At 45.2% G+C, this 144,179-nt stretch overlaps 2 protein-coding genes across 10 annotated transcripts in view; one reads left to right on the top strand and one right to left on the bottom strand.

Moving 5' to 3' along the window:
• Nucleotides 1-54,034, bottom strand: part of LOC130281674 (alpha-2-macroglobulin-like) — a 126,397-nt gene extending 72,363 nt beyond the window's left edge. For 2 of the 5 annotated variants that reach the window (XM_056529139.1, XM_056529141.1), the window contains exons 1-3: nucleotides 45,365-45,484; nucleotides 2,746-2,929; nucleotides 634-790 (exon numbers count right to left, since the gene is read on the bottom strand). In XM_056529139.1, the coding sequence (XP_056385114.1) occupies nucleotides 634-790; nucleotides 2,746-2,929; nucleotides 45,365-45,447 (424 nt within the window). In that variant the 5' untranslated portion in view covers nucleotides 45,448-45,484. Of the gene's footprint in view, nucleotides 1-633; nucleotides 791-2,745; nucleotides 2,930-32,128; nucleotides 32,591-45,364; nucleotides 45,485-53,951 lie in introns of those variants that run through there. The other 3 variants (XM_056529143.1, XM_056529142.1, XM_056529140.1) reach the window with 3 other exon arrangements.
• Nucleotides 54,035-76,668: 22,634 nt separating this feature from the next.
• Nucleotides 76,669-138,494, top strand: PHC1 (polyhomeotic homolog 1). 5 transcript variants are annotated; one of them, XM_056529157.1, is made up of 15 exons: nucleotides 76,669-76,827; nucleotides 89,758-89,885; nucleotides 91,230-91,340; nucleotides 103,666-103,743; nucleotides 104,395-104,544; nucleotides 106,427-106,585; nucleotides 106,919-107,243; nucleotides 107,533-108,089; nucleotides 108,176-108,302; nucleotides 108,449-108,636; nucleotides 108,711-108,822; nucleotides 109,245-109,350; nucleotides 118,352-118,502; nucleotides 129,200-129,425; nucleotides 138,098-138,494. In XM_056529157.1, exons 2-15 carry the CDS (start codon nucleotides 89,772-89,774, stop codon nucleotides 138,250-138,252), a joined length of 2,559 nt encoding a protein of 852 aa, XP_056385132.1. In that variant the 5' UTR covers nucleotides 76,669-76,827; nucleotides 89,758-89,771; the 3' UTR covers nucleotides 138,253-138,494. The 5 variants fall into 5 exon arrangements, with proteins under 5 accessions (XP_056385132.1, XP_056385130.1, XP_056385133.1 ...); XM_056529155.1 differs by having other exon boundaries at nucleotides 118,352-118,511; XM_056529158.1 differs by having other exon boundaries at nucleotides 106,424-106,585; nucleotides 118,364-118,511.
• Nucleotides 138,495-144,179: the final 5,685 nt, after the last annotated feature.

Below are 144,179 nucleotides of genomic sequence, written 5' to 3'. Positions count from 1 at the left end.
TTAGATACATTCCTGGAACAAAATAACATTAATGCTTATGAAGAAATACAAAATCCCATCCCTTCCCCAATATCACGCCACACCCCTACCCTTCAATTCCCTGGTTGAACTTGATGGACGTATGTCTTTTTTCAACCGTACTAACTATGTAACTATGTAACTATGTAACGTGCACCAAATGATAAATTTGGTGCATGTCCACGAAAACCAAAGTGAAAAAAAAAAGGGTAAGAAGAAACTGTCAACAGGCAAAATTGATAAATACCCCCCAATGTTCCTTTCTTTGTGAAGAGCTAAGCAAAACAAAGAAGCACAACGATCAGCTGACTGCTTCTGCATCTTCATTTTGTAAATTACTGGGGCTCTCTGGACCCGGACCACCACTGATCAAAACTTCTTACAAGTTACCCTAGAATGTCTGAAGTTTGTTAAAATTCTATGTACACTTTAGGAAGTATCCAGACACCTGAAAATAAATGATAAACTGCAAACTTGTATACAAGAATATTTAGCCATAACAGCTTATGGTTTGATCTATAGTAGTGTTTTCCAAGCAGTGTGCCTGAAGAAGACTGTTTGTGTTTTGCTGCAATGAACGAGCCCTGGACCACTCTAAAAAAGTTAAACTCTCACCTTCCTGTCCAGGTTTGTAGATGGGTTTGTCAGATTGGATAAAGACCAGGTTTTCTAGAGGTCTGATGAGAACGCTTCTTCTTGCCCTAAAGTGTAACGTGTTGCCCTCAGCATCTAGAGTGATGAATCCCACCTTTGCTTCATCAAAAGCAGGAGTCTGAAAGAACATCAAACATCTTCATTGTATGCAGAATTTTAAGTCGTTACTTAAAGGGGTACTCCCGTGGAAAACTTTTTTTTATTTTTTTTTTTTTAATCAACTGGTGCCAGAAAGTTAAACAGATTTGTAAATGACTTCTATTAAAAAATCTTAATCCTTCCAGTACTTTTTAGGGGCTGTATACTACATAAGAAATGCTTTTCTTTTTGGATTTCTCTGATGTCACGACCACAGTGCTCTCTGCTGACCTCTGCTGTCCATTTTAGGAACTGTCCAGAGCAGCATATGTTTGCTATGGGGATTTTCTCCTGCTCTGGACAGTTCCAAAAATTTACAGCAGAGGTCAGCAGAGAGCACTGTGGTCGTGACATCAGAGAAATCCAAAAAGAAAAGCATTTCTTATGTAGTATACAGCCCCTAAAAAGTACTGGAAGGATTAAGATTTTTAAATAGAAGTAATTTACAAATCTGTTTATCTTTCTGGCACCAGTTGATTTAAAAAAAAAAAAAAAGTTTCCCACGGGAGTACCCCTTTAACCTAGTAATAAATGAGGCATCCCCCAGAGCTGCATTCACTGTCCTGTTGGTCATCATGGAACACAGTTCTCTGTTCTCTTTTTTCCATGACATACTGCTAATAGTTTCACAGTTCCATCAAAACAACAAGAGTTTAGCAGAGAAAAAATAGTGCATGCACTATTTTTTTTCTCTGCTAAACTCCGGTAAACTACTGGATCCCCAATGGATCCCATTCAAGTCAATAAGATCCGTTGAGTCCCGGTAGAGTCAGTTGTGCTCCGACCTGTTTTGGCACAAAATATGAGCCGAATGGACCCAGAACAGGATAAAGCACAACCGCAATGTGAACATTGCCTTAGCTGAGCTCCCGTAATACATGTGGACTATTTAATTTCCCTTCATTAGACTACTGTACAGAGTAGAAATGATGCTTCCTAGAATTTAAATCACAGACTAAGTTCTGCACAGGCTGTGACTCTCCTGTGAAGGCTACAGAATTGTGATTGCAGCTCTGGGCTGTAATAAGTAACCGAGTTCAAAATGCAGAATCCATCCAAGATGAGTAATGTAGTGGATTTAGAAACTTACTAAATTTTGAATGTAATCTCTCTATTGTGATAAATACTTGTATTACTCATTAAATAACATTTTATTTTCTTACAGCTCTGTGTTGTTCCATTTTGTTATTCTTACTAGAAATATATGACTATATAGCCAAATGGGTGTTACCAGTGGGGTGTGTCCCAATACTGTCTGACACTATCCAATCAGTATACAAAGAAGAATCCAAAGGAGACTGCACTCACCATCCACAAATTTATTCAGATGAGTGTAGGCATACAAAAGGCGGAGGCAGGGGCACACCCGGTGTGCCCCTGCCTCCGCCATTTGTATGCCTACACTCATCTGAATAAATTCATGGATGGTGAGTGCAGTCTCCTTTGGATTCTTCTTTGTATACTACATACCTGTTGTGATTAGCACCTCCTATCTCCACACCTGCACCCAACCCGCAACGCTGCCTCTCCTTGTTCCTCCATATTGCCCTAGTTTTGCATGTGCCGGATTTTCTTCATCTCAGTTGTTCACTATCCAATCAGTACTGAATGTCCAGTCTGTGTGAAAACAAGTCCCCAACTGGTAACATCCCATTGGCTATTGAGTCACATATTTAAAGTAGAAATAACAATAGCACGCTATAAGGACTGATGCTCCATAATTGTTATCTTACGTGGGAATACAACTATTTACTAAAACAGGCATGTCAGAATAGGCGTTTAATGTAAACCTCAAAATGGTAACCAAATTTGGAAATATACTCTATAGTTCCAGAAGAAGAGACATCATATTTCCGGTTTTTATTTTATAAGTGCTGTATAAATGTTACAGTGGATCCTGTCAGCAAGCACGCTCGACCAAGCTGCACTACTTACTTTAAAAGTGACACAGTTGTCTTCTTCAGGTTGTGTCACTTCTTTCTGCAGTAAGGTTATGTTCTGGGTTCCTGTTTCCAAGGCCACCATCACAGTAATAGATTCATTAAGATGGGACAACTGCAGGCAGAATTTCTGTTCATTGTTGGTCTTTAAGACAGTAGGAACCAACAGCATATATTTCCTGATCAAAGAAGATACAAATATTTAGGTTCACTAAAGGTAATTCCTAGCGTCTGCTAGAATTGATTGATCGTGTTTTTTTCTTTTACTAAACAATATAAACAATCTTTTGTGGATATAATGTGTACTCACCAGGTATCTAACTTCAGGCAAGCATGTTTCAATTGTTGTTTCAGTAAATTTCAATTGTACAAGCAAAAATAAGAAACTTTGGTATATATCTTATTTGAAAAAATACCTCTCTCTCTCCACTTATCAGGCTCCTGTACTACCCCTCCTCCCCCCCCCCCCCAACTCATTATTTAACCTAAAAAACTAAAATGATCAAGATTGTCTCAAAACGGATTAGCTCATGTCAGAATCCGGGTACTGTGAGGATACTGGTGGTGGATCCTCTGTGTCAGTGGGGTGATGACGTGGGCCGTACCAGGGAAACGGAGTCTAAGGGGTTACTGGTATTCACCAGAGCCCACCGCAAAGCGAGATGGACTTGATGCGGCAGGTAACCCCCAGGTCGTTCCACCCGATAGCGACTCAACCCCGACTGACGGCTGAGATAGGCGCGGTACAAGGATTAGGCAAGAGCAAGGTCGGACGTAGCAGAAGGTCAGGGCAGGCAGCAAGGATCGTAGTCAGGGGCAATGGCAGAAGGTCTGGAACACTGGCTTGGGACATACAAGGAACGCTTTCACTGGCACAATGGCAACAAGATCCGGCGATGTGGGAAGGCGAAGTAAGGTAATATAGGCTAGGGCACAGGTGAAAGTACGAATTGGGCCAGACGCCAATCAGCGGCGCACTGGCCCTTTAAATCGCAGAGAGCCGGTGCGCCCTAGGGAGCGGGGCCGCGCGCGCCGGGACTGAACAAACGGGGAACAGGTCGGGTAAGAAGGCTGGGATGCGAACCGCGAGCGGGCGCGTCCCGCATCGCGGGTCGCATCCCCGCCAGAGACACTAGCGCAGCGATCTTGGTCAGCGGGTCTGACCGGGACGCTGCAACAAGGTAAACGCTGCGAGCGCTCCGGGGAGGAGCGGGGACCCGGAGCGTTTGGCGTAACAGCTCACTTAAGTATCAGGTTTCAGTGAGGGGAGGGGGCAGAAAGGGTAGTGGCTGGAGATGGAGGCAGATAGACAAGGCTGCAAATAATGAAAAGTTATATTTTACACTAGTGTTAAACTACTCAGTACTGCTCTAGAATATCCTCACGCGGTACACACTCATGATGGCTTATCCTGAAAGTTACCTGAAACAATAGGTACAATTTAAAGGAATTTATGTCATTTAGATAAACAATTAGATATGCCACCAATTAGACATACCAGTAATGTATGACTGGAGTGGGTCTAATTGCTGGCACCCCCACTGAGGCCTCAGACAAAGACCCTGTACTGCTTTGAGCTGTTTTCAAGAAAGTAACAATCCTGACCTATGACCAAGTCAGGAATTGGAGCCCAACCCAATTAAAGTACAGTATATTAGGCATAAATAGTAATGCCTTTATAAATACATTACTGGGATCATTCCCATCATAAGACCACAGGCTAACTTGGTTACAAGACTATCAGGACCATATCCCCTTTAATATGACTGCAGATTTAGTGATTGGCAAGCCATGAGTACATTGTTTTCCTTAAATATCAGTCCAACTTAGACTATTCTTAGACTATTCCTCATAATTCTAGAATTATTTAGCCAACTATGTACACCATACAAATGCACTAACCCCTTGCCCACTGTCTTAAAGCAACCATATTTATTCCAAAAGCCTGATTGTTTAACATACCGATTCTTGTAAATTTTGATGATAACTTCCTGGACTATTACATACACTTTTCACATTCTTTGTGGCCTCTAAGCAGCATTTTCAGGACTTTTGCAAAACTAGAATAAAGCAGTATGGTGTGTACTAAACATTTTTTACATCTAAAGTGCGTAGGCTTTTTTCAAACAGTGAATTTTAATAAATATATATTGACTTCCTATTGCAATAAACTGAACTACTGTAACGGCTGTGGTGAAGTGGATCCACTGAGCCTGTGTGGATGATGACACGGGCTGTACCAGGGAGCGGAGTCTAAGGTGCTGCTGGTTTTCACCAGAGCCCGCCGCAAAGCGGGATGGTCTTGCTGCGGCAGGCGACACCCAGGCCGCTACCCCTGATACGACTCGTCCACACAGGCATCCGAGGTGAAGCATGGCACAGGAAGAAAAAGGCAAACTCGAAGACAGGCAGGAAGGTCAGGACAGTCGGCACTGGAGCATGGTCAGGATACATAGCAAGGAGGTCTGGTACACAGTAAGACAGAACACAAGTACGGTATGCTTTCTCTAAGGCTGTGGGGCACAAAGATCCGGCAAGGGTCAGGAGGAAATGAGGAACTAGTTTTAATGAGAGTTACCCTTTAATTTTTTTACACTAACATGCTGGTGTAGATCCCAACTTTACCTTTTCATAAAGGGTAAAAGAAGAAAAAGTCCCCCAAAATTTGTAACACAATTTCTTCCAAGTACGGAAATACCCCATATGTGGCACTAAACTGTTGCCTTGAAATACAACAGGGCTCCAAAGCGAGAGAGCACCATGCGCATTTGAGGTCTATTTTGGGGATTTGCATCCGCCACCAAAATACTCTACAGTAGTGTTTCCCAAACAGGGTGTCTCTAGCTGTTGCAAAACTCCCAGCATGCCTTGACAGTCAGTGGCTGTCCGGCAATACTGGGAGCTGTTGTTTTTCAACAGCTGGAGGCTCAATTTTGGAAACAGTGCCGTACAAGATGTTTTTTTTTTTTTTTATCAGGGGGGGGGGGGGGACTGTGTAAGGGTAGGTGTATATGTAGTGTATATTGTGTAGTATATTTTATGTAGTATATGTAGGTGTATATTTTATTTTGTGTAGTGTAATGTAGTGTTTTTAGGGTACATTCACATGGGTGGGGGTTTACAGTGAGTTTCTCCCTGGGAGTTTGAGCTGCGGCGGAAAATTTGCCGCATCTCAAACTTGCTGCAGAAAACTCGCTGTAAACCCCCTCCCGTGTGAAAACCTCCAGCTGTTGCAAAACTACAACTCCCAGCATACATTGACAGACCATACATGCTGGGAGTCGTAGTTATGCAACGGCTGGAGGCACATTGGTTGTGCAACACAGAGTTTGTTACTTAACTCAGTGTTTTGCAACCAGTGTGCCTCCAGCTGTTGCAAAACTAGAACTCCCAGCATATACAGTCTCTCAGTGCATGCTGGGAGTTGTAGTTTTGCAACAGCTGGAGGCACACTGGTTGCGAAAAACTGAGTTAGGACACAAACTCTGTTTCACAACCAATGTGTCTCCAGCTGTTGCAAAACGAAGGGCAAGCTGAGAGTTGTAGTTTTGCAACAGCTGAAGTAACACTGCTACAATTCCCAGCATGCCCTTTGGTAGTCTGTGCATGCTGGAAGTTGTAGTTATACCTCCAGCTGTTGCATAACTACAACCCCCAGCATGCCCATTGGCTGTGCATGCTGAGAGTTGTTGCTAAGCAACAGCAGGAGGTGAACAGGCCTCATCTCCTGCTGAATCCTGATGCCGGGACCGCCGCCGCTTCTGAGGGGGCCCCCGCTGGACCAGGGAGAGGTAGGAGACCCCCGCCAGCCCCCATCACCACCACGATCACCGCCCAGCAGGGCAGTGATTGGTTGGTCACCAGTGCCACCTCACTCCTGCTGGGTAAGGGTGAATGGGGCTGTCTCGGAAAGCCCCGTTCACCCTTTTTTTCCGGGTCACCAGAGACCCGACGGACTGGGAATCGCCGCAAATCGCTGGTCTGAATTGAACGGCGATTTGCGGCAATCGCTGACATGGTAGGGGGTTTCAGGACCCCCCCCATCTCCCCCCCCCCCCCCCCCCCAGGGTGTGCACGGGGTTCCTGGTGATGGATATCAGCATTCATCCCGGTCTGGTCCGGTACCTGTACGCCCTGGGTCCCTAAGTGGTTAAATATTAAAATATTGGGCTAGATGGGTGTTTTTTAGTAGCTCACACTTACTAGAAATGGACCTTACTTATCAAAATTGTCAGACAACAACTCATAGTTGTTAAAAGATAGTTGAGGTAAAAGTCAGGAGAAAGAAGGGGAGACATCTGAAATACATTTCCATAGAAACGCTAAAAAGGGGAATGCTACCATTACATGAATGGACACAAATTTATTTTTTATAATCTAAAGAAAGGTTTGCCATCCTAAGGTTGTCCTAAGTATAAAATGAATGATCCTGAATATCTCTTTAAATACTACAGGGTGGGCCATTTACGGTATATGGATACACCTTAATAAAATGGGAATGGTTGGTGATATTAACTTCCTGTTTGTGGCACATTAGTATTTGTGAGGGGGGAAACTTTTCAAGATGGGTGGTGACCATGGCGGCCATTTTGGAGTTGGCCATTTTGAATCCAACTTTTGTTTTTTCAATAGGAAGAGGGTCATGTGACACATCAAACTTATTGGGAATTTCACAAGAAAAACAATGATGTGCTTGGTTTTAACATAACTTTATTCTTTCATGAGTTATTTACAAGTTTCTGACAACTTATAAAATGTGTTCAATGTGCTGCCCATTGTGTTGGATTGTCAATTCAACCCTCTTCTCCCACTCTTCACACACTGATAGCAACACCGCAGGAGAAATGCTAGCACAGGCTTCCAGTATCTGTAGTTTCAGGTGCTGCACATCTCGTATCTTCACAGAATAGACAATTGCCTTCAGGTGACCCCAAAGATAAAAGTCTAAAGGGGTCAGATCTGGAGACCTTGGGGGCCATTCAACTGGTCCACGACGACCAATCCACTTTCCAGGAAACTGTTCATCTAGGAATGCTCGGGCCTGACACCCATAATGTGGTGGTGCACCATTTTGCTGGAAAAACTCAGGGAACGTGCCAGCTTCAGTGCATAAAAAGGGAAACACATCATCATGTAGCAATTTCGCATATCCAGGCCTTGAGGTTTCCATTGATGAAGAATGGCCCCACAATCTTTGTACCCCATATACCACACCATACCATCAATTTTTGTGTTCCAACAGTCTTGGAGGGATCTATCCAATGTGGGTTAGTGTCAGACCAATAGCGGTGGTTTTGTTTGTTAACTTCACCATTCACATAAAAGTTTGCCTTATCACTGAACAAAATCTTCTGCATAAACTGAGGGTCCTGTTCCAATTTTTGTTTTGCCCATTCTGCAGCACCTGAAACTACGGTTACTGGAAGCCTGTGCTAGCATTTCTTCTGCTATCAGTGTGTGAAGAGTGGGAGAAGAGGGTTGCATTGACAATCCAACACAATGGGCAGCACATTGAACACATTTTACAAGTGGTCAGAAACTTGTAAATAACTCATGAAAGAATAAAGTTATGTTAAAACCAAGCACATCGTTGTTTTTCTTGTGAAATTTCCAATAAGTTTGATGTGTCACATGACCCTCTTCCTATTGAAAAAACAAAAGTTGGATTCAAAATGGCTGACTTCAAAATGGCCGCCATGGTCACCACCCATCTTGAAAAGTTTCCCCCCTCACATATACTAATGTGCCACAAAAAGAAAGTTAATATCACCAATCATTCCCATTTTATTAAGGTGTATCCATATAAATGGCCCACCCTGTACAATTCTGATTGCCTACTGCCACCTCTAGAGGAGGCTAAGGAGCTCTTTGCATATCGTTGATACAGCGACTTTATTAACAAAACAGTATGCCTCTTAGCACCACAATGGCTTCAAGAAGAGAGGATATTATGTACAAGCAGGATATACAATCATGGCCGTGAATGTTGGCACCCCTGAATATTTCTCACAGAAAAGGATTGCAGTAACACATGTTTTGCTATACACATGTTCATTCCCTTTGTGTGTTTTGGAACTAAACCAAAAAAGGGAGGAAAAAAAGCAAAGTGGAAATAATGCCACACCAATCTCCAAAAGTAGGCTGGACAAAATGATTGGCACCCTTAACTTAATATTTGGTTGCACACCCTTTGGAAAAAATAACTAAAATCAGTTGCTTCCTATAACTATCAATAAGCTTCTTACACCTCTCAGACGGAATGTTGGACCACTCTTCTTTTGCAAACTGCTCCAGGTCTCTCTTATTGGAAGGGCGCCTTTTCCTAACAGCAATTTTAAGATCTCTACACAGGTGTTCAATGGGATTTAGATCTGGACTCATTGCTGGCCACTTCAGAACTCTCCAGCACTTTGTTGCCATCCATTTATGGGTGCTTTTTGCTGTATGTTTGGGGTCATTGTCCTGCTGGAAGACACAAGATCTCGGACACAAACCCAGCTTTCTTACACTGGGCTGTACAGTGCGACCCAAAATCCATTGGTAATCCTCAGATTTCATGATGCCTTACACACATTCCAGGCACCCAGTGCCAGAGGCAGCAAAACAACCCCAAAACATCATTGAACCTCCACCATATTTCACTGTAGGTACTGTGTTCTTTTCTTTGTAGGCCTCATTCCATTTTTGGTAAACAGTAGAATGATGTGCTTTACCAAAAAGCTCTATCTTGGTCTCATCTCTCCACAAGATGTTTTTCCCAGAAGAATTTTGGCTTACTCAAGTTCATTTTGGCAAAAATGGAGTCTTGCTTTTTTATGTCTCGGTGTCAGCAGTGTGGTCCTCCTGGGTCCCCTCCATAGCGTTTCATTTAATTTAAACGTCGACGGATAGTTCGCGCTGACACTGATGCTCCCTGAGCCTGCAGGACAGCTTGAATATCTTTGGAACTTGTTTGGGGCTGCTTATCCACCATCTGGACTATCCTGCATTGACACCTTTCATCCATTTTTCTCTTACGTTCACGCCCAGGGAGATTAGCTACAGTGCAATGGCTTGCAAACTTCTTGGTAATGTTGCGCATTGTAGATCTTTGGAAATGGACTTGTAACCTTGAGATTGTTGATATTTTTCCACAATTTTGGTTCTCAAGTCCTCAGACAGTTCTCTTCTCCTCTTTCTGTTTTCCATGCTTGGTGTGGTACACACAGACACACAATGCAAAGACTTCTCTTCTTTTTATCTGCTTTCAGGTGTGATTTTTATATTGCCCACACCAGTTACTTGCCCCAGGTGAGTTTGAAGGAACATCACATGCTTGAAACAATCTTATGTATCCACAATTTTGAAAGGGTGCCAATAATTTTGTCCAGCTTATTTTTGGAGTTTGGTGTGACATTATGTCCAATTTGCTTTTTTTCCCCTTCCTTTTTTGGTTTAGTTCCAATACACACAAAGGGAATAAACATGTGTATAGCAAAACATGTGTTACTGCAATCCTTTTCTGTGAGAAATACTTCATTTTCTTAAAAAATGTAAGGGGTGTCAACATCTCCGGCCATGACTGTATGCAGCAAAACAGAGCTCTAAGCCCTATATTATAAAATGAATCATCACAGAATGTTGTCCAATTTGTACAATTTTGTCCATTATTTTCCAAAACTGCTAAATTTTTCAGAGAATAGCTCAATTCTAGAGCAATTATGTCACGTGTATATACTCAATGTTTTGTAGCACATGTTAAATTATATATTGTTACGCCGAGCGCTCCGGGTCCCCGCTCCTCCCCGGAGCGCTCGCTACACTCTCGCTATTGCAGCGCTCCGGTCAGATCCACTGACCCGGTGCGCTGCGATCCTGCCTCCAGCCGGGATGCGATTCGCGATGCGGGTGGCGCCCGATCGCGATGCGCACCCCAGCTCCCGTACCTGACTCGCTCTCCGTCGGTCCTGTCCCGGCGCGCGCGGCCCCGCTCCCTAGGGCGCGCGCAAGCCGGGTCTCTGCGATTTAAAGGGCCACTGCTGATTGGCGCAGTGGTTCTAATCAGTGTGTTCACCTGTGCACTCCCTATGTATACCTCACTTCCCCTGCACTCCCTCGCCGGATCTTGTTGCCATTGTGCCAGTGAAAGCGTTTCCTTGTGTGTTCCTAGCCTGTGTTCCAGACCTCCTGCCGTTGCCCCTGACTACGATCCTTGCTGCCTGCCCCGACCTTCTGCTACGTCCGACCTTGCTTCTGTCTACTCCCTTGTACCGCGCCTATCTTCAGCAGTCAGAGAGGTTGAGCCGTTGCTAGTGGATACGACCTGGTCACTACCGCCGCAGCAAGACCATCCCGCTTTGCGGCGGGCTCTGGTGAACACCAGTAGTGACTTAGAACCGGTCCACTAGCACGGTCCACGCCAATCCCTCTCTGGCACAGAGGATCCACCTTCTGCCAGCCGGCATCGTGACAGTAGATCCGGCCATGGATCCCGCTGAAGTTCCTCTGCCAGTTGTCGCCGACCTCACCACTGTGGTCGCCCAGCAGTCACAACAGATAGCGCAACAAGGCCACCAGCTGTCTCAACTGACCGTGATGCTGTTACGCCAAGCGCTCCGGGTCCCCGCTCCTCCCCGGAGCGCTCGCTACACTCTCCTCACTGCAGCGCTCCGGTCAGATCCACTGACCCGGGGCGCTGCGATACCGCCTCCAGCCGGGATGCGATTCGCGATGCGGGTAGCGCCCGCTCGCGATGCGCACCCCGGCTCCCGTACCTGACTCGCTCTCCGTCAGTCCTGTCCCGGCGCGCGCGGCCCCGCTCCCTAGGGCGCGCGCGCGCCGGGTCTTTGCGATTTAAAGGGCCACTGCGCCGCTGATTGGCGCAGTGGTTCCAATTAGTGTTATCACCTGTGCACTTCCCTATATCACCTCACTTCCCCTGCACTTCCTTGCCGGATCTTGTTGCCATCGTGCCAGTGAAAGCGTTTCCTTGTATGTTCCTAGCCTGTGTTCCAGACCTCCTGCCGTTGCCCCTGACTACGATCCTTGCTGCCTGCCCCGACCTTCTGCTACGTCCGACCTTGCTTCTGTCTACTCCCTTGTACCGCGCCTATCTTCAGCAGCCAGAGAGGTTGAGCCGTTGCTAGTGGATACGACCTGGTCACTACCGCCGCAGCAAGACCATCCCGCTTTGCGGCGGGCTCTGGTGAAAACCAGTAGTGACTTAGAACCGATCCACTAGCACGGTCCACGCCAATCCCTCTCTGGCACAGAGGATCCACTACCTGCCAGCCGGCATCGTGACAGTAGATCCGGCCATGGATCCCGCTGAAGTTCCTCTGCCAGTTGTCGCTGACCTCACCACGGTGGTCGCCCAGCAGTCGCAACAGATAGCGCAACAAGGCCAACAGCTGTCTCAACTGACCGTTATGCTTCAGCAGTTACTACCACAGCTTCAGCAATCATCTCCTCCGCCAGCTCCTGCATCTCCTCCGCAGCGAGTGGCCGCTTCTGGTCTACGACTATCCTTGCCGGATAAATTTGATGGGGACTCTAAGTTTTGCCGTGGCTTTCTTTCCCAATGTTCCCTGCACCTGGAGATGATGTCGGACCAGTTTCCCACTGAAAGGTCTAAGGTAGCTTTCGTAGTCAGCCTTCTGTCTGGAAAAGCCCTGTCTTGGGCCACACCGCTCTGGGACCGCAATGACCCCGTCACTGCCTCTGTACACTCCTTCTTCTCGGAAATTCGAAGTGTCTTTGAGGAACCTGCCCGAGCCTCTTCTGCTGAGACTGCCCTGTTGAACCTGGTCCAGGGTAATTCTTCCGTTGGGGAGTATGCCGTACAATTCCGTACTCTTGCTTCAGAATTATCCTGGAATAATGAGGCCCTCTGCGCGACCTTTAAAAAAGGCCTATCCAGCAACATTAAAGATGTTCTGGCCGCACGAGAAATCCCTGCTAATCTACATGAACTCATTCACCTAGCCACTCGCATTGACATGCGTTTTTCCGAAAGGCGTCAGGAGCTCCGCCAGGATATGGACTCTGTTCGCACGAGGCGTTTCTTCTCCCCGGCTCCTCTCTCCTCTGGTCCCCTGCAATCTGTTCCTGTGCCTCCCGCCGTGGAGGCTATGCAGGTCGACCGGTCTCGCCTGACACCTCAAGAGAGGACACGACGCCGCATGGAGAATCTCTGCCTGTACTGTGCTAGTACCGAACACTTCCTGAAGGATTGTCCTATCCGTCCTCCCCGCCTGGAAAGACGTACGCTGACTCCGCACAAAGGTGAGACAGTCCTTGATGTCTACTCTGCTTCTCCACGTCTTACTGTGCCTGTGCGGATGTCTGCCTCTGCCTTCTCCTTCTCTGCTGTGGCCTTCTTGGACTCCGGATCTGCAGGAAATTTTATTTTGGCCTCTCTCGTCAACAGGTTCAACATCCCGGTGACCAGTCTCGCCAGACCCCTCTACATCAATTGTGTAAACAATGAAAGATTGGACTGTACCATACGTTTCCGCACGGAGCCCCTTCTAATGCACATCGGACCTCATCACGAGAGGATTGAACTTTTGGTCCTTCCCAATTGCACTTCTGAAATTCTCCTTGGACTTCCCTGGCTTCAACTTCACTCCCCAACCCTGGATTGGTCCACTGGGGAGATCAAGAGTTGGGGGCCCTCTTGTTCCAAGGTCTGCCTAAGACCGGTTCCCAGTAACCCTTGCCGTGACTCTGTGGTTCCTCCCGTAACCGGTCTCCCTAAGGCCTATATGGACTTTGCGGATGTTTTTTGCAAAAAACAAGCTGAGACTCTACCTCCTCACAGGCCTTATGATTGTCCTATCGACCTCCTCCCGGGCACTACTCCACCCCGGGGCAGAATTTATCCTCTGTCCGCCCCAGAGACTCTTGCCATGTCTGAATACGTCCAGGAAAATTTAAAAAAGGGCTTTATCCGTAAATCCTCCTCTCCTGCCGGAGCCGGATTTTTCTTTGTGTCCAAAAAAGATGGCTCTCTACGCCCTTGCATTGACTACCGCGGTCTTAATAAAATCACGGTTAAGAACCGCTACCCCCTACCTCTCATCTCTGAACTCTTTGATCGCCTCCAAGGTGCCCACATCTTTACCAAACTGGACTTAAGAGGTGCTTATAATCTCATCCGCATCAGAGAGGGGGATGAATGGAAAACGGCATTTAACACCAGAGATGGACACTTTGAGTATCTGGTCATGCCCTTTGGCCTGTGCAACGCCCCTGCCGTCTTCCAAGACTTTGTTAATGAAATTTTTCGTGATCTTTTATACTCCTGTGTTGTTGTATATCTGGACGATATCCTGATTTTTTCTGCCAATCTAGAAGAACACCGCCAGCATGTCCGTATGGTTCTTCAGAGACTTCGTGACAATCAACTCTATGCCAAAATAGAGAAATGTCTGTTTGAATGCCAATCTCTTCCTTTCCTAGGATACTTGGTCTCTGGCCAGGGACTACAAATGGATCCAGACAAACTCTCTGCCGTCTTAGATTGGCCACGCCCCTCCGGACTCCGTGCTATCCAACGTTTTTTGGGGTTCGCCAATTATTACAGACAATTTATTCCACATTTTTCTACCGTTGTGGCTCCTATCGTGGCTTTAACCAAAAAAACATGCCGATCCCAAGTCTTGGCCTCCTCAAGCGGAAGACGCCTTTAAACGGCTCAAGTCTGCCTTTTCTTCGGCTCCCGTGCTCTCCAGACCTGACCCATCTAAACCCTTCCTATTGGAGGTTGATGCCTCCTCTGTGGGAGCTGGAGCTGTCCTTCTACAAAAAAATTCTTCCGGGCATGCTGTTACTTGTGGTTTTTTTTCTAGGACCTTCTCTCCGGCGGAGAGGAACTACTCCATCGGGAATCGAGAGCTTCTAGCCATTAAATTAGCACTTGAGGAATGGAGGCATCTGCTGGAGGGATCAAGATTTCCAGTTATTATTTACACCGATCACAAGAACCTCTCCTACCTCCAGTCTGCCCAACGGCTGAATCCTCGCCAGGCCAGGTGGTCTCTGTTCTTTGCCCGATTTAATTTTGAAATTCACTTTCGGCCTGCCGATAAGAACATTAGGGCCGATGCTCTCTCTCGTTCCTCGGATGCTTCTGAAGTTGAACTCTCTCCGCAACACATCATTCCTCCTGACTGCCTGATTTCCACTTCTCCAGCCTCCATCAGGCAAACTCCTCCAGGAAAGACCTTTGTTTCTCCACGCCAACGCCTCGGAATCCTCAAATGGGGCCACTCTTCCCATCTCGCAGGTCATGCGGGCATCAAGAAATCTGTGCAACTCATCTCTCGCTACTATTGGTGGCCGACTCTGGAGACGGATGTTGTGGACTTTGTGCGAGCCTGCACTATCTGTGCCCGGGATAAGACTCCTCGCCAGAAGCCCGCTGGTTTTCTTCATCCTCTGCCTGTCCCCGAACAGCCTTGGTCTCTGATTGGTATGGATTTTATTACTGACTTACCCCCATCCCATGGCAACACTGTTATTTGGGTGGTCGTTGATCGATTCTCCAAAATGGCACATTTCATCCCTCTTCCTGGTCTTCCTTCAGCGCCTCAGTTGGCTAAACAATTTTTTGTACACATTTTTCGTCTTCACGGGTTGCCCACGCAGATCGTCTCGGATAGAGGCGTCCAATTCGTGTCTAAATTCTGGAGGGCTCTCTGTAAACAACTCAAGATTAAATTAAATTTTTCTTCTGCATATCATCCTCAATCCAATGGACAAGTAGAAAGAATTAACCAGGTCTTGGGTGATTATTTACGACATTTTGTTTCCTCCCGCCAGGATGACTGGGCAGATCTTCTACCATGGGCCGAATTCTCGTATAACTTCAGAGTCTCTGAATCTTCCTCCAAATCCCCATTTTTCGTGGTGTACGGCCGTCACCCTCTTCCCCCCCTCCCTACCCCCTTGCCCTCTGGTCTGCCCGCTGTGGATGAAATTTCTCGTGATCTTTCCATCATATGGAGAGAGACCCAAAATTCTCTCTTACAGGCTTCATCACGCATGAAGAAGTTCGCGGATAAGAAAAGAAGAGCTCCTCCCATTTTTTCCCCTGGAGACAAGGTATGGCTCTCCGCTAAATATGTCCGCTTCCGTGTCCCTAGCTATAAGTTGGGACCACGCTATCTTGGTCCTTTCAAAATTCTGTGCCAGATTAATCCTGTCTCTTACAAACTTCTTCTTCCTCCTTCTCTTCGTATTCCTAATGCCTTTCACGTTTCTCTTCTTAAACCACTTATCATTAACCGTTTCTCTCCCAAATCTGTTCCTCCCACTCCTGTTTCCGGCTCCTCGGACATCTTCTCCGTCAAAGAGATTCTGGCATCTAAAAAGGTCAGAGGGAAAACCTTTTTTTTTGTGGATTGGGAGGGTTGTGGTCCAGAAGAGAGATCCTGGGAACCTGAGGACAACATCCTAGACAAAAGTCTGCTCCTCAGGTTCTCAGGCTCTAAGAAGAGGGGGAGACCCAAGGGGGGGGGGTACTGTTACGCCAAGCGCTCCGGGTCCCCGCTCCTCCCCGGAGCGCTCGCTACACTCTCCTCACTGCAGCGCTCCGGTCAGATCCACTGACCCGGGGCGCTGCGATACCGCCTCCAGCCGGGATGCGATTCGCGATGCGGGTAGCGCCCGCTCGCGATGCGCACCCCGGCTCCCGTACCTGACTCGCTCTCCGTCAGTCCTGTCCCGGCGCGCGCGGCCCCGCTCCCTAGGGCGCGCGCGCGCCGGGTCTTTGCGATTTAAAGGGCCACTGCGCCGCTGATTGGCGCAGTGGTTCCAATTAGTGTTATCACCTGTGCACTTCCCTATATCACCTCACTTCCCCTGCACTTCCTTGCCGGATCTTGTTGCCATCGTGCCAGTGAAAGCGTTTCCTTGTATGTTCCTAGCCTGTGTTCCAGACCTCCTGCCGTTGCCCCTGACTACGATCCTTGCTGCCTGCCCCGACCTTCTGCTACGTCCGACCTTGCTTCTGTCTACTCCCTTGTACCGCGCCTATCTTCAGCAGCCAGAGAGGTTGAGCCGTTGCTAGTGGATACGACCTGGTCACTACCGCCGCAGCAAGACCATCCCGCTTTGCGGCGGGCTCTGGTGAAAACCAGTAGTGACTTAGAACCGATCCACTAGCACGGTCCACGCCAATCCCTCTCTGGCACAGAGGATCCACTACCTGCCAGCCGGCATCGTGACAGATGCTACAGCAGCTACTACCTCAGCTTCAGCAATCATCTCCTCCGCCAGCTCCTGCACCTCCTCCGCAGCGAGTGGCCGCTTCAGGCCTACGATTATCCTTGCCGGATAAATTTGATGGGGACTCTAAATTTTGCCGTGGCTTTCTTTCTCAATGTTCCCTGCACTTGGAGATGATGTCGGACCAGTTTCCTACTGAAAGGTCTAAGGTGGCTTTCGTAGTCAGCCTTCTGTCTGGAAAAGCTCTGTCATGGGCCACACCGCTCTGGGACCGCAATGACCCCGTCACTGCCTCCGTACACTCCTTCTTCTCGGAAATTCGAAGTGTCTTTGAGGAACCTGCCCGAGCCTCTTCTGCTGAGACTGCCCTGTTGAACCTGGTCTAGGGTAATTCTTCCGTTGGCGAGTACGCCGTACAATTCCGTACTCTTGCTTCAGAACTATCCTGGAATAATGAGGCCCTCTGCGCGACCTTTAAAAAAGGCCTATCCAGCAACATTAAAGATGTTCTGGCCGCACGAGAAATCCCTGCTAACCTACATGAACTCATTCATCTAGCCACTCGCATTGACATGCGTTTTTCCGAAAGGCGTCAGGAGCTCCGCCAGGATATGGACTTTGTTCGCACGAGGCGTTTTTTCTCCCCGGCTCCTCTCTCTTCTGGTCCCCTGCAATCCGTTCCTGTGCCTCCCGCCGTGGAGGCTATGCATGTTGACCGGTCTCGCCTGACACCTCAAGAGAGGACACGCCGCCGCATGGAGAATCTCTGCCTGTACTGTGCCGGTACCGAACACTTCCTGAAGGATTGTCCTATCCGTCCTCCCCGCCTGGAAAGACGTACGCTGACTCCGCACAAGGGTGAGACAGTCCTTGATGTCAACTCTGCTTCTCCACGTCTTACTGTGCCTGTGCGGATATCTGCCTCTACCTTCTCCTTCTCTACTATGGCCTTCTTGGATTCCGGATCTGCAGGAAATTTTATCTTGGCCTCTCTCATCAACAGGTTCAACATCCCGGTGACCAGTCTCGCCAGACCCCTCTACATCAATTGTGTTAACAATGAAAGATTGGACTGTACCATACGTTTTCGTACGGAGCCCCTCCTAATGTGCATCGGACCTCATCATGAAAAAATTGAGTTTTTGGTCCTCCCCAATTGCACTTCTGAAATTCTCCTTGGACTACCCTGGCTTCAACACCATTCCCCAACCCTGGATTGGTCCACAGGGGAGATCAAGAGTTGGGGTACCTCTTGTTTCAAGGACTGCCTTAAACCGGTTCCCAGTACTCCCTGCCGTGACCCTGTGGTTCCCCCTGTAACCGGTCTCCCTAAGGCCTATATGGACTTCGCTGATGTTTTTTGCAAAAAACAAGCTGAGACTCTACCTCCTCACAGGCCTTATGACTGTCCTATTGACCTCCTCCCGGGCACTACTCCACCCCGGGGCAGAATTTATCCTCTGTCCGCCCCAGAGACTCTTGCTATGTCTGAGTACATCCAGGAAAATTTAAAAAAGGGCTTTATCCGCAAATCCTCCTCTCCTGCCGGAGCTGGATTTTTCTTTGTGTCCAAAAAAGATGGCTCCCTACGTCCTTGCATTGACTACCGCGGTCTTAATAAAATCACGGTAAAAAACCGCTATCCTCTACCTCTTATCTCTGAACTCTTTGATCGCCTCCAAGGTGCCCACATCTTTACCAAACTGGACTTAAGAGGTGCTTATAATCTCATCCGCATCAGGGAGGGGGATGAATGGAAAACGGCATTTAACACTAGAGATGGACACTTTGAGTATCTGGTCATGCCCTTTGGCCTGTGCAACGCCCCTGCCGTCTTCCAAGACTTTGTTAATGAAATTTTTCGTGATCTCTTATATTCCTGTGTTGTTGTGTATCTGGACGATATTCTGATTTTTTCTGCCAACCTAGAAGAACACCGCCAACATGTCCGCATGGTTCTTCAGAGACTTCGTGACAATCAACTTTATGCCAAAATGGAGAAATGTCTGTTTGAATGTCAATCTCTTCCTTTCCTAGGATATTTGGTCTCTGGCCGGGGACTACAAATGGATCCAGACAAACTCTCTGCCGTCTTAGATTGGCCACGCCCCTCCGGACTCCGTGCTATCCAACGTTTTTTGGGGTTCGCCAATTATTACAGACAATTTATTCCTCATTTTTCCACCATTGTGGCCCCTATCGTGGCTTTAACCAAAAAGAATGCCAATCCTAAGTCATGGCCTCCTCAAGCGGAAGACGCCTTTAAACGGCTCAAGGCTGCCTTTTCTTCTGCTCCCGTGCTCTCCAGACCTGACCCATCTAAACCCTTCCTATTGGAGGTTGATGCCTCCTCAGTAGGAGCTGGAGCGGTTCTTCTACAAAAAAATTCTTCCGGGCATGCTGTTACTTGTGGTTTTTTTTCTAGGACCTTTTCTCCGGCGGAGAGGAACTACTCCATTGGGGATCGAGAGCTACTGGCCATTAAATTAGCACTTGAGGAATGGAGGCATCTGCTGGAGGGATCAAAATTTCCAGTTATTATTTACACCGATCACAAGAATCTCTCCTATCTCCAGTCTGCCCAACGGCTGAATCCTCGCCAGGCCAGGTGGTCTCTGTTCTTTGCCCGGTTTAATTTTGAAATTCACTTTCGCCCTGCCGATAAGAACATTAGGGCCGATGCTCTCTCTCGTTCCTCGGACGTCTCGGAAGTAGAGCTCTCTCCACAACACATCATTCCTCCTGACTGCCTGATCTCCACTTCTCCAGCCTCCATCAGGCAAACTCCTCCAGGGAAGACCTTCGTCTCTCCACGCCAACGCCTCGGAATCCTCAAATGGGGTCACTCCTCCCATCTCGCAGGCCATGCGGGCATCAAGAAATCCGTGCAACTCATCTCTCGTTTCTATTGGTGGCCGACTCTGGAGACGGATGTTGTTGATTTTGTGCGGGCCTGCACTGTCTGTGCCCGGGATAAGACTCCTCGCCAGAAGCCCGCTGGTCTTCTTCATCCTCTGCCTGTCCCCGAACAGCCTTGGTCTCTGATTGGTATGGACTTTATTACAGACTTACCCCCATCCCGTGGCAACACTGTTGTTTGGGTGGTCGTTGATCGATTTTCCAAGATGGCACATTTTATTCCTCTTCCTGGTCTTCCTTCAGCGCCTCAGTTGGCAAAACAATTTTTTGTACACATTTTTCGTCTTCACGGGTTGCCCACGCAGATCGTCTCGGATAGAGGCGTCCAATTCGTGTCAAAATTCTGGAGGGCTCTCTGTAAACAACTCAAGATTAAATTAAACTTTTCTTCTGCTTATCATCCTCAGTCCAATGGGCAAGTAGAAAGAGTTAACCAGGTCCTGGGTGATTATTTACGGCATTTTGTTTCCTCCCGCCAGGATGACTGGGCAGATCTTCTACCATGGGCCGAATTCTCGTATAACTTCAGAGTCTCTGAGTCTTCTTCCAAATCCCCATTTTTCGTGGTGTACGGCCGTCACCCTCTTCCCCCCCTCCCTACTCCCTTGCCCTCTGGTTTGCCCGCTGTGGATGAAATAACTCGTGATCTTTCCACCATATGGAAAGAGACCCAAAATTCTCTCTTACAGGCTTCATCACGCATGAAGAAGTTTGCTGATAAGAAAAGAAGAGCTCCCCCCATTTTTTCTCCCGGAGACAAGGTATGGCTCTCCGCTAAATATGTCCGCTTCCGTGTTCCCAGCTACAAATTGGGACCACGCTATCTTGGTCCTTTCAAAATTTTGTGCCAGATTAATCCTGTCTCTTACAAACTTCTTCTTCCTCCTTCTCTTCGTATTCCTAATGCCTTTCACGTTTCTCTTCTTAAACCACTCATCATCAACCGTTTCTCTCCCAAACTTGTTTCTCCCACTCCTGTTTCCGGCTCCTCGGACATCTTCTCCGTAAAGGAGATACTGGCCTCCAAGAAGGTCAGAGGGAAAACCTTTTTTTTGGTCGATTGGGAGGGCTGTGGTCCTGAAGAGAGATCCTGGGAACCTGAGGACAATATCCTAGACAAAAGTCTGGTCCTCAGGTTCTCAGGCTCCAAGAAGAGGGGGAGACCCAAGGGGGGGGTACTGTTACGCCGAGCGCTCCGGGTCCCCGCTCCTCCCCGGAGCGCTCGCTACACTCTCGCTATTGCAGCGCTCCGGTCAGATCCACTGACCCGGTGCGCTGCGATCCTGCCTCCAGCCGGGATGCGATTCGCGATGCGGGTGGCGCCCGATCGCGATGCGCACCCCGGCTCCCGTACCTGACTCGCTCTCCGTCGGTCCTGTCCCGGCGCGCGCGGCCCCGCTCCCTAGGGCGCGCGCGCGCCGGGTCTCTGCGATTTAAAGGGCCACTGCGCCGCTGATTGGCGCAGTGGTTCTAATCAGTGTGTTCACCTGTGCACTCCCTATGTATACCTCACTTCCCCTGCACTCCCTCGCCGGATCTTGTTGCCATTGTGCCAGTGAAAGCGTTTCCTTGTGTGTTCCTAGCCTGTGTTCCAGACCTCCTGCCGTTGCCCCTGACTACGATCCTTGCTGCCTGCCCCGACCTTCTGCTACGTCCGACCTTGCTTCTGTCTACTCCCTTGTACCGCGCCTATCTTCAGCAGTCAGAGAGGTTGAGCCGTTGCTAGTGGATACGACCTGGTCACTACCGCCGCAGCAAGACCATCCCGCTTTGCGGCTGGCTCTGGTGAACACCAGTAGTGACTTAGAACCGGTCCACTAGCACGGTCCACGCCAATCCCTCTCTGGCACAGAGGATCCACCTTCTGCCAGCCGGCATCGTGACATATATATATATATATATATATATATATATATATATATAAAGCTAAATATAAAAATGCTGACATCAAATATTAATATGTGAAAAGGAAAAAAAATGAAAAGTGCTGAAAATGTTTTTCTACTTTCCTGTGAATACAGTATTCACAGGAAAGTATCCAGTTTTACTTTTTCCGTATCCAATCTGTTTTTTTTTTTGGCTAAACTTCATCTTCTTGGCTACACTTCCTCTTGGCTACACTTCCTCTTCTTTTTCTTTGTTATATGATTTTATGAAATGTCGATTATTGCAATAAAAATATGTTTACTTAGATATTGGAGTCCTATGTTTATGACATATATTGCGTAATAAGTCACAATCAATGAAAATATTAACTCATTTTTAAAATAAAAAAGGAGGTCTACCCTTAGCGGGGCAGGCGTCATTTACACTGAGTGAATCACATTGTAACACCAAAGAACGTAGGCAGAACATGCTAAAAATGTATTTCTACTTTCCTGTGAATTCTGTGGTTTTACTTTTTCCATAATCAATCTGGTGAGTAATTTTTTTTTTTTTTTGTCCATTTTCGGCAAAACTTTCTCGCTGCTACACTTCCTCTTCTTTTTCTTTGTTATATGATTTTATGAAATTTTGATTTTTGCAATAAAAATATGTTTTCTTACATATCCTATGTTTATGACATATATTGTGTAATAAGTCACAATCAATGGAAATATTAACTAATTTTAAAAATAAAAAAGGAGGTCTACCCTTAGCAGGGCATGCGCCATTTACACTGAATGAATCACATTGTAACACCTATGAACTTAGACAGAACATTTTGTTAAAATGTCCCCAGTGGGGACTAAATGTAAGTGTTAGACTTGGCTTGAACAATGTAATATAGCTACTATTGAAAACCTCCTTCTATCTCTCCCAACAGTAATAGTACACTACACCTACCCAACAAAACATTTTTCTTTTTCAGGGCTTTCTGCACACTGAAGTAATTTCCTCTCCTTTATATGAGTGTTGCAATATTTTCCTAGCCCGGAGAGATGAAAAGACATAGTTGGGCTGTTATTGTAGGAATTTACATAGCCATATGTGGTACCAGGGCCCATGAGTAAAGGTTTCACGTTTTTATTTGTTTTACGCAGGAGTCATCTAAAAAGAGCTACAAAATTATTGTATATTTTAAACCGACACCATAAAAATATAAAAAGGTTTTGGAGTTAAGCAGCTTGGTCTGGCATAGATGCCATAGTGATCTGGTAAGGACCATTAATTATGTGCCATGTACCGTATATACTCGAGAATAAGTTGTCCCGAATATAAGCCGAGGCCCCTAATTTCAACCCAAAAACCCAGGAAAAGTTATTGACTCGACTATAAGCCTAGGGTGGGAAATACATCATCCCCCTCCCTGTCATCATCCCCCCCTGTCATCATCCAGACCCCCCCATCATTAACACCCACGTCATCATCACCCTGTCATCATCCAGACCCCCATCATCACCCCCCCGTTCACCATCCCCCCCTTCATCATCCCCCCCCTTTCATCACCCCCCCCCCCTTTCATCATCACCGCCTGTCAATCCCTTCTCAGTGGTCTTCAACCTGCAGACCTCTAGATATTGCAAAATTACAACTCCCAGCATGCCTGGACAGCCATCGGCTGTCCGGTCATGCTGGGAGTTGTAGTTTTGAAACATCTGGAGGTCCGCAGGTTGAAGACCACTGCGGCCTTCGTCATCATCCAGACCCCCCTTTTGTTTTCTACTCACCTCTCCTCCGTGGGAAGGAAGGGTGAGCTGGTCCGGGCCGTCCATCTTTGGCCATCTATGCTGCAGGGACCGTCCGTCGTTCCAAGCTCTCCATCTTCACCGGGAGGCCCGCTTCTCCGCTCCGGACCGGCCCCGGACTAGTGACGCTGCCTTTTCACGACACCGCGCAGGGACGCCACGCACGGACGTCCCTGCACGTCGTCGTCAAGGCAACGTCACTGGTCCGGGGCCGACCCGGAGCGGAGAAGAGGGTCTCCCGGTGAAGATGGACAGCCCTCCCCACCGGACGGTCCCTGCAGCATAGGAGGTCGAATATGGACAGCACGGACCAGCTCACCCTTCCTTCCCACCGAGGGGAGGTGAGTAAAAAAAAAAGGGGTGTCTGGATGATGAAGGCCGCAGTGGCCTTCAACCTGCAGACCTCCAGATGTTTCAAAACTACAACCCCCAGCATGCCCGGACAGCCGATGGCTGTCCGGGCATGCTGGGAGTTGTAGTTTTGCAACATCTGGAGGTCTGCAGGTTGAAGACCACTGAGAAGGGATTGACAGGCGGAAATGGACGGCCGGAACCATCCCCTCACAGCTAAAGCCAGAAACGTTTTATTGTTCCCTCGAGTATAAGCTGAGGGGGGGGCATTTTCTGCACGAAAAATCGTGCTGAAAAATTTGGCTTATACTCGAGTATATATGGTAAGTGTTTTTATATTTGTTTTCCAAGATTACACTATGGATGGTCTATCCTCAAGATCAACTTCAGATTAGTGGGCATCCCTGTTATTCAGCCTTTTGAAGACGCCAAATGAGTAAGTGCTCCTAATTTCAGATGCACACCTGTATATTGAAGCCTTCTCTTAATATGCACAGGATAATATAACAAATATGCACAGGATACTGTACGTGTGAATAGAGGTACATGTGAATAAGGGTTTTTTCAAGATCGAAATGGGATAAGGCTCCAATATACCTGCATCTGAAATTAGGAGCACTTACTCATGTGACCTTTTCAAAAGGCTGAATAACAGGGATGCCCACTAATCTGATGTGGATCTCGAGGAAAGACCATCCATAGTGTAATCTTGGAAAACAAATATACAAACACTTACATGACACATACATTAATGGCCCTAACCAGATCAATATGGGATTTATGCCAGACCAAGCAGCCTCCACCTTTTTATATTTTTATGTTGTCTGTTTAAAAAATAAAAATGTTTGTAGTTTAGGACCATAATTGGAGTTATGAAAGGCATATTACAGTAGTTTATGGGGACATGTTTAATGAGCTTATAAACCACTTTGGCTCAGTTTATGGGGGCACACTCTCTCAGCTTATGGGGCACCCTATATGTAGAAGCTATATGCCATTGTTAGTGGAGCTGTTATGAGGGTGTAGATAGGGTAGGCTCTATATGGGGGGAAAAACACACGAATTTGCACACTTTTTCTAAAGTATTCTTGAAAGCTATTGTGGCAACTATAGAGAATAACTTGGATTTTGCCAAAAGTTTTTTTTTGGGTTAAAAAATTTACCAGACATGGGTCCAATGTGAAAAATCTCTTTACAGATGTATGAGAATTTAGTGACAGTCTTACTGTATATGTTGGAGCATGCTCACAAAAACCTGCAATGTTGCTCAAACTTGCATCCGTGACATGTTCATTTTTTAGACATCCCTTTTGCAATGTTCTTTCTAATGAAGGATTTTAGGGGTGCAATACCGTACCCTCACTTTTAAAATTGGACGTAAGCTTGGTATAAATAAGACCACACCCCAAGGGTAAAAACTAGCAGACATGAGGAAAAGTATTCCACCCAACTGCATTTCAACTAAGTCTTTTTGAGCTCTTTCCAGCAGGATGTCTATTACGCTGGGTGATTATTGCCCAAAACAGGTGACAATCCGCCTGTGTTGTAGGTCCATCGATCAGGCAACAAATGAGCATTCGCTCTCTTGTCAGCTTTCGACATGCTTACAAATAATTGTGTGGTAGCCCTTGGGGGGGGGAGGGTGTATGGTAGTGGTGGTATGGTATAGGTATATAAGGGGTTAATGTTAACCCTAGAAGAGTTTGTGACGCCAGGCTGAGAGCTGGTATGCTGTATCAGTGTTCCGGCCTATCGCCGCCCTTCCCAGTAACGATAGGTGCATAAAATAACTGAAGGTCCACAAGGAGATTTGAACTTAACTTGAATAACGTTTACTGAAGTGCTTGCAATATTCACGGCACAGTCACAGTCTCATACAAACAGTCCTTTGGTTACTTAGCGACTGGCAGTAGTTGTGGACCTTGAGCTAGACAATAAGTCTCTTAATTTAGGAAGAGATTTGCAGATCCGTCCGGATTTAGGAGAGGTATTAGGTCCGGAGATGCTACAGAGTGTTTGGGAGGTGATACACTCTATAATTATAATTGTTCAGCCGTTGCCGCATGGCTCGGACCTAACTCACTGCGATTACTGCTGTACAGGTCTTGCTGGCTTGACAGCCCACTAGGTAAGAGAGAGAAACATGGCCGCCGCTCCCTTATATGGGCAGGGGGCGTGGCAAATCTGATTGGTCCGAACGTCTGCCATTCACCTTACATTGTGTGATGGGATTGCTTACGTCACAGGGCCTCCTAAGGTCCTTAAGCCAAATACCATAGAGTTCCCCTTGTCACATGACCCGCAGGTCCTGCAACGCTAATGGAAACAAGTAATTAACCATTTATCCACATATACTATGCTATTTACATTAACCTATGCATAAATCACTGACTATACATTAGAATAGAGGCGACTAGGGGTAGACTAGATTAATAGGAATCCCTACGTCCTAGGGACTCTGGCTATGGGGACCCATAAATAAATAAGTAACGTATGGAATGTGGTACTGGGACACCACAATTGTTATCAGCCACCCATCACCTTGTATAAAAGGGCATATGCAGCTATTAAATCATAGACATAAAGGACCACACGACTGACCCAGTGATCGTTGGAGCGACCTTACTTACCCAATATTGAGCCCTATAATATGCTTAATGAAGGAGTGCTGGTCTAGGAAATTGACGGCCATATCGGATGGAGGTCAGGTTGTGTAATACAACCCAAAATCTAGTCTCACATTCACTGCAAATTTATTCCCGAGGTTCCAGCTTATGGGCATAGTAACACCTGGTCTTTGGGTTTGGAAATTTTAGTTTGTAACTGGATTGAACACTGGCTCATGGATCGTACCCAGAGTGTGGTGGTCAATGATTCGTACTCTGATTGGTCCCCGGTAATTAGTGGTGTACCCCAAGGTTCTGTACTGGGCCCGCTGTTGTTTAATTTATTTATCAATGATATAGAGGATGGTATTAACAGCTCTGTTTCTATCTTTGCAGATGACACCAAGCTTTGTAGCACGGTACAGTCTATAGAGGATGTGTATAGGTTACAAGATGACTTGGATAGACTAAGTGTCTGGGCCTCCACTTGGCAAATGAGGTTCAATGTGGATAAATGTAAAGTTATGCATCTGGGTACTAATAACCTGCATGCGTCGTATGTTTTAGGGGGGATTAAACTGGCAGAGTCACTGGTAGAGAAGGATCTGGGTGTACTTGTAGATCACAGACTACAGAATAGCATGCAATGTCAGGCTGCTGCTTCCAAAGCCGGCAGGATATTGTCATGTATCAAAAGAGGCATGGACTCAAGGGACAGGGACATGGTGCTCCCCCTTTATAAAGCATTGGTACGGCCTCACCTGGAATGTGCTGTTCAGTTTTGGGCACCTGTCCATAAAAGGGACACTGTGGAGCTTGAAAGGGTGCAGAGACGCGCGACTAAACTAATATGGGGCATGGAACATCTTAGCTATGAGGAGCGATTAAAGGAGTTACAATTGTTTAGTCTTGAGAAGAGACGTTTAAGGGGGGATATGATAAACGTATATAAGTATATTAATGGCCCATACAAAAAATATGGAGAAAAACTGTTCCAGGTTAAACCCCCCCAAAGGACGAGGGGGCACTCCCTCCGTCTGGAGAAGAAAAAGTTTAGTCTCAAGGGGCGACACGCCTTCTTTACCATGAGAACTGTGAATTTATGGAACGGTCTACCTCAGGAACTGGTCACAGCAGGAACAATTAACAGCTTTAAAACAGGATTAGATACATTCCTGGAACAAAATAACATTAATGCTTATGAAGAAATATAAAATCCCATCCCTTCCCCAATATCGCGCCACACCCCTACCCCTTAATTCCCTGGTTGAACTTGATGGACATATGTCTTTTTTCGACCGTGCTAACTATGTAACTATGTAACCTGGTGTCAAAAAGAAAAAGCTTCCAGGCATCCTGGGTTCTCTTTTAAAACACTGAGGATTCCACCTACCCAACAAAAAGATCAAAGGAGATGCTAAAAGTTTACAGTCAGGAGTCAGACCATAAGACTTAGGAGGAGATAACTAGTAAAACAACCAACAAGCACCCAGGGGCAGAACTGCAGCAAAGAAGAATGCCATGTAAAGGTGCAAATAAAGACCTATTTTACATCCTTTTCAATACTGTGACTTGGGGTCCTGCTGTAATTGGTGATAGTGGATCTAAAGGAAATGTTCACACATATTGTCACACCTACAAGATAATGTATGGTGCTGCTGCCCTGCAATCATTTATGTCCCAATCATAAATAATCTAAATAAATGGCAATGTATAATCCCGAATTTTTTAAGAGAACTTTCACCTTTCCAATATTTTTGTTTTAAAAGAAAAACATCTGCAACATGCTTACTTTAAAAATCTCTATCGTTTTGAGTCTACAGCTCCTATGGAAAGCTTTGAATTTGTATGGCAGTGTTTCCCAACCAGGGTGCTAAAAGATGAATCCAGCCCCAAACTAATGGCCCCAAAAGTGTCAAGACTCATAGATAGCATACAAAAGCAGTGCTTTCCTAAATATTCATATTTCACAGTGTTCCCTAAAATGAAAAGTCTTAATCTGCAGACTTTGGCTCTGGTAATAAAACAAACAATCTAAGAAGGTGCTAAAGACACATAATATTTCCAGTTGTATCATTTACTCATTTTTGGAATACAACACATTGCTTTAATGACAAAAAGCCTAAAGGTATGCTGAGAAAGCTTCACGAAAAGACAAAAATCCATGTTAGGCTGGGTTCACACTACGGTTTGTAACTACGGTTCCCGTATATGGCTGGGAGGAGGGGTGGGCAGGGCTTAATCGCGGCGCCGTATTCGGGAACCGTAGTTAATGTGGGTCTATGAGCCGACCGGAGTGGTCGACCACGTTTTTGCTTGCGGTCGGGAAACCACATACGGCCAAAAACGAAGCCGACCGGAGGCTGCGGTTCACTCCGGTCGGCTCATAGACATACATTAACTACGGTTCCCGATTACGGCTGAGTGCGGGCGCCGCGATTAAGTCCCGCCCACCCCTCCTCCCATGTAGGGGGCATGTCGAACCCCTGCTCCCTGCACAAGAAGAGCCAGAGCACAGTGCAGGAAATTGTGGGGGATCCCAGCAGTCAGACCCCCCGTGATTAGACACTTATTCCCTATCCTGTCGATGGGGATAGTTTTTCCTATCAATGGCCCATTCATGTTTTATAAATAGGGTGGGTTACATAAAGGTGGGTGAACCAGTCACCAAATACATTTTGAATGTCTAATGCAGAGTGTGTAGGAGGAGACTGATGAATATGGCATTTATAATGTCTTCAAGACCCAGAGGTCTCAATTAAGGGCTACATATAAAACATAAGCTGAGCCATAAAGTGAAGAGTAGTACCAAAGTGGAACTAGGGGAAATAAAGATTAGGCATAATTGGGGGATATTTATCAAAGGATTTAGACAGTTTTTTTTCCTGTCTAAATTTGTCGCACAGAAAGTCACAGTCTAAATGTGTGCGACTTTTATGCATTCTAGTCTATTTTAGACAGAAAAATGCATTGGTGCTGAATTTATCAAAAGCGGCTTTTCAGCAACAAGTCGCATCAGCTGAAAGTACGCCGAAATGTCAGATCATGCTGGAGCAGGTTTAAAGGGGTACTTCCGTGGAAAACTTTTTTTTTTAAATCCACTGGTGCCAGAAAGTTAAACAGATTTGTAAATCACTTCTATTAAAAAATCTTAATCTTTCGAGTACTTTTTAGGGGCTATATACTAAAGAGAAATCCAAAAAAAGAAATGCATTTCCTGTGATGTCCTGACCACAGTGCTCTCTGCTAACCTCTACTGTACATTTTAGGAACTATCCAGAGAAGCATATGTTTGCTATGGGGATTTTCTCCAGTTCCTAAAATGGACAGCAGAGGTCAGCAGAGAGCACTGTGGTCAGGACATCACAGGAAATGCATTTCTTTTTTGGATTTCTCTTTAGTATACAGCCCCTAAAAAAGTACTGGAAGGATTAAGATTGTTTAATAGAAGTGATTTACAAATCTGTTTAACTTTCTGGCACCAGTTGATTAGAAAAAAAAAAGTTTTCCACGGTAGTACCCCTTTAAATACAGTCTAAAGCAAAGATCACAAAGTATGTGCGCAGAATTTATCAAGAGCCGTGCGACTTTTGTTAAATTAGGCGCACAATAGACCGGCCTAACCCTCTGTAGTTTGGTCTATATTGATGCGGGACATAGACAGCTTTGATAAATCTCCCAAATTGGACTTATACATCTATCTGATAAGTCATGACCGCAGTACATCAATCTCTCCTCTTAATAAACATGTAAGATCCAAAAATACATACTTATGGGGTCAGCTGTTGGCTGAATAAGCTTTCATTTTATTTAAAGGCATATTTATACCCCTGGGGCACCTGCCAATCCTGCTGTTGTTCCCTGCATAGTGGATGGTCAGAAGCATTGTGAGGTCCCAGCAGTTAGACTCAAACCTATGAAGAAGTCATGCCATATCCTAGCGATACGTCATTGCTCCTCATAGTGTGAAAACTTCTAAATACTAACCAGGTTTGCCATATAGAGCATATAAAAAATTTGGCTCCTGAACTGGTCTGTATGGATAACCATTGTTTTTCTATATACATGCCTTATCACACAATTTAGTCTATATACATCACTATCTACACCAGTGGTCTCCAACTTGCAGATCTCCAGAGGGTGCAAAACTACAACTCCCAGCATGCCCAGACAGCCAACGGCTGTCCGGGCATGCTGGGAGTTGTAGTTTTGCAACATCTGGAGGTCCACTGGATGAAGACCACTGATCTACACTATATACTACACTAGATACTATCTATGTATGAAGTTCTACATGACTTGTTCATAAAGTAATACGGGTCTAGAGAACCAGCGCTAAAATGTTGGCATTTTGAAAATAATAAAAAATATAAAATTTTCATTCAAATGTTACATAAGTTAGTTAATCTCCCTGCACAGTCTGCTATGGATGAAGGTGAAATATGACAAGATATAGGGGGAGATTTATCATTGCTCATAGATAATTTTTTTGTCTATGTTCAGGCGCAAGCAGCATATTTTCAGACAGTTTTACTCTTTTTGCCTACCGGTAGAACTTTTTCTTTTTGACCATGTAGTGGTCATGTGTTTATCATTTGCGACTTTTGTCAAAAGTCGCTATTTTGTGCGCAAAGGTACATTTTTAGGCGCAAAGCTACACCACCTACCAATATGCGTGAGAATAATTTCTACCTTCCACAATTCAACCTTTAACCCCTTCCCGCAGAATCCCGTCTATAGACGGCGAATTGCGCAGGTCCTTCGCGCATTCTGCCGTCTATAGAGGGCATTCAGTTAACCCGGCATTGCACGGGTTAACTGGCAGAAATTCCATTGTTACCAGCAGGGGACAACTTCTGCTATCCCCCCCAGGACTAGGGATCGACAGATATCAATTTTTTAGGGCCGATACCGCTAATCAGTGACCTTTCAGGCCGATAGCCGATAACTTATACCGATATTCCGGCTCTGTGTTTTGCAACCAGTGTGCCTCCAGCTGTTGCATAACTACAACCCCCAAGCATGCACGGACAGCCAAAGGGCATGCTGAAAGTTATAGTAGTGTGCCTCCAGTTGTTGCATAACTACAAGTCCCAGCATGCCCTTCCGTCACTGCATGCTGGGGATTGTAGTCTTGCAACAGCTGGAGGTTTGCCCGGCTATGCGCTGACATATACTTGCCAGTGCATGGACAGTATTTGTCAGCGCTTTCGCGTACCAACGCTCAACCCGTGGCGTACCCCTATGGGTACGTGTACCATGGGTTGAGAACCCAGGTCTGACTCTTTTTTTTTAGAAAAGTTGTACGTTCGACAACTTTTCACACTAAAGGAGAGCTGCACCTTATTCATCATTACGCTGCGCATTATTGATGAATAAGGCGCACGCTAGTCAAAGTATAGACAAAAAACAAAAAAAACAATTGATCTAAAATAGACATTTATTGATAAATCTCCCCCCATAGACTTTATAAAAAGCACAACATGGATTTGAATGACAGAGCAGAAGAAAACAATACTAGACATAAATAGTAATGCAATTGGCATTGTACACCATAAGCTCTAACAATCCAAAAATAGAAATAACCAACAACAATGGAGAAGAAAAGTTACTTTTTACTTACGGGTCAGATTCTGCAAAATCTCCTCCATGAATGACGGTCAGGAGCAGGAACAGTCCTAGAGTTGATCTCCACATTCTGCTGGCCAGATATCACATTCAGGAAGAAGAATGCTGGAGGGAGATGGCTTTATAAGGCTCAGCCTGTGTACAGCCCCCCTGGCAAACATTACACAAAAACTGACCCTTGCACAAGGACGGCTCTGTCCGGGATGAAGCCTGTTTGCGTTGCCTTACGTTTGTTTACTAGAATCCTCTCCTATTACTGTGCTTCTGTGGCCTCCTGCCCAGGTACACAGGATTTCTAAATTGTTATGGGAATATTAAGACTTTGTTAACTGTGCTGTTGTCACAGGGGAACATATTAAACAGAAAAAAAATCGGTGGTGGTATAAAGTTTCCCACTGGCATTGAACTGCATTGTTTACCTGGCAAAGTTAAGAGGCATACAATGTATTCAGTGTGCTCTACAGATACCTGCAAGAACCCCCTCTCCTCTCCCAAATTACCAAGTAAAGAAAACTGCCCTGAGCATGTTACCGTCCCATCCAGCGCAACGTGTCATATAATCTCTTGATCCATTTGTTGGTTCGTAAAGCTCCAGGCCTGCTAATCCCTGGCTAATAGTTAAGTCACTTGCTTGCGCTTACGAGAAGTTTCTGGTTGTCAAGATATTTATTTTTACCCACCCACATTCTTACATATTTTACATAGTGTAGATAGAAGCTTTTGAGACTTCCTCTTCTGTAACTTAAAATAAATAAATAAAAATGATTTTCCGTATTTTTCGTCGTATAAGACGCATATGAGACGCACCCAATTTTAAAGGAGGAAAATCTAGAAAAAAAAGATTCTGAACCAAATACAATGTAAAGTATAGGACAGTGATCTTCAACCTGCGGACCTCCAGATGTTGCAAAACTACAACTCCCGGCATGCCTGGACAGCCGTTGGCTGTCCGGGCATGCCAGGAGTTGTAGTTTTGCAACATCTGGAGGTCCCCAGGTTGAAAACCACTGGTATTGGAGGTTATACTCACGTATCCCCACCGTTCCGGACCCGTTACCGCTCGTCACTGCTGCCCTGGATGTCGCCCTCCATCGATGTCGCTGCGTCCCCAGGGTGTCCCCGTCGCTCCGGAAAGTCTCTGCTGCCCGGGATCCTCACTCTCCGCCGCCGCCATCACGTCGCTACGCACGCCGCTCCGACGCGATGACGACGAAGGAGAGCGCCGGTCATGCAGGGGATCCCGGCACGGAGCAGTCATTCGCCCATCGGACACCAAGGAGGCAGGTAAGTTCCCTCCCGGTGTCCTGTAAGCTGTTCGTGACAACGTGATTTCACCGCGGCGGTCCCGAACAGCCCGACTGAGCAACCGCGTTAGTTTAAATTTCGCTTCAGACGAGGCGGTCAGCTTTGATCGCTGCGTCTGAAGGGTTAATACAGGGCATCACCGCGATTGGTGATGTCCTGTATTATCCGCGGGTCCCGGCCATTGATGGCCCCAGGGACCGCCGTAATATGACAGGGTTTTAATGTGTATTTGCCGTATAAGACGCACCAACTCCCCCCCCCCCCAGTTTTGGGGAAGAAAAAGTGCGTCTTATACGGCGAAAAATATGGTAACTTTTTTCAGTTTATGTCTGTTTCTGAGAAATCTGGTGATAATAGACAATGGGGGAGCTTTGTCAAAACCTGTGTTGAGGAAGAGTGATGTAGTTGCCCATAGCAACCAATCAGATCACTTCTTTTTAACCACTTCCCGACCCTTGTCACGGGTTGGGTAAGGGAAATGTGACACGGGCCCGCAGTCCGGGTTCGCATCATAACTGACAGTAGCCAGACATCTATCAGCAGCAGACATCTGCCTGCAATGAAGGACATCAGAGATTTCTCCAATATCCGTCATTGAAATGGTTAAATGTCGTGATCTAACCCCTGGTGTCTAGGAGACCCATAGGCACCCCATGATGTCATTACCGGGTCCCGATGGGTTGCTGGGGAAGCCCGGGGCCTTAAATTTTGCTTTTGTGTCTTCACTGGCTCTGTGATTGCTAAAGCCTGCCTTAGGCAGTCTTTAGCAATCAATTGCCAAGAACATAGATCAATGTGATGCCATAGCATTACATTGGTCTATGTAAGCCATACACTGATGGCTTATAACAAAAAGGAAGAGAATGTTTTTAAAAATATTTAAAAAAGATTTAAATTGCCTCCCTTTTTCCAATTTTTTAAACACAAAAACAAAAAACATATTTGGTATTGCTGCATGTGTAATTGTCCAAACTATTAAATCATTACATTCCTGATCCTGCAGGGCCAACAACGTGAATGTAAAAGAAATATCAAATGCTGAAATTGCTGATTTTTGGTCACATCACATACCAGAAAAAATGTAATAAAAAGTGATCAAAAACGTAACAAATGTGGAACAGTTAAAAAGTACAGTTCATGGTGCAAAAAAAAAAAAAAAAAACCTAACACAGCTCGGTAGGCAGAAAAAAAAAGTTATTAATGTCAGAACACGGCAATGAACAGAGTTTAAAGGGGTACTCCGATGGTCAATGTGTTTTTCTGTTTTTGACTTACCCTATTTGTTTTGTTTCATTTCTATTATTGTTGTTTAGGCTACTCTATTTCCGTTCTTTGTTGTCTTTGTTTTCCTATCTTTGCTTCTATTTCCTGTTTCTTGCTGTGCTAAAAACTACAAATCCCAGCATGCCACATGCCTTGCTGGTTTGGGGCGGCTCCTATTTTTCTTTTGTTCCGCCCTTTACCCACCCTACTATTTTCCCAGGTCGGCCCCCTTATACACAGCACACTTATATAAATCAGCCCTGGTTGGGATACACTGGCATACACACAAAAGGGACTACAACTCCCAGCATGTGTCATTCAGAAGTTTTCAGTCTGTGATATAACACCAGCATGCTGCCACAGTAGTCTCCTGGGGGTTGTAGTTCACCACACCTCTATAGGGAATACACCAGTGCTTCCCAGGGTGCATCCAGGTGTTGCAAAACTACTACTACCAGCACTCCCTGGTTGGGAAACACTAGCATACACACACCTAACAGGGACTACAACTCCCAGCATGTGTCATTCAGGAGTCCCCCCCCCTTCACACATAGAAATCATCCCCAGTATGAGATTTATCCCCCAGCCCCTGCAGTCTATACATCCCCAGCCCTGCACTTTGTCATCCTCCCGTACAGTGAACACAGAGCTCAGGGAGGAGATGAGGAGGAGTGTACGTCCTCTCACTTATCTTCTCTGGCTTCTTTCTCCCATGCAGACCTGCGACCTCCGGGAGGGGGAGATGAGAGGTGTGGCTTATTTCTCTCATGCAGAACTGCGACCTCCGGGAGGGGGAGATGAGGGGGCGTGGCTTATTTCTCTCATGCAGACCTGCGTCCTCCGGGCTCTGACTTCGCTCGCTTCAGCTCTAACTTCGGAAACCTTACATATTTATCAGCTGGGCATGAAAGAAGCCTCCCAGTGACGGAAACAAAGAACAGAGAAAAAAAAAAGCCCTGACACGTTGTCCACAGCCTAATTCTAACATGGCCGATGCCGTGGACGACAGTAAGAGATCCAACGCCGAACTACAGAACTTCCTGGCCCACAAACAGGTAAGAAAAAAAGACGCCTGCTACACAAACATATAACACATGTCAATTGCAAAAAACATGAATGTCATGTACCGGCAGGATAGGTAGTGGATCCTCCGGACCAGAGAGGCGATGGCACGGGTTGTACTGGAGGACCGGTTCTAAGCAGTTACTGGTTTTCACCAGAGCCCGCCGCAAGGCGGCATGGACTTGCTGCGGCGGTAACTACCAGGTCGTATCCCCCAGTAACAACTCGACCTCTCTGGCAGCTGATATAGCGTGGTACACAGGGAGCAGGCTAGAGCGTAGTCGGACGTAGCAGAGGTCAGGGCAGGCAGCAAGGGTTCACAGGCGAGTATACGGTAGCAATGGGTTCGGCAACTGGCAAGGCAATATCACAGTAGGGAACGCTTTCTCAAAGGCACCATGCACAAAGATCCGGCAAGGGCAGGATGGGGCAGGTGCCTTTTATTGGGAAGGGCCAGTGGGAGGTGAGGAACCAGCTCACCAATTACCGGTGCGCTGGCCCTAAAAAATGACTGAAGCCGGAGCGCGCCGGGATCCAGGAGAGCAGAGCACCGCGCGGGGAGCAGGTAAGTCGAACAGGGACGCAGCACGTGAGCCACGCTAGCCGCGTCCCTGCCACTGTGAGACCCGCGCTCCCGGTCAGTACGTCTGACCGGGAGACGCCGAGGCCCCGGAGCAGAGGACAGAGGCAGCGGGCGCTCCGGTCTGGAGGTGAAGACCGGAGCGCTCGCTGTGACAGTACCCCCCCCCCCCCTTAGGTCTCCCTCTCTTTTTGGCACCAAGGAAGTTGAGGATGAGACTGCGGTCCAAGATGTTATTTTCAGGCTCCCAAGACCTTTCCTCAGGACCGCAGCCCTCCCAGTCGACCAAAAAAAATCTTTTCTCCCGAACAAGCTTGGTGGCTAGGATTTCTTTAACAGTAAAAATATCAGAGGTACCAGTGACAGGGGTGGGAGAAAGAAGTTTAGGAGAGAAGCGATTAAAGAGAGCAGGCTTGAGAAGGGAGACATGAAAAGAGTTATGAATTCTGAGGGAGGGAGGAAGATGGAGCTGGTAGGACACCGGATTAATGCGGCTATTGACTCTGAAGGGACCCAAGTAATGAGGGCCCAGCTTGTAACTTGGTACCTTAAATCTGATGTACTTCGAGGAGAGCCACACCTTGTCACCGGGACTGAATTCTGGAGGAGCTCTACGACTTTTGTCGGCCTGGAGCTTCATACGGGTCGAGGCCTTGAGGAGGGCTGAGTGGGTCTCTCGCCAAATAGAAGTGAAGTCCAGAAGGAGGTCCTCTACAGCTGGTACAGACGAGGGGGCGGAGGTCCTAGGCAGAGGAGGCAGAGGATGACGGCCATAGACCACAAAAAATGGAGACTTATTGGTGGCGGAAGATTGTTTGAAATTATAAGAGAACTCTGCCCAAGGGAGTAAATCCGACCAATCATCTTGGCGAGAGGACACAAAATGGCGTAGATAATCTCCCAGAGTCTGGTTCACCCTTTCTACTTGGCCGTTGAACTGAGGGTGATACGAGGAAGAAAAATCCAGCTTGACTCCGAGTTGACCACAGAGAGCCCTCCAAAACTTGGAAATGAACTGCACCCCACGGTCTGAGACGATGTGTTTGGGATGACCGTGGAGGCGGAAGATGTGAACAAAAAACTGTTTGGCCAACTGAGGCGCAGACGGGAGACCAGGCAGGGACACAAAATGAGTGTTACGCCTAGCGCTCCGGGTCCCCGCTCCTCCCCGGAGCGCTCACGGCGTCTTTCTCCCTGCAGCTCCCCGGTCAGTCCCGCTGACCGGGAGCGCTGCACTGTCATGGCCGTTGGGGATGCGATTCGCACAGCGGGACGCGCCCGCTCGCGAATCGCATCCCAGGTCACTTACCCATTCCCGTCCCCTGCTGTCATGTGCTGGCGCGCGCGGCTCCGCTCTCTAGGGCGCGCGCGCGCCAGCTCCCTGAGACTTAAAGGGCCAGTGCACCAATGATTGGTGCCTGGCCCAATTAGCTTAATTGGCTTCCACCTGGTCCCTGACTATATCTGACCTCCTCCCATGCACTCCCTTGCCGGATCTTGTTGCCCTTGTGCCTAGTGAAAGCGTTTAGTGTGTCTAAAGCCTGTGTACCAGAACTTCTGCTATCCACCCTGACTACGAACCTTGCCGCCTGCCCCCGACCTTCTGCTACGTCCGACCTTGCTTCTGTCTATTCCCTTGTACCTCGCCTATCATCAGCAGTCAGAGAGGTGAGCCGTTGCTAGTGGATACGACCTGGTCACTACCGCCGCAGCAAGACCATCCCGCTTTGCGGCGGGCTCTGGTGAAAACCAGTAGTGACTTAGAACCGGTCCACTAGCGCGGTCCTCGCCAATCCCTCTCTGGCACAGAGGATCCACTACCTGCCAGCCGGCATCGTGACAGTAGATCCGGCCATGGATCCCGCTGAGGTCCCTCTGCCTTATATCTCTGATATCACCACGGTGGTCGCCCAGCAATCCCGACAGATCGCCCATCTAACCCACCAGCTGTCGGAAATGTCCACCATTGTGCACCAACTTCAGTCGCAACTTCAGCAGCAATCATCTCCTCCGCCAGCTCCTGCACCCCTTCCGCAGCGAGTGGCCACTCCTAGCCTCCGCCTGTCCTTGCCGGACAAATTTAATGGGGACTCTAAGTTTTGCCGTGGCTTTCTTTCGCAATGTTCCCTGCACATGGAGATGATGTCGGACCAGTTTCCATACTGAAAGGTCTAAGGTGGCTTTCGTAGTCAGCCTTCTGTCTGGAAAAGCCCTGTCATGGGCCACACCGCTCTGGGACCGCAATGACCCCGTCACTGCCTCTGTACACTCCTTCTTCTCGGAAATTCGAAGTGTCTTTGAGGAACCTGCCCGAGCCTCTTCTGCTGAGACTGCCCTGCTGAACCTGGTCCAGGGTAATTCTTCCGTTGGCGAGTACGCCATACAATTCCGTACTCTTGCTTCTGAACTATCCTGGAATAATGAGGCCCTCTGCGCGACCTTTAAAAAAGGCCTATCCAGCAACATTAAAGATGTTCTGGCCGCACGAGAAACACCTGCTAACCTGCATGAACTCATTCATCTAGCCACTCGCATTGACATGCGTTTTTCTGAGAGACATCAAGAGCTCCGCCAGGAAAAAGACTTAGATCTCTGGACACCTCTCCCACAGTCTCCACTGCAATCTGCACCTAGGCCTCCCGCCGAGGAAGCCATGCAAGTGGATCGGTCTCGCCTGACCCTGGAAGAGAGGAATCGCCGTAAGGAAGAGAATCTTTGTCTGTACTGTGCCAGTACCGAACATTTTTTGGTGGATTGCCCTATCCGTCCTCCACGTCTGGGAAACGCACGCTCGCACCCAGCTCTCGTGGGTGTGGCGTCTCTTGATGCTAAGTCGGCTTCTCCACGTCTCACGGTGCCTGTACGGATTTCTACTTCAGCCAGCTCTTCCCTCTCAGCCGTGGCCTGCCTGGACTCTGGTGCCTCTGGGAATTTTATTCGGGAGTCCTTGGTGAATAAATTCCGCATTCCGGTGACCCGTCTTGTCAAGCCACTCCACATTTCCGCGGTCAACGGAGCCAGGTTGGATTGCACCGTGCGTTACCGCACGGAGCCCCTCCTAATGTGCATCGGACCTCATCACGAGAAAATTGAATTTTTGGTCCTTCCCAATTGCACTTCCGAAATTCTCCTTGGACTACCCTGGCTTCTACACCATTCCCCAACCCTGGACTGGTCCACTGGGGAGATCAAGAGTTGGGGTCCCTCTTGTTCCAAGGACTGCCTTAAACCGGTTCCCAGTACTCCCTGCCGTGACCCTGTGGTTCCTCCTGTATCCGGTCCCCCTAAGGTCGTTAGGGACTCTGCCTGCCACAGAAAATGCCTCTCCCCCCCTCCCAGTCCCTTCAGGCAAGCCTCTGTGTCCCCTCATGGCTCCCGTCCTTGTGTCTCCCTGCCCCGTGCCAAGCTTCACCCTCTGCCCTCCCTCCCCATTCCTACTCCTGCTGTACTGCCTGCCATTGAGGAAACCATCCATCCCTTCCCGGTGTCCTCATCCCAGGGGAGGCAGTCACCGGACAAAAAAAAGGGGAGACCTAAGGGGGGGGTACTGTTACGCCTAGCGCTCCGGGTCCCCGCTCCTCCCCGGAGCGCTCACGGCGTCTTTCTCCCTGCAGCTCCCCGGTCAGTCCCGCTGACCGGGAGCGCTGCACTGTCATGGCCGTTGGGGATGCGATTCGCACAGCGGGACGCGCCCGCTCGCGAATCGCATCCCAGGTCACTTACCCGTTCCCGTCCCCTGCTGTCATGTGCTGGCGCGCGCGGCTCCGCTCTCTAGGGCGCGCGCGCGCCAGCTCCCTGAGACTTAAAGGGCCAGTGCACCAATGATTGGTGCCTGGCCCAATTAGCTTAATTGGCTTCCACCTGGTCCCTGACTATATCTGACCTCCTCCCATGCACTCCCTTGCCGGATCTTGTTGCCCTTGTGCCTAGTGAAAGCGTTTAGTGTGTCTAAAGCCTGTGTACCAGAACTTCTGCTATCCACCCTGACTACGAACCTTGCCGCCTGCCCCCGACCTTCTGCTACGTCCGACCTTGCTTCTGTCTACTCCCTTGTACCTCGCCTATCATCAGCAGTCAGAGAGGTGAGCCGTTGCTAGTGGATACGACCTGGTCACTACCGCCGCAGCAAGACCATCCCGCTTTGCGGCGGGCTCTGGTGAAAACCAGTAGTGACTTAGAACCGGTCCACTAGCGCGGTCCTCGCCAATCCCTCTCTGGCACAGAGGATCCACTACCTGCCAGCCGGCATCGTGACAATGAGCCATCTTTGAAAAACGGTCAACCACGGCCCAAATGACTGTCATACCATGGGAGGAGGGAAGATCAGTGATAAAGTCCATGGCGATGTGTGACCAAGGGGTCTCCAGAACAGGGAGGGGCAGAAGAAGGCCCGCAGGTTTCTGACAAGGAGTCTTGTCCCGGGCGCAGATTGCGCAGGACTGGACGAATTCAGTGACGTCTCTGTCTAGCGAGGGCCACCAATATCTTTGAGAAATTAACTGCAGAGACTTCTTAATCCCAGGATGACCGGCAAGGAAGGAAGCGTGACCCCACTTGAGAACTTGCAACCACTGGCGAGGAGGAACATAGGTCTTACCCGGAGGAAGTAGCCGTAAATCCACAGGTGCTACCGAGGTGAGACACTCAGGTGGAACAATGTGTTTAGGAGTGGGTACATCGCCCACCACATCCGAAGAGCGTGAAAGGGCATCTGCCCTGATGTTCTTGGCAGCGGGACGGAAGTGAATCTGGAAGTTGAAGCGGGCGAAGAAGATGGACCAACGGGCTTGGCGGGGATTTAGTCTCTGAGCAGACTGGAGGTAGACTAGGTTCTTATGGTCCGAGAAAATGTTCACAGGGTGAGGAGCACCCTCGAGAAGATGTCTCCACTCCTCCAAGGCCAATTTAATTGCCAACAGTTCTCTGTCCCCAATAGCGTAATTCTTCTCGGCGGAAGAAAAGGTTTTAGAGAAGAAGCCACAAGTTATGGTCTTGCCCCTGGAAGACTTTTGAGTTAATACAGCTCCAGCTCCCACAGAGGATGCATCCACTTCAAGAAAGAATGGCTTGGAAGAATCTGGCCGGGAGAGAACAGGTGCAGATGCAAAGGCAGCTTTCAGGGACAGAAAGGCCTCTTCAGCGTGAGGAGGCCAGGTCTTAGGATTGGCACCCTTTCTAGTCAAAGCCACAAGAGGAGCCACCAGGGTGGAATAATGAGGAATAAACTGTCTGTAGTAATTGGCAAAACCCAGGAATCTCTGTATGGCTCGGAGACCAGAGGGGTGTGGCCAGTCCAGAACTGCAGATAGCTTGGCAGGATCCATTTGCAGACCTTGGGCAGAGATGATATACCCCAGGAATGGCAAGGAGGTACGCTCAAACAGACATTTCTCAATTTTGGCATAGAGGCGGTTACTTCTGAGTCGGGTGAGAACTTGCCGGACATGGACTCGATGTTGATCCAGATTGGATGACAAAATAAGGATATCATCCAGATATACTACAACGCAAGTGTAGAGAAGGTCCTGGAAGATGTCGTTCACGAACTCCTGGAAGACTGCGGGTGCGTTACAAAGTCCAAAGGGCATCACTAAGTACTCAAAGTGACCGTCCCGGGTGTTAAATGCGGTCTTCCACTCGTCTCCTTTACGAATGCGGATTAAATTGTAGGCCCCGCGGAGATCCAACTTGGTGAAAATCTTGGCTCCTCTGAGACGGTCAAACAGCTCAGAGATTAGAGGCAGAGGGTAACAGTTTTTAATGGTAATTTTATTGAGTCCTCTATAATCGATGCAGGGTCGGAGAGAACCATCCTTTTTAGACACAAAGAAAAACCCGGCTCCAGCAGGAGACGAAGACTTCCTAATAAAGCCTCTCTGTGAATTCTCACGTACATAGTGCGACATGGCCTGAGTCTCTAGAGGGGAGAGAGGATAAATTCTGCCCCGAGGAGGAGTAGAGCCCGGTAACAGGTCAATGGGACAATCATATGGCCTGTGAGGAGGAAGAGTCTCCGCTTTTTTTTTTACAGAAGACGTCCGCAAATTGATGGTAAGGCTTGGGGAGACCTGGGACCCGCTTGATAGGAGTAGGCTTGAAGCACCGGTCAGGGCAGGAGGAACCCCAACGCAGAATCTCACCGGTGGACCAATTCAATTCAGGAGACTGGCGTTGCAACCACGGTAAACCCAGCAGGAGTTCGGAGGAGCAGAAGGGAAGAACAAGAAATTCCAGAGTCTCGGTATGGAATATCCCAATATCCATCCGCATGGGCTGGGTGCGGTATTGTACCGTAGCAGAGAGTTTCTCCCCGTTGACCGTAGAAATAAGGAACGGCTTGGGCAGACGGGTATAGGAATTTGATACTTGTCGACCAAGGAGGCGTGGATGAAGTTGCCGGCAGAGCCGGAATCCAAGAAAGCAGCAGCAGAGAAGAAGGACTTGGCCGAAAGGAACAACTGCACGGATATAATGAGGCGTGGAGAGGAAGAATCCACACCTAGTAATGCCTCTCCCACATCCACTAGGTGCGAGCATTTCCTGAACGTGGAGGATGAAGAGGACAGTCCTTAAGGAAGTCTCTACGGCGACTTCGTTCTTGAGGGGTCAGGCGAGACCGGTCCACCTGCATGGCCTCCACAGCGGAAGACCCAGAGACAGGTAGAGGTGGACGCTGGAACACTGGAGTCAGACGAGGGCAGCGTTTGGAACGAGCTTTTTCCTTTTCAAGATGGAGTTCCTCTTGTCTCTCAGAGAAACGTTTGTCAATCCTGGTGGCTAGCAAGAGGAGGTCACAATTAATGTCACAATTAAGTCCCTTCTTAAAGGTGGCACAAAGAGCTTCATTATTCCAGTTCAGCTCGGAAGCAAGGGTGCGGAACTGGACGGCATAGTTACCCACGGTAGAATTTCCTTGGGACAGGTTTAGAAAAGCAGTCTCTGCGGAGGTAACCCGGGCAGGTTGCTCAAAAACACTACGAAACTCCTGACAAAAACTCTGGACAGAAGCGGTGGCTGGATCAGCGCGGTCCCAGAGCGGTGTAGCCCAGGCCAGGGCCCTCCCGGAGAGCAGACTGAGGATGAAGGCTACCTTGGCTCGCTCAGACGGAAACTGGACTGAGAGTAGCTCGAGATTTAGAGAGCACTGAGACAGGAATGCTCGGCATAGTTTAGGATCTCCGTCGTATTTGTCTGGTATAGACAAACGGATTCTGGCTCCAGTGGTAACTGCGGGCGGAGGTAATGCAGCAGGTGCAGGCGGTGGTGCAGACTGTTGCTGAGCAGGCAGGAGCTGTTGCATCATGGCGGTCAACTGGGCCAGCTGCTGACCTTGCTGGGCCACAATGGAGGTGAGGTCCGCTAGACTTGGCAGGGGAACATCAGCGGGATCCATGGCCAGATCTTACTGTCACGTACCGGCAGGATAGGTAGTGGATCCTCCGGACCAGAGAGGTGATGGCACGGGTTGTACTGGAGGACCGGTTCTAAGCAGTTACTGGTTTTCACCAGAGCCCGCCGCAAGGCGGGATGGACTTGCTGCGGCGGTAACTACCAGGTCGTATCCCCCAGTAACAACTTGACCTCTCTGGCAGCTGATATAGCGTGGTACACAGGGAGCAGGCAAGAGCATAGTCGGACGTAGCAGAGGTCAGGGCAGGCAGCAAGGGTTCACAGGCGAGTATACGGTAGCAATGGGTTCGGCAACTGGCAAGGCAATATCACAGTAGGGAACGCTTTCTCAAAGGCACTAGGCACAAAGATCCAGCAAGGGCAGGATGGGGCAGGTGCCTTTTATTGAGAAAGGCCAGTGGGAGGTGAGGAACAAGCGCACCAATTACCGGTGCGCTGGCCCTTTAAATTTACTGAAGCCGGCGCGCGCACCCTAGAGAGTGGGGCCACGCGTGCCGGGATCCAGGAGAGCAGAGCGCCGCGCGGGGAGCAGGTAAGTCGAACAGGGACGCGACGCGTGAGTGGGGACCAGCCGCCACGCTAGCCGCGTCCCTGCCACTGTGAGACCCAGCACTCCCGATCAGTACGTCTGACTGGGAGACACCGAGGCCCCGGAGCAGAGGACAAAGGCAGCGGGCGCTCCAGTCCGGAGGTGAAGACTGGAGCGCTCGGTGTGACAATGAACATTAAAAGAAGATGCAATATAGCCAAAAATCTTAACCACTTTAATTTTTTTCAAGTTTTTTATTTTTTTTAACCATGAAACAAAACATAAATTTTTCAAGTTTGATATAATTGGAATTGTACTGACCCATAGAAAAAAGTTAGCATGCCAGTTCTACCATAAGGTGAACAACTAATAAATTAATGCCCCACAAAATTGCGCAATTCCATATTTCTTTCAATTTTGCCCTACATAGAATATGTTTCTGGCTTCATAAAACATTATATGATTACATAAAGGGTGCAATAAAAAAAAAAAAAAAACGTCAACTTGTCCTTCACAAAATAAGCCCTAATACAACTTTGTCAGTGGAAAAATAAAAACTTATGGGTCTTAGAAAGTGAGGAGAAGGAAAACGGGAGCCAGAACTCTAAATTTGTAGGGTTGTGAAAGGGCTAAAAGTCCTCTGAAAAATCAAATAAGTGATCTGCTTTGGGCTAAATCTCCACTTAAGTTCGAATGTGGTGTGGAAACCAGGGATTTGTAGCCATGTTTGTTGCGGAAATTTACAGAAATAGCCTGAAATTTCATTGCAAAATCTACAGCTTGCCCAATAGAGTTGTGGAACAAAGGTATTACACTTTATCAGGGATTGTCTCATTAAAATGTCCTAACTTCTGATGAACTGAGACATGGGGACATGTGTGCTTTCATACTTAGTTCTGTCCAGAACAACAGGAAGGAAATATAAACAATATAGTTGGCGCTTCTTACTGAAGAGGTGATCTGAGAAGTCCCGGGGGTAACGGGAGACTGCCCTCGCTGGTGGCGTATAAACTATATTCTATCCCAGACAAAGGAAAAAGCATTAATTTCCTAAATGTGTCGGCAGGAATTTCGGGGCTTACCGGCATCCGTCGTGACTTGACTGCAGGCTGCCAAATACCATCAGGCAGCACCACGAGCGCCACCGGCCAGGGCAGTCTCCCATTCTCCCCGGGACTTCTCAGAGCACCTCTTCAGTAAGAACTGACTGTACATCAATTGGAAACTACATTCGGGAACAGATCGGATTGTTCAGGTGCAGAAACAACATTATAGTAAGATATGCTGTATAATAAGAGTACATTTTCTGGATCAATCACTATAGATTAAAAGTCCTATAGCGCCAACTATATTGTTTATAATACTGGAGAGCTAATAGGGTATGGGAATCAGGAGTCCATACGTATCATACGGCAGCAGTAGGCACATCCCCTGCACATCCATACAAAAGCGCTACTGTACATTGTTTTATCTAGGAAGGAAATATTACCCCTACGAGCAATGCTTCTAAGGGAGAATAGCTCAGTATTTCCAAACTACTGGAAACCAACACAGACTGAAGTTCACTTGGACACTTTTGTGCCTCCCATGACAAGGGGACAGGGTAAGAAGTAGGTGGGGCTTAATGATATAGGGGCATGATTTGAATGCACCATCTGGTGTCAAAAATTTGGGCACAATTTTGGAGTCAGATAACCAAACAAATTTTATCAAACAGCTGGGGCCCCTATAATAAATCTGGTGCATATTACAACTATCTAGTCTAAGTTTATACTGTCTAAGTATTAGGTAGGATTAGTTAATCTACCTCTATGTTTCTGGGATTTATATGGCTCCATCAGTTAAAAAAACAAAAAACATGTGAAGATCTTCATTGAAAAATGTTGCTATTTTGTGTCTTCAGGTTCCATGAGAAACTATGGCCTGGATTTATCAATCTGTCAGGAACAAAAACAGGAGTCATTTGCCCATAACACTCAATCACAGCTCAGCTTTCATATTTTAACAAGCTCTAGGAAAATAAAAGCTGAACTGTGATTGGTTGTTATGGTCAAATCATTCCACTTTTTGCCTCTGACAGATTAATAAATCTAAGCCTGTGTATCTCCATGGTATCAGACTACAACCAAACCCTGCATTGTCTGAGAAATAATACTACCTGTCTATTCCCTTTTTTTTTTTGAAGAGCATTGAGTAATTATCAATAAGAAGGATCAAACTGCACAACAGAGAATCGAATCTGATGAATCCGAATTAGTTACAAATTTGAGGAAAAATTCGCTTCGCAACAAATGCAAATATCGCCACGATTCGATTGCACAAATCGCTTCATTAAACTCCATTTAGTGCGGTCCAGGCTCCAGGGCATCTAAGAAGGCGGCTCCACATGTCAGGACATGGGGCAACGAATGATGGGAAGGCGGGAACAAGGGTAGGCGGGATTACCCTGATTCACATGCAGCATGCAGACTATCAGCAGCCAGCCACCCCTGTGATGTCACAGCCCTATATAATCGTCAGCCATCTTGAGGCCACTCACATCAGCGTTCTATTGCAGAGAGAGAGAGGGACAGAGAGCACTGTGTGTTGCACAGAAAAGCATTTTTACAGCAGCAACTCACCTCAAGCCCAAATCCAGCCTAGAAGCACTGATAGGGAAGGGAGAGTGAGAGAGAAAGTGCAATTGTGGGTGTATTACAGCAGCAATTCACCTCAAGCCCAAATCCAGCCTAGTGGGCCGCCCAGTAATACTTAATACTTGATAACATTAGGAACACCCAATCCACCCATCGATCGACTAGCTAACATAACCGACATCGGGAGCCGATGTCTCTTAGTATGAAGCGAAAAATTGTGGATTGAAAGGAATGGAGAGCAGACAACAGAACCCTAACTGGCAAGGTCTCTAAAAAATATAGTAGTTTGGGCAAAATAGTCATTTTAACCACAGCAATAGGACCGGAAATAGAAATACACTGAGACGCCACTTTTCCATAAGTGCCCGGAAGTCACGAAAAAGAGAGGGAAAGTTAGTAGAGTAAAGAGAGGAATAGCTAGGTGACAAAAGCACTCACAAATATTTAACAGCCGAAGAAGACAATTTAAAAGAGTAATTAGATCGCAGTAAAGTAGAAAGTGACAGTGTAAGGTTCAAAGGTAGTGCCTCAGTCTTAGAGAGATTAACCTTGTATCCCGACACCACCCCATAAGAGTGAAGAACCCGGTATAGGTTAGGGAGAGAAAGGGAGGGTTTAGTAAGAGTGAGAAGAACATCGTCTGTAAACAAGCAGATCTTTAAGGGTTTATCCAGGAAAAAACTTTTTTTTTATATATCAACTGGCTCCAGAAAGTTAAACAGATTTGTAAATTACTTCTATTAAAAAAATCTTCATCCTTTCAGTACTTATGAGCTTCTGAAGTTGAGTTGTTCTTCTCTGTCTAAGTGCTCTCTTTGATGACACGTGTCTCGGGAACCGCCCAGTTTAGAAGCAAATCCCCATTGCAAACCTCTTCTACTCTGTGCAGTTCCCGAGACAAGCAGAGATGTCAGCAGAGAGCACTGTTGCCAGACAGAAAACAACAAGTCAATTTCAGCAGCTGATAATTATTGAAAGGATTAAGATTTTTTAATAGAAGTAATTTACAAATCTGTTTAACTTTCTGGACCCAGTTGATATAAAAAAAATAGTTTTTTCCTGGAATATCCCTTTAAATTCCCTATCATGAAGGGATACACCAGAGATGTTCGGATCCCCCCAGATCATGGCAGCAAGAGGTTCAATGCACAATGCAAAAATCAGGGGGATAACGGACATCCTTGCCTAGTGCCATTAAAAATAGGGAAAGTCAAGAAGGAAGCATGAGGGAGATTTAGGGAGGCAGTAGCGGAAAAGTAAAGGCCCCGCAGTTACCAGTTATGGCGAAAAGGAAAGGCCAGCCCGATCAAAGGCCTTTTCAACGTCAAAACCAAGCACCAAGGTCTGATCAGACCACCGATTAATCATATCTATGAGACCCACTACCCGTCTAGTGTTATCACCTCCCTGGTGACAAGGAATAAACCCAACTTGGTCTTTATGCCCATGGGAGGGGAGAAAACAACTATGGCGGGTTGCCAAAACCTTTGAAAAGAGTTTTAGGTCAGAGTTAAGAAGGGCAATGGGTCTATAGCTCGAGAAATCATGGGGGTCCTTGTCTGGCTTAGGGATAAGACAGTGAATGCAAAAAAGGACTGTGGGACCCCCCCCCCCCCCCCCAGAAACGAGTTAAAAAGAGAGGAACACGTCCATGGAGAAGGGTAGAGGAAAAAGTCTTATAGTATAAGTAGGTAAACCCATCTGGACCAAGGGTAATTGGGAGGGTAAAGAGTAGAGTTTAGAATAGTAATCCAGGAAAAGACGGGAAATCTCGTCAGGGTGATAGTGTAGATTTCCAGCTGAGTCCCTCAGAGAAGGAGACTGAGCCGACGCAAGGTCCCTCAAGCGGCGAGCAAGCATAGTGTGGGCCTTATTGCCCTTCTCATAAAAATGCTATTTAGCATAGAGCAGCTGACGCTCCACCTTGTGGAGGGCCAACTCACTCAGCTGGGACCGAGCAGCTACCAGCCTCCGTAGCACCGAAAGAGAAGGAGAGGATAGTAAAAGAGATTACAGATCAGAGATTCGCGTCCGGAGCTCCTGGGAACGAGCCAAGGCATTGCATTTCAATCTACAGATCTTCAGATTTATGAGCTTCCCAAAGCGTAGCCTGAGAAGTTACTGATCCTTCATTAAGAGTAAAATACTCCATTAAGCAATGTTGAATCGAGTCCTGGGAGGGCGGAGATTTAAGGAGAGAGTCATTAAGATGCCAATGGCAACGGCAAGAGAAGGTAGCAAAAAGAGAGAAAGAAACCAGTACCGGACTGTGGTCAGACCACGAGATAGGTTCTAAGGAGGCATTCGAGAGCATACGGACCATAGGAAGATTGCCAAAGAAATAGTCTATGCGAGTATGAAGTTTAGGAGGGTGAGAGTAGAAAGTGAAGGAGCGGTCAGTGGGAGGATTTATACTCCAGAGATCGTAGAGGCTCGAATAAAACGTTGGAAAAGGGACGATAAATGCATCTGCACGGGGGACCAGCTACAGCCAAGAGATGGTCCATAGTTGCAAAGGAAAGGGTACCTATGGAGTTGCGCAAGGACATGCCGCAGAAAAGGAATTTGAGAGGAGCATACAGATTACAAAGAAGAAGCTGTTTACCCCCCAAGGAACCCTCAACTATAACATAGCGGCCCAAAGGATCCGCCTAGGACAAGGAGACCTGGAGAGGACAGGATAGAGAAACCAATATTGCCACACCCGCTACCTTACGATCAGAAGGAGCCATAAAGGATGTGGGATAGAGATGGTGAAGAAGAGCCCGAATGGTCAAAGTGTGTCTCCTGAAGATATACAATATTAGCGCACAGTAATACTAACTCCCGCTGCAGAAGGCACATTTTAATGGGGGAGTTAAGGCCTTTTGTTCAAGGAGACACACTTAGCCATGAGAAGGTGAAGGAGGGGACACAAAACTGTAAGGAAAAGTACTCACTCAGACCATCAAGGAAGCCATCCAAAATGGATAAGAACAGGGGCACCCAAGGAAGGCCAAGGGACAACCATCCAATCCTGTTGAACCTGGAGAACAAGAGGAAAGAAAAAGGAAGAGAAACACAGGAGAAACAAGCAAATGGACCGGACAAAGAACAAGGAAACACAGACATCAAGGGACAAACCACAAGAGAACAAATCCAAAAACAAACCAGTGACCCATAGGTCAAAGTGGAGGCCATAGAGAAGATTAGGAAGAGGGAGAACAAACATCCCAACACAATCCTAACCATTGTCATAGCCTCAAAGGGGGAACAGAGGAACTCACCAAGAAGGGAACCACCAGTACAAGGTAGTCCCTCCTCTGAGGCCACGCCAAAGGAGCAATCTAGAAAACATGTGACCAGTTGTAACATAAGCCATAAGCATAGTATGACATTAACTCAACAAATCAGGGGGTATTAGACCAGATGGCAATGCCCACAATATGTCAGTAGATCCCCACATCACAGTCCAATTGTTACACCGAGCGCTCCGGGTCCCTGCTCCTCCCCGGAGCGCTCGCGGTGTTCCTCTCTCTGCAGCGCCCCGATCAGACCCGCTGACCGGGAGCGCTGCACTGACATTGCCGGCGGGGATGCGATGCGCATAGCGGGACGCGCCCGCTCGTGAATCGCATTCCAAGTCACTTACCTGTCCCGACCCCCGGCTGTCATGTCCTGGCACGCGCGGCTCCGCTCCTTAGGGCGCGCGCGCGCCAGCTCTCTAAAATTTAAAGGGCCAGTGCACCAATGATTGGTGCCTGGCCCAATTAGCCTAATTAGCTTCCACCTGCTCCCTGACAGCGGAATCGCATCCCAAGTCACTTACCCGTCCCGGTCCCCGGCTGTCATGTGCTGGCGCGCGCGGCTCCGCTCTCTAGGGCGCGCGCGCGCCAGCTCCCTGAGACTTAAAGGGCCAGTGCACCAATGATTGGTGCCTGGCCCAATTAGCTTAATTGGCTTCCACCTGCTCCCTGGCTATATCACATCACTTCCCCTGCACTCCCTTGCCGGATCTTGTTGCCTTGTGCCAGTGAAAGCATTTAGTGTTGTCCAAGCCTGTGTTACCTGATCTCCTGCTATCCTTATTGACTACGAACCTTGCCGCCTGCCCCGACCTTCTGCTATGTCTGACCTTGCCTCTGCCTAGTCCTTCTGTCCCACGCCTTCTCAGCAGTCAGCGAGGTTGAGCCGTTGCTAGTGGATACGACCTGGTTGCTACTGCCGCAGCAAGACCATCCTGCTTTGCGGCGGGCTCTGGTGAACACCAGTAGCCTCTTAGAACCGGTCCACCAGCACGGTCCACGCCAATCCCTCGCTGACACAGTGGATCCACTACCTGTAAGCCGAATCGTGACACTGCCTAACCTATTCTGGGGGAACATCTGCCGCCTAATGTGAGGGAACATCTGCTTAACTAATGGGGGAGAACATCTGCCGCCTAACCTATTGTGGAGGAACATCTGCCGCCTAACCTATTGTGGGGGAACATCTGCTGCCTAACCTATTGTGGTGGAATACAGCACAGGGGGGATCAGATGGCACAGGGGGGTGGGTGACAATGAAATGGCACGGGGGGGGGGGTAATTAAAATGGCACATGGGGATCAGAGTGGCCACCTTAATTCCCAATCTGAGCCCCCTGTACAATTTAGCCCCCCCCCAATCCACCCTTTGCTATTTAAATTCCCAGTCCCCCTCTGATCCCCCTGTGCCATTTCAGTGAAGTTATATAAAAAAAAAAAAATACTGGAATTTAAAAACGTTGTTGTTGGCTGTGTTTTTATTTTTGTTTATTTATTTATTTATTTTTGAGAGGGGGGGGTGGACTGACAAGGGACGTCGCCGATGGGACGATCCTCAGCAGACCCGTGCAGAAGGACGTCAGCAACATCACACGTCAGTCCTGGCCGCCGCAGGAAAGAAGAAACCATGGACGGCCAGGTGAGTGTGTCTGTAAGTGTATCTGCAGTGTGTGCCCATAAGTGTATGTCTGTTAGTGTGTGTCGGTCGGAGGCAGGGGGGGGGGGAGGGCCAAGAAAATTGCTTACCCAGGGTCCAATCAAAATTAAAGATGGTCCTGGGTGCTGCCCAGGGAGGAAAAGGACAGGGGGCTGAGGGGAGGCAGAGGGAGCTGGGAGCCAGGACAGGCTCGTGCAGTGAGAGTCCAGGGGCCGCAGAGCAGGCAGCAGGGTCCCTTGAGGGAGCAGGATACGGCAGCAAAGATGGCGGCGGCAGTGTGTCACCGGCCCAGGCCCGGAGATCTGGAGAGGAGGCGATATGGTGGCAAGGCAGGAGAGCAGCCGGCAGTTCAGCAGGGGAGTCCGGGGACACTGCAAGCAGGATCACAGGCCTACGTGGCTCCGGTAGACCAGGAGCACAGGTGGTGCGCAGTGTCTGCTGCAACAGGCGGTGAGTCCGGGGTGAGAGCTAGAGGGGGCCTCAGGAACCGGGTGATGTTGCCAGGAGAGCAGGACTGCAGGAGGGCTTCTACGGGCATCGCCAGGTGGTCCTCCCCATCTACCAGGGGCAGGTCACCGCTGAATATAGCAGATTTTATGGCCTCAGGGATTGGGAGCTAGCAGGCTATGTGGCCATTTTCTATGGCGTCAAGCCACGCCACTCTTTCTACTACTTATACTTCTCCCTATACATCCAAACATTCTGCTAGCATTTCCTGCTGCTCTATTACATTGTATGCCTACCGTTAAGTCTTCTGAAATGATCACTCCTAAATCCCTTTCCTCAGATACTGAGGTCAGGGCTGTGTCAAATATTCTATATTCTGCCCTTGGGTTTTTACGCCCCAGGTGCATTATTTTGCATTTGTCCACATAAAATTTCAGTTGCCAGAGTTCTGACCATTCTTCTAGTTGGCCTAAATCCTTTTCCATTTAGCGGATCCCTCCAGGAACATCAACCCTGTTACATATCGTTGTGTCATGAGCAAAAAGACATACGTTACCATTGAGAACTTTTGCAATATCACTAATGAAGATATTAAACAAAATTGGTCCCAGTACAGATCCCTGAGGTCCCCACTGGTAACAAGACCTTGCTCTGAATATTCTCCATTGACTACAACCCTCTGTTGTCTGTCACTCAGCCAATGCCTAATCCACTGAACAATATGGGAGTCCAAGCTCAATCACTGTAGTTTATTGATAAGTCAATCAGTGAAATTTGTTTGACATGATCTCCCTGAAGTAAATCCATATTGTTTTTCATCTTGCAAACCATGGGATTTTAGAAGTTCCAGAATCCTATCCTTTAGTAGGGTTCCCATTAATTTCCCCACTATTGATGTCAGATTTACTGGCCTATAGTTGCTTGATTCCTCTCTACTACCTTTCTTGTGAATGGGCACGACATTTGCTAATTTTCAATTTTCCGATTTCCGATTCCAATTTTTCGATTGGTTAAATAAGTCTGTTAATGGTTTTGCTACTTTTGCGGTTTTGCGGTTTTGGACACTTTTGCTAAGTACCACAGTGGTCGCTTCCTTTTTCTGCTTTTACTGACAAGTCTAATGCAATTTTATGTTGCCTTCAATAATGCGTCTTTTAAGTGGTCCTATTTCTCCTGAACTCCATGTAATCTATTCCAGTCTGATAGGGACTCATTTATGACTAATCTAATTTTTGAAAAGTCTGTTTTTCTAAAATCTAAAACCTATGTTCTTATATTAAACCACACTGACTGGTGATCAGTAGATCCCAAGCTTTCGCCTACATCATATACCAATCCCCATTTGTGAATACCAAATCCAAAATGGCCTCCCTCCGGGTTAGCTCCTCAACCACTTGTTGAGAAGTGGACATATAAGTAAAGTCGCAAACCTAAGCCAGGTCAGACCTGGCTTACAAAACTGCCTTTGGAGAGCTCTCCTAAAAAGTCTTACAAAAAGTTGCAAAGGAGAGGAGGAAACATACAAAATGGTGTTCTGAAGTTATTTATAGTTTTTTGCTTATCAAACTATAAACTAGTATGATAAATGTGTCGATGTGTCGCACATAATCAAAACCAAAGCAAAAAAAAATTACTTCAAAACTCACTTTCCAAAGACAACACTGATAAATGTACCATATTGGGGGAGATTTATCAAAATCCAGAGGAAAAGTTGCCCAGGTGCCCATAGCAACCAATCAGATTACTTCTTTCATTTTGCAGAGGCCTTGTTAAAAATGAAAGAAGCGATCTGATTGGTTGCTATGGGCAACTGGGCAGCTTTTCCTCTGCACAGGTCTTGATAAATCTGTCCCAGAGTGGGTACAAAAGTGTGCAGGGACACACACCGCTTTGTCCACACGTTCTAGTGATTTGTTCTGGTCTGAATACTTAGACCCCAGCTGATCTAACATTTTGCATGTCCCAAGTTTACATTCTTTAAAACTGTGAAATGTTTTCAACAGGAGAAATTTGACAATGCCTAATACTTTTGAGCAAACAAATGTCTAATAAATTAGGCCTAAGCTGCATTCCAGACAGGAGCAGAAAAGACAACATGGCTCCAGTAGCATCAAACTGTGACACATTGAAAAGATGATGAAGCAGCAGAAACGCATCATTGTTTTGTCCTCAGCTGCGTGCTGTGTCTTCAGCTGGACAGTAGGGTCATGTCCCTATAGAGAATCTCAACCCCATGGTGTATAATAAAGTATGACTGCAGGAAATAGGTCAGGTCAACTCTGTTGGAAACTATCTCCTGCATAGCTGAACATTAAATAAACTCGACAGATTGATGATTGTGTAACAAAATGATGATTGTGTAACAATACTAACTCCTGACATGACAGTTGCGGAAAACAACAGTGCAAGCCAATGGGAGGGGATAGCATTTATGTGTATATATATATATATATATATATATATATATATATATAACGTGTTATCTTCTCTTCCTTCCTTCTCATCAGGCTCCTATCATAAAGTTCAATGACCTTGTCCAAAAAATTCCCATGCGTCTCTTGTTCTACTCTGTTCTTGGATTTCCATGGTTGAGGGGCCATAATCATCTTTATCATATATCTATTCACTTCTTTCAATTTGATTCATTTTAACTGCTTTGGGGGAGATTTATCAAAACCTGGCCAGAGGAAAAGTTGCTGATTTGCCCATAGCAACCAATCAGATCGCTTCTTTCGTTTTTCAGAGGCCTCTTCAAAAATAAAAGAAGTCAGATTTTCCTCTGGACAGGTTTTGATAAATCTCCTTGTAAGTTTAAGGAAATGGAGATGGATTTAAATAATGAATTAAAAGGGTAGGATAAAACAGCCGGAGTAAGCGCTCAGACCAGTTAACTTGGCATTTGTAGTAATAAAAATGATGCAGTGTTAACGTACCCTTACTATGTCAGAAAAGTGCTTGATGAAGGTGGTGATATATATATATATATATATATATAGCTTAACTGGACTTCAGCACTGCTTTCGATACAGTTACACATTAGGAACTTATAGAGAAGTTGGTAAAAATTAGACTTAATCTTTGGATAGTTCACCAGATTTGCAGTTGACTAAAGGATAGATATCATAGGGTTCTTGTTAAAGGGGTTGTGTATAAAAATGTATTTTTTAATTTTTATGTTCTTGGAGTCTGTACAGACAATGATATTCTTGTCTGAGCAGTTTCTGTTCTAATTCTTCCTGTGCCTGAAAGAGTTAATGCTCTGAGCCTATTGCAAGTCGGGTGTGGCTATTTAAACCCTATCCTTGCTGCACTCTGGTTGCTGATGATTTGTGCAATTCTGATCTACTCTAACAATGTTTTATTATGCACCATAGTTATAGTGCTATGCTGTCCATGTCTGCTTAATCATGCAACTTTTATTTATATTATGATATTTCGGAGTTTTTAACCATGGTTAATAGTCCTGTTTATTATTGATTTTAGTCTGAAGTACATCTGTCGGTTTAAGGATATGTATGTCTGTTCTGCTTGTGCCTCGTTTCTTGGTCTGTGTTCACACAGTCTCGTCTGTATAATTTCTGTTCTGGTATCCTGGTTCCTCCATGTTGTTTGGAGTTTGGTTTTGTGGAGTCTGTTCAGACTCATCCATTTCTCAGTCTAGTGTTCCGTGTATTTTATTTCTGTTTCCTGCTAGGTCAGCATCCGGATCACACGGTGGTGTGTGCCCACTGGCTAGTAGTCTATTTCGCTTTATTATGCTGTCTACTCCTTTTTGTGGAGTGGGGTGTCCAGTTTGCTTCTGTTCTGTGTCCCATTGTAAACAGTGTTCTATGTTCCGGATCAGTTTGGTGTTTTGCATTCAGTTCTTCCATTCATCCCCTGCATCTCTTGGATTCTGCTGTATACTTGTTGGATACCTAGTCTTCTTCATTTAATCATGTCTGTCGTTTATCTGGATTCCGGTTTATGAACTGTTTGTTAGTACACTGCATCCTGTCCTGTTTGTGAGTTTATATTCTGTCTGGTATATCTGATTGTCTGGTAGTTTTTCCATTTTGTTTCTGGCATGTGACCGACTATGTATATTTGTTTTTACGCCCGTTGCACTTTAGCGTAGGGAGGCACCGGCTCAGAGATGTCAATCCATTGTTTAGAATGGATGGGCAAGTACGCAGGGAGAGTTTTAGGGACAACTTAGGGCTCACTCTCCCTGTCCACCCCCCGGTCGGGTATTCCAAAATCAGACACTTATCCCCTATACACCAGTATCAGCATTACAAATGTGGCTGCTACCCCATGTGTCCTGGTACTTAAGGAAAAAAGGCATACTTGTATACCGAGTCCTTAAGCGGGTTTGAAGCGAGCGCAGGAGCTGTGCTCACTTCAGAGCAATGGGTTTCAGCTACTATCAGTAGCCAGACACTCACTGCTTACGCCAGGCTGCAGCAATGAATGCCGATCATGTCGTTTAAAGTGAAAATGGAACTTGCTGGTTGCTCAGTGGAGCTTGCGGAACCCCCACGACATGATCATGGGTGTTCCGTGAGCTAAAATGGGAGAGGATGGTGCCCTTACCGGCCTTCTCCTGTCAATCCAATTATGTATTCTTGGTTTAACCAGGCTATATCAGTGGATCGCTGAACAAACTGTGTAATGCTAAACATAGGCATAGCATTATACAGTAAATGCAATCTAATGCTATCTAAAAAATCTAACTTACCCTTATTTTCCCATTTTACAAAAAAAAAAAAAAAAAAAAACGTTTGTTATTGCCGAGTGTGTAATTGTCCAAACTATTTAAAATGTAATGTTTATAATCCTGGACAGTAAACAGTGTAAACATTAAAATAAAAAAAAACACCAAAAATTCAGATTTTTAATCACATTATCTATCAGGAAAAAAATAATAAAAGGCAATCAAATAGTCCCAGTATAACAGAAATGGTACTGATAAAAACTACACGGTGCAAAAAAAGATGCCTTTATACATCCCTGTACCCCATTCCAAAAAATGAAAAAGTTAGAGGGGTCAGAAAAGGACAATTTTATGCATACCAATTTGTACAATAATACAATCTACTTCATTAATCTTCTTATAGCTCCCTGTTTCATTCAATTCTACCTCTTGATCCCACGCTGTTCCACAACCCCCCTGGATCTGCCACTGTCTCCACCCCCAGCCCCAACACCCCTCCCGAGGATGAAAAAATAGTTTTTTGCTCACTTGATTATGTCCCACACAGCAATCTTACCCAGAGTGCAGCAGGGGACTGCCTTCTCCATCCTCCACAGTGCAGGCACCGATGAGTGACATCATCAGCGCCTGCACTGCGCAGCAGGGGGTAGAGGTGTCGCGGTGTAATCTAAAGCTGCAGCATTATTTCTCCTGTATGCAGGGTAGTTGCTATTGACCTGCAGAACAGTTTGTAAATCAAAGGTCTTTAAAGCAGGTAAGAAAACAAATAGTTTCATAACTTCAGCTATCTGCCAGAGACCTTCACTCTCTTTACTTCCAGAGAAAAAGTCTTTAAATCATTGCATTTGAAATATATTTTAGGGACTTACAAATAAACTACAAATAGAAGACATGATAGAATAACTCTAGAATTCTGTAAAGCAAAAGTAGCATCTTAAAGCGCAGGAGCGTTTATAGGATCTAAAAAGATCAATACCAACACCTAAAACAAGACAGACAGCTGCATGTAGGAGTTACAGGAAATCTTAAATGAAAACTATTGAGAAATATGCTTAATTTTATATTTCTCACAACAATGGCGCAGCACTCCAATGCAAAAATGTGAGTTTATTTCCTCATGTCACGCAAAAAACTGCAACGTTTCAGCTCCTCAATGGAGCCTTTTTCAAGCATGGTGATACTTCAAAATAGGAGGGTATATATACCCAGTGCATTCATTAACAATCATTAAACAATAATCCATAAAACTGTGGTAAATATACATACAGGGAATAAAGTGCTCAATACACGAAGATCTATGAGTACCTCACTACACAGTAAAGTACATAATGTATATACTGTATGTGTGATTAAAAATATTCAAGGCCTGAAATACAGTGCTCCACATTAATGATCCATAATAATTTACAGCTGTACATTATATCCAAACAGATGGTACACATTAAAAAATTAGGATCCAGTCACCCGCTCTGCATATTCAATATGGCAATATCGGCTTGTAAACAATTCAACTTTCCACACAAGCTCCGTGTATCCCGTGACCACCTGACCCCGAGTCACATGACCCGCCACATGAATATGGCGTTGTCAATGTAACTCAGGGTCCCGGCACCCACGTGATCTCTAGCTGTCATACACACAAGGTGTTAGTATAAGGGATCAGTGGCTGCAATCATGTGGTGCAAATCATTCGACACAACTCCATGGAAACCTAAAATGCTAAACGCATAAAAGTGAAATACATGGAGAATTAGTATATAAGTCATAATAAATGTAAAACTACCCCCACTATAAACCATTGTGAATATATATATATATATATATTTGATATATATAATAACAATAATTATAAAATCAAACAAAATATTAGGATAAATTGTGTATAAAATGTATAATTATGTGATAACGAAAATTGCGTCCTATATATGTGTAATTAAATTAAGCCATATAAAAAATAAATCTAAAAATTATATAAAAAAAATTAAATAAAAAACTAACAAACAGAAAAAATTATTAAAAAAACCAAAACAAAACATATAAATTAAATTAAGTTGGAATCTCAGGGCCATGGTACCTTCGTAGGATAGGAATGTCAAACAGACAATGCTGTTATAGTCTTATAGCACGTTTCTATACATGAGCGAACAATTTAGTAAGCTCAACATGGCTCTATATTACAGGGGAACTCCCTGGTTTGTAGAACCATGGGTTTTTCCCCGTCACAGAGGGTTCCAGACCCACATTAAATGGGGGACTCTGGTTCCAGAGACCGTTAAACCCCATGACCCTCGGTCTACCCCCTACAACCTATTCAGGAGTGCGCCCGCTTTTCAGTAGCGCACAGCCCCTCTATTCACGCCCAATTCTGACTCCATTAATAAACAGGCTGCCTGCCTCTATGTCCATAAACCCCCTTAGCGAAGGAACCTGTATTGGACCAACTTATTAAATAAATCAAATCATAATAATTAAAATAAAAATTAAAAAAACATAAACTTATAAACTGATAAAGACTGTTTTATTGTTGTGTAAATTATATCCCATCTCTTAAAGACTCGTACCATGACATTTTTTTTTATAATTACAATTACCGCCGCAAACTCCGATTTATTAATTTATTTATATATCTCAATTACATAGATGAAAAAAAAAAACAGAGCGAGTGGCATCCTCCTTCACATAAATTCCATACAGCTCCATATGTCAAGATCTGAAAAATACAAAAAATTTATATTAAGAATAATCTAAAATTAAGAGTATCACCTACATACGCCAAAGTTTAGTAATCACTATTTAAAGGCTTAGGGGTGTCTACCAATCACAGAATGAATAAGGATATAATTTCAGTTTTCTATACCTTGCAATTAAATATTATCACTGAAGCACAGAAATTAAAACATAACTTTTACTTATGACCAATTAAAACTAGACTATACCCCTCATGACATAAAATACAATAATATGCAAAGTATGCAAAAACAGTACAAAATGGGCTCACCAATTAATACAATACTGAAAATTAGATATATCTTAGTGGTAAGGTGTTGGGATTACTCTCAATATTATATCCACTAGATCCACCTAGCAACACCGTAAGCAATATAGCCCAGCTCCATAGAAAATAAAGTATACAATCTCAAACACATTTATTTCCATAACCAACGCGTTTCACCCGATTGATAAATGGGATCCCAAGGGGTGAGTATTCTAATTTTATATTTGTTTACTTGCTTCTTAAATTTATTAATTTAAAAAGCAAATGAACAACCAAAAATTGAAATGCAAAGGTGTCTTCAGCTTTTGGTCAAGTCTTCTCAAGTTTAAGGGGTTATCCAGGATTAGAAAAAGCATAGCTGCTTTAATCAAAAACAGCACCACTCTTCTCCTCAGTTTTTATGTGGTATTATATACCCCTTTAGAGTAGGGTCACATGTGCCATATTTTTCTGCATATTTGCTGCTGCATCTGATTTTGTTACCCATTGACTTCAAAAGGTAGGAAAATACATAGAAGCAAATACGCAGCAAAATTCAGCACGTGAAACTACTCTAAATGTAACACTATAGGTGCTAAACCAAAGCATTTTAATCCTACTTGTAATTATATGTTATTTCAGTGGTTCTATTGAGAAATTACCATTAAAGGAGTAGTCCGCCCCTAGACATCTTATCCCCTATCCAAAGGATAAGGGATAAGATGACTGATCTCTACTGCGGCACCCCAGCCATCCGATGCACAGAGCGAACTTCACTCCATGTTGGATGACTAGTGATGCGGAGCCGAAGGGTCATGAAGTCACGGCCACGACCCCCTCGCGTAGCGATGGCTGCCAAGCCCCCTCCCATAGACTTGCACTGAGGGGGTGTGACGTGACCTCACAAGAGGGCGTGGCCGTGATGTCACGAGCCTCCGGCGCTGCAGCCGGCAATCTAAATGAACACCGGTTGCTGCAGGGAGATCGCAGGGATCCCAGTGGTGGTCCCCTTTTCAATATGAATTTTCTAAAAATATTAAATTCCTTTCAGACTGTTGGGCAATGAACATCATAATAAAGTGCATCCACTTTGCTTCAGCCATGCAGCACTGCAATCCTGAGTTCACGGACATTGGCATGGACTTTGTATGTTCACCCTGTGTAGGTGTTTATTAGTTTTCTCCCACGCTTACATTTTTTTTTTTTTAAAGGTTAGTTGGCTTCTTATAAAATTGGCCCTAGTATGTGTTTTTGAGATAAGGAAATAGATTGTGCACCCTATTAAAAACATGGACTGTTCAAAACTGTGGCAATCTCTGTACAACATGGCAGAATATGCTGGTGCTATATATGAAAATAAAGAAAAACTGTGTTTTCCCACAAATAAGGAAAAGTATTAAAAATATTACAAATACACAGAGAAGAGCTAGGGCACAGCAGGTATAACGTGTAAAGCTACCGTATTTTTCGCCGTATAAGACGCATACGGCGAATACACCCCTATCGCGGCGGTCCCTGCGGCCATCAACAGCCGGGACCCGCGGCTAATACAGGACATCACCGATGTATTAAGCCGGGTTAGTGCTTACAGGAAACCGGGAGGGACCTTACCTGCCTCCTCGGTGTCTTCTCCGTTCAGGGGTCCCCTGTATGGCCGGCGCTCTCCTTCCTCGTCATCACGTCGTCGCGTACGTGCGTTGGCGTGCGTAACGACGTGATAGCGGCGATGGAGAGCGAGGATACCCGGCCGGCAGCAGAGACATGAGTATTACCTCCTATGCAGCGGTCTTCAATCTGCGGACCTCCAGATGTTGCAAAACTACAACTCCCAGCATGCCCGGACAGCCGTTGGCTGTCCGGGCATGCTGGGAGTTGTAGTTTTGCAACATCAGGAGTTCTGCAGGTTGAAGACCACTATTGGGTTTAAAATCTAAAATTTTTTTGATTTTTCACCTAAAAATTGGGTGCGTCTAATACGCCGATGCGTCCTATTGGACGAAAAATACGGTAGTTATAACTGTGGACACTATGGTAGCGTTAATGTTAGCATGGTGCCGACTCCTATAAAAGCAAATGATGCAAAATTCATCCAGTAAAGTAGAAAGGAATCGCACTCACCGCCAATGAAGCTGTAAATCCTTGAACTTTATTCAGACTTGCAGGATACAGGTACACAGAACGCTTGCTTCTGGAGGCCTCGTTCACCTCCCCTGCACCCTCCCCTCCACCTCCAGAAGCAAGCGTTCTGTGTACCTGTATCCTGCACCAAGTCTGAATAAAGTTTGAGGATTTGCAGCTTCATTGACGGTGAGTGCGATTCCTTTCTTCTTTACTGGATGAATTTTGCATTAAAAATATTACAATGAGACTATGAAAACACATTTTAATATCAACCTAATTTAAAGGGGTACTCCAGTGAAAAACTTTTTTTTTTTAAATCAACTGGTGCCAGAAAGTTAAACAGATTTGTAAATTACTTCTATTAAAAAATCTTAATCCTTCCTGTACTTATTAGCTGCTGAATACTACAGCGGAAATTCTTTTCTTTTTGAAACACAGAGCTGTCTACTGACATCACAAGCACAGTGCTCTCTGCTGACATCTCTGTCCCTGTTGTAATCGGGGACCCAGGAGTGGCAGCGGCGAGGGACTGACCTGCTTCGGTGGCGTGGAGCAGCAGTTGGAGGTGATTGACAGCCTCCTGCTGTTGCTTAGCAACAGCTCCCAGCATGCAAAAAGGGCATGCTGGGAGCTGTAGTTATGCAACAGCAGGAGGCAGACCACCACAACTCCCAGCATTCCCTCATGGGCATGCTGGGACTTATAGTTTTGCAACAGCTGGAGGCACATTTTTTCTATGGAAAAGTGTACCTTCAGCTGTTGTATAACTACAACTCCCAGCTTGCACAAACAGCTAAAGTGCATGCTAGGGGTTGTAGTGGTGCATCTGCTGGTTGCATAACTACAAATCCCAGCATGCCCGTTGGCTGTCGGTGACTGCTGAGAGTTGTAGTTTTGCAACAGCTGAAGGTACACTGGTTATGAAACTCAGAGTTTTTTTTTTACCTAACTGAGTGTTTCACGACCGGTGTGCCTCCAGCTGTTGCAAACTACAACTCTACATGCTGGGAGTTGTAGTTTTGCAACAGCTGGAGGCACACTGGTTGTGAAACACTGAGTTAGGTCACAAATGTACACAAATGTACAGTCTGTCAGCGCATGCTGGGAGTTGTAGTTTTGCAACAGCTGGATGTCCCCCCCCCCAATGTGAATGTACAGGGTACACTCACATGGGCGGAGGTTTACAGTAAGTATCCGGCTGCAAGTTTGAACTGCCAGCGAGAAACTACTGTGGACTCCTGCCACTATACTACACTAACACAAAATAAAATAAAAAGTAAAAGACACTACATATACACACAACCCCCTACACAGCCCCCCTCCTCAATAAAAATGAAAAACGTCTGGTACGCCACTGTTTCCAAAATGGAGCCTCCAGCTGTTGCAAAACAAGTACTCCCAGTATTACCAGACAGCCACTGAATGTCCAGGCATGCTGGGAGTTTTACAACAGCTGGAGGCATCCTGTTTGGGAATCACTGGCGTAGAATACCCCTATGTCCACCCCTATGCAAGTCCCTAATTTAGGCCTCAAATGCGCATGGCGCTCTCACTTTGGAGCCCTGTCGTATTTCAAGGCAACAGTTTAGGGCCACATATGGGGTATCGCCGTACTCGGGAGAAAATGTGTTACAAATTTTGGGGGGTATTTTCTGCTTTTACCCTTTTTTTAAAATGTAACATTTTTGGGAAAACAAGCATGTTAGGTAAAAAATATATATTTTTTTTTACATATGCAAAAGTCGTGAAACACCTGTGGGGTATAAAGGTTCACTCAACCCCTTGTTACGTTTCCCGAGGGGTCTAGTTTCCAAAATGGTATGCCATGTGGGTTTTTTTTTGCTGTCCTGGCACCATAGGGGCTTCCTAAAAGCGGCATGCCCCCAGAGCAAAATTTGCTTCCAAAAAGCCAAATGTGACTCCTTCTCTTCTGAGACCTGTAGTGTGCCAGCAGAGCACTTTTCACCCCCATATGGGGTGTTTTCTGAATCGCGAGAAATTGGGCTTCTAATTTTGGGAGGTATTTTCTGCTATTACCCTTTTTAAAATGTAAAATTTTGGGGAAAACAAGCATTTTAGGTAAAATGTTATTTTTACTTTTTTTTTACATTTGCAAAAGTCATGAAACACCTGTGGGGTATTAAGGTTCACTTTATCCCATGTTACATTCCCCGAGGGATCTAGTTTCCAAAATGGTATGCCATGTGTTTTTTATTTATAAAATTTTTTTTTGCTGTTTTGACACCCTAGGGGCTTCCTAAAGGTGACATGCCCCCCAAAAACCCTTTCCGAAAAATGTTCTCTCCAAAATCCCCTTGTCGCTCCTTCCCTTCTGAGCCCCCTACTGTGCCCGCCGAACACTTTACACAGACATATGAGGTATGTGCTTACTCAAGAGAAATTGGGCTACAAATACAAGTAAAAATTTTCTCCTTTTACCACTTGCAAAAATTAAAAAATTGGGTCTACAAGAACATGCGATTTTGAATTTTCTCCTTCACTTTGCTGCTATTCCTGTGAAACACCTAAAGGGTTAAAACACTGACTGAATGTCATTTTGAATACTTTGGGGGGGGGGGGGGTGTAGTTTTTATAATGGGGTCTTTTATGGGGTATTTCTAATATGAAGACCCTTCAAATCCACTTCAAAACTGAACTGGTCCCTGAAAAATATCGAGTTTGAACATTTTGTGAAAAATTGGAAAATTGCTGCTGAACTTTGAAGCCCTCTGGTGTCTTCCAAAAGTAAAAAATCATAAATTTTATGATGCAAACATAAAGTAGACATATTGTATATGTGAACCAAAATTTTTTTCTTTTGAACATCCATTTTCCTTACAAGCAGAGAGCTTCAAAGTTAGAAAAATGCAAAATTGTCATTTTTTTCATCAAATTTGGGGATTTTTCACCAAGAAATGATGCAAGTTACCATAAAATTTTAATTTTATTTAAAGTAGAATATGTCACGAAAAAACAATCTCGGAATCAGAATGATATTTAAAAGCATTCCAGAGTTATTAATGTTTAAAGTGACAGTGGTCAGAATTGCAAAAAACGGCTGAGTCCTTAAGGTGAAAAAGGACTAAGTCCTTAAGGGCTTAAAATCTGGGATGTGTGACTGTATTAGAGTAATAAGGAATAGGGAGTAATAAGGTATTTTTTTGCCAATCCAAACGATTCTGATATAGTTTTCGTGTCACAGTTTGTACTACATTTGTATATTAGAATTCGGCTTAGATAATGTGTATTTATTGAAAATGTAATAATTCATGATTTTTTTTAAAGATAATTTTTCATATGTTACAACTATTTATACATACTGTGCAAAAAGTTTTTGAAATGTATACTTTCCTATTTTCACTTCATATTGATAGTTGTTATTTTTTTTTATTTAATTTGACATATATTAGAAGCCTAACAATTTTATTTAAATTTGGAAAAATGTAAAAAGTTCTTCTGGTTTTTATGTGGTAAGCAGGGTTTGCAGAGGCTGAGAGTGGCATAGCATAAGAAACTCCCCCAAAATCACCCAATTTAAAAACTAGACCTTCTAGGTATTCACCAAAGGATACACTGAGTATTTTAATGCCATATTTTTTCAGGATTTTATGCAAATTAAGTGTATAATATGACATTAGGTTTTTCTCACAAATACATCATTTGTGGGACATATTTTTTGTACATAGCGTCTGAAATGGAACAAATGTGACAAAGAGCGCCCTCCTTCTGTCAAATACATTGCACATATCGTCTGCGCCGTGGGAGGTGTTAAGATGCCTGGATCTATGTTTACTTTGCTCCCTGCAGTGGATCAGAGCCCCACTGTGTGTGTTAGCTGAACTCCTGCTGTGATCTGGTGGGTACACTGGACAGTACCCACAAGATCATGACCACAGGTTTATCTGTCATGTAGCAAAACTGTGTTCCTGCTCATGATGGATAGATCCATGATCAGATGGGAAGGGGTTAAGGGTAAGGACAGGCATAGCGGCCATAAAGCAGACATGCAATCAGATGGCACATTGTTCTGCCACAAATCAGCAGTTATTAATTGTTACTGTCCCCATGGCTTTGTAGGTAAAACTGCTGTCTACCTGTATCTGTGGGGATGGATTCCCAAGGGCAGGGATAATAAACACACAGGTATATATGCAGACAATAAGAAACAAATGATGTCACAGTGAAGAGGTAATAAACACAATGATGTCACAGCACAGGATAATATACACAGTGATGTCACAGTACAGGGATAATACACACAGTGATGTCACAGTACAGGGATAATATACAGAGTGATGTCACAGTACAGGGATAATACACAGTAATGTCACAGTACAGGGATAATACACACAGTGATGTCGCAGTACAGGGATAATACACACAGTGATGTCATAGTACAGGGATAATACACACAGTGATGTCACAGTACAGGGATAATACACACAGTGTTGTGACAGTACAGGGATAATACACAGTGATGTCACAGTACAGGGATAATACACACAGTGATGTCACAGTACAGGATAATACACACAGTGTTGTGACAGTACAGGGGTAATACACAGTGATGTCACAGTGCAGGGATAATACACACAGTGATGTCACAGTACAGGATAATACACACAGTGATGTCACAGTACAGGGATAATGCACACAGTGATATCACAGTACAGGGGTAATACACAGTGATGTCACAGTACAGGGATAATAGACACAATTATGTCACAGTGCAGGGATAATACACACAGTGATGTCACAGTACAGGATAATACACACAGTGATGTCACAGTACAGGGATAATACACACAGTGATGTCACAGAACAGGGATAATACATACAGTGATGTCACAGTACAGGAATAATAAACAGTGATGTCACAGTGCAGGGATAATACACACAGTGATGTCCCAGTGCAGGGATAATATACACAGTGATGTCACAGTACAGGGATAATACACACAGTGATGTCACAGTACAGGGATAATATACACAGTGATGTCACAGTACAGGGATAATACACACAGTGATGTCGCAGTACAGGGATAATACACACAGTGATGTCATAGTACAGGGATAATACACACAGTGATGTCACAGTACAGGGATAATGCACACAGTGTTGTGACAGTACAGGGATAATACACAGTGATGTCACAGTACAGAGATAATACACACTGTGATATCACAGTACAGGGATAATACACACAGTGATGTCACAGTACAGGGATAATAAACACAGTGATGTCATAGTACAGGGATAATACACACAGTTATGTCACAGTACAGGGATAATACACACAGTGTTGTGACAGTACAGGGATAATAAACACAGTGATGTCCCAGTACAGGGATAATATACACAGTGATGTCACAGTACAGGGATAATACACACAGTGATGTCGCAGTACAGGGATAATACACACAGTGATGTCACAGTACAGGGATAATACACACAGTGTTGTGACAGTACAGGGATAATACACAGTGATGTCACAGTACAGGGATAATACACACAGTGATGTTACAGTACAGGGATAATACACACAGTGTTGCGACAGTACAGGGGTAATTCACAGTGATGTCACAGTGCAGGGATAATACACACAGTGATGTCACAGTACAGGATAATACACACAGTGATGTCACAGTACAGGGATAATGCACACAGTGATGTCACAGTACAGGGGTAATGCACAGTGATGTCACAGTACAGGGATAATAGACACAATGATGTCACAGTGCAGGGATAATACACACAGTGATGTCACAGTACAGGGATAATACACACAGTGATGTCACAGTGCAGGGATAATACACACAGTGTTGTGACAGTACAGGGATAATACACACAGTGATGTCACAGTACAGGGGTAATACACAGTGATGTCACAGTGCAGGGATAATAGACACAATGATTTCACAATGCAGGGATAATACACACAGTGATGTCACAGTACAGGGATAATATACACAGTGATGTCACAGTACAGGGATAATATACACAGTGATGTCACAGTACAGGTATAATACACAGTGATGTCACAGTGCAGGGATAATAGACACAGTGTTGTGACAGTACAAAGATAATATACACAGTGATGACACAGTACAGAGATAATACACAGTGATGTCACAGTACAGGACAATACACACAGTGATGTTACAGTACAGAAATAATAGACACAGTGATGTCACAGTGCAGGGATAATACACACAGTGATGTCACAGTACATGAATAATAGACACAGTGGCCCTCATTTACTAACGTGAAACCGACAGTTTTTGTCGGGTTGTGCGACCAAATTTGCCCCCGCTGCGCAATATGCCTTGTCACCTGCCGCGCTATTATATACCCCCCGCAGTGCATGTGTACACACATATATATATATATATATATATATACTATATACCCCCCCGCATTGCGCTATTATATACCCCCGCAGCGCATGCAGATATATATTATACATGCCCCCGCAAGGCACATCTATATACACATGCCTCTGAAGCGCTATCAATGACTAATGCAGTGGTCTCCAACTTGCGGACCTCCAGATGTTGCAAGACTACAACTCTCAGCATGCATGGAGCATTCAGGGAGTTGTAGTTTTGCAACATCTGGAGGTTCCGCAACCTGGAGACCACTGGCTAATACTTGTCAATGATCACAGTACAGGGATAATACACAGTGATGTCACAGTACAGAGATAATATACACAGTGATGTCACAGAACAGGAATAATACACACAGTGATATCACAGTACAGGGATAATACACACAGTGATGTCACAGTACAGGGATAATACACACAGTGATATCACAGTACAGGGATAATACACACAGTGATGTCACAGTACAGGGATAATACACAGTGATGTCACAGTACATGAAAATATACACAGTGATGTCACAGTACAGGAATAATAAACACAGTGATGTCACAGTACAGGGATAATACACACAGTGATGTCACAGTACAGGGATAATATACACAGTGATGTCACAGAACAGGAATAATACACACAGTGATATCACAGTACAGGGGTAATACACACAGTGATGTCACAGTACAGGGATAATACACAGTGATGTCACAGTACATGAACATATACACAGTGATGTCACAGTACAGGAATAATAAATACAGTGATGTCACAGTACAGGGATAATACACAGTGATGTCACAGTACAGGAATAATAAATACAGTGATGTCACATTACAGGGATAATACACACAGTGATGTCACAGTACACAATAATTTACACAGCGATGTCACAGTACAGGGATAATACACACAGTGATGTCACAGTACAGGGATAATACACATAGTGATGTCACAGTACAGGGATAATACACACAGTAATGTCACAGAACGAGGATAATAAACAGTGATGTCACAGTACAGGGATAATACACACAGTGATGTCACAGAACAGGGATAATACACACAGTGATGTCACAGTACAGGAATAATAAACAGTGATGTCACAGTACAGGGATAATACACACAGTGATGTCACATTACAGGGATAATTAACACAGTGATGTCACAGTACAGGGATAATACACACAGTGATGTCACAGTACACAATAATTTACACAGTGATGTCACAGTACAGGGATAATACACACAGTGATGTCACAGTACAGGGATAATACACACAGTGATGTCACAGTACAGGGATAATATACACAGTGATGTCACAGAACGAGGATAATAAACAGTGATGTCACAGTACAGGGATAATACACACAGTGATGTCACAGAACGAGGATAATAAACACAGTGGGGGACATGTATCATTTCCAGTGTATAATAGAAGTTTTTTACCCCTCTGCCTGTTGTGTAAATTTGGCGCAGCTGCGTTAAATTTATCATTCTTGCGCAGCTACTTTCTTGAATTGCGTTTAAATTTAGAATTCTCCTCAGAGCATAAATTTACCCCGCAGCTCTATTTAGTAGGAGCTTTGTCTGCAGCGTATCTGCACCTAAACAGTAAGTGTGTCCTAGTTATTAGTTTTAGAATTTTTTTTCTTCATTATGTAGAGTTTTAATCTCACAATAATACCACTTTTTGCACCCAATTATAACACATCAATTATACCAATGTCCTTATTCTTCATTTAACATCTGTGACACCCCTGTGCAAATCACCTCAAATGTACATGGTGCACTCTACCTTATGGGCCTTGTTGTGCGCCCGCAGAGCACTTTGCGCCCACATATGTGTTATCTCCGTACTCTGGCTAAATTGTGTCCCAAAAAATGGGGATCTTTTTTCCAATTTACCTCTTGTGAAAATGTAAAGTATGCGGCAACACCTGCATGTCAGTGTAAATAATGTTATTTTTATACACTAACATATTGGTGTAGACTCCAACTGTTCCTTTTCATAATGGGTAAAAGGAGAAAAAGCCCCCCAAAATCTGTAAGGCAATTTCTCCCGAGTACGGCGATACCCCATATGTGACCCTAAAATGTTGCCTTGAAATACGACAGGGCTCCAAAGTGAGAGACCGCCATGCGCATTTGAGGCCTAAATTAGGGTTTTGCATAGGGGTGGACATAGGGGTATTCTATGCCAGTGTTTCCCTAACAGGGTGCCTCCAGCTGTTGCAAAACTCCCAACATGCCTGGACAGTCAATGGCTGTCCGGCAATACTGGGAGTTGTTGTTTTGCAACAGCTGGAGGCTCCATTTTGGAAACAGTGCCATACCAGACATTGTTCATATTTATTGGGGAGGGGAGGGGGGCTGTGTAGCGGTATGTGTATATATAGTGTTTTTTTACTTATTTTATTTAAGTGTAGTGTAGTGTAGTGTTTTTAGGGTACAGTCTCACGGGCGGGGGTTCACAGCGAGTTTGCTGCATCTCAATCTTGCAGCACTCACTGTAAACCTCCGCCCATGTGATATATCTGAAGGGTCAGATGTTGACGAACTACAACTCCCAGCATGCTTGGGCAGTCTGGGCATGCTAGGAGTTGTAGTTTTACAACAGCTGGAGGTCCACAGTTTGTAGACCACTGTATAATGGTCTCCAATCTGTGGTCTTCCAGATGTTACAGAACTACAACTCCCAGAATGCCTCGACAGACTGAGCATGCTGAGATTTGTAATTTTGGAACATCTGGAAGAGCTCAGATTGGAGACCATTATACAGTGGTCTACAAACTGTGGACCTCCAGCTGTTGCAAAACTACAACTCCCAGCATGCCCAGAAAGCCAAAGGCTGTCTGGGCATGCTGGGAGTTGCAGTTTTGAAACTCCCAGAGGCAGCAGTGAGATCGCTTTACGGTGATCTCACTGCTGCCAATGAAGATGCTGCCCTGCTGCCGGAAACTCACCGCCGGGATGCACCACCCCCGGGACCGCCTAGAGGACGCCGCTCGCACCGGGACACCGCATGGCCGGGTAAGTGACGCCGGGGGACGGGTAAGGGACACTTAGCAGAGCGGTGTGTGTCCTGATCCCTGTGATCCCGACTCACACACCGCGCTGCTATCAGCTAGTCAGATTTGACTAGCTGATAGCAGCGATTGCTGGGGGGGGGGGGGGGGGGGGGGGAATGAAACCCCCCGTGGTCACATGGTAAGATGGCTGGATATCAGTGATAGCCACCATCTTACCGGGCGCTGGGGAAAAGTATAACGGAAAGCAGTAAATTCTAAAAATAAAAGGAGAATGATCTACGGTGTTAAGTGGATTACAAAGCTATTTTAATGTGACGGAGCTTGTTCAATGATAAGTTATCAAACATTTCCTATGTAAATGTATTAAATTGTTGGATCATAAAATAACAATATACAAATGATCTAATGAATAACTGAACTGTAAACAAATATTCTATATGCAAATTATTTTCAGGGTACGTTCCCACACGGCGTATTTTGCTGCGTATTTGCTGCGTATTTGGTGCTGCGTATTTTCCTACCCATTGACTTCAACAGAGAAAATAAAATACGCAGCAGCAAATACGCAGCAAATACGCAGCAAATACGCCGTGTGGGAATGTACCCTAAAAGTGCTTTGGAATAACCAAGGAGTAAAAATATAAAGCAAACCAAAGGAGGAATGGAGATAGGAAAGTAAAAACATTCTGGTGGTTCCTTAGTAGAACTTTCCTTCAGAAATAGAAAGGATCGCTACGTGCAGTTAAAGTTGGCTTATATTTGCTGGGAAAAAGAGGCACTTGCATAAAAATTTTTGGTGCAAAGGAAAAGAACGCAGGTAATAAATCCATGTGTACTATATACGCAGCTCCAAGGTGCCCTGATTCAGCCACATCTGGAGGACATGCTCTACCAAAACGTGCGCAAAAAAATGCACAAAAAAAGGGCTTGCGCAAAATTTTGCGCAAAAAAATACACACATAACAGGAGTAAAATCTTTGATACATGTCCCCCAGTGATGTCACAGAACAGGGATAATACACACAGTGATGTCACAGTACAGGAATAATAAACAGTGATGTCACAGTACAGGGATAATACACACAGTGATGTCACATTACAGGGATAATAAACACAGTGATGTCACGGTACAGGGATAATAAACACAGTGATGTCACGGTACAGGGATAATAAACACAGTGATGTCACAGTACAGGGATAATACACACAGTGATGTCACAGTACAGGGATAATTTACACAGTGATGTCACAGTACAGGGATAATACACACAGTGATGTCACAGAACAGGGATAATACACACAGTGATGTCACAGTACAGGAATAATAAACAGTGATGTCTCAGTACAGGGATAATAAACACAGTGATGTCACATTACAGGGATAATAAACACAGTGATGTCAAGGTACAGGGATAATACACACAGTGATGTCACAGTACACAATAATTTACACAGTGATGTCACAGTACAGGGATAATACACACAGTGATGTCACAGTACAGGGATAATACACACAGTGATGTCACAGTACAGGGATAATACACACAGTGATGTCACAGAACGAGGATAATAAACAGTGATGTCACAGTACAGGGATAATAAACACAGTGATGTCACAGAACAGGGATAATAAACACAGTGATGTCACAGAACGAGGATATTAAACAAAGTGATGTCACAGTGCAGGGATAATACACACAGTGATGTCACAGAACGAGGATAATACACACAGTGATGTCACAGTACAGGAATAATAAACAGTGATGTCACAGTACAGGGATAATACACACAGTGATGTCACATTACAGGGATAATAAACACAGTGATGTCACAGTACAGGGATAATAAACACAGTGATGTCACAGTAGAGGGATAATACACACAGTATTGTCACAGTACAGGGATAATACAAAGTGATGTCACAGTATAGGGATAATACACACAGTGATGTCACAGTACAGGAATAATACACACAGTGATGACACAGTACAGGGATAATATACACAGTGATGTCACAGTACAGGGATAATACACACAGTGATGTCACATTACAGGGATAATAAACACAGTGATGTCACAGTACAGGGATAATAAACACAGTGATGTCACAGTAGAGGGATAATACACACAGTATTGTCACAGTACAGGGATAATACAAAGTGATGTCACAGTACAGGGATAATACACACAGTGATGTCACAGTACAGGAATAATACACACAGTGATGACACAGTACAGGGGTAATACACACAGTGATGTCACAGTACAGGGATAATGCACAGTGATGTCACAGTACAGGGATAATACACACAGTGACATCACAGAACAGAGATAATACACAGTGATGTCACAGTACAGAGATAATACACACAGTGATGTCACAGTACAGGAATAATACACAGTGATGTCACAGTACAGGAATAATACACAGTTATGTCACAGTGCAGGGATAATACACAGTGATGTCACAGTACAGGGATACTACACAGTGATGTCACAGTACAGGGATAATACACAATGATGTCACAGTACAGGAATAATAAACAGTGATGTCACAGTACAGGGATAATATACAGAGTGATGTCACAGTACAGGAATAATAAACAATGATGTCACAGTACAGGGATAATACACAGTGATGTCACAGTACAGGGATAATACACAGTGATGTCACAGTACAGGGGTAATATAAACAGTGATGTCACAGAACAGGGGTAATAAACACTGTGATGTCACAGTACAGGGATAATACTGTAAAAAAATGCTGTGGCCAGATGTTAGCTGGGAGTCAATATGGAAAGATGAAACACCAGACCAGCACCAGAAACACTAGACCCATTGAAAGCAATTGCTTTCAATGGGATTCTTCTGCATCATGCACACGGCTGCATTTCTGCAATGGAAACATCTGCTGCGGAAATCCAAATTCTGGTCTTCACCTAAAGAATTCTTTCAACAGAATCCACTTGAATATGCATTGCCTTCTATGGAGATGCCATATTTCTCAATGGCCTTATTGCTGTCATGTTTTGCCAGTGCCAGCTGTCTGCAGAATGTCTGTGTATTCTGTGCGGACTTTTCCGACGTGTGAACATGGCCATAGACTTCTATAGGGAAATAATACTGCATAAAAAACACAATGTGTATTTCAAATTGGTGGTTTTTTTGGGCTCCAAATCCCCCACCCCAGTTCCCTTGAGTCACATGGCTTGTAATGAAAAAAGACACAATCAATAAAATACCAAAGAAAAACAACAAACAAAAGTTATGTGTTTAAACTTGTTTTTTCTTTTTGCAAAAATTCCCACCGTAAAAACAGCACATTTGCCACACGGTGGAATGTTTGTAGCTCCCGTGGGCAGGTGCTCCCGTGGGCTGGAAAAGGTGGATACAGTCCTAGAAGACTCTTTCCTAGGACTGTATCCACCTTTTCCAGCCCACCGGAGCACCGGAAAGCTGAACTAATTTATGCAGGAAAAGTCAGCAACCGCCGAGCTGAGAAGTTCGTGACGAATCGAATTTACTGTAAGTTCGCCCATCTCTAGCTGGGAGTAAAACTAAAAATAATAGAAAAACAACAAATACACTTTCGTTTTTCTTTTGTCGTTTTTTCTCCCTTTAATGGGATTTTTGGGCTCAGTGGTTGTTTTCTAAAATCGCAGCGTGCCGACACTATAGCGTTTTGTTCTTCCATAGACTTCTCTGAAAAAAAACAACAACAAAAAAAAATGCATGGTGGATTTAACATTGGCGTTTTTTTTTTAATGCTTCACCACTTTTTTCTGTGTGAAAACGCCATTCTGTGAAAAACTGCTTAAAAAAGCAATTTCTATTATAAAAACATTGACATTCTAAGGTAAGGGTGGGTTCACACTACATTTGTAGTGTACGGTTGCTGGATCCGGTTGGGAGGGGCGAAAACCGTCCACTCCCGTATGCCAGCTGGATCTGGCCCGAACCCCATTCATTTTAATGAATATCATGGTTTTAGGTCCGGTCAGAAAACCGTATACGGGGCAAAAATGAGACAACCGGAGTCAGCGTTTGAGGGTGTATTCACACCACGTTTTGTACATACGGGTGCTGGATCCGGCGGGGGGGGGGGGTCAGGGGGGACAAACCGGGCGCTCCCGTACCCCGGCCGGATCAGCCCGTGACTGCATTTACTTTAATGACCCAACCGGAGTCAAACGGTGACTCCGGTCAGCTCAGTTTTGACCCGTATGCGGTTTCCTGACCGGACCTAAAACCGTAATTTACTACGGTTTTAGGTCCGGTCCAAAACCGCATACGGGTCAAAACTGAGTCTACCGGAGTCACCGTTTGACTCCGGTCTGGTCATTATATTAAATACAGTCACGGGTTGATCCGGCCGGGGTACGGGAGCGCCCGGTTTGCCCTCCCCCCCACCGGATCCGGCACCCGTATGTACAAAACGTGGTGTGAATGCACCCTGACTCCGGTTGGCTCATTGAAATGAATGGGGTTCAGGCCAGATCTGGCTGGGATACGGGAGCGGACGGTTTTCGCCCCTCCCAACCGGATCCAGCAACCGTACACTACAGACGTAGTGTGAACACACCCTAAGTGTTTTGGGGCATTTCTTTTTTTCATTATAAAAAAATAATAATAAATTAATTAAAAAAAATAACGTCCAGAATTAAATTGCATGAAAACGTAGCCTCATTTCCAAAAATTTAAAAAAAAATAAAAAAATACCCCCCACAAAGGCTATATCATGGGGTAGAAAAAAAAAAGTACATTTATTGTGACTGTTCTATTTTGTATACAATGTTTTGGCTGGTATATTTGTTGTATGGAAATATTTGTTGTATATTTGTTGTATGTACTGTGCCACGGAACATGGTAGCGCTATATACACAGGAGTAAATGTCTCTCTCTATGACAGTGTTTCCTAATCAATGTGCCTTTAGCCGTTGCAAAACTACAACTCCCAGCATGCCCGGACAGCCTTCGGCTGTCCGGGCATGCTGGGAGTTGTAGTTTTGCAACAGCTGTAGGCTCCTTGGTTGGGAAACACTGCTATGTGAGGAGACTCCTGCTACGACTCGGCCCCCTCCGTCTCCATGACAACTAAAATGAAAAGGCGAGAGGAGGAGTAAAGCGAAAGGGAGGGGGTCACGTGTTCAGGAAGTCGCGCCGTCTGACGGGAAATGACGTCAGGAGCTGAGAGAAAGAACCAGACAGAGAGGGAGAAGCAGAGCTCGAAGTGAGAGCGGCGGGGAGAGGTCAGAGGTCAGCGGAGGGACCGCCGGGGGAAAAGGTCAGGGGTCAGCGCTGGACCGGAGGCCTAACAGGTGAGGAGCAGAGAGTAAATGGCGGCAGCTCTACGGGCCCTATCAGGCTGTGTGTGTATATGTGTATTAGGGACATGGAGCTCCTCCCCCTCTGTCTATACACTATTGATGTACAGTATGTATACAGGGCAGTATATGGAGCAGCCAGCACTATGGGGGGGGGGGGGGGGGGGGGGGCCTCCCTGTCTCCTTATGTTGTGTATGGTGAGGTCTCACTACACTGGACACTTCTGTCACTACCAGCCTTGGCACCTACTGGTTCTCACACTAATGTATCTTTTTTTCCACCATATTGAGTCCAAGCTATAAGACAGCACTGACAGATTTGTGTAGCTTTCTTTTTAATTACATTTTTTATAAGAGATTTCCAAGCCACGCCCCTTTTACGATACAACACGTGACGCAGCCGTCATCACTTACGCTAGATGTTGACGGATCTCGTTTGTGCTTGTCGTTCGGAACAGTAGAGATCGGATGACGCCCTGTATACTTGTCCAATAAAATGGCGCAACTTAAAGGGGTACTCCGGTGAAAGACATTTATTTTTTTAAATCAATTGGTGCCAGAAAGTTAAACAGATTTGTAAATGACTTTAGTAAAACATCTTTACCCTTCCAGTACTTATTAGCAGCTGTTTGCTACAGAGGAAGTTCTTTTCTTTTTTTAATTTCTTTTTTGTCTTGTCCACAGTGCTCTCTGCAGACACCTGTGTCCGTGGCAAGAACTGTTCAGAGCAGGAGAAAAATCCCCATTGCAAACCTATGCTGCTCTGGACAGTTCCTGACACAGACAGAGGGGTCAGCAGAGAGCACTGTGGATAAGACCAAAAAGAAAAGAATTTCCTCTGTAGAATACAGCTGCCACAAAGTACTGGAATGGCAAAGATTTTTAAATAGAAGTCATTACTGGCACCAGTTGATTTAGTTAAAAAAAATAAAAATAAAAAAAAGAAAGAAAGAAAATATAAAAATAAGATGTTTTCCACCCCTTTAATGACAGGTAAAAGAGCTGTCAAATGCTTCCACCCACATCTGAAAACGCTTTCCTCTTAATTGTATCCATAAATTGCACTGGTGGTTTCTATTCTCCACTTGCTGTCAGTGAATGGGAGCCCTTGTACATTCAGGGTAGGTTCACACGTAGCGTATTTGATGCTGCATGTTTTCCCACCCATTGAAGTCAATGGAAAGCAGCTGATTTTGTTACCCATTGACTTTGATGGGAAGGAAAATACACAGCATGGAATACACAGTGTGACCCTACGTTCACAGTGGGTTTTAACTTGAGAAAATTAAGGTGTGTGTGGATTTTCAGGCAATTTCTCAGTAATTTCAATGTGCGTTTCATGGTGGAACTGCTCTGAAAAGTGATGTCACTTGTCTTTACAGCTTTTTTTTTTTCCACCACTGTTAACCCCTTAAGGACGCAGGACGTAAATGTACGTCCTGGTGCGGTGGTACTTAACGCACCAGGACGTACATTTACGTCCTGTGCATAACCGCGGGCATCGGAGCGATGCCCGTGTCATGCGCGGCTGATCCCGGTTGCTGATCGCAGCCAGGGACCCGCCAGCAATGGCCGACGCCCACGATCTCGCGGGCGTCCGCCATTAACCCCTCAGGTGTCGGGATCAATACAGATCCCGGCATCTGCGGCAGTACGCGATTTCTGCTGCTGCGGGGATCCGATCATTCAGAACGCCGCACTAAGATCCCCTCACCTTCCTCACGGCTCCCGGCGTCTCCTGCTCTGGTCTGAGATCGAGCAGACCAGAGCAGAAGATGACTGATAACACTGATCTGTTCTATGTCCTATACATAGAACAGATCAGTATTAGCAATCATGGTATTGCTGTGAATAGTCCCCTATGGGGACTATTCAAGTGTAAAAAAAAATAAAAAATGTTAAAAAATGTACAAGTAAAAAAAAAGTGAAAAATCCCCTCCCCGATTAAAAAAGTAAAAAAAAGTATTTTACCCCCAAAAAGCGTAAAAAATTCAATTAATAGACAGACATATTTGGTATCGCCGCGTGCGTAAATGTCCGAACTATTAAAATAAAATGTTAATGATCCCGTACGGTGAACGGCGTGAACGTAAAAAAAAAAAGTCCAAAATTGCTACTTTTTTAATACATTTTATTTAAAAAAAATTGTAAAAAATGTATTACGTTTTTTATATGCAAATGTGGTATCAAAAAAAAGTACAGATCATGGCGCAAAAAATGAGCCCTCATACCGCCGCTTATACGGAAAAATAAAAAAGTTAGAGGTCATCAAAATAAAGGGATTATAAATGTACTAATTTGGTTTAAAAGTTTGTGATTTTTTTTTTTAAGCACAACAATAATATAAAAGTATGTAATAATGGGTATCATTTTAATCGTATTGACCCTCAGAATAAAGAACACATGTCATTTTTACCGTAAATTGTACGGCGTGAAAACGAAACCTTCCAAAATTAGCAAAATTGCGTTTTTCTTTTTAATTTCCCCACAAAAATAGTGTGTTTTGGTTGCGCCATACATTTTATGATATAATGAGTTATGTCATTACAAAGGACAACTGGTCGCGCAAAAAAACAAGCCCTCATACTAGTCTGTGGATGAAAATATAAGAGTTATGATTTTTAGAAGGCGAGGAGAAAAAAATGAAAACATAAAAATTAAGGCCAAAATGGGCTGAGTCCTTTAGGGGTTAAAAAAAATAAATAAATAAATAAAATAAAATCTCATTAAAGTGCATGGAAGGTGGGGAAAAAATGTTTTGCCATTGTATTTGCTCAGGTGGACGCACCCTTAAGGGTATGTTCACACTACGGATAATTAATGGAATCTCCGCTCGCAGAATTCCGTGAGCAGAGATTCCGTTCTGGCGGCCGCCGCAGTAGGACCGCACTGCACCGTCACCATTAACGGCTCTGCAGTGTTCGTGGACTTCCGCGCAAAGAAAGAACATGTTCTTTCTTTTGTCCGCCGCTGAAATTCTGCAGTGTGAACCGGTCCCGCAGAAGACCCATTCACACTGATGTTTATGTTCACAGCACATAATTCCGTTCGCGGCATTACGCTCACAGAATTCTGCAGGAATTACGCAGTGTCAGCTTACCCTAAGGCTTTATTCACAGGACTGAATTTCTGCATTAAATATTCTGCATGATTTTATAGCCAGTTCACTTCTATTAAATTCCTGCAGCAGAAATTCTGCTGTGTAAATGGAACATAGCCTAACCCGATTTCACACAGCAGAATTTCCTCACTGAATTCTGCATGTATCTATAGCCAGTTCACTATAATGAAATTCTTGTAGGGGAAATTCTGCTGTATGAATGGGACAGTGGAATCCCATTGCAGTGGATTGGCTATAAATTTGTGCAGAATTTTCATGCAGAATTCAATTCAGAAATTCTGCCGTGTGAAACCGGCCTAAGGCTCGAATTCCACTGAGTTTTTTTTGTTTTGCATAAACGCAGTCAAAACGCCAATTTTCCCACACAGCGTTTTTTTACTGAGCAAAAACGCCATGTTGGTTTTAAATTTTGCGTTTTTGCAGGCGGTTTTTATTCTTCTTTTGGACTTCAGCGATCCAAAATAGTGATGGAGAAACCTTTTTTATTAATTTCGTAGGGTATCATTAAAAAAAATGTAAAAAGATACAGTAGTGATGGAAAAAACTGTACCTAACAAAATTTTTCTTTTCTTATTACAAAATGTTTATACATTTTTAAACAGGGATCAATTTATGTGCACGGGTAAAGCACTAAAAATGTAGCCGACAATAATAAAAATGTAGTGTGTGCGTGTTTCACTTTTTCTCCCCAACATTTTTCAGTTAGTACTACTACTCCCAGCATAGAACACACTGTTCCATGATGGGAGTAGTAGTACCTGTACTAATTGACAGATCGCCCGTTGCGATCCTCCTGTTTAACGTATAGATGCGGCGGCAGCTCTTCTATGGTCCCTGGACTGCCGTATCTATACACCTATTCGCAGAGCTGTGATTGGTCAGATGGTTCTAGCCAATCACAACACTCTGTGGAAGATAGAAACATGTGTTTATATACGTCAGTGCAGAGGACAATAGAAGAGCGGCCGCATCTATACATTATACAGAAGGATCACAGTGGGTGTCAGTAGTGATACCCGCTGTGATGTGTTCTTAAATCCAAGTACTACTACTCACAACATGGAGTACACATGCTGTCAGAAATTACACTCACTGCGATCTGTCTATTAATGCAGGTTCTACAGCTCCCAGCATGGAACAGTGTGCTCCATGTTGGGAGTAGTAGTACCTGCAGGTAAGAACAGATCACAGCGGGTATCACTACTGACACCCGCTGCGATCGTCCTGTCTATAGCAGAGATGGAGCAGCTGTATACAGCGCTCACATCCCTGTTCTTTACTCCGGCCGGCCACTCACTCATTCATATTTACATCCCTACTGCTTCCTTTATTTTACATTTTTAAATTTTTTTTTGTACCCAATTATTTTGTAAATGAAACGCCAAAGGGGCCAAAAAAGGCAAATTTCACACAAAGGTAAAAATGCCAGAAAAACTGCCAAAACACAGGAAAAATTTGTGGCAGTTTTTCCTGGCGTTTTTGCTGGGGGGAAAAAACTTCAGTGGAATCCTAGCCTTATACTTCTTTTATATAGTTTAGTGTTTCCTGATCAGGGATCATAATGAAAGGACTGACAGAACAGAATGTCCGCAGAGAATAATGGGCCACAGTGTAATGCCCATAGAGAATAACAGAAATTTAATATTTTAATTAAAAACAAAACTTTTTGACATGTCTAATAAAAATGTATCCGGCATACTTTCCAAACTCAGTAGGATTGTTTAATATTCAGATTAAGTGGGATTATCACATGACACAATGGAATGCCCATAGAGTATAAAGGTGAAGTAAAATGTCAGTTTATTTGCACGTAACTCTGTTATGATAACTAGAGATGAGCGAACTTAGAGTAAATTCAATTCGTCGCGAACTTCTCGGCTCGGCGGTTGCTGACTTTTCCTGCATAAATGAGTTCAGCTTTCAGGTGCTCCCGTGGGCTGAAAAAGGTGGATACAGTCCTAAGAGACTCTTTCCTAGGACTGTATCTACCTTTTCCAGCCCACCAGAGCACCGGAAAGCTGAACTAATTTATGCAGGAAAAGTCAGCAACCGCCGAGCAGAGAAGTTCGTGACGAATCGAATTTACTGTAAGTTCGCTCATCTTTAATGATAACCTTTAAATGGCACAGTCATTATAACTCATTTTTGCTATTACACTCCTTTATGGTAAATAAAAAATCTTTCTAATTTAATTTGTTTAAAAAAATAAATGAAGTTTTCTATGTTTTATTTATGTTTAAAAAAAAGCTACTTGTCCAGAGCACATTTTCCCCCATCTTTTGCACAGACTTTGGACTCCTGCTGGCCTGGCAGACGTCCAAAATCAGGAAATGCAGTCTGGAGTGCTGATGGGGGTACAGCCTTAACCAATCATCGCTAATCTTACACTGAACTGCTCTGGGCTGTGTGTAGCAGAGTGAGGGAGGAAGTTCTCCCCTGTAAGGCTTCAGGTGATGTCACGCCTGCTGGGGAACGCCCCTTTCCAGTAGCGGTTTTTGATGGAATAACAGACAGAATCAGGGATGTGGAAATCCTATAGCCCGACGCCCGGGACAAGTAGTTTTGGGTGCCGGGCAGGTGAATTGTTTATAGATTTAGCCCTGTATCAGGCAGGGACAGACAGACTTCCCCCTTATTTTTCTTTAGTGCCGGTGTGAGGCGCAGGAGCCGATGGAAGTCTGTACCTCACACCAGCTCGAAGTGTATGGAGGGGGCGGCGGCCTCCAGCTGACTGCAGAGACCCCTTATCTCCCCTCCCGGAGGATGGACGGAGCTCAGAAGACACAGCAGGGTGAGAGAAAGGACGTAGACAGCTCCGTGCACAGCTCCATCCCCCGCACACAGCTCTACCCCTCCCCCTCCCCTGCTCTGTCTAGACAGGACCTAATCCACCACGGGGAGGTTGCTTGTTTGCACGAGGACAACACAGAGCGGGGGGGGGAGGACGGAAATCTCACCTCACACCGGCGGTGACTACAGCTCTGATGTCCACTCATGGCAGCTCAGGTGAGGAGACCGAGAATGCAGGCGGCGACAGGAAGGGTGGTTGTATATGTATGGTGTGAGTGTATGTGTGATGTTTGATGGGGGGGGGGGGGGGGCGGCGGCAGCGGCAGGTGTATGTATGATGTGTGCATGCATATGTATGGTGTATATCAGTGTTTCCCAACCAGGGTGCCTCCAGCTGTTGCAAAACTACAGGGCATGCTGGGAGTTGTAGTTTTGCAACAGCTGGAGGCACCCTGGTTGGGAAACACTGGTGGATATGTATGGTGTGAGTGTATGTGTGTATGATGTCTATGTGTGATGTGTATGTAATGTATGATGTATGTATAATGTGTATGTAATGTATGATGTGGGGGGGGGGCAGTGGCGGGGGTGTGTGTGTGTGTGTGTGTATATGGGGGCAGTGGCTGGTGCATGTATATGTGTATGCATAAATGTTTTGTATAGGAGCAGACGGGCATTAGGGCAGTTGTGCCATCTAATTTTATTTATTTTTAGTGGCACCCGCACTAAATTGCACCCCCAGAATCCCCCCCCCCCTTCATACTCACCAGCCGACCAAGAGCCCCACGGATGCACGCAAACACGCCCGAACCAAAACTACAACTCCCTGCATGTTGGACCATAACCTAAACTGTAGAACTATAAAGTGCAACATGCTGGGAGTTGTAGTTTTGGTTCGGGTCAGCTGCAGAGCTATAGGCTGCATCAGGGCATGCTGGGAGTTGTAGTTACTAATTGTAATTCCCAGTATTCCTTGACACAGCCTATGGCTCTGCAGCTGACACAAACCAAAACTACAACTCCCAGCATGTTACACAATAACCTTAACTGTACTATACAGTGCAACCTGCTGCAACACCCACAGAACCATAGGCTGTATGAGGGCATGCTGGGAGTTGTAGTTATCTAGTAACTAAATGCAACTTCCAGCATTTTCTTACACAAAATGCACCATAAAAACTGGAGAAGCAGAACCCCCCCCCCCCCAGTAACACATAAGTCCCTATTGAGACTGAAAAAAAGTGATTAAAATATTTTAAAAAGTGCGTATATATGTGAATAAGCCCCTTTCCTAATAAAAGTTTCCAATTTTCTTTAAATAAAAATAATGTACAAAAATAAACATAAGTGATATCGCTGCATGTGGAAATGTCCAGACTATTAAAATATGATGTTAATTAAACCGTAAGGTGAACGGTGGAAATGTAAATAATAGTCCAGAATTGTTCATTTTTGGTCACTTCATATGAGAAATATTTTATAAGGTGATCAAATAGTTACATGTAGACTTTTCTGGGCTTGTCTCGGGTGTAAGAGGAAATACAGCTCTCCCGCCGCTAATAGCCTGGCATACTGCGATCACCTATTAACCCATTAGATCACCGCTGTCAGCAGTGTCTAAAGGATCTTATATCCATCCCTGGTGGTCTAGTGGGGGGGGATCGTACTATTTTGGTGGAAATTATTTTATCTGCCAGGGCAAGTGGATTTTCTTGAGGGACAAGTAGATTGTGTTCCGCTTTAGTCCCTTGGACAAGTAGTTTTTTTTTAAATTTCCACACCCCTGCAGAATGAAATGCCCATAGAATATAATGGGAAGCAAAATATGATTTGGAGTCTGAACCATTTAACATATCAAATAAATCTTGTGTGGAATGCCCATAGAGAATAGTGGAATTTTAATATCTGAACTAAAGACACAATGATTGAATGTATCACATAAAACTTTAGCAGACATAGTCTCCAAGCTCAGTGGCATTGTTTAAAGGGGTATTCCAGGAAAAACCTTTTTTTTTATATATATATATATATATATATATCAACTGGCTCCAAAAAGTTAAACAGATTTGTAAATTACTTCTATTAAAAAAAATCTTAATCCTTTCAGTACTTATGAGCTTCTGAAGTTAAGGTTGTTCTTTTCTGTCTAAATCCTCTCTGACGACACGTGTCTCAGAAAATGTCCAGTTTAGAAGAGGTTTGCTATGGGGATTTGCTTCTAAGCTTGGCGTTTCCCGAGACAGGTGTCATCAGAGAGGATTTAGACAGAAAAGAACAACCTTAACTTCAGAAGCTCATAAGTACTGAAAGGATTAAGATTTTTTAATAGAAGTAATTTACAAATCTGTTTAACTTTCTGGAGGCAGTTGATATATATAAAAAAAAAGTTTTTTTTCCTGGAATACCCCTTTTAATATTCAGATGAAATGCATGTAAAATATGAAATACAGCTATTTTCTTTGGAATCACAGGGATGAATGACAGAATGGGAATTTCCTTGGAATGTAATAGGAAACACGATGTGCCTTGGAGTCTGAACCATCCAGACATACTCTCCAACTTCAGTGGGATTATTTAAAATTGAGATTAAGTGGGATTATTATTGGTTTCTATAAAATGACATGGATGAATGGGACAATGGAATGCCCCTACAGAATAATGGGAAGTAACATTTTAACTCATTTGCACATAAATCTGTGTTATGTAGCAAATTAGCTTTACCACAAGTGTTCCCCAGGTAGAGTAGCACATTGTAAACTGTAAGTAACTGTAAGCTGACAGCGATGTCTAAAGGAACATGTAAATTCTCCCTGGTGGTCCAGTGGGATGAATCTCTTACCTCTGCATCATTGGTGTCCGTGGCTCTTCATTCGATAGAGCCTGGCTGAAGCAGGCTCAACCAAGTGAGCACAGATCACACAGATCAATGGAGTTCTATTCCATGGAACTGTATGAGGAATCTAATGATTTTCTATATAAAAAATATGAGAAAATAATAAAAGTAAACATTTGGTATCCCCAGATGCATAATTGTCCCAACTATTAAAGGGGTGCTCCAACGCTAAGACATCTTATCCCCTATCCAAAGGATAGGGGATAAGATGCCTGATCGCAGGGGTCCCGCAGCTGGGGAACCCCGTGATCTTTCACGCAGCGCCCAGTTACCATGAGCCCCCAGAGCATGTTGGCTCTGGGTCTGATGACTGACGATCACGGGGCCGGAGTATTGTGGCATCACAGCTCTTCCCCGTGTGACATCATGCTCCACCTCCTCAATGCAAGCCTATGGGAGGGGGCGTAACAGGGGCAGCCCTAACCTGCTTCCAGCAAGGAGCCCTTTTCGCCAATTATACAGGACTAGTAAAGTAAGGAAAATGACCTTCTCTTAGACCTCATTATGCCCTAAGGCTGCTTTCACACTACAAATTGGGATTTTGTAACGGCCGATATTCAGTTTTTTTTTATAACGGAACTTCTAATGAATCTTTAAAACGGATACATTTTATAGTGTGAAAGCAGCCTAACTGATGGTGCCTGCACCTCTGTACCTCATATGAAGTTGATGATGGCACTGTAATCCGCCACCCGGCCGACCGTCTCCCAGCTGGGAATATGTAGTTACTGTGCAGTGATTTCATCAGTGCCGATCAAGCAGAGCTCACAGCAGGGAATATACCATCACAGCACTGTATCTTCATATTCCCGCACTGGAAGCCGACCAGGGAGCAGTCATAGTGTAGTGCCTTCCGCAGAAGTGTAGTGCTGACCCCAAAAACCTATTTGTAACTCGTTTTTTTTTTTTTTTAAGGAAAACTGTTCTCCTGTTCACCCACACTAAACCTAATACACCGGGTTATAGTGTGGGTGAATAGGAGACCGATGCGGGGTCAGTGACTTACATACGTACCTTCAGCCCGGCGCCCGGTCCCTCTGAAGGTCTGCTTCTTTCTTCAGTTAATTGCACAGGAGGCGGGCCCGCCGGGTGAATTTGAACATTCATGGTCGCTGGTCACGTGAGCGCTTGCACCTACTGAGCACTGACAAGACCAGCGATAATTAATTTTCATATTCACCCGGCGGGCCCGCCTCCTGTGCGCAATTCACCGAAGATAGAAGTGGACCTTCAGAGGGACCAGGCGCCGGATTGAAGGTACGTATTCAACTTGCCGACCCGGCATCAGTCTCCTGTTCACCCACATTATAACCCAGTGTATTGGGTTTAGTGCGGGTGAACAGAATGACCGTTTTCCTTTAACAACGAATCGCAGCTAGATTTATTGAATAATAGTTGCAACCCTGATGTAATTGATCCGTGTGAATATTTAACCCTTGGTCAACTGTATGAAATCCAGGCTGTTTGGCTTCTAAAGGATTGTATAGAAGAAATATTTGTTTACTAGAATCATTGCCTGTAGAGGGGGGGATATGTTCATAATACACCATTAAGGAAGGGTAACACGCATATTTTGTGCTGTGTATCTGCAAACAACAGACCCTGTAGTGTGCCTCCTGCTGTGCCTGCTTTGTCTGCTCGTATTGCACATATTAGAAAAAGAGTTCAAACAACACCTGATATAAAATTCACAAATATTTTATTGTAGATACATTTAAAAAAACATATAAGATGCGATATGGAGAAGTACTGTAAAAGTCAGCCAAAAAAGATGGGCTTATAAAAGAACTGCTACATGGTGACAACCATATGCCATCATATGTATAAAGTACGTATAATAACAGAAAGTGCTGAACTTAAATGGGCACTCTCATAAAAAATTTTTTTTTGCTATTGCACCCCCCCCCCCCCTAGCACTCCAGGCTGCACTTCCTGTGTTCGGACTTTGGCCCAAAGTCTGTGTATAAGATGGGGGAAAATGTGTTCTTGAGCTTTTTTAAGCACAAATAAAACATAGAAAACTTCATTTTTTTTAAACAAAGTATATTACAAATATTTTTAATTTACCATAAGGAGTGTAATAGCAAAAATTAGTTTTCGTGAGTGACCCTATAACTACTTATAAATCTAGCACTCACAAGTATCTTCATATAGAAATTGCTCCTTAAATGGGCACTGTCAGATACAAAAACTTTTCATGTTATAAAGCATGCAAAACCAAACCAAGCCTGCTTGGACACATACTAGTCCTGCTGTGTCCATGAGTCATCACCTGCATCATGGACACACTTCCTTGATTGACAGCTGTGAACGCAGGGCTCAAAGCTGGAGGAAAAATCCAGCTTGTCTCCTGCTACTGTCAGTGAGGACAAGTTGGGAGTTGTAGTTTTGCTAATGCTAGGGGAGATGTGAGCAGACAGCATACTGAGGGAGGGGGCGGAGACCTGCACAATGAGGCCATGCCCCCTCCCATTGAGAGGATCTCAGACTAGTGAGCTAAATTAAAAGTGTAATAAAATTAAATAAAGGTGCTAGACACAAAAACATTAGATGTACATGGTCAGGATTAGGTACTGAGGGATATATATTAAAAAAAAAATGTTTTTTTGTTGGATCTGACGTGTACTCCATAACCCCTTAGGGACAGAGGATTTTTCCGTTTTTGCATTTCTTTTTTTCCTCCTTACCTTTATAAAAACCGTAACCCTTTAAATTTTGCACCTAAAAATCCATATGATGGCTTATTTATTGCGCCACCAATTCTACTTTGTAATGACATTAGTCATTTTACCCAAAAATCTACGGTGAAATGAAAAAAAATAATAATAATTGTGCGACATAATTGTAGAAAAAACGCCATTTTGTAAATTTTGGGGGCTTCCGTTTCTACGCAATACATTTTTCGGTAAAAATGACACCTTATCTTTATTCTGGAGGTCCATACAATTAAAATGATACCCTACTTATATAGGTTTGATTTTGTTGTACTTCTGGAAAAAATCATAACTACAGGTACGCCCTTCGTCCCCAACAGGTTAGTAAGAGTGAATGGTACACAATGAGTGACTATAGCAGCAGTAATGCCCTTAGCATAAGTGCAACAGTAAATGTAGATGTATAACAGATCAATACATAGATAGCAATATGATGAAAAGGAAACATTATAAACTAATCGGTCTTACCAATGTGGAATAGCAGCCAAAGCCCCGACCCCTATGATCGTTTCGGTTTCCCTTTCGCAATCCGCAGCTACGAGCAGAGACACAGGGATATGAGAGTCGCCACACGCATGCGCAGTGTTCTCAGACATCTCGGCTGCTCTCGGCCAAGCTCAGGAAGCAGGAGAGTGACCGTGATGTCTGAGAGTACAATGCAGTACAGTGCGACTTATAGGTCCCTGTGTGTCTGCTCGTAGTGGCGGATTGCTGCTATGAGCAGACAAAGGAGGCACAGCAGGAGGCGCACTCTATGGTCGGTCATCAGAGGAGTAAAATACGCTGCAGATTTGTTACGTATGATCCTACCCTATGTTTACATTCACATTACAGAATGTTTGGACATAGAGTCCATCTGCAGCATATGCTGCCATAATCCATCAGCGCTAGGACCGTGCAGACATGTGCAGTCAACCTGCAGTCTGCGAAGATTTCCAACGAAAGACGGAACATGTTCATTCATTCGGCTTAGTCAGGAGAATAAGCAGAATCTCCTAGTGAAGACAAATGAGCGGAAAATTCATAGTGTGAACGTATGCAAACACTTGGCTTCATAGGTTACACAAAACAATTAGGTGTGAATTATATAATTTGCATTAAAACAAGTTATAAACAAACTGAGAATTATTTTGTGTAACCTCTGTATTGTATTTTTTTTTATGCAGCCGAAGTGGACAACTTCCAGAGACATTTGCATACCTTCTATTAATCCAGTGTTTCCCAACTAGGGTGCCTCGGCCTGTTGCAAAACTACAACTCCCACTCGCATGCTGTTGGGAAACACTGCGTTAATCAATCGATTGGAGGTTCTACCTAGTGGCCCATTACACAGCTCTTTCTATCGATAGCTTTTCTAAAAAAAATATTTCAAAAGCATATTTAACACAAAAATGATTATTTTACAGATCCCAAAGACAAAATGGAGACTGAGAGTGAGCAGAACTCTACTTCCACCAATGGGAGTACAGCATCCAGCGCAAGTTCTCGCCCACAGATATCTCAGATGTCTCTGTATGAGCGCCAAGCTGTCCAGGTAAAGTATTGCAATTCTATTGGCAGACAAAGGCCACTGCTTAGTGCAGCATTGTGTTGGTATCCAGTATGTTTATATATTTTGTATTGCCTAGAAGCTGCAACTCTATTTTATTTATTGTTGACTTTTTTTTATTAGCTAACTTTTAACCCCTTAACAACGCAGGGTTTGTCCGTTTTTGCATTGTCATTTTTTCCTCATCACTTTCTAAAAATCATAACCCTTTCAATTTTGCACCTAAAATTCCATATTATGGCTTATTTTTTGCGCCACCAATTCTAATTTGCAGTGACATTAGTAATTTTACCCAAATATCCACGCCGAAACGGGAAAAAAATCTTTTTATTCATTTTTTTAGTGCTATAAAAAGTGTCCAAAAATACGCTATTTTGGACTGTAGATTTTTTTTTCGCGTACGCCACTGACCGTGCGGTTTAATTAACAATATATTTTTATAGTTCGGACATTTCTGCATGCGGCAATACCACATGTTTATTTTTATTTACACCGTTTTTTTTTTTTTTTTTTTAAATGGGAAAAGGGGGGTGATTCTTACTTTTATTAGGGAAGGGGTTAATTCATCATTAGTAACTTTTTTTTTTTTTTTTGCTATGTTATAGTCCCCTCTAGTGGCTATGATATGCAGTACATTGATTCCTAACACTGATCATCAGCATAGAACTATATGCGGATGATCAGTGTTATCGGGGCTTGACTTCTCCTGCCTAGATCGCTGATCGGACACACCAGAGGCAGGTAACAGACCCTCCGCTCGTGTCCTAGCTGATCGGTACATCGCAATTTCACCACTATGGTCCAGTTCAGCCCGACTGAGCTGCTGGGATGCAATTTTTTCAACTTTAGACAGGACGATCAACTTTGACCGCCATGTCTAAAGGGTTAATAGCTCGCCACACGAGCTGATTGGTGCTGCACGCTATTAGCCCAGGGTCCCGGCGCCGGGACCGACCTGCTATGACGTGGGGTCACAGCGTGGCCCTCCGTTATAGACCAGGCGCAGGGCGTACAGGTACGCCCTGCATCCTTAAGAGGTTAATGAATGCTTTATTTTTAATCTCAAACCTTAGGATGGTTGATATGATTTCTTAAAATTTTGTATTTATAAGACCACGCTGCAAATATGAGCATTTTCTATCGGTAGGGATTTTCTCTTTAAATCCCTGTTGAGCTGTGTTTGATCTCTGGCTCTTCTCCTTGTGTCCTTTCATAGCATTATTACAGATTAACCAGATTGCATTAGGGCATTGTGCCTGAGCCCCGATAGCTATATATTTGTAAGTGCGAGGTTCAAGGTCTTTACCAAATCTAATCTTTTGTCCCCAGGCTCTGCAGGCTTTGCATAGACAACCTAATGCCGCACAATATTTTCACCAGTTGATGTTGCAGCAGCAGCTAAGCAATGCACAACTACATAGTCTGGCAGCAGTGCAGCAGGTAAGTGATCTATTATCAAGGCCGAAGAAAAAATATCATAATTTTTTACATTGAAGATAAATTGCAAAGTTTATTTAAATGAAGAGAGGAAGAACATTGCTGTATACTCTGGGATTTTTGTTCATAAAATTCTCGATTTTTCCTCCCATAGTCCTCTCTAGGTGGGGGGAAAAAATGCATGTGGGCATTTTTCTGGCAAAAATGATATTTTCAATACAAAAATTGACAGTCTGCAAATTTTTAATTCACACACTTTTTCAGATTTCCACAGTTTTTTCAGTGTTTTTTCAGCAATGTGATCATGAGATTTTTTTTTTAACCTCATCCACTTTTCTGCTGTAAATATTGCGAAAGTTTAATGTGAAAAATCCTCAGCAAATATGCAACATGTGACTGTGCCCTTATGAGAATTAGCTGACTCTCCTTTTACATGGAATTTAGATCTCCTGTAAGATATGTATCATCTAACCTTTCAATAAAGCTGAGATTTTTAGTAGAGACTTGGGCCCAGATTTATCAAACTGTGTAAGAGAAAAAGTGGAGTGATTTTCCCACAAGAACCAATCACAGCTCAGCTTTCACTTTACCAGAGCTCGTTAGCTGAGCTGTGATTGGTTGCTGTGGTAAAATCTCTCCACTTTTTCTCTCTCACAGTTTGATAAATCTGGGCCTTGATCTCTTGTAGTTATAGGCCTAATGCCGTTCTCATGAAACTGCATTAGGCCTATGGTAAAGACTCTGTGCACTCCAAAATATGCCAGTGTCACCACATCACACACAGTTGCCACTGTTAAAATGGGCACTGTCAGATCCAAAAACTTTTTACATAGTTTCTGATGAAAATTAAAGACCTTTAGTAATATGGCTGTTTAAATAATTTTGAAGAGAAGACTCAGATCATTAACGCCTTAAGGACCCAGCCCATTTTCACCTTTATAGGAGAACTCCAGAATATAAAAACTGTAAAGATGTACACACCCTCCTTCGCTCCCCCCGGGGCCTCCGGTAACCGGCTCCGGTCTCCGCCGCGATCCTCTTTCTGGTGGTCGGGGAGTCATACTGCTCTCAGCCAATCACAGGCCGCAGCGAGGTCCTGGCTCGGCCGGCGATAGGCTGAGCGGCAGTGTGACGTTTTCGGCCCTGGCAGCAGGTGCCGGTGTAGTGAAGAATTGTATGTCTTGAAGCATTCTCACACTGCCGCTCAGCCTATAGCCGTCCGAGTCGGGACTTCGCTGCGGCCGGTGATTGGCTGAGCACAGTATGACTCGACGACCACCGGCAACCAGGAAGAGGGTCGCGGCGGAGACCGGAGCCGGTAACCGGAGGCCCCCGGGGGAGCGAAGGAAGGTATGTACATCTCTCTTTTTTTTTTTTTTTTTTTTTTTTTTTTTTTTTACTGCCGGCAGTATGGGAGACAATTTTTATATTCTGGAGTTCTCCTTTAAGGAGCCGAGCATTTATTATTTTTTTTTGCACCTCTGACCACTGTCACTTTAAGCATTAATAACTCTGGGATGCTTTTACTTTTCATTCTGATTCCAAGATTTCTTTTTTCGTGACACATTATACTTTTTGTTAGTGGTAATTTTTTTTTGATACTTGCATCATTTCTTGGTAAAAAAAAAAATCCAAAATTTGATGAAAAATTAGAAAATTTTGCATTTCTTTTTACTTTGAAACTCTCTGCTTATAAGGAAAATGGACGTCCCAAATAAATTATATATTGATTCACATATACAATATGTCTGTTTTATATATGCATCATAAAGTTGACATGTTTTTACTTTTGGAAGACATCAGAGGACTTCAAAGTTCAGCAGCAATTTTTTCAAATTTTTCACAAAATTTTCAAAATCAGAATTTTTCAGGGACCAGTTCAGTTTTGAAGTGGATTTGAGGGGCCTTCATATTAGAAATACCCCATAAATGACCCCATTATAAAAACTGCACCCATCAAAGTATTCAAAATGACATTCAGAAAGTGTGTTAACCCTTTAGGTGTTTCACAGGAATAGCAGCAAAGTGAAGGAGAAAATTCAAAATCTTGCATGTTCTTGTAGACAGGTAAAAGGAGAGAAATTGCCCTAAAATGTGTAACCCAATTTCTCTCGAGTAAGGAAATACCTCAAATGTGTATGTCAAGTGCTCTGTGGGTGCACTAAAGGGCTCAGAAGGGAAGGAGCGACAATGGGATTTTGTAGAGGGAGTTTCTCGAGCGCTTTATTGGGGGACACAGGACCATGGGTTATATGCTGCTGCCACTAGGAGGCTGACACTAGGCAAAACAAAAAATAGTCGGCTCCTCCCAGCAGGGTATATAACCCGCCACTGGCGGTCGCTTCACCCGGAAGTTTTCAATCAGATTTGCCACCTGTGGGGGATTCCGGATGTCGACCTGTTCGCGTCGCAACAGAAAGGTCCATCACTTCGTATCCAGGTCCCGGGATCCTCTGGCTCTAGGCGTGGACGCGCTCGTCGTCCCTTGGACTCCCTTCGTCCTCCCCTACCTCTTTCCGCCACTTCCGCTTCTCCCCAGGGTGATGCGGAAGCTCAAAGCGGAGGGGGTCTCGGCAATTCTAGTGGATCCGGATTGGCCCTGTTGCGTGTGGTACGCAGACGTGGTCAGTCTCGTGGCAGATGTTCCCTTCCATCTTCTGGATCGTCACGATCTTCTCTCTCAGGGGCCCTTCTGCCACCCCAATTCACTTCCGCTTCGTTTGATGGCGTGGCTGTTGAGACCACGGTTTTGAAGGCACGGGGGTTTTCCCCTCAGGTAATTCGGACTATGCTCCGTGCTCGGAAACTTTCCTCTGCCAAGATTTATCACCGTACTTGGCGGGCGTACTTCCGTTGGTGTGAGGCTCGCTCTCTTTCCCACCATTTTCTTCTTGCCAAATCTCTTGTCCTTCTTACAATCTGGGCTGGAGACACGTCTTGCCCTCAGTTCCCTTAAGGGGCAGGTTTCGGCTCTTTCCGTTCTTTCAACGCCCTCTTGCAACAGATCGCCATGTTTGCACTTTTTTACAGGTTGCTCACGAGATTCCTCCGTTTTGGTCCCCTACAGCTCCTTGGGACCTTAACCTGGTGCTGGACGCCCCGCAGGGCGATCCCTTTGAATCTTTGAGTCAGGTCTCACTCCGCTTCCTTTCCTGGAAAGTGGCCTTCCTCGTGGCGATCACCTCAATTCGCCGCGTCTCTGAATTAGCGGCTCTTTCTTGCCGTTCTCCTTTCCTGGTTATTCACCAGGACAAAGTGGTACTTCGCCCTGTACCTTCCTTTCAGCCCAAGGTGGTGACTTCCTTTCACCTGAATGAGGACATCATCTTGCCTTCCTTCTGTCCTTCCCCTTCTCATCCGAGGGAGCACAAACTTCACAAGCTGGACTTTGTTCGAGCGATTCGGACCTATTTGTCGGTCACTTCCTTTCGGCGGTGTGACTCCCTGTTCGTGCTCCCTGACGGTCGGCGGAAGGGACTTCCGGCCTCAAAGCCTACCATCTCCCGATGGATTCGCTCCACCATTTCGGAGGCGTATCGCTGCAAGGGTCCGGTGCCTCCCTTTCGGGTTACGGCACATTCTACCTGCGCAGTGGGGGCCTCCTGGGCAGTCAGCCATGGGGCTTCGACTCTTCAGGTTTGCAAGGCGGCCACCTGGTCGTCTCTTCACACGTTTGCTAAGTTTTATCGTGTGCACAACTTTGCGTTCTCTGATGCCAGTTTAGGCCGCAGGGTCTTGCAGGCGGCAGTTCAGTCGTCCGCCTGAGTTGCCTTTTCTTTTGGGTTGAGTTTTTTCCCTCCCCAGGGACGGCTTTTGGACGTCCCATGGTCCTGTGTCCCCCAATGAAGCGCTCGAGAAAAGTAGATTTTTTTTTTTTTACTTACCGTAAAATCTCTTTCTCGGATCTTCTATTGGGGGACACAGCACCCACCCATTGGTTGGTTTGTATTCACCTGGTGTTCCCCTTCCTAGAAGGGGTATTTTTTGGTGGTCAGATGTTTTCTGTTTATTTCATTCCTAGCTTCTCCTTATGCTTTGGTACAAAACTGAGGTATGCTGTGTCCAGAGGTGGGTTATATACCCTGCTGGGAGGAGCCGACTGTTTTTTGTTTTGCCTAGTGTCAGCCTCCTAGTGGCAGCAGCATATAACCCATGGTCCGGTGTCCCCCAATGAAGCTCCGAGAAAGAGATTTTACGGTAAGTAAAAAATCTACTTTTTTCTGAAATGGTTTTTGGGGGGTATGTCACATTTAGGAAGCCCTATAGTGCTGGAACAGAAAAAAAACAAAACATTTTAGCACTCTATTTTGGAAACTACACCCCTCTCGGAACATAACAAGGGGGGTACAAGTGAGCCTTAACACTCTGCAGTTGTTTGACAACTTTTTTTTAAAATTGGATGTGTAAATGAAATAGATTATAATTATTTTTTTTTTTTCTAAATAGCGTTTTTTTTTTCTCCAAATTTTACATTTTTACTAGGGGTAATAGGAGAATATGCCCCCCAAAATTTGTAACCCCATCTCTTCTGAGTATGGAAATACCCCATGTGTGGATGTCAGGTGCTCTGCTGTGAACGTCAATGCTCAGAAGAGAAGGAGCGCCATTGAGCTTTTGGAGAGAGAATTTGGTTGGAATAGAAGTCGGCGGCCTTGTGCGTTTACAAAGCCCCCCCGTGGTGCCAGAACAGTGGACCCCCCCCCCCCCCAACATGTGAACCCATTTTGGAAACTACACCCCTTACAGAATTTAATAAGAGGTGCAATGAGCATTTACACCCCACTGGCATTTGACAGATGGTTGGAACAGTTGGCTGTGGAGATGAAAGATTACATTTCTCGGTCGCTCTTCATTGGGGGACACCTTACAGATGGGTAAATGCTCTTGCCACTAGGAAGCGCTGACACTAGGAAAAAAAAGTTGGCTCCTCCCTGGCAGAAAATACCCGCCCACCTGCAGTAAGGTAATCAGTTTTAGCTAGTGTCAGCAGGAGGCAAGACACAGGTTCGGGAGCTCCCCAGACCTGGTCTTTTTTTTAATTATTTTCTAGTAAGGGCTGTTTAGTTAGATTCTTTACTGCCTTTTGTTTCCCTTTTTCAGGTGGGGGTTTAGGAGCATGGCACTACCATATGCAGCTAAGGGGCACGGGGCATAAAGTATGCACCGTTCACCCCTTCCCGCCAACGGCCAGCGCCTGGGGTTGCACCTTGGGTCCAGGTCCCCCTATTTTCCCTGCTCGTCCTGCTGTCGCAGTCTGATGTGATGCAGGTGACTAAAAAGCTGGCTGAAGACATCTTGGGTGAGTATGTGGTGTCTGAGGTGAGTATACATACCCCCCCTCCCCTTGTCGTGCGAGCAGTGGTATTATGCCCCTATTTCTGGGGCTGTTTTTGGGGGTCCGAACAGTGAGGGGTTAGCCATCACTATTTTATTCATGCAGCCTGGGCTGCTCTACAGTGCTCAGCTTCTATAGTGGGGGGTTAACAGGGAGCTTGCGCTAACTTTTTCCCGGCCGGGTGCTTTCAACTTTCACTTTCATGCTCGTCCCGCTGGCTGGAGCAGTCACCTCCTTCACCTCTGCACCAGGTCTGCTGTGCGGACCCGGCGGGGGTGTGCTCCAAGGTGCTCGGCTGGCGGGAGTTCGTGGGACCACCCTTCTTCTTCCCCTGATTCTCCGCATGAGCCGGGAGGTCAGGCAGTTCCTCCTCTTCAACTCGCGCGCGGCTGGGGGCAGTGTCTGCAACGTCCAGCTCTGCCCTCCCTCCCCGCTGCGGGGGCCGGCAGCGCCCCATTAGTAAACTTCTTTTGCTCTTATATCCCCTACCTCGGAGCTGTGTGGTGGTTATAGCAGGCGCTTCTATAGCACGCTGCTATGAGCCGTCGCTGCTCCAGGGGATTCCGGTCTGCCTGCATGATAGTTCGATAGATTCAGCAAGCAGCACTTTGCAGGGCACCCCATGCTCCATTCCGGCTGCAAAACAACAAATAATATGTATTTCTTGGTCACTCATACTATTTGGTGTGGTTTGGCACCCTCTTGTGGCCAATACTTGTATTGTACTCTAATTTCTTGCAGGCATATCTGTTCTTTGAGGGCTGCCTTATTTGTTTCAGTCACCCTGGCAGGTGACCTACTATTCACAAATGACGTAAGCCGCTTAAGGTATCCCTCTGGCATCCCTGATGCTGCATTGTGGATCATGGTCGTGGAGCATATGTAATCCGCCGTGGCGGGTTGTTGCCGGGGATTCACTTTCCCTTGGAAACTTCCGGGGGATATTTTAAAGCAAACTGTTCTCTCCTACCACTGAGTGCCATACAATGAGCAAGCTCTTTTGCATTCCTGACAAACGCACCGGTTTCTTTTGAGATTCCTCATCTGTCAGGTCTACTGGCCACCGATCCTGAGGGTGTCCTTGGCATGTCATGCTATATGATTCCCTTCCCCACAGGCTGCCGCATCCGCAGCTAGTGCTCTGGATTCCCACATCCAGCGCAAGGTCTCCATGGGAATATTCCGGCGGGGGCATAGATTGGATCTGATATTATGTCAGACTGTAGTCTCACCTGTCACTAATTTCACAGCTCCCGCGTCCACGGCTGGCTCTCAGGTACCCCACTACTGGTGCAAGGTATCTGAAGGATGACCCATTGTATACTATGGACCCATACCAGTAAGCCTGACAGTGGTCTGCATGGTTTTCTCTGCCGCCTGTCTCTCATCACACAGCTGATGTATCTGCGGCTGGAGTTCCAGTACCACTCTACTGTGCATGGTGCCAACGTAATGACTTGTTGTCGACTATGGACCCACTCCAGTTAGCCAGACAGTGGTTAGCATGGTTTCCTACACCGGCTGTCACACATCACATGGCTGATGTTTCTGCGGCTGGAGTTCCGGTACCTCACTACTGTGCGAGGTATACATAGAACTGACCCAGCGTGTCCTAAGGACCCTATACAGGATGACAGGGATGCATTCCATGGGTCCTCAGCCTCCCTCTATCTCCCAGGGGGCGGGGTTTCTAGGCCTCCCCATCCTCCCACCTATGACAAAGGGGCACAGTCATCGCCTATCTGATTGTCCCATTCTTACCAAGCACCTGGAGGTGTTCTTGTTAAGCCAGTTGTCTGCATGGTTTCTGCCGCCATCGGTCTCTGTTCTCAGGGCTACCGCGGACATAGCCACGTTTCCCGTACCTCACTGCTAGGTGAGGACTGCTAGGTGAGTACCCTACAGGTACGTGGGATTGATGCCAGTCAGACAGTCCTTCGTCTGTTGGGTCTTTACACCACCGGGTTGCCCGTTGGATAGGCCGCACTCTGGCACCCCGCTTTCTATGGGAGTTTGCATTGAGTGACCCCGTGCTCTCAGGACTCCTATACCTGTCGGTCAGACAGTCCGCATGGCTTACTACTACGTCGGGTCAACTACCGTACACTTTCCACACCGTGGACGGTAGTTCAGGTAACCCACTGCCAAGGGGTAGTTTTGAGTGAGTCACCCTGTGCTGCTTCTTGTGCCTTATCCAACGCACGACATACTGGTTTGCAGGGTTCTGTACTTTACGAAGTCCCTCTCTGCGTGCCTTCTACTCTCTGTAGGCTGGTATCTCACTTCACTGTGTGTTTCAGTATGCTGGACCTGGCGTGGCCATGGTCCCTATGCCACATAGCCAGACTGTCTCTGCATGGTTTTCTAATCCACCAGGTCACCTCCCCCATTTCTGCCGATGCCGTGGCTGTAGTCCGGTGTCCCTTTCCAGGTGTAGTCCCGCAAAGTGTGTATCTGTGGGTTATTGGGACTTCTTCTACCTGTAAGCCACACTGTGTCTGCATGTTTCCTGCTCCACATACATTCTTCATCTCCTTTGTCTGCGCCTGCAGCCTTGGTGTCTAGCACCCTAGGGAGATGGGGTGTGGGTTTTATTCTGCAGGTCCCGGAGACTTTCTCAGCAACCGCGGCATCGCTCCATTTCCCTTTCTAAGGATGCATTGTGGGTCTGCTAGAGGCATACCTCCCTTCCTGACGGTCCTTTTGGATGCCTGCGGCTTTGTTCGTGTCTGCAGTCTTGGTACCCCACTACTATCGTGATGTCCTGTCCCTACATATGCTTAGGCCGCTCTGTAAGTGTTGATCTCACATTTCCTTCTGTTCGGTGGGGTGTGCCTTGGGGCTTCCTGTGATTTTGTTTCTGCAGTTCTTTGGTGGCTGAGCACTTCTGTTCTGGCCTGAGGCCTACTGGGGCGTCAGTCAGTTCAGCCCCCCCCCCCCCCCCCTCTAGGCCTTAAGGTACTTTTCCGGGGTTTTCGGTCCGGGGTGGCTCAGGCACCTGCTCTGTTGCCTTCGTCACCGTCTGGAAAGACTCTCAACACGTCTTGTATTTTTGCACAGCTCCAGTATGAAGGATTCCCATCCCTCTGGGGACACTTGGCGGCTCCTCCAGAAAGCAATGGGTTGTCGCTAGGCCTGGGGGCTACGTCCACCCAGTACTAGTCCCATGGCTGTGGGGCAGCATTTCCCTGCTCCTCTAGTGCCTTATGCACTTTGCCAGTCCCCTTTCTACAGAGGGTATGGGGATCAGGGTGCTTGGCATGGGTCAATACCTAAGTTTTCTCTCGTCCATCCTGGTTTTCCCTCCACTAGGAGGACTATTTTGTTGAGTTTTTTTTCTGCCGCCAAGATGTTACAATCTCGCTGTTCCCATTATATAGGTGGTGTATCTGACTGTGCCCTTGTTCATCCTTTTTCTTTTTGTCTGTTTCAGTTGTACTGCACTGCCTCCATAGTTTTCTGGAGTAACCTTCCTGTGCCCAAAACCTGAGTCCCAGCTGGGTTCTCATTTGTTTCCCCCTCCGTTTCCTTTCTGGCGGGATGTTACTTCGGAGTGCTCTGGTCCGCTTGGACCTCTGGGGTCCATCCCCGGTTGCTCTCCTTGGCTTGGACTCTGTCCTAGGATGATGTAACGTGCCTTCCTTTCAGACGGCTCATCCGGTTCTTCGCGCCTTGGTGATGGTTAAGGTCTTGGGCATGTGTAGTGATCCGGCCCAAACTCCTCCACGATCCCATTGGGTGGGGCGGTCTTTCTGTACTGCACTCCTTCACTTCTTCATGTTTCGACATGGAAGTTGGTCGTCCGAAGAGTTTTCGTGGACGTCTGTTTGGTGTGAGTCCATTACGGGTCCATCTTCCAGATGTTTCAGACATCTCCAGTTTCCAGGTCGGTCTCTCCAGTATCCGGGATTCCTCCTTTTCAGGGCCTTCGAAGACTTTTTTCCTACGGGGTCCAGTTCCTCCCAAGTTAGAGGGCGTTCAGGTCATCCGGATTGCACCAGTGTGGCTACTGTCGGTCAGGGGTTTTTGGGTCTGCAGCTGTTCTGTTCTTTGTTCTCTGCACCAGACCTCTCCAGTCAGATTCTGTCTTTCTTTTCTTTTTCTTGTGGTTCTGGCCTCCACCTCCTGTGGAGATCAGATGTACACTGATCTCCCTGTTGTGTTCCTGGGACTTTTTCCTATCTGCTTCCGGGGTGGTTTCGGCCCATCTGACTCCCTGGTCAACCCTTTCTGGTCTCTCTATAGGGACCAGGTGTCTTGAGTCTACAAAGGACTGTCCTTTCCTTTGACATCTTAGTCCATCTCAAAGGACGGAGGATCTTCCGGGAGCTTGATTTCTGGGCCTAGATTGTTTCTGGCCTGGGGGATTGTCCGCAGGCCTTGTGGACACGGGAGTTCAGTCTCGGGACTGACTCCTTTTCTCTGGTGGTTGTTTCTCCCACCCTAGGGGCCTGCTTTGGTACGTCCCATCTGTAATGTGTCCCCCAATGAAGAACGTCTGAGAAAAGGAGATTTTTTTTTTTTGTTCTCACCATGAAATCTTTCTCGTAGCCTTCATTGGGGGACACCGAACCCACCCATTTCTTCATCTTAATTCCGGATTACTTTTTCTGGTTCTTTGGTTGTTTATCCAGGATTCCTTTCTTGGGTCATTTCTTGTTGGCTACTCCTACTGCTTTGTGACAAAACTGATAACCTCACTGCAGGTGGGCGGGTATATCCTGCCAGGGAGGAGCCAACTTTTTTTCCTAGTGTCAGCTCCTCCTAGTGACAAGAGCATATACCCATCTGTAAGTTGTCCCCCAATGAAGGCTACGAGAAAGAGATTTTACGGTGAGCACAGAAAAAATCTCCTTTTTTCTTAATTTCACGGACCACTGTTCCAAAAATCTGTCAGACACTGGTGGATCGTAAATGCTCACTGCGTCCCTTATTAAATTGTGAGGGGTGTAGTTTACAAAATGGAGTCACATGTGGGGGGTCCATTGTTCTGGCACTATGGGGGCTTTGTAAACACACGTGGCCTTCAATTCCGGACAAACTTTTTCTCCAAAAGCCCAATGGCACTCCTCTTCTGAGCATTGTAGTTCGCCCGCAGAGCACTTTACATCCACATATGGGGTATGTTCTTACTCAGAAGAAATGGGGAAACAAATTTCCCTTGTGAAAATGAAAAATTTAGGGTAACTCCAGCATTTTAGTGAAAATTTGTATTTTTCATTTTCCCATCCAACTTTAACAAAAATTCATCAAACACCTGTGGGGTGTTAAGGCTCACTATACCCCTTGTTACATTCCATGAGGGGTGTAGTTTCCAAAATGGGGTCACGTGGGTATTTATTTTTTTGCGTTCATGTCAGAACTGCTGTAAAATCAGCCACCCCTTTGCAAATCACCAACTTAGGCCTCAAATGTACATAGTGCGCTCTCACTCCTGAGCCTTGTTGTGCGCCCGCAGAGCATTTTACGCCCACATATGGGATATTTCTGTACTCAGGAGAAATTGTGTTACAAATTTTAAGGGTCTTTTTTTTTCCTTTTACCTCTTGTGAAAATAAAAAGTATGGGGTAACACCAGCATGTTAGTGTACATTTTTTTGTACACTAACAGGCTGGTGTAGACCCCAACTTTTCCACTTCATAAGGAGTAAAAGGAGAAAAAGACCCTTAAAATGTGTAACGCAATTGCTCCTGGGTACGGAAACGCCCCATATGTGGCCCTAAACAGTTTTCCCTTGAAATACGACAGGGCTTAGAAGTGAGAGAGCGCCATGTGTATTTGAGGACTAAATTAGGGATTGCATAGGGGTGGACATACATTCTACGCCAGTGATTCCCAAAAAGGGTGCCTCCAGCTGTTGCTAAACTCCCAGCATGCCTGGCCAGTCAGTGGCTGTCTGGAAATGCTGGTAGTTGTTGTTTTGCAACAGCTGGAGGTTCCGTTTTGAAAACACTGCTGTACGATATGCTTTTCACTTTTATTGGGGGGGGGCACAGTGTAAGGGGGTGTATATGTAGTGTTTACCCTTTTATTATGTGTTAGTGTAGTGTTTTTAGGATACATTAACACAGGTGGGGGTTTGCAGTGAGTTTCCCGCTAGGAGTTTGCACTGTGGTGGAAAATTTGCCGCAGCTCAAACTTGAAGCAGGAAACTCACTGTAAACCCAACCATGAAAATGTACCCTGTCGCTTCTGACCGACCAATAGCCAGGATAGAAGGGGTGGCACCCCACTCCTATCCCTTCAGGTCTTGGACAGCCCCAATCCCCCTTATTTTCCGTATGACCCAAAATCGCCGCAGATCGCCGGTCTGAATTGACCAGCAGACATGGGGGGGGGGGGGGTCCTCAAGAACCACCCCATTATGCAATGGAATCTACAATGCAGAGGGGAACAGCACCCTATCCAGTTTTGGTCTTCATGTTTTCCACCTTTTGTATTTTCATACAACTAAAGTACAAACATAACATGTTTAGTTTTTCTCATATAATCTGTCTATCCATATCCATTTGTGTTTGGTCAACTGATGTGACAACTGTGCATTGGCCTTTTCCTAAAAACTGTAAAACCCATCTAAAATCCATCTTTAAGAGTAAAGCCCTTTGAGAGTAAAGCTTGTGTGGCTGCACCCTAAGGTCTCGTGCACATGGCAGAAATTTAATCTGGTAGAAAAATTCTGCAAGAAAAATCAGTTGCAGCAGAGTCCCATTATTTTCAATAATTGACATGTGAGTTATTTCTGCAGAATCTGCTCAGAAATGCATAGCTGTTGATGGAGACATCTTATTTCAGAGCGGTCCTAGTGCCAGCATGTACTGGCAGTGACTGCTGTCTGCAGAATGACTGCTGGACATTTTCCAAATGGACATTCCACAAACAATCTGCCATGTGGACATACCCAAAGTTTAATGTGCTATCCAATGGCTTGATATCTGACAGCTGGACAATCCAGTTTACAAAAAGAAAAAAAACCTTTATTTTTCCCATTACAGGCAACGATTGCTGCTACCCGCCAGGCTGCCTCCCCTAACACTGTTTCAAATCAGCAGACGAGCACGACGCAAGGATCGGTAAGTCATAACTATAGGAAAAATATACAGAACAATCATGATTTCAGGGGCTTTAAAATGAACTAACCAGCTTTGGGTTTTGTTGATGTAGGTTTTGAGTTGAGTACCTGTCACCAAATAAAAGTTTTAATATAGTGTTTCTTGTGTAATTAGGTGACTCTTTCCTATTCACTTGCTTTAAAAATGATCAACATAAATATGTTTAAAATGTAATAGAAAAAGTGGCCACTAGGTGGCTCTGTTCTGTTCCCTGCCACAATTAATACAGTGAGTTTGGTCTCCTCCCGGCCTGGCAGGAGACCAAACTCAGGAAGTGTTTCTCTGCACTGAGCCTCACTGGAAGCTGCAAAGAGCCTCACTGCACAGAGCTTGAGGTCTATTCATCACAGCGCTGTAACGATGTGAGGTGGGGGAGTGGTCCCCCAGCAGGCTTCAGTGATGTCATGCCTGCTGGGAAACACCCACTTTCTCCTGCTGGGAGATGTGAGCAAGAAGAACTGTAAGATACAGAGCTTTTTAAAGCTTTGAAATGTGTTTTTTTTTTTTTTTAAGGGTGGGAGAAGTGTTAGGAGTAGTTAGGGAACATAGCCTGAGTTAGTTTAGAAAAGTTTATTTGGTGACAGATATTTTTCAATTTTCCTTCCTCAACAGGCAAATCTGTCAACAAGCTCCTCAGCTCAGCTTCTGAGTCGTGCCCAGAACGTCACTGCCCCGAGTGCTACAACACTCACTCAGTCAGTTTTGCTCAGCAATGCAAGCTCTCCACCTCTCAGCCAGTCACAGACACAAATGTACCTTCGGGTAAGTAAAATTACAAATCCGTTGCAGATTTTGTATCACTAGGGGAGGACGGCTGCATTTATTTTAGAGGTTGTTTAAAATAACGTAGCCCCGTGAGTGATGCTGCTTACATAAGTCCCGGAGTTACCCAACTGGGGCTCAGGGGGCTATGCTTTTTATGACTCCCTCGGCTTTCTGACCTCTTGCAGCTGTAAACTGGGCCGGAAACATGCATTACGAGATGGAAATATCCCTTTAACCTTTTATACAGAAAGAAAACCCAAAGTTACTAAAGGTATTTGCAGTTTTTTTTTGCACTGGTGAATAGGTCCAGGCTAGTAATCACCATTACTTGGTAAGTGAGTTCAAGTAGTTTTAAAGGCAATCTCTGATCATTTCATGCTGCCTGAACTTTAAAGGGGTACTCTTTTTATTTTAGTTTATTTTTTAAATAAACTGGTGCCAGAAAGTTAAAGATTTGTAAATTACTTCTATTAAAAAATCTTTACCCTTCCAGTACTTATTAGCAGCTGTATGCTACAGAGGAAATTTTTACATTTTTTTGTCTTGTCCACAGTGCTCTCTGCTGATACTTCTGTCCATGTCAGGAATTGTTCAGAGCAGCATAGGTTTGCTATGGGGATTTTCTCCTGCTCTGGACAGTTCCTGATACGGGCATCAGGTGTCAGCAGAGAGCACTGTGGACAAGACAAAAAAGAAATTCAAAAAGTAAAGAATTTCCTCTGTAGCATGCAGCTGCTAAGAACTACTGGAAGGGTAAAGATTTTTTAATAGAAGTCATTTACAATTCTGTTTTAACTTTCTGGCACCAGTGGATTTAAAAAAAAAAATAAAAAAAAAAATCCACCAGCGTACCCCTTTAAGTCATCAGGGAGGCTTGGGGACTCCCCTGGTGGGTTCTGACCACCCTCTGGCCTTGATTGATAAATCTTTTCCTGCGTAGGGAGACACATTATCACGGCTGGCAAGACAGGCAAAACCCAACAGGGACCTCCCTGATGATTCTCAGTTTAGGCCAGACTAAAGGCACAGAAGAATAATGGGCGGCACCACTGCGACCATACAAAAATTGTGCAACAATAACTCGACTTGCTCAGAACTAATAAAGTAGTGGACAGGGTGCATCATGAAATGAAGCTAAATCCAGCTGCAAAAACCAAAAGATCAAAGAGAACAATTATCATGAGCACTCACCCGTACTTTAAATCATGACTTTTATTCGACCATTTAAAATGCCCGCCGGCCGGAAAAAAGTTAAAATGACTTCAGCAGAAACTGAGGACAAGATAGGCAACAGTCTGTTTCACAGGATCTCCCGCTTCATCTGGCCTCCCAGAAGGCCAGACGAAGCGGGAGATCCCGTGAAACAGGTTGTTGCCTATCCTGTCCTCAGTCTCGGCTGAGGTCATTTTAAAAGTCACGTTTTAAAGTACGGGGGAGTGCTCCTGATCATTTTTCTCTTTGATATTTTCCTTTTCAAAGAGGTGTCTTTATAATAAAAAAAATTCTTTTCCTGTAAAAGCATCACCTCAAGTGAAATGTTGGCAGTACATAAAAGCTATTTAGACCTGCGGAGTGATAACCACAGCTTAGTAGCAGCCCTCTACTCTGGCTCATAGTGGAGAGGGGGACAACCCCTTTAACAGTTTCATTACCTATATGTGCATCCTATAGTTTCATCTTCTAAACCTAAGTTTGTAATAGTAATTTTCTGGTAGAATAGTGGCCTGACACCTGTTAGATTAGTATTCTGTCACTGTGCACAGCTTTTATGCATTTTTTGAGGGCCTGTGTCGGAAGAAAACTAAACTCTGTCTGTATCTTGATATTTTTCTGATATTTTCATACCTTTAAAATTGACTAATCTGTTTTCTCCCAGCAGCAGCCCCAGCTTGGTAACCTTTTACAAGTGAACCGATCTCTTAATCGTGGTGTCCCTCTAAACTCTCAACTTATTCTAATGCCCAATGGCTCTGTGGCTGCAGTCCAGCAGGAAGTGGCATCCCCCCAGAACCAAGGCATGCATCAAGACTCTGACCAGGTAAGTGGTCAGAAAGCTTAAGGTATATTCCTTTCTATAGGGATATATTTACATGTCAGATGGTTCGATTAGTAAGGCAGATATGTGCCATGCTGAAATAGCTTTTTTTATGAAAAACAATTAAAAAAAGGCTATATGTTAAAGCCATATAGTTTCCTCCTTTCCACTTTAACCATAATGCAGCAACATTTAGGTGGCTGTATCGCAACACTCTTGACACTTTATTATGACCCTACAGAACTGTGTATATCTGTAAAGATCTATAAAGAAAAGAGACTATTCACCTTGTAGTTATGCATCGCTAAATTGAACAATTGTTTTTTTTTTTCTTAGGTTCAGAACCTGGCTGTTCGAGGTCAGCAAACAGCTCAACCCACGTCCACAGCTGCAGGGCCTACCATTGCTCATGCTGCTCCTCCACAGTCCAAACCAACCACTCACCCATTGCCCTCGTCCTCTGCAGCCTCACACCTGCCATCTTCTCCAGTACCTCAGACTGTAAAAAGTCCGATGGGTCCAGCGGGGGGCACAGTGAGTCAGGGGAGTCAGACGGAGGCAGAGGGGAGAAAAGCTGAAGGAGAGGCTATGCAGCAGAGTGTCGGTATCAACTTAACAAGAGCTGCAACACCAGCACCCAACCAGACTCTTATAAGCTCTGGTGAGTTCAGTATTGCCATAAATATGCCCAGCCTTACACATATGTTTACAAAGGCTTGTTTAAATACTATATCCTGTATCTGACAATATAAATGTTTATACTTCTGCAATGTAAACTTGACTTTAGTAATTGACTGTTTTTATTTTTTTATCCCCCTCTATTATTAATCTCTTTAATGCTTTGCACATCCTTCTTTTTTACTTGTCTACATCCACCACTCATCCCATGTCTTTTTGCTTTCTCCTTTTCTTTCTTTCTTTCTTTTTTTTTCCCATTCATTCTCCATCAGCTACTTACACTCACATTCAGCCTCACTCAGTTCTACAACAGAAGCAGGTGGTATTTCAGCAACAGATTGCCATCCACCAGCACCGTCAGTCCCAGCTCGTCCATGCCTCTGCTCACCTACAGTTGGCACAGCAGCAGCCCCAGGCCCCCTCTCAGCAAAGCTTGCAGGCAACTCCGGCACAACAGACCCTGGTTGTTCAACCTATGCTACAGACCCCTGAGGCGACTCTGCCAACGAAAGCTCCTGTGCCCATTCAACCAAAGCAGCCAGGCAAAGGGGTTCCGCCTTTAAATCTGCAAGGACACTTGGCGGCCAAACCTATGCAAAGCACTAGACCACTTCCTACACCACCTGCTAACCAACCTCACATTCCTGTTCAACTAGTGGGTGCAAGACAACAAGGTCCCGCCCAAGCTCTGGCCCTCGGAGCTCCCCAGGTTCCATCACAAGGGTCTTCCTTAACACAGATAACACTGCCTCAATCTCCTGCCCCTGTACCAACTGCTGTGTCTGGTGCAGTGCAGGAAGTCCAAGCTGCATTCTACGGAGTCCTGCAGGTGAGGCTTTGTATGATAGACTAGTTCATGGTGCATTTCTTCTCTTTATTTTATATTACATTTCCAATTGATCATTTATTTCCCAGGGCAAGATGTCTGGAGCTGCAAAGAGAAAGTCAGAAGAGGACAGGGAAGAATCTCCAACACTACCTTTAAAAGCATCTCCCCCAGTTGACACACCAACTACAATGGAGGAGAGCAGCACTCCAGCTGGTGAGTGACTGTAACATCTTCCTGTACTGTTCTCTGAAGTCTAGAAGTCTTTATTCTTTCAGCTGGATCCACTCTTTCTGTATTTATGTCTTCTGGGAATGTTTTTTACTTTTTTGATAACTTTCTTTTTATCTTGCACTCCACAGACAAGTCTGAGGCTGCCTCTCAAGTCTCTACAGCTCACACTGTATCTGCTCCTCCTTGCGCACCAACACTTTCGGTCACCTCTCGCCAGCACAGTGACTCCAAGCCCCCACAAGCCATTGTAAAGCCACAGATCCTGACTCATATTATAGAGGGCTTTGTCATCCAGGAGGGAGCAGAACCCTTTCCTGTAAGCACCATTACAACTCACCGCTATTTAAATGATAACTTTATAGTTTTTTAACTTCCTGTTTCTCTTTTTAGGTTGGCAGTCCTCAGATACCAAAGGACCCCGAAAAGTCACTTGCACCAGTTACAGTTTTGCCTCCAGTAGAGAGTCCACCCTCTCACCCATCAATAGATCAGACTGTTAGTGGTATGTCTTATCTTTAGCCTATTATAGAGCTATTTCACTACGCAGGATATGCCATAGATGAGGATCCAACCTTTGGACCTGCACCTATATGGAGGTTGATGTTCTCCAAATGTGCCTGCGGGTTAGCTGCCGCAGCCAGCCATAGAATGAATGGAGAGGTTGCTATGCATGTGCCCTACTCTGTCCTTTACCTCTTTGAGACTTATGTTAACTCCCAAGCTCGGAGAGATCTCCATACATGCATAATTTTGTTTTTGACTGGATGCAGTGGCTACCAGTCACCTCACCCCCCCCCATATTCTCGCCAGAGGTGTAATGGTATATTAGATGTTTATGGCATATCCAAGTAAAGCTAAACCCTTTCTGCAACTAGAATCCTATTGCCGGTAATTAAACTTTACATTTTTTTTCTCTTCTCACAGATTCTGGAAGCTCGAAAATGTTAAAGTGTGAGTACTGTGGGAAGATTGCCACAGCAGACAAGTTTGGTGGCTCAAAGAGGTTCTGCTCTATGACTTGTGCCAAAAGGTAAACCTAAATATAAGGGTGCATGTACCAATTTATTGCTCTGTAAACTTATTCTTGGATCAACTTATATTAACCTGATGAGGATGCAGGACGAGAATGTGCATCCTGAACTTCACAAATCTGCCGCATCTGCACAACATACTCGTCACGATGCTGATCGTGCGAGTATGCCAAAATCTCCAGAGCAAGAGCTGTTCGTTAATATAGGGTGATCCTCAGCAGAGAAGCCCCACCTCTGACACTCATATCCTAAAAGAGAATATAGAGTGATCTAGTCTTTAAACAAATTACTGTTTTAAGGTTACTACGTCTAAATATTTCATTAACATTTACGTTATTGTTTTTTTTTTTTTGTTTTTTTTTTGGCCTCCACCCGTCAAAATACTAGACTAGTAACATAGTTTGTAAGGTCGAAAAAAAGACAAGAGTCCATAGAGTTCATCCTAAAACCATACTGTGTTGATCCAGAGGAAGGCAAAAAACAACCCATGAGGCTGATGCCAATTGCCCCATGACAGAGGAAAAATTCCTTCCCGACCCCAATATGGCGATCAGAATAAATGCCTGGATCAATGTTCTATCCACATAAATCTACTATCCATAACCTGTAATATTATTATCTAGGCCCCCCTTGAACTTGTTTGAGTCAGACCTCACAACATCATGTGGCAGAGAGTTCCATAGTCTCACTTCTCTTACAGTAAAGAATCTTTGTCTGTGATGGTAGTGAAACCTTCTTTCCTCTAGACTTAAAGGATGCCCCTTGTTGTTGTTACCGGACTAGGTATAAAAAGATCACTAGAAAGCGCTCTATACTTTCCATTCACATATTTGTACATTGTAATCAGATCGCCCTTAAGACGTCTTTTCTCTAAACTAAATAACCCCAAGCTTGATAACTTGTCTTGGTCCTGTAATCCTCCCATACCATTAATTATCTTTGTCGCCCTCCTCATCACCCTCTCTAGTTCGGCCATGTCCTTTTTATATACATGTGCCTAGAATTGGACACAATACTCCATATGTGGTCCAACTATGTCCTTGTCACGTGCCTCTATGCCTCTCTTGATACATCCCATGACTTTGTTAGCCTTGGCAGCCGCTGCCTGGCACTGAATGCTAAAGTCGAGTTTACTGTCCACCAGTGCCCCCAAGTCTTTCGGTAGAAGTTTGTCCTAATGTGTTACATAATTGCACATTTCTCGGTCGCCTACATTAGGGGACACAGGAACCATGGGTATGTGCTGCTTGTCCACTAGGAGGCGGACATTATGCAAAAAAGAAGTCTTCTCCTCCCAGTAGGATATACCCGTCCACTGACTGAGCTAATCCATTTTAGCTTAGTGTCAGTAGGAGGCAGACGCAGGTCTGGAGCTCTCCAGACCTGGTCTTTTTTTTCTTTTTTTCTAGTATAGCGCCAGTTAGCTTTTCTCTCCTTTTTTTATTTTCATAGGTTGGAATGACAAGCGCATGGGAATGCCTGGTCTCCCACTTGCGAGGTAGGGGCACAGCACATAAGGTATGTACTGTTAACCCCCCTCGCCAACGGTCAGTTTCAGGTGGTCGACCCTGGGTCCGGGTCCCCCTCAGGCCCTTGGTCACCTTGCCTTTTGCGGCCTGGCATGATGCAGCGTGGCAGCATACCGGCTGAAGACACCATGGGTGAGTATATCAGCTTTAGTGGTAAGTTTCACTCCCATCATCCCAGCCCCCATTTCCGCATGGATTCTCTGAGATCAGTAATTGCATCCATGGACCCGGGCAAATTTCTGTCCTCTGGATGTTCAGGATGCTTACCTACATGTCCCCATTTGCCCATCTCATCAGAGTTTCCTACAGTTTGCAGTTCCAGCCGGTCACTCCCAGTTCGTGGCTCCACCCTTCGGGCTAGCCACGGCCCCTCGGGTCTTCACAAAGATCCTTGCTGCCATCCTCCGCTCTCGGAGCGTTTCTGTGCTTCCTTACCTGGACAACCTGATGGTCAAGGCTCCCTCCCTGTTGGAGAACCTGGAAAGTCTCCACATCACTCTCCAAACCTTGGAGCGTTTTGGCTGGATTATCAATCAAGCCAAATCCAATCTCTCTCCCTCTCAGTTCCTGTTTTTTTGGGACTCCACTTCGACACCGCGGCGGCCAGGATTCGGCTTCCAGCGGACAAGAGACGTGCGTTGAGCGCGGGAGTTCGTCTCCTCTGCCGCACAACTCCAGTCTCTATCAGAACCTGCAGGATAGTGGCATCCATGGAGGTAGTTCCCTATTCCCAGTTTAGGTATCATCCCCTGCAACTGGCCATCCTGTGCCAATGGGACAAGTCTCCCCAATCCCTTAATCACCCCTTCTGGCTGTCCTTTCGGGTCGCCACTCCCTGCTATGTTGGCTTCAGTCCCCTCTTCTCCGAAAGGGTCGTTCCTTCCTCCCCTTCCAGTGGCGGGTCTTGATGACTGATGCCAGTCTTCTGGGTTCGGGAGGAGTGTACCGGGGCAGGACTGTTCAGTGCCGTTTGTCCTCCGGGGAGTCCTGTCTCCCGATCAACGTTCTGGAACAGAGGGCGATTTTTCTATAACCCACAGTGCCTTGGCGATGGTGGAAGTGGACAGGATTCTTGCCTGGGCAGAGCGCCACGTTCCCTCAATTTCAGCAGTCCACCTTCCGGGAGTGGACAATTGGGAGGCGGACTTTCTGCCACCACAGCCGACTCTGGGGAGGGGTCTCTTCATCTGGAGGTGTTCGCAGCGATACACACCAGCTGGGGGACTCCGGACATAGACCTGTTTGCGTCCCGCCGGAACCGTCTGGCTCCTTGCTTTGTAGCCAGATCCCGGGACCCACTGGCACTTGCCGTGGACACGCTCATGATCCCTTTGACTGACTTCTCCCTTCCATATCTCTTCCCTCCGCTTCCTCCTCTTCCCAGGGTGATCCGGAAGCTGAAGGCTGAAGGCGTCTCCGCGATTCTCATAGCCCCCAATTGGCCGCGTGGTACACAGACATTGTCCACCAACTTGCGGACGCTCCTATGAGTCTTCACGATTGGCCTGATCTTCTCTCTCAGGGCCCCCTTTGCCACCTGAATTCACTTCCGCTGCGTTTACCGGTTGGCCGGTTGAAATGCGGGGTTGAAGGCCAGGGTTTTTTTGGCCCAAGTCATTCGCACCATGCTTCGTCCCCGTAAGACCTCTTCGGCCAGGATTTATCATCGTACCTAGCGGGCTTACTTTTGCTAGTGTGAGGCCCGGTCTCTGTATCCCACAGTTTTTTCTTTCCCTAACCTCCTGTCTTTCCTGCAGGTCAGTTTGAAAACGCGTCTGGCACTCAGTTCCTTGAAGGATCAAGTTTCTGCGCTTTCTACCTTTATGCAAGGGGTGGCCCATGAGGCTCCCCTTACAGGTCCCACCCTCGGACCTGAATTTGGTGCTGCCTGCCTTGCAGGACACTCCTTTTGAACCTCTCCGCAAAGTCTCTTTGTTTCCTTTCTTGGAAGGTAGTCTTCCTCGTGGCCATTACCTCTATTCGGAGGGTCTCTGAGTTGGCGGTCCTTTCCTGCCATTCTCCCTTTCTGATCCTTCACCAGGATAAAATGGTTCTCCGTCCGGTCCCCTCCTTTCTGCAGAAGGTGGTTTCCTTCTTCCACCTGAATGAGGACCTCAATCTCCCCTCTTTTTTTGTCCCAACCCTTCCTATCCTCAGTAACGCTCCCTCCATAAGTTGGATCTAGTTTGGGCCCTCATGGCCTATTTGTCGGTCACTTCTGTGACTCGCTGTTTGTGATTCCCGACAGACGGCGTAAGGGGCTTCCTGCTTCTAAAGCGACCATATCCAGGTGGATCCGGTCAGCCATTTCGGAGACATATCGCTGTAAGGGGAAGGTCCGTAGGGGCCTCTTGGGTGGTCTGGAACAGTGCTTTTACTATTCAGGTGTGCAAGGCGGCCATTTGGTCATCCATGCACACTTTTGCATCTGCCGACGTGGAGTTGGCTCAGTCCTGCACCTGACTTCCTCTTGCGGGGTTTTGTTTCCCCCCCCCCCCCCCAGGAACTGCTTTAGGGCGTCCCACACTTCCTGTGTTCCCCAATGTAGGCGACCGAGAAAAGTAGAATTTTTTTTTAATACTTATTGTAAAATCTATTTCTCGGAGCCTCATTAGGGGACACAGCACCCATCAGCTGTTGTTGTTTTCCAGGCTTTGGTTGGTTGTCTCTTGGTGAGGGGCTCGGTTGTATTTTTTATCTGGGTTGTTTCTCGGACAACATTATTTCTCTTTTTGGCTCTCTCCTACTTATTTGGGACTAAACTGATTTAGCTCAGCGTCAGTGTGCCGGTATATCCTATTGGGAGGAACCAACTTCTTTTTTGCCTAGTTTCAGCCTCCTAGTGGACAAGCAGCATATACCCACGGTTCCTGTGTCCTCCAATGAGGCTCAGAGAAATAGATTTTACAGTAAGTATAAAAAAATCTACTTTTTGTTTTTACGGCCCAAGTGCATAATCTTACATTTATCCACATTAAATGTAATTTGCCATGTCTGTGCCCAAGCCTCCAGCTTCCCCAGTTCCCTCTGTAATTTTATGTTGTCATCCTCTGTGGTTATCACCCTACCCAGTTTGGTGTCATCTGCAAATATAGAAATTCCACTTTGTAATCCCTCTTCAAGGTCATTAATAAACATATTAAAAATAAGTGATCCCCACTTGTAACTGTCACCCAAACAGAGTAAGTTCTATTGATTCCCACCCTCTGCTTACTGTCAATGAGCCAGTTGCTAATCCATTTACATATGTCCTCCCCCAGTCCCAGCATCCTCATTTTATGTACTAACCTTTTGTGTGGCACAGTATCAAATGCCTTAGAAAAGTCCAGATATATAATTTCCACAGCTTCACCCAAGTCCAATTTATAACAGACCTCCTCATAGAAGATAATGAGATTAGTCTGACAGGACCGATCCCACATAAACCCGTGTTGGTGCTGTGTCAGAAGATTGTTTTCATTGAGATATTTTATAATAGCGCATCTCAGAAAACCCTCAAAAAATCTTAACCACTACTGATGTTAAACTTACAGGCCTATAGTTCCCAGGATCCCTTTTTGACCCCTTTTTGAATATTGGTACCACATTTGCTAAGCGCCAGTCCTGTGAAACAATCCCTGTCATCATAGAATCTTTAAATATAAGGAATAAGGGTCTGTCTAGCACGGTATTGAATTCTTGTAAAACCCTGGGATGGATGCCATCTGGGCCCGGTGATTTGTGTGTTTGTATGTTACTAAGGCAGCACTTCACCTTTTATTGGTTTAAACAGGTGAGATTTGCCAGAAAATTTACTTTTTTCCCTCCCGTTATCTGACATTGGATTTTCATTTGTAAATACAGTGGAGAAATCATTTAGTAGATTGGCCTTTTCCTCATCCTCCTCCACCATTGCCCCCATATTATTTCTTAAAAGGGTACTCCATTGGCCAGCGTTTCGGCTGCGTTTGGAACATTTAGTTCTGAATGCTGTGCGCGCATCGACCATGCCCCCTCAATGCAAGTCTATGGGAGGGGGCGTGACCCCCTCCCATAGACTCTCATTGAGGTGGCATGGCTTGATGTCACAAGGGGGCGTGGCTGACCCCCTCAGCGCGCACACACCGTTTGGAGCTAAATGTTCCGAATGCAGCCTGAACACTGGCCAGTGGAGTACCCTTTTTAAGGGGCAATATTTTCAGCTTTAAATTTCTTATTTATGTAGGTGAAGAATATTTTGTTGTTGGTTTTACTTTCTATGACAATTCTTCTCTCTGCTGCAATTTTTGCTATTTTATTTCTTTTTTACAGATTTTATTTCTCTCCTTCTAATTCTTAAATTGTTGTTTGTTTTAGTAGTCTAAATGCTTTCCTCTTATCATTTATCGCTTCCTTTTACTGTTTTGGTTAGCCAAATTGGGTTTTCTTCTATCTCTAGCTCTTTTATTCCCCTAGGGTATATGTCGTTCACAGTTTATATTTAGGATGTTCTTAAGTGTCCCATTTAGCTTGTGTACTTTTATTACTAAGGGCACGGTCCCAATCTATGTCACTGAGGTCCTCTCTTAGTTGTTGAAAATTGGCCTTCCTGAGGTTTAATGTTTTTGCAGCCCCACTAGTAGACATCCTCTTATAAGATAAACGAAAACTTATTATGCTTTGGTCACTATTACCAAGATGACCCCCTTACCTCGGATACTTTGTCCGGCCTATTGGTTAGAATAAGGTCCAGGAGTGCCCCACCTTTTGTTGGGTCCTGCACTAGTTGGGAAAGGTAATTGTCCTTTATTATTCCCAAAAATCTGTTTCCCTTGCTGGACCTACAGGTTTCACCTTCCCAGTTGATGTCAGGATAGTTAAAGTCCCCCCTAATAATGACTTCTCCCTTCTTTGCTGCCCCATCTATTTGTCCTATAAGTATGTTTTGTGCTGCTTCTGTTATACTTGTGTCCTATAACAAACCCTTATCAGTAATTTCTTGTTCTTACCCCCACCCCATAATTCCACCCACAGAGACTCCACATGATCATTTTCTTCACCAATGTCCTCACACAGAATGGGCCCAAGACAGGATTTTACTTATAAGCAAACCCCTCCCCCTTTCTTACTTGCACGGTCATTCCTGAACAGAATGTATCCCTGTACATTAACCGCCCAGTCATAGCTTGCATCCAGCCATGTCTCTCATGTCACTTATGACTGTTCTAACCCCTCCCCCCCGCTCTACCCCCAGTGTTATTACCTATCCCCAGATCTCTTATCTACACTATCTTCCCCTTCTATATTGTAGTTTCCCTCCCCCCAAGTCCCTAGTTTAAACACTCCTACCCTTCTGGCCATCTTCTAGTAGAGCCGGTATCTGACAGAGAAGTCGGCCCAGTTCTTGATGAACCTAAACCCCTCCTTCCTACATCAGCTTCTGAGCCACTTGTTTATCTCCCTGATCTCCTGTTGTGTCTCTGTTGCGGCTCGTGGTACAGGTAATATTTAAAAAAATATTACCTTGGAGGTCCTTGCCTTAAGCTTGCGGGTTAAGTCCCTGAAATAATTTTAAAGAACACCACCTACCTCTTACTTTGTCATTGGTGTCAATGACAACACACTGTTGTACTATCCCGGTCTTTGTTACAGATCGCCTTGTCTGTCCCCCTAGTTGAGCCCCCCCCACTACCAGTACCTGTCTCTTCCTTACTGGAGCAGACACCCCCGTGGCGGTCATAGGCAGTGTCTTGCTGCAGTACTGCTAGCTCTGAAATGGCATCCCCCTAATCTGCCAACCGGGCAAACTTGTTGGGGTATGCCAGTTCAGGGCTAGCCTCCCTGACACTTTTCCCTCTACCCCGTTTTCTAACTGTAACCCAGGTAGCCTGACTGTCCTGCACCTCCGTCCCCCTATCCTCCCCCACCTCTACCCCGGGAGTGCTTGCTCAGTGAGCAGCAGACTCCTCTTCAAGTTGTCAGTGCGTCTCAATGTTGCCAGTTGCCCCTCTAGATCCAAGATCTGGGCTTCCAAATGAACAAATTGCACACATCTCGCACAGCAGTATGCACTCTCAAACTGTTGTTCAAGGAGTGTATACATCGAGCAAGATGTACACCGGACTGCATTTTCCGACATGGAGGCCATCTTAGTTATGGGGATTTCACATATTAACAGGAAAAAACTGACAGTAAATATTACAATTAAATTCTCTGCAGACCTTTTGAGTCTAAAGTCCTTAGTAACACAGGGATCTCAAACTCCTGCTTTCAAACTCCTGGCTTCTAAAACTCTAGAATCAGCCTCTTCAAACAGCAACTCTCAGACCAGAGCAAGCAAGAGCAAGCGAACTGTCAAGTTGGCGATGCCTGTTCTTCAGATGGCAGGCACGGAGGCCTTCAAATTATGTCTCAGAGGTGCTAATGGACCCCTGGCAGGGGCAGCACCTGTCACTCTTGATCGCGGCATGTAAACGAGCATTAAACTGCTGAATAGGAGTATTGTTTGATGCAGGCGGGTATCCGCTGTTAATACAGCTGACACTCTCCACTGACAAAGAGGGCTTAGATCATGAGTCTACTTTATATATGAAATATTTTCTAAGCGCTATAATAGGATTTATTGGCAGTCATTGAGAGATTAAAATAGAAAAGGGAAGTCATTTAGAATTTTCATTCTATTGCAGTGTACGGTCCTTTTTACAGTCAACCATTTTTGCCACCCTATGGCAGGCTATAATCAAAAATCTAATATAATCTAATATTGGCTGACACGACAACCAATCAGTACCCCGGTATTGCATGATGAGGGTGCCAATTGGAGTCCTGATAGGCCTGGCAACCTGTCATTTAATCTTGTGGATAACGTGGTCACCACTGACCGCAGCCACACAGGCCAAACTTTTCATGTTGGTGACACCCTTTTTAGACCTGCATAGTTTTGCGACACCCTTCTCACCCCCTGTGCCATTTCACATACCCCTTCATCACCACTAGTGCAATTTAATTCCTCATCTTTCATCACCCCCCATAACCACTTTCTCGCCCCCCCCCCCCCTTGTCGTTTTACACCTGGCCTGAGTCTCCCCTCTTCATTGCCGCTTTACACCTGGCCTGAGTCTCCCCTCTTCATTGCCATTTCATTCCTGCCACTTCATCACCCACCTGTGCCACTGCATCCCCCCCCCTTTTGTCACCCTATGTGGCATTTCAAAACACACAGAAAAAGGTGTCCTAGAAAAAGATAAGTGCATTACACCAACTATCTAGGTTACATGAGGGGAAAAAAAAAAACACAAAAAAATCAACATCAAAATCTACCATGCAGATTTTAGTGCTATTTATAAAATGGTAGATGGTAAAACCATGGGTATTTTGATGTGGAGATTGGTGCAGTTTTCTCATCAAAAACCATGCAGAATTTACCTGTGTGAACATCCTTTAAAGGTTTTTGGTTATTAAATAAAACACATTAGTGTTAAGACTTCTAAAACAAATATATTTTGTCTGTAAGATATAATGTCAGTTGCAGACACCCGTTTCGTCTTCAAAGAAAGAAGTTAAACCAGCTCCAAGAAGCAGGAGGTGTAAGAGTGCGCAGACGTGGTCCACGGAGGAACAGCTCTGATATTGCAAGGGCCAAGATCCAGGGGAAGAGAATGAGGGTAACAGAGGTGCTTGATTATTTTCATTTAGTAGACATAGTATGGTTTTAAATGTAAAATCTGCATTATTAATACAAAGACTTAAATTCAGTATAATATACATGCCGTATATTGATCCACTTTTAGTACCTGTGTACTGTGAGTTCATTCTCTCTGTATTTGTATCCTTGCCTCTGGTATTCGGGACTGCAGTTAGTGGGGGTTTCTGTGGACGTCCCTCACTGATCACACATTCAGTGCCCCTTAACCCATTGAGGACACAGCCAGTTAAAATTTTTGTGTTTCCCCTTTTTCCTTCTTGCCTTTTTTTATTTTTTCGTTCACTCACCAGTAAGAGGGCTTGTCTTTATTTATTTATTTTTTTTTTTTGCGTAACTGATGGTACTTTGTATTGACACTTTTCATTTTACCATAGAATTTACGGTGCAAAAAATATACGAGGGGAAATTGAAAGAACTGCAACTTTGCAACTTTTGGTGGGGTGTTTTGTTTTACGTAGAACATTATATGGTAAAAATGACATGTTCTCTATATTGTACTGCTCAAAATTAGTAAACAAAATAACTGTTTAAAATTCCTCTATTCTGACAACTTTGACTTTCTTATTTTTCTGTATACGGAGCGGTATGAGGGCTAGTTTTGTGCTGGGATCTGTAGTTTTTATCTGTACCACTTTTGGGCTTTTTTACTTTTTTATTCCATTTTTTTTTTTTTCTAGAATGTGATGTGAACAAAAAATGTTATCACTTACAGGCTATGAAGTGAGCACAGCTCCTACACTATATTCGGAATGCCGCTCAGGATGTACACCGTGGTGTGTGAAGTACCGGGGCGCCAGGGCTTACATTTACGTCAGTTGTACTTAAGGCGTTAAAGGGATTATCCTGCCTTACACAATTGATGGCTAATCTTCAGGATGTGCCATTAACCCCTTCCTGCAAATGGACATATATTTACTTCCTCTGTGGGCTCCCGTGTATGATGCACTCTCAGCAGCTGAGCGCACTTTATACCCTGATTGCTATTAGCTACCGGGGACAAACGACTAATGCCAGACATTGCCCATCGGTCCGATGTCCGGCATTAACGCTTTAGATGGTACAATCAAAGTTGATTGCGACATTTAAAAAGTGGTAAATTCCATTCCCGGCTAGCCCAGCGTGCTTATCAGGACTGTCGTTCGCGGCATCCCGATCATCTTAGAGGATGGCTGGACGTCTGATCAGTGCTCCAATGCTGAAGCCCTGTGGGCACTGAGGAAAAAGTGTAAAAAATAAAAAATAACCTTCCCTAATAAGTTTGACTCACCCCCCCCCCCCCTTTTTCCCATTTTTCCAATAAAATAATGTAAAAAAATATGTGATGTCACTGCATGCGTAAATGTCCGAACTATTAAAATATAACATTAATCCGCATGGTCAATGGCGTAGACATAAAAAAAAAAAAAGCCCAGAAATGTATATTTTTGGTCACTTTACAAAATTGTACTGATTAAAAACTACACATCACGGCTAAAAAAATGAAAAATGAGATCTCATTTTGACCTTAAGCACGAGGCCAATTTTCGTTTTTGCACTTACATTTTTTCCTCCTCTCCTTCAAAAAATCATAACTATTTCAATTTTGCACCTACAGACCCATATAGGGGCTTGTTTTTTGTGTCACCAATTGTACTTTGTACTGACATCACTTATTTTATAACAATCTGTGGCGGAAAAAAAAACTTATTTGTGGGGTGAAATAAAAAAAAAAAAGCCATTTTGTAACTTTTGGGGGCTTATGTTTCAAAGCAGTGCACTTTTCGGTAAGTCACACCTTTTCTTTATTCTGTATGTCCATACAGTTACAAGGATACCCAATTTATGTAGGTTTTATTTTATTTTGCTACTTTAAAAAAGTTATAACTACATGCACCAAAATTTGTATGTTTAAAATTGTCATATTCTGACCCCTATAACTTTAACATTTTTTCCCGTACGGGGCTATATGAGGGCTAACTTTTTGTGCCGTAGTCTGTAGTTTTTATCGGTACCATTCGGGGGGATTCAAACTTTTATTAGGAAGGGGTTAATAAACTTTTATAAACTTTTTTTTTTTTTCAAAAGAGGTTTATTGAACAGACCCATGTATTACATAGACATAAATGAGCAATCAGTGTTCAGACAAAAACTGCCTTGCAAGGCCTAAATGCAAAACGGGCCAATAAAATGCAGAAACAAAATGCAATACATTGTAATCGAAACAAACTCCGTTATATAACCAGTGACTGAGCATGATGGATAGGCCTCAGTACTTGCCAGGTCGAAGATGGAAAGGCTACAGAGGAAAGGAACAGGGAGGGCAAGAACAAGTAAGGGCCATACTGCCAAACAGGAGAGGGTAAATGGGTGATGAGCCAGCCTTAGGTAAGGATCATAAATTACAATTCAGAATATAACAAACACAAAATGGGGAAAAACTAGGACAAGACAAAGAAAGACCAAGAAGTGAAAGAGGAGACAACACAGACTCACAGCCGGGGCAGGGACAGACAGGACCCTCAACCTAAGATGAGCATATCCGGGAAGGGAGAGAGTGAATTCCAAATGACCGATAGCGCAGGAGAAAGGGACCTCAGCACAGAAGTCTGTATTCCGGAGAGGAGCAAAATGCCGACCACGGAAGCCAGGTAGCACCAAACCTAGAAATATCTGTGGGGTGGACTGCCGAAAGTTCTTCCATATGTTTGATCTGAGCAACTTCTGTAAACCACTCCTCGAGAGAGGGAGGATCAGGACATTTCTACCTTCGCAGAATATTTGTTTTAGTAGCCTGGAGGAGGTGACGAGCTAAGGACTTCTTGTATTTCTCTTGCGCCATGGGAAACGTATTGAGCAGGGCTGCCTCAGGCCTAGGTGGAACCCGGACCCCCGTAACATCATGAATGACCCGAAGAACCAAACGCCAGAACGGTTTCAGTTTGGGGCAACTGCACCAGATATGCGTCATAGTACCCTTGTCACCACCACAATGCCAACAAGAGCTCTGCACAGAAGGGTACCACCGATGAAGCATCGCTGGCACTTGGTACCATCGAGACAGAATTTTAAAACTAGTCTCCTGGGATTTTGTGGCAACCACCGCTTTGTGTGTCGGAAAGAAGAACCTGGACCATTGCTCAGGAGGGAAAGATTTGCCCAACTCTGATTCCCATGCACGGCAAAAGGTCGGGAGGGGTTAGTGGCGGAGATAGAGAGACCAACTCCGCCCTGATTTTGGGGGGTGTCAGGGTGAGCCGATTCAGGCGAGGGCGTGCAAGGGCCCACACAAAGGAACCAAAACACGTCTGCAATTGTCTCCAGTACAGAGAAGGAATTTGGAAGGGAATGGTCTGTAGTAAGTAAAGCAAGCGAGGCACAGGATCATTTTGATAATATTAATTTGATAAAACTATTAAAAATCTTTGCGATTCCAGGACTCTGTCTGCCCAGAAATGCGCCAACAGGCGGGAGAAGTTGAGTGGAAATAAACGGGAAAAGTCAGGCGGAATCACCGTCCCCAAATATGTGATGCCCCCACTAGGCCAACTGAATGGGAAGGCGGATTGCAGGGAGGTCACTGTTCGTCTGGGTAGGGAGACATTAAGCGCTTACGATTTTGAAAAGTTAATTTTGAAGTTTGACCAAGCTCCAAACTCAGCCAAGTGAGACATCAAGCATGGGAGGGACACCAATGGGTCAGTGATATAGACCAAAAGGTCATCTGCAAAAGCAGAGCATTTATATGTAGAGTCCCCAATAGCCATGGTCTGCTCTGATACTGGCGAGAAGATGCTCCATTACCAGGATGTACAGGAGAGGGGGCAGCCCTGTCTGGTGTAATTGTGGATAGAAAACAGGTTGGAGAAGGAGCCATTGAGTCTTAGGCAGGCTGTAGGAGAGCGGTACAGTGCCAAAATTTTGGCAGTAAAGTTAGGGCCTAAACCAACATGTTGTAAGATCTATGCCAGGTAGGACCAGAAGATTAGATTAAAGGCCTTTTCGGCATTAAGAGAAAGGATCATCATGGGAAACTTATGAGATTGCGTGTAATGCATGATATCTACAGTTTTAATCATATTGTCCCTGGCTTCCCTACCCGGCACAAACCCCACCAGATCGGGATGAATTATAGTGGGAAAGAGAACATTCAGCCTATTGGCCAGCAATTTAGAGTAAATTTTAAGGCCCACATTCAATAGGGATATAGGCCTGTAACTATGACAGGAACAGGGGTCCTTAGCGGGCTTAGGCAGAACATGAGCCATCGTAGAGGTAGGGGGCAGTCGAGAGAAAGATTTAAAAGCCCACAGTGGGTGAGAGGGAATCCAGCAAAGTTTTGTAAAACTTTGCAGTGAAACATCCCGAGCTGGGCTCTTCCCTCCCGGGAGATTCTGAATAACTAACTAAAGATAATTCCTCAGAGGAGAAGGGGGCATCCAGCGCTTCCATCTCATCAGTCAGAAGGGTAGGGAAAGGTGAGGGCGGGCAGGAGGGTATGGCGGTGGCGGGAGATGGTACAGGTCAGAGAAGAAGGAATGAAAGGTGGTCATAATATCTTCCGTGGTGTGTACCATAGCCCCGGAGGGAGACCAAATAGTGGGAATATGGGTCTGGGCCAATCTACTCTTCAGTGCCCTGGCAAGCATGCGTCTGCTCTAGTTTCCATGTTCATAATACTTACTACGTCCTACTTGAAGCCAACGGCACTAAGAGGCTTCCAGAAGGCGTTTCACCTCCAATCGAGCTAGTTGCAAATCGTGCAAAACAGGCGAGCGAATGTGTGCCAGCTCAAGTGAGGAGTCCCTAGCTAGCGCCTGACTAAGGGCGTGGGCTTTCTCACGTTTCAGTCTAGAGCCATGTCTGAGAAGAACTCCCCGGAGGACACACTTTAGCGCCTCCCATTGAACAAAGGGAGCAGTCCGACTTATGAACAATAACAGTCGGAAGTAGTTCTGTTAAGATCAGCCATACAGACCGTGTCCAAAAGGAGGAACTCGTTCAACCTCCACGACCAAGCACACTTTGTCAGGAATGGAAGCTGGAGGGAACAGAAGACCGGGGTATGATCTGACCAGAGAATGTGTCCTATGGTGGTGGTAGACAACCAAGAGAGGGCGTTATGCTGAACTAAAATGTAGTCCAGGTGACTGTAGGAATCGTGTGGAGAAGAGAAGAAACTCTAATCCCTGTCTGAGGGATGTTGTAGGTGCCAAGGGTCACAAAGCTGAAGCTGAGCGAGGGAGCATTTAACCCCTGCTTAATAACGGAGTAAAAAAGACTGGAACGACCCGTGGAATTTTTACCACAGTTAGGTACACGTCTCCACACAGCACCACAGTCCCCTGCATCACTGGTAACACAAAATCTATAAGGTGGTCAAGTAAGTCACTTTGGCCTTGATTAGGGGCATACACATTTATGAAGGTTAGGGACCTGCCACCTATTAATAAGGAGACGAAAATATACCTAGCTTGGGTATCAATAAAAACATTAGTAACCTGATGAGTTAATGATTTGTGCAGAGCAATGGCTACCCCCTTAGACCTAGTCCGAATTATTGTCGCAAAACCAGACGGTATAGTGCCTATTTTTGGGGGCCGGGGCATGTCCCTCTTTAAAATGGGTTTCCTGGGAACAAGCGACCTGTACCTTTCTTTTATGAAAATGATGCAAGATTTGCGTCCGCTTCGCCGAAATGTTAAAGCCTTTCATATTGAAGGAAGTGATATTGAGGTTCACCATCAAGGGAAGGAGGAAACGCCTCCGAACGGGTCCGCCTCGGCTGTTGAGAAAAGCAAATAAATAAGAAACACTGAACAAAGAGAGGCAAGAGAAAGAGGAAAACGGCACAAGAAAGCTAAAGAGGTAGCAGCAGAAAAGAAACCGCTGCAGCACACACTAAACACAACAGCAAAAGCTGACAGGAGAACCGGACACCAAAAGGCACCTTCGGTAGGAACTCCAAACTATTGGGGGGAAGTGGAAGTCACAGAATCAGGAGGGGAGTCTGGAACAGCACCCCATACATGAACAAGGAAGAAAGGGAAGAGGACATCTGGCAGTTAGGTACAGCGACATGAGGAGAGGAGAATGAGGAGGGGAAAAGATCCCAAATGGAGCATCACTGGACAAGAATATAGGGAGAAGAGTAGAAAAGTAAGGGGCGGGGAGATGGAGGGAGAATAGGGGGAGTAGTAGGGAAAGGGAGAAAGAAGGGGGGGGGGGGAGGGAGGGAGGAAGGGGGATAAAAAAAAGGGAAAATAACCAGGGGCACAAAGCCATCAGGTAACCAAGGCAGCTGGCAGTCTCCCATCTTCCAAAAGGCCACCCTATATCAGAGATAAAACAGAGAATAACATAAACATGTTAAGCAATGGCTACTAAGTTTTCCGGTGGCCAGTGGAGGTCTGTCAGCGGGTGATCGGTCACTGATGACTATCACTTCTGGGAGGCAGGTTGGGATGTGGAAACTGTGTGGACTGTTGAGAGGACCGTAGGAGAGGCCTCTTAGGGGCTCCCGAGGACAGTTAAGGCCAATCAGGCGGAGGAATGGAGGGTCCAAGTCCCACAAGAACCCAGGCAAATCCTCAGGAGAAAGTCTTCCCACTTTTGCGGACTTAAAGAGCGAATTGGAAACCCCAGTGATAGGGGAGATCACGTTCCCGTAGAATTTCAAGGACAGGTTTGAGTGCAGCTCTTGGGGCCAAGGTGTGTCGGGATAAGTCCGGGAACAGTTGAACTTGGACATCGATGTAGAAAATTCACCTGTGGGCTTGTGCTGAATGGCGGATGTCCTCTTTGATGGCATATAAATGTACCTGACAGATTACATCTCGGGGGTGCTGGTCATCAGGATTAGGAGGCCGAAGAGCACGCAGGCGAATATTGTTTCGTCTGTTACTGTTCTCAACGTTGACAAGATGTTGTTGTAGAGCGAAGAGCTGATCACTGTGTTGTCTCACCACCTCCTGCAAGGCTTGAACAATAGAAGAGGATTCTTGCGCAGCCTCCACTGCCTCCACCCAATGGACAATATGGAGACGTCTGGCGAAGTTGAACAAATTTTTCCTTGCACTCTGCAACCATCTGTTTAGCCAAAGAAGAAAGATCATCCTTTGTGGGGAGTGAGGCCACCAGAGAACTTTGGTCCACCGGGGTAATAGGGCGGTGAGAGGAAGGAGGGAGTGAGTGTCCGGGGGGGCTGTGAATGGACAACAAAAGCATGGTCATGGAAGGAGCCCCAAACATGGAAGTGGTACCTCTCAGGCTGGGTGGAGGCTCCTGGGATGGAGCACCAGGGGGCAGTCCCGCTTGGTGTTTTGCCCCTGGTGGAGCATCAGGTGAGAGCAACAGGTGGTCCCTTGTAGGGGGATGATGGGAGGGGGAATCCCATGGGGAGCCCAAGGACCAGGAAGGAGAGGCAGCAGCCCCCTGATGGTGAGGCTGCTGGGTGCTGCATAGAGGGCTACCTCAGGAGAAGAACGTCGTTGGGACACTGGGGGCCACTCCTCAGGGGCCAGGTCAGGGCCCCATAGCAAGCAGGTCTCCAGTATCAGGACCCTTCAGAGCAGAGGGGTACATGGAAGCAGCAGAGGGATCAGGAGGCGGCCTGCCCATTTATATCCCTGTGGAGGGGACAACAGGGGAGCAGGAGCCAGGTCCCTCTGTCTAGAGGGCTCATGAGATGCAGTCCATTGTGGGGGCCAGTAAGGGCAAGCATAGCGCCTACCTGGGTCCCGGTGCGGGTTCCCGACTTTGGTGCTGGAGGGTGGCCTTCCCTGGCAGGAGAAGAGCAGGCCGTCAGGGCGCCGCCATTTTGCAAGGCGCCGCTCCCCAGGACTTCTTCAGATGGCGGCCGCCCTGCAGAGGAGGCCGAGCCAAGCAGCGGTGGAGAAGCAGCGGTGATCCCCCGCTGGCAGGGGAGCAGGAGGCACCGGGGTATGTGGAGGAGCGGCAGGCACAGATGCAGGGCTGGCAGTCACGGAGGCACTGGCGGTCATATTGCCCAGAGGTAAGTATGAGCTCCGGCGGGCCTGGGACCTTGTAAAATAGCAGCAAGGGCCTTCTCCGGGGAGGGGGGACGAGATGGAGCCCCTTTCTTGTGTTTTTTATAAATTCTCCCCATAAATCTCGCCAGATGCGTTTGTTATAACGAGTGCAGGACCGGAGCTCCAGTAGTGTGCGTCCTCACCCCCTGCCCCCCTTATAAAAACTTTTTTTTAACACTATTTATTTATTTTTATTTTTTTAGCCCCCCATAGGGGGATATACCATGAAATTTTTTGATTGCATACACTGATCAATGCTATGCCATAGCATGGCATTGATCAGTATTGGTGCTCTGCTGCTTCAGCCTGCTGAGCATGGTGCAGCAGATCACATGTTGGACAGTGAGGAGGCAGGTGAGGACCCTCCTGCTGTCCAGTTAGCTGATCGGGACATCTCGATTTTTGTCGCCATTGTCACGATCAGCTCCTCTGAGCTGGCAGGACACTTTTCTTTAATTTTTAGACACCGCAATCAACTTTGATCCCAGCGTCTAAAGGGATAATGCCGGGCATCGGCCTGATCGGCAGTGCTTGGCATTTACCCTGAGTCCTGGCTGCTGATAACAGACAGGACACACCGGATTTGATGCTTGTTCTGCTCGTGAGCGTGCTTTAAACCCTGGGAACGGGAAAAGTGCGTACATGTATGCCCTCTGTCAAGTACCGGGACGCGAGGGCGTACCCATACGCCCTCCATCCCTAACAGGTTAAAAAGTAGTAAAATAAAACAAAGCCTATATAAATTGGGTATCATCATATGGATCTACTGAATAAAGATAATGGGGGGGGGGGGGGGGTAGTTATCAAAGGATTTAGACTGTTTTTTTTCCCATCTAAAATTGACACCCAGAAAGTCGCAGTCTAAATACATGCAACTTTTTTGTGACTTTTGCTTTAGAGGATTTTTAGAACTTGATGCATTCTAGTCAGTTTTAGACAGAAAAAAGCATTGGTGCTGAATTTATCAGCGAAAAGTCACATCGGCTGAAAGTACGCTAAAATGTCAGACCATGCTGGAGCAGATTTAAATACAGTCTAAACCGTAGATCCCGAAGTCTGTGCGCAGAATTTATCAAGAGCCGTGCGACTTTTGATAAATAAAGCGCACAGCAGACCGGCCTTAGGTTGTTCTATTTTAATGCGGGAAATAGACAACTTTGATTAAATGCCCCCAAGGTGTCATTGTTAAAGGGGTACTCCGGTGAAATTTTTTTTTTTTTTGCTAATCAACTGGTGCTAGAAAGTTAAACAGATTTGTAAATTACTTCTATAAAAAAAAATCTTAATCCTTCCTGTACTTCTTAGCTGCTGAATACTACAGCGGAAATTCTTTTCTTTTTGAAACAAAGAACTGTCTGCTGACATCTCTGTCCATTTTTTTTTTTAACTGTCCAGAACAGCATATGTTTGCTATGGGGATTTCCTTTTACCCTGGACAGTTCCTAAAATGGACAGAGATGTCAGCAGAGAGCACTGTGCTCATGATGTCAGCAGACAGCTCTGTGTTTCAAACGGAAAAGAATTTCCACTGTAGTATTCAGCAGCTAATAAGTACAGGAAGGATTAAAAGATTTGAATAGAAGTAATTTACAAATCTGTTTAACTTTTTGGCGCCAGTTGATTTAAAAAAAAAATTTTTCACCGGAGTAACCTTTAACAAAAAGTGCACTGGGTAGAAACGGAAGCCCCGAAAAGTTTTAAAATGGTGGGGTTTTTCAGTTTTTTGTTTGTCTCACTGTACAGTTGGTGGTAAAATGAGTGATGTCATTACAAAGTACAATTGGTGATGCAAAAAACAAGCCCTCATACTGGTCTTTTAGATGGAAAAATAAGAGTTAAGTCTATTAGAAGGTAATGAGGAAAAGACAAACCCTCGAAAAAAAAAAATTAGCTTGGTCCTAAAAGAGTTAAAGGAGATCTGTAGTGGTCTGAACTTTATACCCTATCCGAAGGATAGGGGATAAGTTTAAGATCATGGGCTGTCCGAGCGCTGGGGCAATGTACAGGAAAAGGGGGCGTTCCGTCCCCGCATGACGCGGCAGCTGGCACTCCCCTCCATGTATCTCAATGGGATTCATGGAGGGGCGTGCCAGCTGCCGGGTCATGCGGGGACGGAACGCCCCCTTTCCTGTACATTGCCGAGGCCCCTTACAGGAAATCGCGGGCGGGGGGGGGGGGCAGTGCTTGGACCCCCCCGCGATCTAAAACTTATCCCCTATCCTTTGAATAGGGGATAAAGTTCAGAGCACTAAAGATCTCCTTTAATATTAGATCAGTGGCACTCTGACCTATTTTTTTTCTGCTCTATTTTTCATGCTTTCTGTTCAATGTAAAGTAGACTCAAGTGCTTTTAAGCGTGCGGAATTGTTGCAGATAATTTAATTTTTTTTTTTTTTTTTACTTAGAAAATCCTGCAGCAGATAATGGTACCATGCATGTAGATAAGATTTATAAAATCTAATTCAGAACTTTTTCTTTTGGTGTAGTTTACATTTTTCTAATCTATACAGAGTGTATGGATTGGTTGCAGATTTACCCAATTGAGTAGATATGTTAACTTACTTGTAGAAAGTCTGTTTGGTACATATGTCCAGGGTTCTAATTCTTTAAGATTGACATTTAATTACAGGAGGATTCCAGCCGTGGGTCTGATAATTCCAGCTATGAAGACTCTTTTTCTCCAACATCTCCAGCACCACCGTCCTGCAGAACGCCACAACGGGAGAGAGATGGGAGTACTCCAACTAGCGGACCCTCGAATTCGGAGCTACTGGGGATTAATCCGGTGTTTTTGTCAAGCAATCCTAGCCGCTGGAGTGTGGAGGAGGTGTATGAGTTTATTTCTTCTTTGCAAGGTACATGATACTCTTCTAGGCAGGAAGGATACCATTGCCAGTTATTTGTGTCAATTTGTGTTTAAACTGATTATCCAGCCACATAAAGTCCATTGACTATGGCAAGGCGACAGTACTTTGCACCGCTACTTACTAATTGGTGAACATAGGAGAGGCTGCAGCTCTCACTGCCTAGAGGTGCCTGAAGTCGGACCCCTGCTGAATTAATATTGATGGCCTTTCCTGAGGATAGAAATTGAAAAAAATGTGTAACTTTTAAGTCTTCCTTTTCTACGCAGTGCACTTTTAGGTACCAATGACATGTTATATCTAATCTGTATGTCCCTACAATTAGAACGATATCCAAGTTATAGGTTTTGTTTTATTTTTGTATGAAAATGAATGTCTAAAATTGTCCCCTTCTGACCCCTATAACTTCTTTATTTTTACATAGACACAGACATGAGAGGGCTCATTATTTGCACCATGGTCTTAAGTTTTTAGTGATAACATTTTTTTTGTTTTGATGGGACTTTTTGATTGCTTTTTATTCATTTTTTTTCTGGTATAAGAAGTGACCAAAAATATGCAATTCTTGACTTGCGCCGTTGACTGTGCAGTTGAATTAACATTATATTTTAATAGTTCGGACATTTACGCACGTGGCAATCATATATGATTGTTTATTTTTGTTTACATAATTTCATTTAAAAAATGGGAAAAGGCAATCATTTATTAGGGAAAAGGGTTAGTTCATTCATATATATTTATTATTTAACACTTAACTCAACATTTTTTAGTCTGCATAGGAGACTATTACTTGCAATCTTCAGTTTGCATACACTGATCAATGCTGTTCCATAGGAGAGCATTTATCAGTGTTGTCAGTGCTCGATTGCTACAGGGTGCAATGGCTGGCTGCAGCATAGGAGCACCGATTGGACGCAGGGAAGGAGGTAAGAGACTTTCCTTCGTCCTTACAGCTGATCAGGAAATCACGATTTCCCCACAATGGTCCCAATTGGCACCACTGAGCTACCAGGAACAGATTTCGCCACTTTTAGATGCCGTGATCAACTTTTTTATTGCAGCATCTAAAGGGTTAATGCCAAACATCGGCCTGATTGATGATGTCTGGCATGAGCCCCGGGTCCTGACTTGCTGATAGTAGCCGGGATAAAGCGCGTATCATGCAAGCTCAGCTTCTAAGATCGCTTCATGCCGCTGCACAATTTATAAACTGCATTTTGTTGCAAGGGGTTAACAAAGATTTCTAAAATTCTCAGTATTTCATATTGAAAAAGACAGTCCAACAACTGCCCCCCCTGCCTGCTTGGACACATACTAGTCCTGCTGTGTCCATGCGTCATCACCCATGTCATGGACACACTTCCTTGATAGACTGTTGTGAGCGCAGGGCTCAGAGCTGGAGGAAAAATCCTCCCACTGTCAGCTTGTGTCCCGCTACTGTCAGTGAGGACAAGCTGGGAATTGTAGTTTTGCTAATGCTAGGGGAGATGTGAGCAGACAGCATACTGAGAGAGGGGGCGGAGACCTGCACAGTGAGGCCACGCCCCCTCCCTTTGAGAGGAATTCAGACTAGTGAGCGAAATTAAGTGTAATAAAAAAATATATAAAGGTGCTAGACACATAAAAATTAGATGTACATGGTCAGGATTAGGTACTGAGTGATATATAAAAAAAATGTGTTTTAATTGGATCTGACAGGTACGCTTTAAGGCTGCAATACGTAAAAAAAAAAAAAGAGAAAAATTTTTTAAACTTTCCGAACGCATTTTAACTCCTTGACGCAGAACGCAGAGTATACCCCGTGCTGCGGCACCGGAGGGTTATGAAGCGAGCTCAGGAGCTGAGCTCGCATCATACCCGCACGGTCCCGGCTGCTATCAGCAGCCAAGACCCGTGGCTAATGCCGGACATCGCTGTTCCGGCAGATGTCCGGCATGAACTCTTTAGACGTGGCGATCAAATTTGATCGCCGCGTTTAAAAGTATCCCAACAGCTCAGTCGGGCTGATCGAGACATCGCGATAAAATCGCGATGTCCCGATCAGCTGGGACACAGCAGGAGGGTGCCTTACCTGCCTCCTGCGCGTCCGAACGGCGATTGATTGCTGCAAGCCTGAAATCCAGGCTTGAGCAATCAACCGCCGATAAGTGCAGTGATCTGTGTAAAAGATCAGTGTGTGCGGTGTTATAGGCCCCTATGGGAGCTATAACACTGCAAGAAAAAAAAAGTGAAAAAAAAAAAGTTCATAAAGATCATTTAACCCCTTCCCTAATAAAAGTTTGAATCACCCCCCTTTTTCCCATATAAAAAAAAACTGTAAATCAAAATAAACATATGTGGTATCGCCGCGTGCGTAAATGTCTGATCTATAAAAATATATCATTAATTAAACTGTACGGTCAATGGCGTACGCGCAAAAAAATTCCAAAGTCCAAAATAGCATATTTTTTTTTATAACCTAAAAAAAAAAAGAATAAAAAGCAATCAATAAGTCCGATCAAAACAAAAATGCTACCGCTAAAAACTTCAGATCACGGCGCAAAAAATGAGCCCTCATACCGCCCCGTACATGGAACAACAAAAAAAAGTTATAGGGGTCAGAAGAGGACAATTTTAAATGTATAAATTTTCCTGCATGTAGTTATTTTTTTCCGAAGTAATTAAGAAATCAAACCTATATAAGTAGGGTATCATTTTAATCGTATAGACCTACAGAATAAAGATAAGGTGTCATTTTTAATGAAAAATTTACTGCATAGAAACAGAAGCCCCCAAAATTTACAAAATGGTGTTTTTTCTTCCATTCCTCCATAGATTTTTGGGTAAAATGACTGATGTCATTACAAAGTAGAATTGGTGGCGCAAAAAATGAGACATCGTATGGATTTTTAGGTTCAAAATTGAAAGGGTTATGATTTTTAAAAGGTATGGAGGAGAAAACGAAAGTGGAAAAACGCTATGTCCTTAAGGGGTTAAGTGTGTTCAAAGCCCACTGTGTTCAGTGTGGTTATCTGAGAGAACCTATTCTTAGTTGTAAGCAAATGTATCCCTACACATTACCCTTGTCTGTATGAGATACATTTAAAAGGGTTATCCACCATAAGGTGATTTTAGCACATACCTGCCAGAACTGGGTATTCCCTGTTGGATTTTCTTCTCTAAACTACACATCCCATAGTTCCATGCTTGAAAGTTTGTTTACTTTCCTTCCTCCCACACATCAGCCACTCCACCCATTGAAGCGATGTCCCCACATCGGGGAACTAATCATATGTGACCCACGAGCGCTGTTCTGCCCCCCCCCCCCCCCCAAATTAATAGCCCAGCGCTGCGCTGTCCCCATCGGGGTAAATACTCACATATGTCACCCGCAAGCGCTGCCCTCCTCGTCCTCCTGTTTGTTGCGGCCGCCGGCGCTGACACTCTATACCAGTGGTCTTCAACCTCCAGATGTTGCAAAACTACAACTCCCAGCATGCCCGGACAGCGACGGCTGTCTGGGCATGCTGGGAGTTGTAGTTTTGCAACATCTGGAGGTCTGCAGGTTGAAGACCATTGCTCTATACTTTATCCCTATGCCCGGGCTGCAAAAGGTACACAAAATAAACTTTAACTCACCTTCACCGTCGATCCGGACCTGCTTCTTGGGGAATGGAACGTCACAGAGCCATCAGCCTATCACCGGCCGCAGCGATGTTCCTCCTCGGCCAGTGATAGGTTGAGCGCACTGTCATGTAACAAGCCGGCTTCTTACATGACAGTGGGCTCAGCCTATCACCGGCCGGGGCGGAACATCGCTGCGGCCTTTGATAGGCTGACGGCTCTACGACGTTCACGTCCCCAGGAAGAGCGTAAGGCCAACGTAGGAACATGCGTTAAAGTTTGTTTACCTTTTGCAGCCCGGGCATAGGGATACAGTATAGAGTGTCAGCGCCGGCGGCCCGCAACAAAAAGGAGGACAAGGAGGGCAGTGCTTACGGGTGATGTGAGTAGTACCCCGATGGGGACAGCGCAGCGCTGTGCTAAGATCTCTGCTTCCATGTTTAAAGGGTACCTCTCATCAAATAAACTTTTGATATATTATAGATTAATGTATGCAGAATAACTTCACAATTGCATGTTATTAAAAAATATGCTTCTTTCTATTTAATTTTCCACTTTGAAGAAATGACCACTAGGGGTCTCCCTACCAGTCCTGGCAGCAAGCATTTCAGACTCATGCTGGAGTCCTAAACACTACGAGCTCACAAAGGAGAACACTCAGAGCTGCCAGCCTGCTTTGTTCACAGCCTGTTTGTCTGTGAACAAAGCAAGCTGGCAGCTCTGAGGGTTTAGGACTCCAGCATGAGTCAGAAATGCTTGCTGACAGGACTGATCGGGAAAAATACAATAGAAAGAAGCATATTTTTCATTAACATGCTATTGGAAAGTTATTCAACATTCATTAATCTAAAATATATCAAAAGTTTATTTGATGAGAGGTACCCTTTAACCCCTTAAGGACCGAGCCCTTTTTCACCTTAAGGACCGGAGCGTTTTTTGCAATTCTGACCACTGTCACTTTAAACATTAATAACTCTGGAATGCTTTTAGTTATCATTCTGATTCCGAGATTGTTTTTTCGTGACATATTCTACTTTAACTTAGTGGTAAAATTTTATGGTAACTTGCATCCTTTCTTGGTGAAAAATCACCAAATTTGATGAAAAAAATGAAAATTTTGCATTTTTCTAACTTTGAAGCTCTCTGCTTGTAAGGAAAATGGATATTCAAAATATATTTTTTTTGGGTTCACATATACAATATGTCTACTTTATGTTCGCATCATAAAATTTATGAGTTTTTACTTTTGGAAGACACCAGAGGGCTTCAAAGTTAAGCAGCAATTTTGACATTTTTCACAAAATTTTCAAACTCGCTATTTTTCATGGACCAGTTCACGTTTGAAGTGGATTTGAAGGGTCTTCATATTAGAAATGCCCCATAAAAGACCCCATTATAAAAACTACACCCCCCAAAGTATTCAAAATGACATTCAGTAAGTGTATTAACCCTTTAGGTGTTTCACAGGAATAGCAGCAAAGTGAAGGAGAAAATTCAAAATCTTCATTTTTTACACTCGCATTTTCTTGTAGACCCAATTTTTGAATTTTTGAAAGGGGTAAAAAGGAGAAAATTTTTACTTGTATTTGAAACCCAATTTCTCTCGAGTAAGCACATACCTCATATGTCTATGTTAATTGTTCAGCGGGCGCAGTAGAGGGCTCAGAAGGGAAGGAGCGTCAAATGGTTTTTGGGGGGCATGTCACCTTTAGGAAGCCCCTATGGTGCCAGAACAGCAAAAAAAACACATGGCATACCATTTTGGAAACTAGACTCCTCAGGGAACGTAACAAGGGGTAAAGTGAACCTTAATACCCCACAGGTGTTTCACGACTTTAGCATATGTAAAAAAAATTATATTTTTTTTACCTAAAATGCTTGGTTTCCCAAAAATTTTACATTTTTAAAAAGTGTAATAGCAGAAAATACCCCCCAAAATTTGAAACCCAATTTCTCCCGATTCAGAAAACACCCCATATGGGGGTGAAAATTGCTCTGCTGGCGCACTACAGGTCTCAGAAGAGAAGGAGTCACATTGGGCTTTTTGAAAGCAAATTTTGCTCTGGGGGCATGTCGCATTTAGGAAGCCCCTATGGTGCCAGAACAGCAAAAAAAAAACACATGGCATACCATTTTGGAAACTAGACCCCTCGGGGATCGTAACAAGGGGTAATGTGAACCTTAATACCCTACAGGTGTTTCACGACTTTTGCATATGTGAACATTTTTTATTTTTTTTTACCTAAAATGCTTGGTTTCCCAAAATTTTTACATTTTTAAAAAGGGTAATAGCAGAAAACACCCCCCAAAATTTGAAGCCCAATTTCTCCCGATTCAGAAAACACCCCATATGGGGGTGAAAAGTGCTCTGCTGGCGCACTACAGGTCTCAGAAGAGAAGGAGTCATGTTTGGCTTTTTGAAAGCAAATTTTGCTCTGGGGGCATGCCGCATTTAGGAAGCCCCTATGGTGCCAGGACAGCAAAAAAAAAAAAACACATGGCATACCATTTTGGAAACTAGACCCCTCGGGGAACGTAACAAGGGGTTAAGTGAACCTTTATACCCCACAGGTGTTTTATGACTTTTGTATATGTAAAAAAAAATTATTTTTTTTACCTAAAATGCTTGTTTTCCCAAAAATTTTACATTTTTAAAAAGGGTAATAGCAAAAAATACCCCACAAAATTTGAAGCCCAATTTCTCCCGAGTACGGCGATACCCCATATGTGGCCCTAAACTGTTGCCTTGAAATACGACAGGGCTCCAAAGTGAGAGTGCCATGCGCATTTGAGGCCTAAATTAGGGATTGCATAGGGGTGGACATAGGGGTATTCTACGCCAGTGATTCCCAAACAGGGGGCCTCCAGCTGTTGTAAAACTCCCAGCATGCCTGGACAGTCAGTGGCTATCTGGCAATACTGGGAGTAGTTGTTTTGCAACAGCTGGAGGCTCCGTTCTGGAAACAGTGGCGTACCAGACGTTTTTCATTTTTATTGGGGAGGGGATGTGTATATGTAGTGTTTTTTACTTTTTATTTTATTTTGTGGTAGTGTAGTGTAGTGTTTTTAGGGTACAGTCACACGAGCGGGGGTTCACAGTAGTTTCTCGCTGGCAGTTTGAGCTGCGGCAGAAAATTTGACGCAGCTCAAACTTGCAGCCGGATACTTACTGTAATCCTCCGCCCATGTGAGTGTACCCTGTATGTTCACATTGGGGGGGGGGGGGGGGGGAACATCCAGCTGTTGCAAAACTACAACTCCCAGCATGGACGGTCTATCAGTGCATGCTGGGAGTTGTAGGTTTTGCAACCGCTGGAGGCTCCGTTTTGGAAACAGTGACGTACCAGACGTTTTTCATTTTTATTGGGGAGGGGAGGGGGGCTGTGTAGGGGTATGTGTATATGTAGTGTTTTTTACTTTTTATTTTATTTTGTGGTAGTGTAGTGTTTTTAGGGTACAGTCACACGAGCGGGGGTTCACAGTAGTTTCTCGCTGGCAGTTTGAGCTGCGACAGAAAATTTGCCGCAGCTCAAACTTGCAGCCGGATACTTACTGTAATCCTCCGCCCATGTGAGTGTACCCTGTACGTTCACATTGGGGGGGGAAACATCCAGCTGTTGCAAAACTACAACTCCCAGCATGTACGGTCTATCAGTGCATGCTGGGAGTTGTAGTTTTGCAACAGCTGGAGACACACAGGTTGTGAAACACCGAGTTTGGTAACAAACTCAGTGTTTTGCAACCAGTGTGCCTTCAGCTGTTGCAAAAGCTACAACCCCCAGCATGTACGGACAGCGGAAGGGCATGCTGGGTCTTGTAGTTATGCAACAGCCGGAGGCATACTACATTGGCTGGGGATGCTGGGGATTGTAGTTATGCAACAGCTGGAGACACACTGGTTTACTACTTAACTCAGTGTGCCTTCAGCTGTTGCAAAACTACAACTCTCAGCAGTCACCGACAGCCAACGGGCATGCTGGGAGTTGTAGTTATGCAACCACCAGATGCACCACTACAACTCCCAGCATGCACTTTAGCTGATTGTGCAAGCTGGGAGTTGTAGTTACACAACAGCTGAAGGTACACTTTTCCATAGAAAGAATGTGCCTTCAGCTGTTGCAAAACTACAAATCCCAGCATGCCCATAAGGGCATGCTGGGAGTTGTGGTGGTCTGCCTCCTGCTGTTGCATAACTACAGCTCCCAGCATGCCCTTGTTGCATGCTGGGAGCTGTTGCTAAGCAACAGCAGGAGGCTGTCACTCACCTCCAACGATCCAGCAGCACAGGTCAGTCCCTCGTCGTCTCCGCCGCCGCTGCTCCTGGGGCCCCGATCCCAACAGGGACGCCGGGGATCGGGGTCCCCAGCACCGGGGGTCGTCTTCCCGCACCCGCTCACGTCCTCCGGAAGAGGGGCGGAGCGGGTTGCGGGAGTGACACCCGCAGCAGGCGCCCTGATTGGTCGGCCGGTAATCCGGCCGACGAATCAGGGCGATTGTGAGGTGGCACCAGTGCCACCTCACCCCTGCTGGCAATGGCTGTTCGGGGCCGTCTCTGACGGCCCCGATCAGCCAGTAATTCCGGGTCATCGGGTCACTGGAGACCCGATTGACCCGGAATCTGCCGCAGATCGCTGGACTGAATTGTCCAGCGATCTGCGGCAATCGCCGACATGGGGGGACATAATGACCCCCCTGGGCGATATGCCGGGATGCCTGCTGAACGATTTCAGCAGGCATCCGGCTCCCCTCCGGCTAGCGGTGGGGGCCGGAAATGCTCAGGGCGTATCCATACGCCCTCGGTCCTTAAGGACTTGGAAACGGGGGCGTATGGATACGCCCTATGTCCTTAAGGGGTTAAAACTTGCACTGGGCAAATTGGAATCTGTTGTTGTTGCTAGAGGTATTTCCTTCATTTCATCGTTGAACGATATTGTAAGACCCATGAGTTATTCCCCATTATTGGGGCGTGCTGGGAGTTGTAGATTTTCAACAGCCGGAGATACAAGGGTTGGGGAACATTGTATTAGACTAACCTTTTACAATTCCCTCCCTCCCTGCAGGATGCCAAGACTTAGCTGAAGACTTCCGATCTCAAGAGATTGATGGGCAAGCTTTGCTACTCCTAAAAGAAGAGCATCTTATGAGTGCCCTGAACATTAAACTTGGACCTGCATTGAAAATCTGCGCCAAAATTAACCTGTTAAAGGAGACTTAACTTTTTATGCTATCCCTACAAAGCACAAGGGGTTGGAGAAAATGACTGAGGACTCCCCAGGCGATTGCCCCCCTGTTCCAAGCGAAAGAGTAGGGAAGACAGAACTCAGAGAGAAAAAAAACCATTGGGACATCAGCGGCCTTAACAACTGGCCACCATTTCTAAAACACTCCCCTACACGTGCTCCAAGCTCTTCTTTTACCATCTCTTCATTATTCCTCTAAATATATATCTCTATCTTCTATATGTCTGTATCTGTTCATTCAGGTACTGGGCCAAGTAGGGGCAAGCAATGAAAGAGACTTTTGTAGCCTTGCGCAGATTGATGCTCTTTGTGAATTAGACACGTTGTCTATGGACAGAGGAGGACATTAATAGGTTCCAGATTAGGTGGGGCAGCGGACATAAATCTAAGTACATGTAGCAGATCTGTAGGTGAGATACAGATAAAGGCTTTGTAAATATACTGGTCTATACAGGTACAGGGGTCTCTGTACTGTCGAATCATATGCACACATTTCTACATGGACCTGAATGTATATAATGAGATCCCCTGATCACGCTTACTGTAGAGACCGGTATTTCTGACATGTCCACACTGTTTTCTCCGTGTGCCTCTCATTTGTGTACGCTGGTCTGTTGCACATATATGCAATGGTTAAATATGTTGGACATTTTAGTCTAATATGTTGCTGCAGCATGCAATACTGCCTATTGATAGCCCTAGTCACTGAGGCAGACCACTGCTGCACACTGTTATGTTACAGCGTTCTCCATTACCACCAAGCCCCCTCCCTCGGTGTGAACCAGCATCCCCCATGGTTGGGATCTGAGCCTTAATAATAATAATAATAATAATAATAATTTTAATTTTCATCTCATTACAGTACACCCCTACAATATATTGCTGTACTGATGTATGGCATACGGATCTGCTGTGCACAGATGCCTCTTAAAGTGGTCAGTACCGTCTTACCTTTACCTGCGTATTGTGGAGGCTGCCATTTAGTGGACCAATTGACTAGAAGCTAACAAATCTGAAAATATCTGGTCTCCTGGTTCTGTTTCCTTTTTGGGTTCCTCAACTTGGATGTGTGAATTATGACAATTGAAGGTCCTGCACGGTATCTGTGCCCCTTCCAATAGACATTGTAGGATCTAGCAGGGTAGTAGTAATTTATACTATTTAACTGTTACTCTGTTTTGTTAAAGGAGTTGTCTAAGATTATAAAAAAAAAAAATACTTTATTTTATTCTTGAAGTGTTACTGATATTTAAAAAAAAAAAAAAAAAGTTTGACATGTCAAGATCTGGGTGCCCCAACGGATCGATAGAATGAGCCGGGAGAAGCACATGGCTAAGCGCTTCTAGCGCCCCCCCATTTCTCTCCTCCCTATACAATTCTATAGGAAAGTGTTGTCCAACCAGGGTGCCTCCAACTGTTGCAAAACTATAACTCCCAGCATGCCCGGACAGCCTTTGGCTGTCTGGGCATGCTGGGAGTTGTAGTTTTGCAACAGCTGGAGGCACCCTGGTTGGACAACACTTCTATAGGAGTTCTATAGAGCCCATCTCCTATGGCAGAGAGAGGAATGGGGAGAGGAGTGCTTATCAGTGAGGATGTTAAATTTGAGTGTGCATGTCGGTGGGGTTATTGAGGGAGATGGCCGTTGTCCGACAGCTATTTAAAGTGTGTAATCAATTTTTGAAACTACCACTCTGGTCATTGGGATGTCTTTGATATCTGCTGAAAAGAGAGCAGATCTATGATCTTGTTCCATTCCTTTCAATGTACCATCTGTAGTATGTCTAATAGAGCAGTGTTTCCCAATCAGGGTGCCTCCAGGTGTTGAAAAACTAAAACTCCCAGGATGCCTTAACACAGCCTAAGGCTGTCCAGGCATGGTGGGAGTTGTAGTTTTGCAACATCTGGAGGCACCGTGGTTGGGAAACATTGTAATAGTGAATATTAAAGGAGAACTCCAGAATATAAAAATTGTCCCCCATACTGCCGGCAGTAAAAAAAATAAAGATGTACATACCTTCCTTCGCTCCTCCGGTAACCGTCTCCAGTCTCCGCCGCGATCCTCTTCCTGGTTGCCTGTGGTCGGCGAGTCATACTGTGCTCAGCCAAGCACCGGCCACAGCGAAGTCCCGACTCGGCCGGCGACAGGCTGAGCGGCAGTGTGAGAACGCTTCAAGACACAAAACTCTTCTCTACACCGGCACCTGCTGCATGGGCCGAAAACGTCACACTGCTGCTCAGCCTATCGCCGGCCGAGTCGGGACTTCGCTGCGGCTGGTGATTTGGCTGAGCGCTGTATGACTCGCCGACCACCGGCAACAAGGAAGAGGATCGCGGCGGAGACGGGAGACGGTTACTGGAGGCCTCGGGGGACAATATTTATATTCTGGAGTTCTCCTTTAAGAGGTTGCTTAATGGATCATGACCCTAGCAGAAGCGGGCAAAAAAAAAAAAATTTACATTTCTGGATCATAGAACACCAGGGATGTAAATGTTGGGGCAGGAAATGAAGCCTAAAGTCATTTCACAAATTCTTAGTAGAACTACAACTTAATGGAAAATGCATAGAGAACTTGGATAAGTGAAACAAGAACACGGCCGCCTCCACTGTGTAGGTGACTGGTCAGCCGGACGCACTAAAAAGCACAGCACGCTATCTTACAGTTTCTAGTCCTGGTAAACCTCTGCCGCCTGGCTTATGCGTTTTTAAGTTTCTCTTCATTCTTCTCTGCTTATTCTCATGGTTTTGTGACCTTCCTTGCAGTAATGACTTCCTTCCCCCCCATTTGTATTTCCTTTTTTATTTTATTTTTTATTCTAACATATATGAATATATATATATTTTCTGTAGGTTTTTATGTAAGAGCTCTGTTGAGTGTCACCGATCATAGTACGCTGTGACTGTTGGCCAGACGATAAAGCCGTCGCAGCAGCGGGTGGGAGGGAAGTGGAATGTTTCCTTTTTTTTTTTTTTTTACATTTTGTCAGCACTTGAAGACAATGAAATAAAAAAAATCATTGCTTTGGATTGATATGTCATGGGTTCTTTCCACTGCTAAAAACAGCGCATGCATGCGTAATTCACACTCCTGGGACCAGTGAGTGCTTTAAATGGAACCGGTCATCACTTTCATGCTGCCTGAACCACGAGTCATCAGCGAGGTCCCTGGTGGCTTCTCACTGCCCCACCAGCTATGATTGACAGATCTTTCCCTGTTTGAGTATAGGAAAAGATCTATCAATTAAGACTGGTGGGGCAGGTATAAGACTGAGACTCGTGATTCAGGTAGAATTAACATGATGACAGGTTCCCTTTTAAGCTTCCAGCACAGAACCACCAGGTCAACAACTTTTTCCAATGGCTGCATTGTCAACTCAGCATGAGCCACTTACTTTGGGGATCAAACGTTTGGGAACCCCAGGTAAAAATTTGTATTAATGTGCATAAAGAAGCCAAGGAAAGATGGAAAAATCTCCAAAAGGCATCAAATTACAGATTAGACATTATATGTCAACACAAGTTAGATTTTATTTCCATCATTTACACTTTCAAAATAACAGAATACAAAAAAATGGCATCTGCAAAAGTTTGGGCACCCTGCAGAATTTATAGCATGCACTGCCCCCTTTGCAAAGCTGAGACCTGCCAGTGTCATGGATTGTTCTCAATGATCATCTGGGAAGACCAGGTGATATCAATCTCAAAGGTTTTAAATGCCCAGACTCATCTGACCTTGCCCCAACAATCAGCACCATGGGTTCTTCTAAGCAGTTGTCTAGAAATCTGAAACTGAAAATAGTTGACGCTCACAAAGCTGGAGAAGGCTATAAGAAGATAGCAAAATGTTTTCAGATGTCAATATCCTTTGTTCAGAATGTAATTAAGAAATGGCAGTCATCAGGAACAGTGGAAGTTAAAGTAAGATCTGCAAGAACAAGAAAAATATCAGACAGAACAGCTCGCAGGATTTTGAGAAAAACCATTCAAAAGCCACGTTTGACTGCACAATCCCTCCAGAAAGATCTGTCAGACGCTGGAGTTGTGGTACACTATTCCACTATAAAGAGGTACTTGTACAAATATGGCCTTCATAGAAGAGTCATCAGAAGAAAACCTCTTCTACGTCCTCACCACAAAAATCAGCGTTTGAACTTTGCAAATGAACATATAGACAAGCCTGATGCATTTTGGAAATAAGTTCTGTGGACCGATGAGGTTAAAATTTTACTTTTTGGCAGGAATGAGCAAAGGTATGTTTGGAGAAGAAGGGGAACAGAATTTAATGAAAATAACCTCTATCCAAATTTTAAGCATGGGGGTGGATCAATCATGCTTTGGGGTTGTATTGCAGCCAGTGGCACAGGGAACATCTCACGAGTAGAAGGAAACATTGGATTCAATAAAATGTCTGCAAATTTTGGATGCTAACTTGATGCCATCTGTGAAAAAGCTGACGTTAAAGAGAGGATGGCTTCTACAAATGGATAATGATCCTAAACAAATCTCGAAATCCACGGGGGATTACATCAAGAGGCGTAAACTGAAGGTTTTGCCATGGCCTTCACAATCTCCTGACCTCAACATAAATGAAAATCTATGGATAGACCTTAAAAGAGCAGTGCGTGACATACAGCCCAGAAATCTCAAAAGAACTGAAAAACTTTTGTAAGGAAGAATGGGCAAAGATACCTCAAACAAGAATTGAAAGACTATTGGCTGGCTGGCATTCTGCTGGAAGGGAGCGTTTCGTCCCGCATGAGGCCCCCGCGTCATGCTGAGGACTGATGCCCCCTTCCAGCAGAATGCCGGAGCCCCATACAGGAGATCGCGGGGGTCCCAGTGCCGGGAACCTTCGCGATCTATAACTTATCCCCTATCCAAAGGATAGGGGATGTTATTTTACACTACAGATGTCCTTTAATAAATTACAAAAAATAATTTAATACTTCTGAAGAAAAAAATTCCTGAATGAAAATTGTATGATGCCAGAAAATGGTCATATGCTATTTATTGTATTTATGTATATTTATACTTAGACTGGTGTCTGAGTTAAAGCTTGAATGACGCTGGTCTCCGGATCCGCGCATGTGGGCTAGGAGCAGAAGGGTACTGCTGAGACTTGTAGTACGATCATTCAAGATGGAACTCCTGCTGCTGCTTGGAAAATAGGTGCAGTTTCATTGGGTTTTAGCTGGCCAATGTTGTTTTTGATCAGTGTTTCACTTTGTAATATTGTTCAACAGACGTTGCATAATGAATATTTTTAGTATTTCTATAAAATACTAAAATTATTTCAATCCGGGGGGGGGGGGGGGGGGGGGTTTGTGCGGCCCATAGACTGGTTTGAGTGGCATTGGGGCCGCTCTGTCAGTGGGTAGTTCCCCCCCCTGTGGGCACTGGTGTTGCGGCGGTGGTGGTCGCCGCCCGGTGCTGCGCCATTTTATGCTAGGGACGTTAGGGACCCACTCTAAATAGGTGGCCTTGACGTAGCGAGTGGGCTTGTACTTTTTGATCAAAAATGTATACAAACTACCTGTTAGTTTTTGATATTATGCTGAGAAGCAATAGATCATTATACAAGATTGTAGATGTCTGTTTTTTCTACCCGAATTCATAATCCTGTCAGGCTGCAGCATCATTTTTGTCCCAGCTTAAAGCACTGTAAAACGTCTTTGTATCTGACAGTGCCCATTTAAAGTGTACCTGCCATATCACAGAAAAAAATAATAATGCTTATCTATGTTAAGAGTATTGGACAGCACTCTCTCCGTACACTAGTGACTATGTATCTGTACTGCGATAGTTAATGCCTAGCTTTCGATAGGCGCTGGTCACGGTCCACATACCGGCTCTCTAGGCAGAGAGCGTGCTGCTGGAGACTCGGCTGTCTGGCAGTTTCGC

The sequence above is a fragment of the Hyla sarda genome, chromosome 7 (assembly GCF_029499605.1).
Source record: "Hyla sarda isolate aHylSar1 chromosome 7, aHylSar1.hap1, whole genome shotgun sequence".
NCBI lineage: Eukaryota > Metazoa > Chordata > Amphibia > Anura > Hylidae > Hyla > Hyla sarda.
The sequence above is the reverse complement of the archived record's forward strand: the minus strand, read 5'-3'. Positions and strand labels throughout refer to the sequence as shown.

Excerpts from the sequence above, each read along its gene's own strand:
- PHC1 (XM_056529154.1), top strand. The coding sequence starts at position 89,772 with ATGGAGACTGAGAGTGAGCAGAACTCTACTTCCACCAATGGGAGTACA. Across the intron at positions 103,744-104,394 it reads CGAGCACGACGCAAGGATCG|GCAAATCTGTCAACAAGCTC; the intron begins GTAAGTCATAAC and ends CTTCCTCAACAG. Across the intron at positions 108,823-109,244 it reads AATAGATCAGACTGTTAGTG|ATTCTGGAAGCTCGAAAATG; the intron begins GTATGTCTTATC and ends CTCTTCTCACAG.